Below are 109,472 nucleotides of genomic sequence, written 5' to 3'. Positions count from 1 at the left end.
AAAAATGTTACCAAATTAACAAGTTACTGCACTGGATAAATCTTTAAACTGTAGCTGTATCTGTAGAAACTAACCAGGAAAATGTTAACTGAGTGAATAAATCAGTTAGGAAGAAGGGCCTTTTTCCAATCAGGTTTAGAATCGGACTTCCTTTTGCAACTAACTAACTCCACAAGTTCCCAGTTTGGGATCAATAAAGTAATTCTATTCTATTCTATTCAACTAGCTCAATCTCCCTCTAGTGGCCATCAAGGAGAATGCAGTTTTAAGGCACTTCCACATTGGCCTCTCCCCTTCACCCATGCAGATATAGTGCGATATTATTTTTGACAGGTGTGCATCATGTCACACACCTGGGAAGTTGTCATTACACAGTTTGACCACTATGCGTAAATTGGGGCCTCACAAGGACAACACCTCCCCAGCTAAATGGAACGCAGGCATTGGTATGACCATGGTAATGTTCCTGTTTACTCTTGTGCTTTTCTTACTATGGCATCAAGATCAGCTGTGCGTCAGACTTTCAGTACGTTTTGGTGTTATTTGACCTTAATGATCAATACTCATCAACTGACTAACAGGTTGTTTACTTTGTGGGTGGCACTTTTCCCAAGTATTACGGGGGATATCAGTGAATTCCTAGAACAAAGGAGGAACAAAAAACATTCGGGACTTGAAGCACTGCTCCCAACTCATCTCCCTCTCTCTCCTCGTCACTCTTCGACACAAACACAAACACACACATTGAATCAAAGCCAGCGGAGGTGAACCAGGGTTCCTGTGTAATGGGTAAACACAAATCTGTGGTCTGACTAAGGTCGCTCACCCTGCCTGAGGTTGTGTCCTCTCATGATTCATCAAGGCAGGAGCTGTTGACAGACTGATGGAAATGTACATTTTTATCTATTCATTTAAAATTGGAATGACTCCTTTAACATCCATAACTGCTTCATGAGCCTTTTCATCTATATGTTGTTTCTTTTATTCTCGTTGTTTTCCTGCTGCTCTTGTCTCTGTATAGTCCCATCCACAGAGCCGTGAAGCACACCCTACGGTGGGGGGTCGATAACCTGCGCTGACTGTGCTGTATTTGAACCTCTGGACCCCAGGACAGTTCGGTAGCACACCAACGCTTTACAAAGTCTTGCTCGTCCTGACGCCCACACCTCAGGGTGGAGTCTGAGACCAGCCAAAGTGCTCGGGACAACTGCAGACGGGGAGGCCTGGGTGGCTGAATGCACTGAAGGATGGCCGTGCCTTGGAAAGTAATAGCAGGCGGACTGCTACTCGCTTTGCTGGGATGGGGAGCCGAGGGTCAGGGATACAGACCGGGTAAGGTATGTTCACCTGCAAAGCCTTAATAACAAAGCCTTGGGTGGGTAGTTCAGTCAGGAGCATTTGTATCCGTACACATAATAGAGAACATTTCAGAAGAGAGAAAACAATGTAAAGATCAGAAAATCTGAATGAACTTTATTGTCACGATACGAAGGGAAAGATGAGTATCTCACCTCTTCTAAAATGAAGGCATACCCATTATAATGTCTTGAGTTTCAGAAAAGTTGAAGGAACGACAGAGTTTTTCCTCAATGTTAAGTCAGGAACAGATCCCTAAACAGTTGGGAATCTGTCTTAGCCTCTTGAACAGTTTTTAAAGATTGCAGCAGGCATATATGTAATTTTTAAACAGCTCATGTTTTCTCGGCTCTAAATGATGGAATATAGACACAGCGTGGGTGTAATATCAAAACACACCTGAGTCAACTAGTGTGCAGTTCAGGTGCCAGATGAAGAGCGGTTACTCAGCATGCTCTTCTGAAAATTAGACTTAGAACTTTGTTCTGTTTGTGTGAGGACGAATAAGCTCAAAAACACCCCCAGATGTTTTTTGAGTTCTTACCCTTTTTTTTTGTGATTGTCTTTTCAATATACCCGTCGCTTGATGCCAACTGTCCCTTATGTCACCAACTCCACGTTGATTTTTCTCTTTATTATCATTTGAGAATTAGTTAAGTTGCATATACTTGTTTTTTAGATACATATATTGAATAAAGCTATGTCCGTTATAAATGATGTCTAACCACTAACCGATCCACATATCTGACAATAAATCACAAGAGCCTGTGTTTAATGAATATGATTTGTTGAGAGGAAAGAGATGTAATGAGTCATTGTTAAATGAGAACACTGTGTCTTCTAAAAAAAAGGTATCAGGCAGCGCAACCCTCTATCTGGGCCAGGAGAGAGACATCTGGAGGCCGCTGATCCACACAACAGTCAACCTCAGTGAGATCAGCAGGTACGTCAGCAGGAGGGAACCATTGCATCGTGTCGGCTGCATATCAGCTGCTCACTGAATTTCAAACAGAAAATCAGGCTTGAAAGGCTCTTGCATATTTGAGGATTGTTTATCCATGCCCTGTATTTCTAATCACATGTATCATATATAAGCACTTCATTATACTGGCTTTTTTTTTAACTGTTGTCCCCTCTGAAATTTACTGTTTTTACTCCTCTGTCATTAGTGGTGCTCAGCATTAAGATTTTCATGCAACCCAAGAAAAAGTAATGAGGAAAAACAGATAAATCATCTCTTTTTTTCCTCTATCAACCTCCGTCCCTTGAATCAAAAACTGTTTTTTTTTCTGTTTTTGTTCTAATATTACAGTATCAAATCATCCTTTCAATTAAGGACGTTTGATGCAGAAGGTGCAATTTTCTACGGAGACACAAAAAATGGGCAGGACTGGTTTATCTTAGCCCTAAAGGACGGGATACCTCTGATGCAAATCAGCAAAGAAGAGATGCTCGTCAGTGTGATGGGCGGACCCAAGCTTAATGATGGAAAATGGCACACAGTGAGTGTCGAGTGAAGTTTTGAAGTACATGTGAATGGAGTTACAAAAACTTGAAATATAACTGATTTCAGAATTAGTTTTTATTTTGCCCTAGAAACTCTTAAATGTGTTAAATGTAAGGCTAACCCATAGATTAATTGGCTTCTTAAAGTGTCATAATCGTAAGAATTATCATTAGTATTAGCATACTAGACATAATGTTTAGTATTCCAAATTGGTCACAACACAATGTGTTACAATGCAGCAACTTTTAATCTAATTTCTTCTTGTGCCCATGGTGCCACCTAGCTGGAGGTGAGCAACCAAGGGAAGTTTGTGGTTCTAGAGGTGGACGGCTCCAATGGGCTGGTGGTAGGCATGCAGCAAAAAAAGAATGAGGAGCTTCTTACAGGTGAACTCCGACTGGCCGTGGGCGGGCTCCTGATCGACAGGGGAGAGTTGTTTGTTCAGGTATAGTGTGTCACTTTATCTTTGAACACTGAAATGTGTCCAATTGATCTTGTTCAATGTTTTTTAAAGACATTTGATTGTGATTTTTTTGTCTTCTTTCCATCAACATACATCTACAGCATTTATTGTATTGCATCTTATGTGTGTGGTGTGTGGTATGGTATGATATGGTATAGTATGGTATAGTATAGTATGGTATAGTATGGTATGGTATAGTATGGTATAGTATAGTATGGTATAGTATGGTATGATATGGTATAGTATGGTATAGTATGGTATGGTATGGTATAGTATGGTATGGTATAGTATAGTATGGTATAGTATGGTATGATATGGTATAGTATGGTATAGTATGGTATAGTATGGTATGATATGGTATAGTATGGTATAGTATAGTATGATATGGTATAGTATGGTATAGTATGGTATAGTATAGTATAGTATGATATGGTATAGTATAGTATGATATGGTATAGTATGGTATAGTATGGTATAGTATAGTATAGTATGGTATAGTATGGTATAGTATGGTATAGTATAGTATGATATGGTATAGTATGGTATAGTATGGTATAGTATAGTATGATATGGTATAGTATGGTATAGTATGGTATAGTATGGTATAGTATAGTATGGTATAGTATGGTATAGTATGGTATAGTATAGTATGATATGGTATAGTATGGTATAGTATGGTATAGTATAGTATAGTATGGTATAGTATGGTATGATATGGTATAGTATGGTATAGTATAGTATGGTATAGTATGGTATGGTATAGTATGGTATAGTATGGTGTGGTATGGTATGGTATAGTATGGTATAGTATGGTATAGTATGGTATAGTATGGTATAGTATGGTATGGTATAGTATGGTATGTATAGTATGGTATGTATGGTATGTATAGTATGGTATGTATAGTATGGTACGTATGGTATGGTATGTATGGTATGTATAGTATGGTATGTATGGTATGTATGGTATGGTATGTATAGTATGGTATGTATGGTATGGTATGTATAGTATGGTATGTATGGTATGTATAGTATGGTATGTATAGTATGGTATGTATGGTATGTATAGTATGGTATGTATGGTATGGTATGTATGGTATGTATAGTGTGGTATGGTATGGTATGTATGGTATGTATAGTATGGTATGTATAGTGTGGTATGGTATGGTATGTATGGTATGGTATGGTATGGTATAGTGTGGTTTGGTATGGTGTGGTATTGTATGTTATAGTATGGTATGGTGTGGTATGGTATGTTGTGGTATGGTATGGTATGTATGGTATTGTATGTTATAGTATGGTATGGTGTGGTATGGTATGGTATAGTGTGGTTTGGTATGGTGTGGTATGGTATGTTGTGGTATGGTATGGTATAGTATGGTGTGGTTTGGTATGGTATGTTATAGTATGGTATGGTATAGTATGGTGTGGTTTGGTATGGTATGTTATAGTATGGTATGTTATAGTATGGTATGGTATAGTATGGTATGTTGTGGTATGGTATGTTATAGTATGGTATGGTATAGTATGGTATAGTGTGGTTTGGTATGGTGTGGTATGGTATGTTGTGGTATGGTATGTTATAGTATAGTATGGTATGGTATGGTATAGTGTGGTTTGGTATGGTGTGGTATGGTATGTTGTGGTATGGTATGGTATGGTATGTTATAGTATGGTATGGTAAGGTAGGTATGGTATGGGATCAAGACATATAGTATGGTGTCATATATGTGCCTTATAGTATTTTGTGTCATATTGAATCAAATCTATTGTATCGTATCATATTGTGCAATATCCTTACATAATTTCATGACATGATATCACAACGTTTAGATTAAAATCTTACCCCTCTTCTTGAAACAATAAAAAATAAAACTGACGATACATTGCAGATTCCCTTAGAGCTTTCAATGTTTATGTTTTAAGCGTCCTACTGTATAGAGGTGCTTTCTATGAACTCTTTGCATATCAATACAACTTAACTAACTCAATCCGCTGATCAAGACTGGTTAGTTTCAAAGCACTGATTTAGGACCTTAAATTGGGATTGTTTTGCGTTGCATTGCATTCTGGTTAATTGAGGCTTTAGTAAGCCTGCCTCTTCTGTGGTGGATGTCTACATGTACAAATGCTGAATGTCAATACAACATTATCTTGCATGACTTAATGTCAACATTTAGTCAGCTATTCTTAGTAAGAAAATAAATAGTGGGGTCAAGTGCAGGTAACAGTACAATACAACAGCCTTGTCATGACACAGGGTGTCAATGTCCACTAAAGATTACCATAAAAATCTTGAATATTTCTGTCCTAGTCTCATGCTCCTGCTGTTCCACACACTTTTTTACGTACAGTTCATTCCAATGAATACATTTTTTGCTACAGTTCGAGCCCCAGATGGATGGCTGTGTGCGGGAAGGCAGCTGGCTGAACCTCAGCGGTCCCTGGGAGGCAGAGGCAGGGGAGCTCTGGCCTTGTTACCAACATATCCAGCCTGGCAGCTACTTCCCTGGCACTGGATTTGCCATTTTTAAGACCTCAGGTGGAACATTGTGCTTGACAATTCAAGATTTCAGAGAATTTTTTTAAACAATTATGCATCATTTTTATTTATATTTTGTTGTTATGTGTACATGTTATTCTGTTTCCTCCACAGATTTCCCCATCATGGAAGGTGATGGGGTTAAACTTGAGATAAAGGGAGATTTCAGTAAGATGGATGGGACCATTTTTAGCATCAAGGCTCCTGGGCAACCACTCATGTTCGCTTTAGTTGCCAGTAATAACACAAAGGTATGCACAGAGACTAATCATTAGTCCAACTGAATCCCTTCCAGCATCTGTATAAAGTTTCTCATGGATAACTAAAGAAGATCAATATCATTATTTCCCATTGAGTTAAAGGAATTTCTGTCTTCTCTTTTTCTCTTAAATCTGCAGGAGGTTACATTCAATTTCGGCTCAGATAGCTTCAATATGAAAGACACCTTCAAGAATCTGGCGATAATCATTCAGATGGACTTAATTCAAGTGATTCAAGATGGGGATGAATTAAAGACAACCAGGTTCCCCATCAGTCCAACAGGCCAACAGGACTATCTGATCTCATGGAGGGAGGCTAATCTTGCCTTTGGTGGGCTCTTAGGTGAGATGAAACAGCCATTATGTGCAGTGTGTGTGTTCAAATCTACGGTCCTTAAAATGGTAATAACAACATTTAAACCATGGACAACGCATGAAAAAACTCCAGTTGCAATACATCCAAACAGAAAACCAATACTTGATGTCAAATATGGAGGCTGGTGGTTTCTCGTGTTTTTTTCTTACTCTTTTTTCCTTTTCTCAGGTGAGGGTGAGGGTAATGTTGGCTCCCAGTTTCTGACAGGCTGTCTGGAGAAGATCCAGGTTCAGGGGAGGGATTTGGACCTGGATTTAGCTGTCAAACACATGTCAATCTCCTCTCACAGCTGTCCAGCATAAACCACAAGAAGTATGCATCAGTAATACATGAACAATGTTTTTTTTATTGGATGCCTTTGGGTAATAAAGCCATTCAAATATAATGTGTACAAATGGCAAAACCGTCAAAATATCACTGTACAAAACAAAATTATACCCCAATAGCAATATATTTTCTTTTAAGATGATCGCCATTCTGTATTTAAAATTGGTGTTTGTACCAATTGACCCTAAAAATCTGATGAGTTCACTCTAAAATGTTCAAATGTTTTGCAGTAATTAAGCCCATTTCAACAGAATTCTAACACATTTCAGAGATATACGTGTTGTGACCGAGGTGCGTGTATGTTAATGAATTAAAAATATAATTCCTTTTAAAGTGGTATTCATTTTACTGCTTGATTGGTGCGGCCATGCTTGATGCAGGAGACAGAGAAGAAACGCATGGGCATTGCTCCCTCTAGTGGATTCAAACAGATAACATTGAAGAAATGACATCCACACATTCTAACAATTCAAAAACGTGTAAATTAACTTTTCATGTCGTCATAAAAGAAGAAAATACAATACTAAGAAGACCCTTCACAAGTGCACACTGCCAGCAAGTCTAAGGCTTTTTTTTTGTTACCTTCACTTAAAGTTTCTAACCTTGTTTTGTTTTGAATACACAATGTAGGCCTACAAATAATCAATAAGTAGAATGAAAAAGAACAAATATCACACAAATATGTTCTACTGTCTTTCACACTTTTTATTTTGAAAGACCAATGAGTGTTATGTATTTCAAATCAAGGTAGAGACAACCTCTTCGTTGTCAAAAAGTTTGGGGCCCCTGAAGTCCCAAAAAGTAAAAAATAAAATAAAATAAAATAAATTGTGTGAACAAGATATTAACGTGTGTTTCCAGTTATATTTACAGTTTATGGTATTTACAAGATAATAATCTTGTTCCCTCAAGTTATTATCTAACTTGTGCTCACAATATAATTCACTTGTGACTATAAGATAATTATTTGGAGAATTGTTTTTCTACTTTGTAGAACTTTAAGTTCTCCATAAGAAAAGTGATGTTTGAAAAAAGACAAATTCATGTTGAAAAACACAGGAGAGGATGACGTATTCACTTCCTTTTGATCTGTAAAATAAATGTACATTACAATAGAATGATTATAATTTTTATAAACATTCAGGGGGTGAAAATATTTACAGTCTATGAGTGAAACATTATTTAAACTAAAAACACACATCACAGAAGAAACGTAGGAAAAGTATGAAGGTTTCTGAGTACCTTGAATATAAAACGTGCATTTCAGTTTCAAACTACATTAAAAGCGATGTAATAATTCACGAAGAAGTGTAAGGTTTATAATTGAGTTATTCGTGTTTAACAGAAAAGGGTGCGGTGCAGTTTGCAGAAATCTGTCGTCTGCCATAACGTTACTGTCGTAAACACTGACTGTCGTGAACACTGGCCGCCCACTGAAGATGGCGGCGGAGCTGCATCCGCGGAGCGGAAAGCTGATCGGCCTGTCCAACTCGAACCGAACCGCCCGGCGCAACCAGCCAGTCCAGGAGTTCAACCACGGCCTGGTGCTCAGTAAAGAGCCGCTGAGGGACAGGGATGTCTTCACCGTTCGCATCGACAAGAAGGTAAACAACAACAGGCCCGCTGCTGCCTGTGAGCGGGGCTGAGAGCAGCGGGAGAGCGGGAGCAGCGCTGCTGACGGGCCGGGGGTCCATCTCTGTCCGCAGTGAGGGGATTCTCCTACCCACGGAGGTCCACACTGTCACAGCGACTGCTGCTGTTGCGGGGCTGCAAAGCTGATTTGCAAAGCCTGTCAGAGATTAAGGAGGAACAAATGGACTTAGTAAACACGTATATGTGGACATGTTTCACTAACCTCATGATAACCTGATGGTAGCTCTGCTAATCAGCCGCTAGCTGTAGCACCGGGTTGATCTGAGACTAGCTTCTCTGGAGGGTGCTAGAAAGACTCTGTGGTCTGTTGTTGTCTATTATACTACATGAGCCAAAGTACGCCGGTTAGCAGAAGCCTTGTAGTTTAGTGTTTGACAGTCGTTGTTTGGAGGCTGTCAAGCTCTCTGACATGTTCTGATGGTGAGCTAACAGTACTGCAGTGTTCTCACCAAGCTGGACCACTGACACAATGTGTGCAGATACATGGACACAGTACACACTTACAGTACACACTTACAGTACACATTTATAGTACACACTTACAGTACACACTTACAGTACACACTCACAGTACACACTTACAGTACACACTCACAGTACACATTTATAGTACACACTTACAGTACACACTTACAGTACACACTCACAGTACACACTTACAGTACACATTTACAGTACACACTCACAGTACACACTTACAGTACACACTCACAGTACACATTTATAGTACACACTTACAGTACACACTTACAGTACACACTCACAGTACACACTTACAGTACACATTTACAGTACACACTCACAGTACACACTTACAGTACACATTTATAGTACACACTTACAGTACACACTTACAGTACACACTTACAGTACACACTTACAGTACACACTCACAGTACACACTTACAGTACACACTCACAGTACACACTCACAGTACACACTCACAGTACACACTCACAGTACACATTTATAGTACACACTTACAGTACACACTTACAGTACACACTCACAGTACACACTCACAGTACACACTTACAGTACACACTCACAGTACACACTCACAGTACACACTCACAGTACACACTTACAGTACACACTCACAGTACACATTTACAGTACACACTCACAGTACACACTCAGTACACATTTACAGTACAAACTTACAGTACACATTTATAGTACAAACTTACAGTACACACTCACAGTACACACTTACAGTACACACTCACAGTACACATTTATAGTACACACTCACAGTACACACTTACAGTACACACTCACAGTACACATTTACAGTACACACTTACAGTACACACTTACAGTACACACTCACAGTACACACTTACAGTACACACTTACAGTACACATTTATAGTACACACTTACAGTACACACTTACAGTACACACTCACAGTACACACTTACAGTACACACTCACAGTACACATTTACAGTACACACTTACAGTACACACTTACAGTACACACTCACAGTACACACTTACAGTACACACTCACAGTACACATTTACAGTACACACTTACAGTACACACTTACAGTACACACTTACAGTACACACTCACAGTACACACTTACAGTACACACTTACAGTACACACTTACCTGCTGTCAGTGATCTGATACAGGTGAGCCTCTTTGCACAAAATGATACAAACACAACAAAGTGTGTTGTAACCTGAGGTTCACCAATATACTTAACAACTTCTACAAATCACTCGTATTTGTAAGAAGCTTTTCTTGAATATGTGCAAATTCTTGACATTTGTCATCTATTATTATCTAATGTACAAAAGAATGATGAATAATATAGGGAACATGTTCTGTTACTTGCTCTATGAACACATTCTTGAGTTTATCTCGACATGATAGTGACCTTGTTTTGTTCCACACATTCACTTTAAAAGGTCTGATAACTCACGTAAAGTTGCGTGACATTTTCCATTATCTATCCTTACTTTGTACACGAGTTATATTCTCCTCCCATATTTCATCTATTCTCTTGAATTTGTAGCTTTTTTTTCTGAAGGACTTTAACACAAGTGCTTATCTCTGCCTTGTCCTTTGTGACTCCGTTCTGTTCATAGCATATCAGCGCCTGTGCACGCTGTTTGAGTTTTTAATCAGCATCAGAAAGCTTGTCTGTATTGGCCTCTAAGTCTTCAGACTTACAGACAACACCGTGGCAGCTTCAGAGCTTGTGCTGCTGCTGCTGCTGCTGCTGCTGCTGCTAACTGGGCCGCGCAAACATTCCCCTGAACGTAGATGTTTACATACAAACTGAGAAAGAGGAAAGCTGCACGCGAGACGCTGAACATGAAGCTCCTAGTGGACGTGAATGATTATCCATTATCTGTGGCGCTCTCGGTCTGATAAGAGCTCTCATAAACAGCCTCGTACTCTGTTGTGACATGCATCGTCTGTCTGAAGATCAATACTTTCCCATCACAGATTGGCATGACTGCCCATCCTGTCTACTGACCTGCACTAAGCTACATTAGATGTTTCAAATTGAGTGCGAGAGAATGTGAAAATGAAGCACATATGGACAAACAGTTTACAGAGAGAAGATCCAACTTTTTAAGAAAGGAGAAAACAGTCCCTATTAGCTTGAAGTATAGAATGAGTGGACAACATCAGCAACCAGGGAAACCTGAAACTGTTATTTTTTATAAATCAGTGGTTCAACAAAAACTCATATCAACAGCCTTCCTTTTAAGCCATGTTGTGTACATGTCAAACATACTGTAGCGTGCTCTGCTGCTTGTTAGCTACACCATGTGCTATGCTGAACTGGCTCTATTATATAGTATTTACCTGCAACATTATTAGAAAAATACCATTTGAAATATGGTCGAAATGATCAAATATAACAAATCTAAGAAACTGCACACTGAGATGAGGTTTGAAGTCCTCGCCTTCGATTGTTTTCAAGGGATGAGAGAGTCGATGCTGAGAGTCCGGTGTCAAAACTCCAACGTGTTTGTTGCAACAATAAACCTGCAGGATAGTAAGCAGAACACGTTTTGGTAGAGTAGATGTTAGTTTATATGTGGGCCCCAACAACGTCCAGTCATCCATATATATATATATATATATCCATCTGCATTTAAAATTGGTCCTAAAAACCCAGCTGGTAAAAGTATTCTAAAGTTAAGCTGATTATAGAGTTCACCTCTCCCGTATTCAGAGTTCAGCTGTTACATTACTGTGAGATGAAAACCTCTTCCTCCGTTCAGACTTAGTGGATGCTTCCCCATGCCCTGCTTTTTGATGCAATTAATTTTTAATTATATCCAAAAGCTGTCCAATGGTCCTAGTTGGCGTGTCTGACTGTATCCTGCAGTTATCGCTCTTTTGAACACAGAGAGAGAGAGAGAGAGAGTGAGAGAGAGAGAGAGAGTGAGAGGCAGACACTCACTGGCTGCCATTGCATAAGTGAATGAGCGAGGGAAAGAGATGTCTGTCTCCTCCACACGGCGACCCGGTCAGGATGAGTTCCTTCTAAATCTGTTAACCCAGATACCCGGGCGTTCGTAGCACACTGACTTACATAGCACCTGTCAGAGAGCCGAGGAGGGACGCCGAGAGCAGCAGACAAAGAGAGGAGACAAACAGGGGGGGGGGGGGGGGCAGCGTTTCAGGAAGAAAAACAAGTAACAGCCTCTCCAAAAAAATATCTTTTAGTTTTTTTTTCTTCATAATGGAGGTGAGCTGCTGGAAAAACATCCCAGGAGCCGTCTGAGCTTCAATGTTATGCTCAAGGTCACTTCAGCTGGGTGGATTTCTGCCAACTTACACGAGCGCCCTGTGGAGTACCAGGAGGAAAAAACAGGGTGAAGAAAGAGGCGGCTAAGGATTGAGCTCCAAGTTTTTCCCCGAGTACTTCTGACTCATTTACCTTTCTTTAAGGAATCCACTGCATGGCTTTTTGTTGGATGTTGTTCTCTAGGGAAGGAGGAGGGGAGGGGAGGGGAGGCGGGGGGGGGGTAGCAGGTGGAGTGCAGCTCGCCCGGACATCACTTCTCAGTTGGTTGACGGGGGTTCGTGCCCTCGCGTCGGAAAAGCATCTGCTGGGTTGAAGTGTCTGTAAACTGTGACTCTGCTCTGTGCTCTGCAGCGGAGCCAAAAAAAAAAAATCCCCCCCCCCCCCCCCCCAACGTGAGATCAATAAAGTATCTCATCATTGTGAGCTTAGATTTGAGTTTCACGGAAGGAGAAATGGATATCTGGGGCTGCGCGTTATGGGAGACGAGTCTGGTGTTGAGCACAATCAGACGGATTCTGTCCGTAAAACATTTTTAATGTGTTTTCCAACACCGAAGGGGCAGATCATGAAGGTGACGCTCGCTCGCTGAAACGGCTTGTTTTGCTCTGCGTGCTCAAGTTTAACCGTCACAGCCGGACCACGCAGGGCATCCGTGTTTTAATGAGAGTGCATGACGGTGCACGTGATCGGTTGGTTCTTTTGAGGAGAGAAGTGTTAATGAGAAATAGATTTGTTTGACCCCGGGTTCATTACTTCACACTGTCCTGAGTCTCGCTTGTGCACCGTTAAGACACACAATCGTTCCACTACATTTGGCTACCACAGAGCTTGTGTTTCCTTTTCTTTTTTCTTTCTTTTTTTTTTTGTCTCTGTGTGTTCACACCGTCCTGCTTTCTTTTTCAAAGGAGCCCTCCCTGAGCTACGTTCTTTGCTGACAGATTGCCTAAAAATAACAAGACGGATCATACAACAAGGCTCACTTTGTTTTCCATAGATATCGTCCTGCAGTTTTTAGCACAGTGCATCACTCTTTGAACATCACAGCTCAGAGTAACAACTGCTGGCAAACACTACTTACTACTTCCTCACTTTTTTCTCTCTTTCTGAATCTAAAAAAACAATCATTACAGTTTTTGGAGATTTGAACATTTTCAAGATTTTGAACTTTTTTCTGACATATCACTTATTACAGGCAAACAGTTGCTAAAGTAGCATCATTTTTTAATGTAATCCATATGTTTCTTTCAGGTGAACTCGTGGAGCGGTTCCATAGAGATTGGCGTGACGGCATTGGACCCCGCGGCACTGGACTTCCCCAGCAGTGCCACGGGCCTCAAGGGCGGCTCCTGGATCGTGTCGGGCTGCTCGGTGCTACGGGACGGCCGCTCGGTCCTGGAGGAGTACGGCCGGGACCTCGACCAGCTAGCCGAGGGCGACCGGGTGGGCATCCAGCGCAGCTCCCGCGGCGAGCTCCACCTCTGGGTGAATGGACAGGACTGCGGCGCGGCGGCGAGCGGGTTGCCGCCGAAGCTGTGGGCGGTGGTGGACCTGTACGGCAAGTGCACCCAAGTGACAGTGGTGGGCTGTGAGCCGCCGCCGCCCTCTGCGGAGAAAGAGACAATAGAAAGGGACGAGGAGGTGGAGGATGAGGAGGAGGAGGAGGAGGAGGAAGAGGTGGTGGTGTGCGGCGTGCGGGAGGATACAGGGATCACGGCACTGATGAATGTGGCAGCAATGAATGGAATGATGAACGGCGATGAAGGTAGGAACCCTTTTTCTTCGATCAGTGTGGTACCAGCCTGTATTCTGGGATTTGTAGTTTCCAACTCTTTGCGCTCTTTCTTTCATCAGTGCCTGAGCTTAGCTGCAGTCACAGCAGACCAGACAAGTTCCCCAACAACCTGGAACCAGACACGGGTAAGAAAATCCTCTTCGGATCAGTTTAAGAACACTGAGCATCATCTCCTGTATTAACACACCTCCACTTCCCCTCTTTCTCTTCCTGTAGTTCTAACAGAGCACCAGCTCTTTGACGTGTTCAACAATGCAATAGTTTCTTTTTATCGCTCTGAAGATGAGGGTGGAGGGGAGGATGGAGGAGGAGGAGGAGGAGGCGGCGGCGGCAGCGGAGGAGGAAACGCGGGTACCGAGTCTTCTTCCAGGAATGACAGGGGGAGCAATAGCAGCGGAGGAGGCGCGGTCAACAGCGACAGCGGGACAGGGACAACGGGGGGAGGAGGAGGAGGAGGAGGAGGTAGTAGTGGCGGAGAAGGTGAAAATACAAACAGCAGTCCTGCTGGTAACGGCGGCGTCGGGCAGGGGGTTGTGACAGGCGGGATGACGACAAACGACGCGTTGCTCTTTCACGAGAAGTGTGGCACGCTAATCAAACTGAGCAACAACAACAAGACGGCCGAGCGGAGGAGACCGCTGGACGAGTTCAATAACGGCGTGGTGATGACCAACCGGCCACTGCGACACAACGAGATGTTCGAGGTGGTTACAATTTCGCAACTCAGTGCAGGGATGAATGTTTACATACGAATAAAGGCGAATGAAGGTACTGTTGGCTCATATATTTGTGATCTTTTCAGATTCGTATTGATAAGCTAGTGGACAAGTGGTCAGGATCCATAGAGATCGGAGTGACCACACACAATCCAAACAACCTGGACTATCCTGCAACTATGACCAATCTGCGCTCAGGTAACACAAATGACCCAACAACAGATAGAAACTCTAAATAGGAGATCTTAATAAACTCAACACATTGTTTTATCTTTCTGTTCATGTCAGGTACAATCATGATGAGTGGCTGTGGGATACTGACGAACGGGAAAGGAACCCGCAGAGAATACTGTGAATTCAGCCTCGATGAACTTCAGGTTTGTACGCGCCGCCTCACAAACGTCATTCTGTCATCATCATGAGGAATTGTCTGCTCATAGTCTCATTAATCCCCCTTTTCTTTGCTTTCAGGAGGGCGATCACATTGGGTTAATGCGCAAAGCCAGCGGGGCGCTCCATTTCTACATCAATGGAATCGACCAAGGTGAGACCGTTTATGAGGGGAAAAGAAACCCGCTGCTGGGGAAGCCTGGGCTCGAAGTGGGTAGACATGATGTCACAAATAAAGTCATATTATTATTATTATTATTATTATTAGGGGGGTAATGGTTTTAGATGAGTTGGTTGAGTGAAACATAAATATATGATCCAAAGCTTTACTGCAGACTTAATGCAAAAGAAGTGATAATAATTGGAAAAGAAGCTCGATGGTGAATGAGTTACCGATAGCTGTGGCTGTTAACACTCAAAGCAGCTGTCTGGACTCATAACCGCTCTCTGTATCCCAGGTGTTGCTGCAGCCCAGACCCCTGCCGTGGTGTACGGCGTGGTCGACCTCTACGGCATGGCCGTCAAAGTCACCATAGTCCACAACCACAACCACAGTGACCGCCTCAGACGCAACAACGCCATCATGAGGGCTCTATCCCCCGACGTAGGCCGACCCAGGCCGTCCCTCTCCCTCACACCAGACCCGGAGGGGCCCGACCGGCTACTCTTCCACCACAACTGTGGTCAGAAGGCCGCCATAATCAGTGATGGCAGGACGGCCCTGCGGCCACAGTGAGTCCACTTCCCGCAATGCTTCATTATGGGGGGTTCCCTTTCTTTACATGCTTGATTTTGTCTCGTTAACTTGACAGATTCTTTATTGTGAATCAACATGTTTTGACTGTTTATGTTTTTATTATGTAATCAAATGACTTTTAGCATGGGTTAGTACTATTGATGTTTCCTTAAAAACAGCAAATATTTACATTTTGAATATAATTAATTTACATCAGGAGTCTTTCAAAGCAGTTTATCATACTTTTCACAAAGGTGTAAGTACAGTATAGATGTATATATATGTATATCCACTTCACTGTTTTGATGTTTGTGAAATTCTTGTGGTTCTTTTGTGTGGATAAATTTGTCTGTTTGCTTAAAGGAACATCCTGTTCAGCTAAGGTTTAAGTTAACATCACTGTTTTTTCCCACAGCGCCACCGATGACTTCAACCATGGCGTCGTCCTGAGCAGCCGACCGCTGCGCTCCAACGAGGTGTTCCAGGTTCGCATTGACAAGATGGTGGACAAGTGGGCGGGTTCCATCGAAATCGGCGTCACAACGCACAACCCTGCATACCTGCAGCTGCCCTCCACCATGACCAACCTGCGCTCTGGTAAAATACTACAACAACAAACAAAAAAAAAAAACCTGCCTCATGATAGTGCGGACTTCTTTCTGAGATATCAGTTCAGAAGTTGATGATTGTCTGTCTTGCAGGGACTTGGATGATGACGGGGAATGGTGTCATGCACAATGGAACTACAATACTGGACGAGTACGGACACAACCTGGACCGGCTCAAAGTGAGGGATATTCCTTCTTTTTTTTCTATCTCTAAGCTGACAGACGCTCTCCACCATCCAAAATCCTCTGACCTCTTCTTCCTCCCGTAATGCTTCTCACCTTCTTCACACGCAGTTATTTCTGACACTTTTCCCCCGTCATGCAGGCGGGCGACACTGTAGGCGTAGTTCGGAAAGAAGATGGCAGCCTCCACTTCTTTGTGAACGGTGTGGCTCAGGGCCCCGCTGCCTGGAATGTTCCTCCCAGCGTGTACGCCGTGGTCGATCTTTATGGCCAGGCTGCTCAGGCCACCATCATGGATGACATGGGTAAGGGAGCGAAACACGGATCAGTTCATTAGGAACCAGAATAAGATGGACGCTTCTAAATATTCTTCTCTTCTCAGTCGACCTCCCTCCTCTCCCCGAGGACAGCTCAGACGGACCCACAGCCATGTCCCCCGGTAGTCCCTGCTCGGTGGGCGGGGCCAGCACAACCAACGACCTGCGTTTCCACCAGCTGCACGGCACCAACGCCGTCATTACCAACGGGGGGCGCACCGCCCTGCGTCAGAACTGCCGCAGCGAGTTCAACGACGCGATCGTCATTTCCAACAGGTGATCTTAAAAAGAACTTAAAAAGAAAAGTCAACTTGTTCTAGTGTTCAGTGAACGTCGACTTCTGGATCATTATAGGTCAATAACTAAGTCACTTCCCTGCAGGTTCCTTCGAGACGGAGAGCTGTTTGAAATCATCATCCAGAAGATGGTGGACCGCTGGTCGGGTTCAATAGAAGCAGGTGAGCTGTGTCTACATTTATCTTTACTGCTGCGTATGAAACATATTTCACCTGACATGACTATTGATTTTCACTTTGTCCAGGAGTGACAGCAATCAGGCCAGAGGAGCTCGAGTTTCCCAACACTATGACCGACATCGACTACGACACGTGGATGCTCAGGTAGAAGAAAAGACTTAAAGGCCGTTTGTTAGCCTGGTTTGCTGCTTAGTTCCCTCTTCTTTCTCTGTTCACTGTGCTCTGCAATACTCAGTGCAAGAGTCTCAATTCTTTTCACAATGAGTCTTTAGATGACGAATTCAAACACGTCTGTGGAACTTTGAAGTAGATTTTGTCTAGTGGTGGTCATGAGGTCGCTCTTTCTACATCTTGAATATGAAGGCCCTTCTAAGAGCTAAAAATAGATTCTTCTTTTTTGCCTTCTTCCTGTTCTTACAGTGGAACAGCCATCATGCAGGATGGCAACACAATGCGCAACAACTACGGTTGTGACCTGGACTCCTTAACCACCGCTTCACGGATCGGCATGATGCGCTCGGCCACTGGCGACCTCCACTATTACATCAATGGCATAGACCAAGGCGTTGCCTGCACCGGTCTGCCACCAGGTAACGAAGGAGTCAACCAAAAAGTCACAAATGTGAAGTCTGAAACTCTGCGCATGCTAAGAGAGAGATCATATTTCATTAATCTCTCTCTCTCTCTCTCCCTCTCTCTCTCTCTCTCTCTCTCAGAGGTGTTTGCTGTGATAGACTTGTACGGTCAGTGTGTTCAGGTGTCTATCACCAGCTCCTCAGGCCCGCTGGACAACAGTCTCTGTACCAGCAACGTCACTGAGAAGAGCTTCCCCATCCATTCTCCAGGTACACACCAGGGTCCCCGCTCAGGTCTGCAAACTCAAATCATACATGACATTGTTATACAGTAATAAGTGGATAGAATATTTGTTTAAAATGTGCTCTCATTGCTTTAATGAATTGTGAGACATTAGATTTTTACAATAAATGTCATATAAGTGTTTTTTTTTTTTTTTAAATGAATACACAAATGAAAGTGGATATGGAGCAAAAATTTAAAAATCACATGCCAATATTTCTTATGCTCGACTTCCTCTTTGTGTGTTTGTGTGTGTGTGTAGTAGCAGGTGTTGCCCATCGCCTCCACAGTAAACACGGTAAGAACGTGATCCTGCTCGGGGAGGGCTGCCAGGCGGTCAGAGTCGGAGGTTACGCTCACGGCATCGTGTTCAGCGCGAGGGAACTCAAAGCAGACGAACTATTCGAGGTAAAACATTGGCTTTTATCTATTAACCTAGCTTTTTTTTTTTTTTTTTTTTATAATTATGCAAATAAGTATTGCCTCCTCTACAGTGATATCTGGGTATCATTAAAACAACAGGGGGCTTGATTCACTGAGAATAGCAGCTCCAAAAATTGTGCATCATTTGCTCCCGTTGTTTGTACATTAGCGCTTATCTCTGTGAATTGGATGATATTTACAACGAGTCCTTTTTGCACAAGGAGGGGACGATTTCCCACAGTTTCTGAATATTCCCTAATTTACATAGATACAAATGGAACAAGCGCAATCAGGACCCTATGTGTTTGGAAGTGCAGTTTGTGTGTATTTCACCCTTTTGTGTGTGCTGTGTGAATTGCACGCTATCCCTTTCTCCCAATTTCACAGGTTTTGTGGCCACAAATGCAGCGCAGTCCTTTAGTGGATCAGGCCCATGGTGTATGTTTCTCCTCTGTAGCTTGTACTTTATTTTTTTGTATTTCTCTCCTCCCTAATCTCTCTCTCTCTCTCTCTTTCCTCTGCAGTTGAGGATCGATGAGGTGGATGAGCAGTGGTGTGGTTCGCTGCACATCGGTCTGACCACGCTGTCCCCCCCAGAGCTGCCGTCCTGCCCACTGTCGGGTCTCTCCCCCTCCCTCCCGCAGCTTCGCACCAAGGTCACCTGGCTGCTCTGCGGCTCAGAAGTCCGTCGCAACGGTGTGCTGCAGCGGCAGAACTACTGCTGCTCACTGGACCGGCTGACGGTGAGCTGCACCCTCCCTGCTGCGTTGTCACTTGACAGATACCCGTTAGATATAAAATGTCATATTCTATAGATGACTGGAGAAAGATTGCTCCTAAATAGTTCATTACTGATTCATCTTAAATGTGTGATTTTTAGGTTGGGAACCGTGTGGGGGTGAAGAGATGCAGTGACGACACGATGCACATCTTCATTGATGGAGAAGACATGGGCCCTGCAGCCACTGCAGTATCCAAGGTACACACACACACACACACACACACACACACACACACACACACACACACACACAGACAACTGCTACGTATGTCCACCAGTGCGTACACTAAGCACCTCCCTCTGCCTCCTTGCAGAACGTCTTTGCAGTTTTGGACCTATATGGGCGGATAACAGCAGTGTCCATAGTGAGCTCGTCTTTAATGGAGGACATGGACAGCGTCAAGGCCCCCTCGCTCTCCTCGGACAGCTGCAGCGAAGGAGAGGAGGACAGCACCCCCGTCAGAGAGGTAGGAACCCAAAACCAGGAGGGCGCCTCGACTTTAGAGAGTCCGGGTCTCAAACTCTTCGTGTCACCACCACTCCAGGTTGAGACTGAGCCGTGTGCGCTTGTACCGACTGTCATGGCGTTCCTGGAAAACCACGGCAAAAACATCCAACTGTCCAACCAGAACCTGACAGCAGCCAGAGTGTCAAGCTACAACCAGGGCCTGCTGGTCACCGCCCATCCCCTAGCTCGCCAGCAGCTTTTCCAGGTAACATTCATGGTGACTGGATGTGGAATTTGAGGCTGTGTGTGAAAGAAGGAATCAGTAATCTTCAGATAATGAGAAGAAGACATCCTTTTTTGATACCTCGAGGGGAGATATATGCTAAATGAAAACTCCTTAATCACACCTCAGAGTATTTCAGTTGTGACAGCTTGCAGTCTGTCAACAGCCTCCTTTTGGCATCAGTTTCAGATCGACCGTCTGAACTTGTCATGGACGTCGTCGCTGTCGTTAGGAGTGATAGGCCACTCACCCGACCGCCTCAACTTCCCCTCCACAGCGTGTTGTCTGAAACGCTCCGCCTGGCTGCTGCAGAGAGACTCGGTCTTCCACAACTCTCTAAAGGTACAAAAACAAACGCAGACACCGTCACGTTGGAGATGTCCACTGATATTTTTCAAACATGTGAAGATGTTATATTTGAAAGTTTGTGAGCGTGTTCTCAGTCGTCATTGACTCTTTTTGTTTGCTTGTTTGTTTAAAATAGGGACAGTGAACATTAATGAACATAAACATGTAAATATGCCAGATTATAGCAATTATCTGTAGTCCCCCGTATTGTATTGCACATCATTGGAACGTTCTGGTGTAATTGCACAAATGTCTCATATATACACATGGTTAGTATAAACAAAAGTGTATAGGATAAGGCACTGAAGTTGAAAACATAGAAGTATGCATTCACGCACTATGGCAGTTAGACATGGTCACAAACCGGGTTTGTTCTGAGCCACACCTTAAGACGACCCTTGAAAGCTGCAAAGCTGGAGCGTTCCCCAATGTGCTGCCTCTGAACAACAGAGGGTGGATCGTCTAAGGGGCACCTCACAGTCACCTCTAACGGTGGCTCTAGGGTTTCTCGGTGAAAAAGTCACCGATGGCCTTCTGTTTGGTGTACGCTAATCATTTTGTGGAGGTGATGCTAACCCATGAAGGACCTTTGTACATCATACAGGAAAAATTCACTTTCATTCCTCTATGCTAATCTCCCCCCCGTCTGTCTTCCTCACTCCTCTGCAGATATGTGAGAACTACGGTCCTAATCTGGACACTTGTCCTGAAGGGACGTTGTTGGGTCTGCTGGTGGATGCCAACAGCTGTCTTCACCTTTACGTCAATGGCATGGACCAGGGTGTGGCAGCGCAGGACATCCCTTCACCCTGCTACCCCTTCATAGATCTCTACGGCCAGTGTGAACAGGTCAGTACTACTGACACACACACACACAGTACACTGAGTTCTTAAGAACCGTATTACTTATTTGGATAGTCTTCTTATTGTGACATTTGTGAATTAGTTAATTATCAGTCTGATCCCAGAAGAAGACAAACAGGAGAGTAAGATTCTTTATAAACCTTATTGAAGGTATGTGTTAGATGGTTCAGTGTTTAAGATGTCAGAAAATACTAAAGTACAGTCCACTACAATTTAGTAGAATCCGAAGTGACATCTTTAAATTCTTCTTTAGTATCAATCATTATTCCACAAGTCAAAGATCTTCTTTCAGCATGTCATCACCTTCGATCAAATCTGTTGATGATATTCTGCTCATGGTTGGGTTTTTTTTGGCAGGTTACTATAGTTACGAACAATGTGCCAGCTGTGGGGGGAGAAATTGGTGAACCACGATGTCAGGGCGACATGGAGAAGGCGGACATGGTTGACGGTTAGTAGCAAATGTCTGCTTGTTGTAAACGTTTCATAAAGATTCTATTTAAGTCTTTAAGATTTTTTTTAAACAACTTTTTTTCTTAAGGAATCAAAGAGAGTGTGTGCTGGACGCCCCCTCCAGAGGTCAACCCCAACAAGACCTGTGAGTACCAGGCTCTGTGCTCGCGCTTCAAGGACCTGCTCACGCTACCAGGTGAGTCTTACCGAAGGCTTTTCTGCCACAATCTCTGCCTCCAATCCCCAAAGTCATGTCCCAGCAGTCTAACAGTGATCTTTGTTTTCCTCCCCCGCCGTCTATAAGATGGATATTTTGACGAAGATGCTAAGTACAACCTGTGCTACTGTGAGTCCTGCCACAAGCTCCGGGGTGACGAGGCTTATTATAAGAGAGGAGAGCCACCCCGGGACTACGCCTTGCCCTTTGGCTGGTGCCGCTTCGCCCTCAGGTGAGATGAATGATAGAGCTGTGAGGTATTGAACCATATCTGTCTTAATGTGTTCAGAGGTACCACAGCATTACTTTCACTCAGCTCTGTGGTGAATATGAAAAAAGGGTGAGTACCTCTTTTATTTCATCCCGTTGATCTCTCATCTCTTGTGCAGGATCAAGCCCCACTGTGAGGTTGCCAATGCACTGAAGAAATGGCATATAGCTTACCACGGCACCAGTGTAGGAGCCCTGCGACGCACGCTCGACCACAGCCAGCTGCTGGCCGGTATGAAAAACCTTTTTTTTTTTTTACCAAGACTCATACTCTCTGTACCACTGAGGTTCATCTCAGAAACATTAAAACCTAAGCTGTCTAGAAAACGTGTTTTCTTGGAGACATAATTCTCACTGCGGAGCTCATTCTACTTCTGTGAGAGAGTTTAACCACTGACTTTTGAATTACTTCTTAAAGTAGAAGCATCAGCAGAACATCTCTAAACTGTTAATGTGATTTTGCTGTTGCAGGAACGTCGTCCATCTTCTCAGTGTCCCCAGCCAAAGCGGAGGGACCCAATGGCTACAGTGAGCCTGAAGAGAACAGCGCCCCTGGCAGGGAGGTTCCTAGAGTGCGGCTCTCCCCCACCATGCGCTACTCCGGCATGGAGATCTTTGCCCCTAAAGTGCAGTAAGTTTGACTTTTTTTTTTTTTTGTAGCACTAGCAAATAACCTGAACTAAAGGTGGAACATACTTACTTACAGTTCTTTTTCCCCTGCTGCAGATTTCAGGACCCCCGTTCTCACCGCTGCCATCAGGCCCAGGTAGGATTCCAGGTGTGCGTGCGCCCCGGCTCCTACAAGGTGGGGCCCCAGACGCTTGGCAACAGCGAGCCTCTGGATCCTCGCTTCAGCAACTCAGAGATCGAGTGGATCACAAAGGAGGAGGGCGGCACGCTCCTCTACGGGCTGCTCATCCGGGTCGAGTGAACAGGGCGGTGAGGGAGAGGCATTCGGGTGGAAGTGAGGAGGAGCCGTGTAGGTACTCCTTGTACTTTTAATAAAACTGACAACCAAATCCAACCCCTGCCTTGAGCTAGAGACTCCTTTTGGAATACAGCTGTTCCTGCTGTGGATTGTTGACAATTCAGCATTATCGATTTGTTTTGTTTATTTTCGGTTGTTTGCTCTTGGACTATTTTAGAGGCCGGGGGATACGGCGGTTTCAAAGAAGAACAGACACTGCCTGCACTTTATGTTTTGGACATTCGTGGGCGATTTTTAAACTTACTTCACATCGACATGATGTGTGAGACATTCGCTACATTTCGTATTTTTTTTTTTTTTTTTTGACTTTCAATTTTTTTTTTTTTTTTTCCGTTGTTTTTGGTTCTCATTCTTCCCAAGGTTTTTTTTTTTTTTCTCACCCTCACAGGCTTTCTTATCTTGCCCCCTAATCTTGTGGCGCTTACTTCGACACTTCTCACCTTTTCTCTGGTCAGTGTTAAATTTTGGGAGGAGCTGTCCCCTGCCAACCTGCACGTCAAACATTCGTCACCCAAAAAAAAAAAAAGACTGAAACGTGGATCAAAAAAAAAGAAAGAGTGACAATGTTTTCAGAAATATTTAAATAGAAACAGAAAGACATTTGAATCTGAGAATGAACCCAAGAGTGTCTTTGTGATTGTGACTTCTTCAGGAGGGGAATATTTTAAAACTGGAGGAAGAAAAAAAATGTTTACACATATGTACCGCTGTATGTTGCTGTCCTCTATGTGTCTCCACGCTAGCAGTCTCGCTACTTTCCCAGTCCAGTTTGTGTTTCTGTTTTTTGGCCCAGCATCATTTTTGTCTCGTCCTGTCAAATGGAAATGATTCACAGACTTTACACTGTGGAGTAAAACTGGAAGAATTAACAGAAAGGTTGACTGCTGAAGACATCCTTTAAGCTAAAACTTTGTTGGGAGATAATGAATGACGTATTATGTACCAGCCGGTTTTGATACGAAAAGGGAAAAAGGAGAAGTGCTAAAATGTGTGATATGCTAATTAGCTTCCAGTCGAGGGCTAGCTAGACCAGAATATCGATGCCATTAATGTATAGTAAATATGACGCTACAGCTAGAAGCAGCATGCTAACTAAGCTTAGCACACAGACGGAGGGAAAAAAGGAGAAACAGGCAGCAGGACTCTATAATAGGTAACGAAGTCCTCCATCACAAACTCTGTAAACTCAGAGTAACACGCTGTATAAAAAAAAACGTCATTTTGCCGTTTAAAATGAGGTCATGATCGGTTACAGATGGATATATTATTGCAGTTGCCTGGTAACAAAGCAAGTCTCGTTAAAGGAAGTAATCTCCTGTTTTATAAAAGATATATTATTATTAATTATATTATATTGCCCTTTAGTGCGGAGACCCTGAAGTCCCAAAAAGTAAAAAAAAAAAAAAAAACTTGTACGCACAAGTTACGGTAACATCTTCGACTTCATGGGCTGCGTACTTTAGAGCTGGTGTTCGGCTGGGATTGTTAACCCCTTTGTAGCCTATGGTTACCCCTAAACTATCAGTCTCATTTGCTTGGTTGCTAAAAAGTTTTATTCTGGATAAGAATTAACTGGATTGGGAAATTCACTGTTTTGCTATCCAGTATACGTTTGTCCAAAGAAATACAGATTGGATAACAAGAAGCAGAATTTAAAATATTAACAAATCTGGACTTCCAGTGCTCTATACGGGACTAACTACTACATACTTTGTCAACCGGGATGCACAAATCCACAACACCTGAAAGATCTGCTTTAATTCAGTATTTTTATGCTTGATATTGAGAGGCATCTGGTGAGATATTTTAAGGGGACACACTCCCTGTTTCTCCTTTTTTTCCCACAACCCTGAAGTCATTGTAGAAATTCAAGAGCAAAATATATTTAAAAAAAGATGTGGGAAATATCAACATAATGGTAAAAATGTTGTTTTTACTTCCTAAAAATATCAGCTGATATATCAAAAGATGTGACATTTTGTCCCTGTAATCCAGTGTGAATCCAGACCTCTGCTTCGATCCAGATAATCCTGTTTGTTTTTAATCAAAACTACACAAACTTGAGGTTTCATAAGGATAGGAAACTAAGATCACCTGATCTCATTACATTTTGTTAACTTTTTTTTTCTCTGTTTTTCTATATTGAACAACCGGTTTTCAAGATCCAACCAGGTTATTTTTGAACAGGGCCCTGGCTATAGCATCATCTTATTTCTCGTCTAGTAAACTCTCGGCACAAAGATTTGTGAAGGTGGTAAAATGGACTGTAGCCAAATGTTTCAGGGGTTATCCGCATGACTCCTGCTGTCTTGCTGCCACAATATCGTTAACTGTTGAACCATTCACACCTCCAATCTGATCAATCCATCCTTCACGTCTGACTCTGTTGACCTTGTTGGACCTCCAGAGATCTGCAGTCCCATGCCCCATGTTGGTGTTTACATTTTTGAATGTTATTAATTAGGGCTCTGCAGTTCTTTTATTTCAACTAACATCATTGATTTACATTTGACAAATGTTTTTTTTTTTTTAACAAGGGTTTTATTTAATCCCAAACATCCACCTGATGTTGATTGTATATGAACAGCTTTCCAAAGTGTTTTTCTTTTACAGCGTTCTCAGTCCTGTTGCCAATCAGTTTATCCTGCTAAAGAACAAGAAAGCCCATGAGACATCCTAAAGGCACAGTTTTGACGAGTCAAACTCAAAAAATGAATATAAAAGAAGCTTAGTCACCTTCTACGAGCAGCTGTGATCTGACTGATCGAAGATCTTCGGGGTCTGGCAGAGGAAAAACTTCCAATCAAAAATGTGAAAAAATATTTTATGGGTTGTTTTACGACCCTTTGCTGCTTTGTACAATTTAATTTGTATCATTTTCTTTTTTTTTTGTTCTGTATGTTGCGTTGTACAGGCTGTTACATAACAAATCATATCTTCCTGATTTATAAAAAATGAAAATAAATTGACAGACAGTATGCACAGAAGGATGGATACATGGTGGGTTTTTATGGTGATATGGGCTGTAAAAAAGAAAAAGTGCCATGAAGAAGAAGACAAATTCTACTGTTGCTTTTGGTTCCTTTTCTTTTTTCCAATTTTATTTAGAGTAGGAAAAACGTCTGGTCACTGACATGTTATTGCAGTGTTGCAAACTCAGTCAATCACACCTTTTTTTTCAAAATGCTGTAGACTAATTACTCATTAAGGCCAATAGTGAGTCGTTTTCATAGCTTTTACAGAAATGGTGGCTGCTTCAAGGGCAGCTCTTTCCTGCCATGGAAATACAGACACACACTGAAACAGCACAAGACACACAACTAGCCAAAAGTTCAACAACTAAAAAAATTGACAACCTACTGGTTTGTCTTTCTCACAAACTCATAATGAGACTAATTCAAATACATAAGTGACAGATCTGCTGTTGGGTTGCATAGTTGGTTTGGTTTTCTAATCCGTCGCCATCTCTAAAGAGTAATTTCGCACCAGTTTGGATTTTTTAATTTGACCCTGAGTTTTATTTGAATCTCCCCTTTATTTAGAGCTGTCAATCTAGTCCCAAGCTCGTCCTTGAGTCCTTATTTTAACATTTTGAGAAACATTTCTTCTCTCAGAGATATTGTCTGAACAGAGCTCAGAGTCAGGAGGTGGTTAGCTTAAAACCAGAAAGAGCTATGTGGCTAAATAAAGTATAGAGTGCTAAAGTTATGTAAATGTGGCTAGTAAAACAGCTAGCTTAGCTTTGTTTGAATTTAGAAATACATCCAATGGCAACCCTAAAGCTCACACAAGAGCTTTTTGAGGAGCTTGTTTGTTTTATCTGTACATGAAAATCACAAGAAGATAATTTGTTGTCGATGGTTAGCTGTAGCCAAGCCTAGCTCTTCAACGCAGCATCCCATGTTGGTGGATCATTTTTACAAGGGTTAGCCATACAAGTCGATCTAATAGTTGCAGCATGTAGCTAAATCCTAGTAAATTATTAATATGAAAGTTGAATAGGTATCTATCTCAGAAATATTTGGCTATCGTCAAACCATAAAATAGCTTCTAGAAGCACTGGCTAACTTTTTGGGGCGTCTGGTGTAGCTAGCCAACGCTTAGCTTTTCTTTACAATTCAAAAAGCAGCTTGTTAAAAAATGACTATTTAAAGCTAAATCATAATATGACTGCAGATGGGTTCTGGTATGCTTTGAGGTGGATCATGTTTTCTACATACAGTTCAAACCGGCTGAAAAGCTACTCGTACTACAAGCAGGACATTTCTGATACCTAAATCCAGACTTGCACCTACAGATCCAGTCTTTCATTTTTATGGATAATCGTAAATAGAAATCAATACGTCAAGACAGGTTTCCAATCTTTAAGTTAAGATGAGCCAATTACCTCCTGACTCCAGCCCATTGCTAAAAAGTACAGACTAAAAAGTGATCAACATTTCTTCTACAAATAAAATAGTGCTTTTAATCCCCATGAAACCTTTTCTTTAAGAATCCAGGCACGAGGAAGCTTTAATTAAAATGACTGAAATCTAGATGTGCAGTTTATCAACCGGACTCGTGAGGCTTTTAGTCCCAGAACCGGGGCAGCGCTGGTTGGATTAGCGGTTAGGTCGTGCATCCAATCTACAGAGGTTGAAGTCCTCAAAGCAGTGCGGCATGTTTGATTCCTACCCTTGGTCCCTTTTCCACTTCATTCCTCACTCTCTCTCCCCCCAAGGTCAACCACTCTATCCACTCTCCTATCTACTTCAGAAAGGCATAAAAGCCCAAATAATACATCTAAAAAAAAGAAAAAGTCAGAACTGCGAAAATTAACAAATAGGCGTTTGCTACAACATATCACTAAATAACATGAACACATATACCAGAAAAAAAACTAAAGTGCATCACTTGATACCGAGTATGTTTTTTTTTGGGACGGGAGGTCAAACTTTAAGCAGCAGTGTGTGATTGTTGACAGAAAAATAATCGAATGTTACATCAGGCTGAGAGGAAAAAACCCTCTGAATGAGCTCTTGAGAGACAAATGGACAAAGGCGGTGTCAAAGTTTGGTTCAGCTTCATTCAAATATACAGCTTAACTTCTGCACGCACACACACACACACACACACACACAATCTTCCAAATATGCCTGAAACCAACAACAACAAAAAAAGAATCTGACACAGTTTTAAAAAAATAGCGAAAAGTTCTTTGTACACTTACACATAACAACTGTTGACATGTTCCCAAACCCCGACAAACAGCATTCACTCCCAAACTAAAGCATCAAGCTACAGTGGGTGCTTTTATAAAAATGCATGGTCACAGTAGTTCAAAGAAAATGGCTCCTTTTCAAAATAAATAGTTAAACAACCTTCTTTACAAACTAACTTCCACGTCTTTTGCTTCATTACAATAATAAAAAAAAAAGAAAACGTCCAGATAGTCGACTACAGCAGCTGTTTTTAGCTCCCAGCTCCAAACGAAATTTGAAGGGGGAAGAGGGGTTTACAGACAATTGTGGGTGAAAAACCTCTCCTGAACCCACAAATGCACTCTCTCTCTCTCTCTCTCACACACACACACACACACAGCTCATTGCCCCATCTGCTGCCCCACATTGTTGACCCGAAAGATGAGCCAATAAGAAACCTCCATGTAAAAACCACAGGGACAGAGCATTAAAAGATGAAATGTTTAAAAACTTTTCTTTCACATTAAAACTCCCTCATTTTCTGTTTTAAAAATCCACACTTCATCCATCGTAGCGTGTACACTCCCTCCTTTACGACTTGTATAACAATCTTACTTCTTATGTATTGCAGTGAGGTGGTAGTTTGATTGTTTTGTGGAGAGTTTAGCAGTCAATGGTGAAAAATGGGAGACAGATTTTTAAAAAATGTCATCGAGACCACCAGCAAGTGTCGGTGCAAAAAAGAGGCAGAGCGGGACAGCAGGACTATAAAGAGAGCATTCAAATGTTCATTTTTTTTCTCTCCAAAATTGAGGAGGAGGGACAAGGAGGTAAGACAGAAGAGACAAAAAAAAAAGGGATTCTTCTCCCAGAATTCATTGCGGCTGGTTTTGGGAGGACGGTACAAAGGGGTTTACAGGGAGAGGTGAGGGAAGGTCACTAACAAGAAGAGGAGGAGGGAGGAAGGCGAGCAGCAATTTGATTAAGAGATTTGTTTCATCTCTCATCATCTACTTTACAGAAGTTTTTTTTTTTTTTTTTTCCTTCAGAAGAGCAGCTTCAGAATTTTTTGGGACCCCAGGCGGACGCTTGCTTCGGCGCCACGCCTGTCCCGAAGGTTGGGAAGTCCTCAGCGCTGCTCATGTCAGGAGCCTAGGACATGAACAGATACAGATGTTGTCATATTCTCCCTGATGAATGTTAAAAGTTACTGTTTGACTAGCAAAGAAAAAGGGAAGAATCAGCACGTCAGACCTTGTTCCCTGACGCGTTCCAGGGTGCGTCTCGAACCACAAAGCCCTTAGCTGGACCCCCGCTGCTATCATCCAGTCCCCCAGCTCCGCCTCCTCCTCCATATCGAGACGGAGGCTTCATGTATGCCGCCAAGGTCTCCGTCTCCGTCACACTGAGCATCTGAGAGAGGTGGAGAAGAAACATAATCAACTTATTGTTCTCTCCTGATGTCACGCAGACATTTCTCTGTCTGTTACAATTTATTACAACAAGGAAACCTAAAGGGTGGTCTGGAAAAAGAGATGGTGCAGCGCAGACCTACTGCAGGGTAAGCGTGTATATTTACTGCCTGTACTTACAATGCAAGCTACCTGAGAATATCACATTCTTTGTAATGGTAAAGCTGCTAATTTAGCAAGCTACGGGTGGAAACCAACACAAGGTTCACCCTCATTTCGGAACGTGCTTTATCCCTGTGGTGTTTTTATTTTTTGCAGCTACGTCTGCTGCAGCCATATTTGCTGTTTTGAATTGTTTTCACTCCTAAACTCACTCTCATTGGTTAGAGGAAACAACACCTTCTCCCCCGCAGAAACATCCCGAGTCAACCAAAATGAAACGTCAAAATACACTCAGAGGACAGGCTCTCTGCAGACACAGTCAACACTACACATGTGTGGATGATTGAGCTGCATTACTTTTGTGTACGTTTATAATTATTCTTTTAGGAAACTATCTTTAATGTTGGATTTTTCCATTTTTCTCGTGAGTGGTCTTTCTTTGAATGTCTTCCTATCAAAGACTTTATGCACGATACAGACTTTCTTGTGAACTCACGTATTCCTCCTCCAGGTTGAGTAGGTGGTCAATCGCGTTGTCGACAGTCTCTGGAAGACCTGTAACCGTCACTTTGTCGGGCTCATCAGAGCCGGGCTGAGGGAACCGGATATCCACCTGAACAAATCAACAACGGGAGAAGTGGAATGAAAAACAACAGGTAGATAAAGACACCGAAGAAGTTAAAGTTAGCTCAAACATCTTACCTTGAACTCCTCCATCAGCTTGCGGATGGCTTTTCCTCGGGCTCCGATGATGCGGGCGTGCGTCCTCGGGTCCAGGTGAACGTCTTGGCTCACCATCTCCTGCAGCTCGGCCACCAGCTGTTGGATGGCCTGACGCGCCTCCTCCACGTTACGCTCATACCCCGAGATCACGATCAGATCCTGGGAGAGGGGACATTTATAGTTAACGAAGCTCAAAAAAGAAGAGCCAATTTTAAAAAGAAAAAAGGAAGAAGGAATGTTTATGAGCTTAAAATAAAGTCGGTTACATGTGAAATACAATGAAATCTTTACAGAAGTCTAATGGAGGCCAATAAGGCTCACCTGCTGCTCGTCTCCTTTGTCAGGGAACTGGATGCTGACGTCGTGGTCCTTCCTGATCTGAGAGATGACTGCTCCCTTGCGGCCGATGATCTTGGGATGAAACTTTGGATCTACAGACATTGTGACCTTGAAGCTTCTCAGAGCCTGAAACAGAGGCAACCAGCAGAGACCTCAAGCCCTCCACGATCTAAACAATGAGCCCGTATCCCATTCACCAAAAACCTATAATGTAACAACTGGTAGATGTTTGTTTGTAGAAGAATGAGCAGCTTGTGTGGTTCCCCTTCAACGGGAAAATTTAATTCAACTAAAAATAAGGAATCAAATGTCAAGCTGTGTACCCTGTCCTCCTGCTCAGCCTGAAGTTCCTTCACCCTCTCCAGCAGACCCTGCTTTGCTCGCTCCACATTAGCGACCAGGCCCGTCACCTTGATCACGTCCAGCTGCTTCTCTGGCTGTGGCACCCAGATGTTCACCTGCACATCCCACAAACAATGAATTACAGCTCCCCCTTTTATTATTACTAATTTCCCCTAATATTAGAAAATCCAAAAGCTTACACTCTCCTTTGCTTCTTTTACAGGTCCAATCAAATGCATCACAACAACAAGGCATGCTTAGTGCAGTATTTCTTATTATAAAAGAGGTCTCTTGGCCAGAAGATGACAGCAGAGAGCTAACCTCGTACTCCTCCATCATCTTCCTGATCCCGCTGCCCTTCTGTCCAATGATGTAGCGATGCAGCTCATAGGACACTTCCACATCCTCCGTTATCGGCACCAGTGCCTGAAGGAGGAACATATCATTAGATTAAAAAAAGAAGACCGTACCCTGTCTGTGAATGACGTGAAATGTTGCCTACCAGCAGGGCGGCTTTAGCCAGTTCACATTTCTCTGCACGCCCAGAGATGGTGATGATGTCACATTTGCGGGGGATGAACTCGGCCTCTGGACCGACCTCACCGTTTTCCTGTGACGGAGCCTCCTGACCTGTAATATGAGCACAGATGAATGGACTGAAAAGCAACTCCTCCGTCTGCAGGTTTGAGTTAAAACAAGGACAATATTCTTTTTTCCCCCATTAGGCACCATGTTGGACAGACAACTGATGTAATGTAAACTGTGTGGTTTTGTTTCTGACCTGCAGTGCTGTCCTCCCTCTCAGGGAACTTGATCTGGACCTCGTGCTCCCGGGTGATGTGCTGGATGCGAAAGCCTTTAGGCCCCATGATGGCACGGTGGAAGCGCTGAGGGATCGCCACCTCCATGCTCACCTGGGACTCCTGCGAGAGAGAGAGAGAGAGAGAGAGAGAGAGAGGGACAGCTGGGTAACAACAGCACAGATAGCAAACACACAACAAACCAGAAAGGATGACTTCATCACCCTATCACTGGATGTCAAGTCTTCTTTGTCTTTTGACTACAACTAATATGTAAAATGCAGAAACTGTTGGCAGCATTTGAGTGACATTTAAACTAATTAGATTGAACTCTTTACTTTGGCTTTGACACAAACAAACTTAATGTGGAAGAACAAAATTTACTGCAAAAATCACTCCTGACTTCTCCTCTGTAACGTGTCTTACCAGGTCCTCGATGATCTCCTGGATGCGTTTCTTGGCAGCGTCCACGCAGTCCTTCGCTCCCTTCAGAGTGACCCGCTGGCTGTTCGCCCCCGTGCGAGGGAAGCTCACAGCGACACCGCCGTACTCCTCGGCGAGCTCCCGCAGCACCTGACCTCTCCGACACACGAAGTGGCGGTGGTGGCGAACGTCCACGACCATGCTGTCCTCCACCACGTCGTCCTGGAGAGCGAGGGAATAAGGATGTCCAGAATGAGAATTTAGGAACATGAAACTGAGGGTTTCGAGAGGCTTTTAAACTTACAGTGTAGGTCAAGAAGGGGAACTTATATTTGTGTTAGATGAAGAAAGTTAGGAAAGATAAACCAACAGAAATAAGATTGAATTAAAAAAACATGGAGCAGCTAAACCATGATAGAGAAACTGTGCATGTTTACCAGGTTTTTAACAAGACTTTCCAGCTCCTTCTGCGCCTGACGGACAGCTTCCTCCTTCCCTACGATGGTGATCAGCTCCTGCTCGTTGTCATCCGGCGACGGGAAAATGATGCGAGCCCCCGTTTTGTCCCGAACGCGGCGAATATTTGCCCCGCCGCGGCCGATCAGGAACTTATGGTACTCCGGTTTGGCCTGGAGCTCAGCCGTGAAGTTGTTGACTTGCTGAAAAGGGGAAAGAAAATAAACTGATGTAAACATTTCCCTTAGTCCAGTTTTTAGAAATTGAGACTTTTCTCTCCCCACCTTCTCCTCGGCGAGCTGCAGCAGTTGTTTCTTGGCCTTCTCCACCTCTCCAGCAGGACCTCTGATGGTGACCTTGTCCGAGCCGGATCCCTCGGAGGGGAAATGGATGTGGACGCCGCCGCAGTCCTCCATGATGGAGCGCACGAGGCAGCCCTTGGAGCCGATCAGGGAGTTATGAAGCTTGGAGGAGATGGTGACCTCCGCCTCCTTAATGTTGGCCTGAAGGACAAACAGGGAGAAAGCCTGATACAGAACAACAGTTTGTCTTTGGCCTAACCCCTACTGGATATATGAATAAATACTAGCAACAATATCCCGACCTTAAACTTGAATACTTCTTAAATTAATGCTGCATATCAAATTTTATTAGTTCTTGTTTTCAGTTGTGCTGGAAACAGACTTCTTCTATGTTTTTTCACAGTTACTTCTGGACCCTGAAACCAGATATTTGACAGATCAATCTTAACTCGAGGTCCACTTGTGTACTAGCTTTTTACAGCTTCTGTTTACCATTTTAACTTTGGGGCTTTTCGTGCCATAATTAGATGTCAAGAGTGGAGATATGACGATGTATCAGAGGTTGCTTATCTAAGAGTCACGGGTGTTGTCACGGTTTGTTTGTCTGAGAGACGGATGTTTGTTAAAACTGATGAGGAAGAATGTGAGACACTGAAAGCTCAGGAGAGAAAAAAAAGAAAGTGGACCTTGAATTTCAGTTTTTCTGGTGAAACCAGGAGAGAGAGAGAGAGAGAGAGTGGGGAATGATATGCGGGAAAGGGGGCACAGGTCGGATTCAAACCCGAGCTGTACGCTCTGGAGGACTTAAGCCTCTGTACATGGGCGCATGCACACTAACCACTAGGCTGCTGGCGCCTCAAAACCGTTTCTGATCAGCTCATTTCAAGAAAATACATCTTTTCGGGGTAACTTGTTAAAGGATACAAAATAGAAAACGATGTAAGCTGCAATAAAAGAAAAACGGTTTCCTGTCTCTCACCAGTTCTCTCTGGATGGCGAGGATTCGGTCTTTAGCCGCCTCACAGTTGCTCTTCTTGCCTGTGATGACGATCATCTCAGAGTTACTGTTCTCTGTCGGCAGGTCGATCTTAGTGTTGGTCTCTTCACGGATCTGAAGGCATTGACAACATTTTTTTACTTTGTACCTTTTACCCGACGTGACGTGTAAAAAAAAGAAAAAAATGACCAATACATGGATGTACCGGTCTCACCTTTTTGATGTTGGTGCCGCCTTTTCCAATGATGTTTTTATGAAACTGCTTGAAGATCGGAACAGAGAGGGAGAAACTGTTCTCGATCTACAAGAGAAGGAAAGCTGCTGTTAAAGGGATACTTCTGGAAGAACAAACATATCAAGCACTAGAATCAAGGCAGGTCACTTTTTCTTAAAATGAGTTAAATGATGTGGTCCAAATGGCCTGAGCGTCCGTGCCAGTACTCTGCGCCGAGCTGACTCACATCCCCAGTGGCTCAAACACTTACTATTGACAGGCTCCTCATACAACCCCACTTATAAAAAAAAAGACTATCCCTTTAAGAGATGGGCTCGTACCAGGTCAGCGATGATCTTCTGGAGGAACTTTGCACATTTCTCCACCTCGTTCTTCGGTCCTCTCAGCTGCACGATGTCACTCTTCTGTGCCGGGTCGGGGAAATTGATAATAACCTAAAAGGAAATGAGATGACACTTGTTGATTTGCACTAGGACAGATTCAAAGCTTGTTGTTTTAAAATAATGAAAAGCTGAGATAAGTGCAGCAAGGGTAGAGGAAGGACTTTTACCTCTGGGAACTTGTCCCGGACTTCTTTGATCTTTTCTCCTTTTTGTCCGATGATTGTCCGATGAAACTTGTGCTCCACGATCAGGTCTTTGGTGCGCTCGTTTTCCTGGGAATGGGAATAAAAGTGACCAACTTTAAGAGTCTGTGAACACTCTGACTTTATTTATTTTTCAGGCATGAGCCGACCAATTCCTCACCATTCTCTGGACCATCTCAATGAGCTCTCTGCGTGCCAGCTGGACTCCTTTAGGGTCTCCCTCGATCCGGACCAGACCGCTGCGCTCAGAGTCCTGTGGGATTCGTACTGAAACTTTGTACTGCTCCTTGATCCGATTAACTGGAAAGCAAAAAAGAGGGCAGATGAAGCGACAGAACTACACACATTTTTACATTTGTCACAGCTCTAGAGGCAGAACGCTGTGGATCAAAAACACACAAACCGCTCTGTAAGCTTGAACTTTAACAGGTTTCTAACTTCAGCCTTCATAAATAAATACACTTGTATTTACATTTTAGTGAATCCCTGATCACATTTCAAGGCTCACATAAAGCAGCCGGCTGAAGTGTAAGACTTCGACGAGGCTTTCTCTAAGACCAAGCAAAGTGTGACTAAATCCAGCAGGGTCCTAACAGGATCATCACAGACACACAACATAAATACATCTCAATATATTTTCTTTTTATCTACTCAGGAAGTGACCTGGCACCTCTCCATCAACCAGACCAACGTCCATATTTTTGTCCGCACCGGGACTTGAGCCGGTGACCCTCCAGTTCCAAACTGAAGTCCCTACAGACTGAGCTGCCGGCGCCCCCAAATAGTGGCTATAATACCAGAGTTAGTGTTTTGGTTTTTTTTTCCCCTGCTGAGCTCAGCAGATCGGAGTGACTCACTGTTGGCTCCGTTCTTTCCGATGAGGTGTCTGTGGAAACGCTGGTCGATGATGACTTCAGTGTAGTCCATCCTCACCAGCTGCACACGGACAAGCAGAGAGAGATCTTTAACATATGTCACTGAATGTTCCTCACCTCTGCATTATGACACAATGACCTTCATCAGGTGATAGAACATTATTAAGAGACCGCTGGTTTAGTTATGATTATTCTACTTTTGTGGCTTTGATTAAGTGTGCAGGCTTTTCTTCTTTTCTTACCTTACAAAATATTCTAAAGGTCTCAGTAAAAAATAAACTGAAGGATTTAAAGGCTGCAAGTCAAAAATCCATAACAAAATGCAGGCTTGTGTGTGTGTGTTTGTGTTTGTCTGTGTGTGTGTGTGTTTGTGTTTGTCTGTGTGTGTGTGTGTGTGTGTGTTTGTCTGTGTGTGTGTGTGTTTGTGTTTGTGTTTGTGTTTGTCTGTGTGTGTGTGTGTGTGTGTGTGTGTGTGTGTGTGTTTGTGTACACACCAGGTCCTTGATGATCTCTTGTATCTGCGCCTGAGCCTGCTCCACTTCCTCTGTCGGCCCCTCCAGACTGATGCGCTCCTCACCGTCCGTGAACTCGATGTGAACCTAGACGCACACCCACACACACAGACACATGAAACAATCGAGTTATGGCCTCTCTTGCTCGGCTAGTTTCAAAATAAATCACATCTCAGCGCAAGTCACGAGTAAACTCTGGAATCTTGCAGTCACTTTTCCTACTTTGACAGTATTAAAGGAGTATAAAATCAAACACTCTGCGGTTTTCCTGTTAGCTCAAATAAAATGGATCAAAAATGGAAATCAAAGAAATTTATCTCTGGTTGTATTCATTATCCTCTTCTCTCTCTCTCTTTCTCTCCTCTCACCCGGGGAAGCTGCTGTGTGATCCGTCCGATGTTCTGCCCTTTCTTCCCGATGATGAAGCGATGCAGCCAGGCCGGAGCGGTCACCTCCACCACCATCACACTCTTAGCCTGCACGGAGAAAAAAAGGTTTTATGAAAAGACAGACTAAAGATTAAAAACGCAGGGGAATGTAGAGGAGCACTTGGCAACAAAAGGATATATCCCTCGACCAACGCAGCACTTTCTTACAATAATTGTTTTCATTTATGAGCTTGAAACACGATAAAGAATGCTGCGGTCGCTGTGTCTGCTTGATTTATTAACAGGCAACTTTTAGGCCAAACTTACATTACATTTAATCCACATATGTCAGTGTCAGGTTTTCAGCTTGGTCTCTTGTCCCAAGGGGCCAAAAGAAATTAAAATTTTAAGTATTAACCCTTTTAACTCTGCAAGCCAAATTAGTCCTCGTGTATATATTATTTTTGCCTGTTGTGATGTCATCATTCTTATTCTCATAATTGCTTCACATCCTGGGATTTTTCAAAGCCTAATATTTGTGTGCTCCTGTATTTTCTGTGGTTCCTGTCTGAAAGAAGGCATCCACTGAATTACATTTTTTGTACGTCTGAAGTCCTTCTCTGAGAGCACCGAGTGGCTGAAGTGCATGAGTTTCCTTCTACTTTGTGGATTTCTTTATTTCACAATTAAACCAAACTTCATCGAAGTGATCGAAGGTTCAGACTGTAAGAATGTTTTGAGTTTGTCAAAAACAAAGAAATGAATGTAGCAAAAAGAGGTGATGTTTCTGTCGTGACTCTCACACTCCTCAGAGCTTGTGTCCACCTTGCATTTTTTTTTTCCGGGCAGAAAAGCAGTCTGTGTGCTCGGGAGCACTTGGATGTAGCACCTGCTGCTCATGCATCTTGTTTCTATGACAACAGTCTCTTGACAACAGCTGCTGTCTGACCGGCGCTGCTCCATTGCTTTTTTACTGTTTAAGTTTTATATTTGAGATTTCATTTTCCGACACTGTGAGCATCAAACGGAGGAATGCTTGCGACGGACCGGATATCACAGCTCCGATCAGGCACGGAGGATAGGAGTCAAAAATATGCAGATTCCTGACTAATCGGCTATGATTGGCTGGTTGAAATGAGCGCTGGTGACGTCAACAGCACCCTTCTGATAAGTTGAAAGACTTTCAACGAGAAGTGCTCGGAGCAGCCGCACAAAGAAAAGCAGAGCACTCAGAAAAAGGGACGCTCTGCCTTTTGCCACTACTGCGTCTGCAAACGCTCTCTTCTCATTATGAACGACTAAAAAAAAAAAGCTGGTGACAAAAACACAAGGTGGACGCAGGCCCTTACTCATCATGCACTTCCAGTTTCCACTTTCCTCCTCACCTTTGCGTAAACCTGTGTGAGCGCCGGCCCCAGCTTGTCAGGCTCCCCCCTGAGGATGATGGTCTCTGAGCTGGAGTCCAGAGGAGGCATCTCCACAGACACCCCCGTGGTCTCCAGGATCTCCTGCAGGGTGTTTCCCTTGGGACCGATGATGTACTTATGCTGAGACTTCTTCACCTCCACGGAGATGGTGGTGGTCTTCCTCTTCTGCGGGGGATTTGAAAAGACGAGTGAGTGGAGGTGACAGAGGGAGGAATAGAAGACAGGAGTGGATCAAAGCTGGCACGATTTAGAGGAAAAGAAGAAGTGAGCGGCAGCAGGGGATGAGGAAATAAGAACGCTGAAAGTGACAGAGTGACGGAAAGCACAAAAGCAACAGAGAAAATGTGTTTCAGCCTCTCGTAGATTTACTCAAGACATTAGCATTCTCATCCTGTTGTTCTCTGGGGAAATCCAATTTTCTCTCGTTATCTCCGGCTCGCCTATCACCTGCTTCATCTGGTAAACAAACACACCCCGCCTCAGGGGTTCAAACTTAAAGCCCTCAGGCCGCCACTGAGTTTAATCTGGAACGTGAGAAGTTTTGGGGAGAAGGGGGAACTTTTTGAAAAATATTTATTTAAAAATGTTATAAATCAAAACATATTGAAGACATATTTCAAGCCAATTGTTTTAAATTGTCTGTCATTAGGAAAGTAAGAGGTCAATATGATGACACAATAATTTAATTTAAGTGGAACTATCTTCTCCGCAGGGAGTGACATCATAAAAAAAGAAGAGCTGCAGTGCACACTGTGCTGCTGCAATACCAGAGCTCAACAACCATGCTGTCCAAAAAGAGAGATGAGAGAGGTTGACTTATGAGAATTATGGGTATTTCAAAAGAGGTGGAAGTGCGGTATTTATTTTTCTTATTTGCTCACAAATTTCCAAGATTTCATCAGAGCAGTAGGACTTAACCACCAGCAGTCAAATGCACTGCGTGCCCTCTTCTTTATGGAGTTCAATTCTGTCCACACAAAACTATCTGTAATGAAGGGCTGCTGTTGTCTTTGGTTTTTTTTGGTCAGGGGAAACGAATAAACTGCAAAAATCAGCTTATTATGTAAGAGCTTGATGCTCACTGCAAACATTTCAGTGAACGCACCTTGTCATCGTAGATGGCTCGTATGCGGCTGAGCGCCATCGCCACGGCCTCCTTCTCCCCCGTGATGACGATCTCGTCCTTTGGAAGGCTCGGCGGCGGGATGCTGATGCGGGCGCCCGTCTCTTGGCTCAGCTCCTGCACCAGCCGGTTATGGGCGCCGGCGATGAAGGGGTGGAAGGCCTTCTCCAGGGACAGACGCTCCACGGCACGCTTGTCCTGGAGAGGAGGAGGAGGAAGAGGAAGAGGAGGAGGCGATTTAAGTGATTATATAGATATAGATATTAAAGATGGCTGCTACATTTAGAGAGGAAAGTGCAGAATTACATCTTCAGAGTTACTTAGCATCTAGAAACAGTATTTTGGTTATTAATTAAAATGTTGTGACTTAATCACATTTTCATTACAGATCCATCAGTCAGAAGTTCATTCAACTCCGGTCACAAACTTCCTACCTGTTCCGCAGAGATCAGAAGGATCTCATGGCGAGCCTTCTCGATGCCCTCCTTGGTGCCGGTGATGCGGATGTTGGCGCTCGGGTCGTCGGGTCGTGGAATAGCGATCTTGGTGGCGGTCTTCAGCTCCAGCTCCTGCAGCTTCTCTCCGTTCTTACCGATGACAAAACGATGGTGCTCCTTGGGGATGGCGACGGTAGCTGAGGCCTGAAGCAAAACCACGAGGAGACGAACAAATGGCAGCAATCGTTTGGATCAGGCCGAGTTTTCTTACTTACATTTTGTTTGCATCATAAGTCTAAAAAATAGTTCATGTTTGGTCGACTGCTGATGGAACAGATTGAGTGTCCACGTATGGAAACTACACGTACTGGGATCATTTTCCCAGATAACTGATATTAATTTTTTCAGCTGGTAAACAACAACAAAAGCTTTTGTCCTTGCAGAGAGAGCACGGAGGGTTCTTCTGTATTCTTGTATCAATAACTGCAGCTCAGCTGAACAGGTGGACCTCGGTGCACCAACTGAAGTGGACATCAGCACGTTTGCTGCTGAACGCTCGCCCTCGGGGAGCTGACGGTCGTTTTTTTTGTTTTTTTTCAGCTCAACTTTTTGTCCTATGACAGCGTGGCGCATGGAGAGGATTTTTCAAGCTGCAGCCACATTACAAACTATCCAAGTTGTTTCTTTGAGTTGTCGGCTAAAACAAAACACTGTGAAAGAATTTTGTGAGGAGCACAATGTGAGCAGCCAGGTCAGGAGAATATCTGGAGCAGTGGTTCTGAAATGATTCCAGATATTTTCACGTCTGAAGTTATATTTGTAACAAAGACACTGACTATTTCATTGGTTCTTTTTTTTACCCGTTCTTTCTTTAAAAGACAGTTGAGAACATTGTACAGAGAAATGGCTGTGCAGTTACAGAGAGCATGAAAGGTCTGCAGTGAGTCATGTTTAATTACAACAGCTTTTTTTGAAACCTTTCCCTCCTCTATAACCCTGTTTTTACCTTTTTACTGCATCTTTATAATTGCTCAGTAACTATTCACATTCTTTGTAGATGTCATCCATGTTTTTCTCGCCCTTTTCTTTAGTTTCTGGTTATTGTATCCCTGCTTCTGACCTTTCAGCCTCATGATTTATCACTGGAGGATGTTACTCACCATACTTGAAAAGAAGAACCTTGTTCCTTCATATTTTTTTTTTCCGGGAGTGTAAAGTTTATATTGCAAAAAAATCCTTCTTGATATTATGATGATGAATACAGCAGTTTGTCTCTTTCTGCTCAACCTCTATTTAGCCCGAAAAAAAAGGAGTGTATCCCACACAGATCAGCTCAAATGACGGTGTTTCATTTACCTGAGTCTGCAGCCGAGCGACGATCTCCTTGCGAGCCTTCATCACAGAGTCCAGTTTGCCGGTGACCATGATGGACAGGCCTTGGTCTTTGGCAAGGGACAGCTCGATGTGGGCCCCCGTCCTCTGCATGATGTCCAGACACACTTTGGCCTCCTCGCCCTCGCCGAACTGGCTGTTGTCCTTGTAGCGACGCTCCTCCAGGGGCACGTGGAACACCTAAACACACAGGCACACAGCAGGTTAGAGGAGGAGGCTCGGATATCAGACAGTGTATCTCATTTGCCTATTTGAAGACATCAGCTGTTAAACACTCATTTTTCTTTACTTTAATGCAATTTGTAAAAGCATTGTTTTTTGTTTTTCTTTGCATGTGTAGTTTGAGTTTTCTGACCTGGGTGATGACGGAGGCTTTGATGGGCCTGATCTTGCTCCCCCACGCTGAAGTCGGCTCCCCCGCCTTGTCCCCCGGTGCCCCCTTCTCCGGCAGCGGGGGGAAGGCCTCCAGGTAGGTGGGGATGTAGGCCTCATCCTCCGGGACGCAGCCTGGAGCAGAGAGAGGGAGATAAATGAAGCAAGGGTGGAGGCAGAAATCAGTGTGCATGCATGGGTGGATGGACAGAAGAGGCATATTAAAATGAATCAGAGGTCAAATTGGGTGTTTTATAATAATTACAGGCTTAATGATCTCTCCAGAAAAACATGGAGGGGACCGACTGTAAAACACGGAATATCAGGAAAAGTGCAAAAATGAATGAATCAATCGGAAGCCTAATATTACAAACATTGTCCACAGCACCTTAGCTGATTTAACAGTTAAAAAAAACGTTATAGGCATGATCAAATAATGGATCAGAGTGGATTTATAACAAGAAACTTCATAGACATGTTTTTGGGGAGCTCTGAGACTTATTCATACTTGTTGAAAAGGAGGACAATATGTGACCTTTAAGGCATGTTTCAACAGCCAATCAGCTTGACGCACTTTCATCTAGGCAAGCCAGGAAAAGATGTCAGCTTCTAAAAATCAGCCCAAATCAAAAGAGGAATTTAACAATAATAGCTGCACTTCGGGCAGGGGAATTCATGACAGAAAGAAAATAATAACCGAAACTTCAAAATTCAAAAAAAAAAAAAAAAGATTCCCTAGGTCCCTAAGTTTATTTGACGGAGAAACGCTCTACATTTAAACTCACACCATCCTGAAAATAAAATACATAAAGCATCATGAGACCATGCAGGACTGCAACAACAAAGAGGAACACTATCCAGGTTCTGCTGACCTTCTGGCCTGTCCGTGACTAACTTAGCTTGGGCTGCTGAGGTGAACGCCTTCTAATGAAAGTGAAGTCAGGTAAGTGGATGACGGCCAGATGTTACCTGTAATCTCCTGGTCCTTCAGGCCACTGCGATGCTCTGCAAAGCTCTCCGGTGTCAACACTGCCACTGAGCTCATGGTTCAAGACTTATTCCACTTTTCCACTGCGACAGGGACAAGGAGGAGGAGGAGGAGGGGGAGGAGAATAAATGAAAACGTATGATGACAGATGAGGAATTATTGGCTTTATCTGCTAAAAGTATCATTGTTTTCAAGATGAACACCACGGGAACTAAAGAGTCCAGTTTGAAGCTGTGTCTCTACCAATGCTTCTCTCCCTCGATGCACTGCTGTTTATTTTTACTCTCCACAAGCCCCTGAAGATTGATGCTGCCTCTGTGGTATTACTACAGCGCGCCCATGCTTCAGGTTACACCTAAGATACTCCAATTAACACTTGAGCAGCCTCAGACAAACACAGGGTGCCACACAGCCTCAGGGACAGAGGTTGAAACAAGTCTCACACACACACACACACACACACACACACACACACACACACACACACACACACACACACACACACACACACACACACACACACACACACACACACACACACACACACACACACACACACACACACACAGTGAGGCTGTGCAGGACTAAAAACAACTGCTGCCGACATTGCTTGTAATACAGAATCACAGGATCTTCCCTGAGCACGTTTTAAAATCTTTGAACGGCTCTCCTGACTGTGCAGGTTTAGTGAACACGCAGACGATCTTGTGATTAAGGGAGGAAATTGGATTTTTGATGGTGACTAACTGCTGCGGCAGCAATAAAATCAAATCATTAGGATGCTAAAAAAAAAAAAAGGCACATTTTACGAGAACAACATAAAAATGTTTCTGTAATTAACAGTCCATGGTGGAAACCAAGTTTTTTTTTTTCCAAGTTTCATCTCAACCAGCACAACAATATCTTTGTTGTATTATCTAAGATCTGTGAAATGTAATTATCTGCTCCTGGTGTGCGTATTAAGATCAAAGACGCCATGTGAAATCTGCTTCTGTGGGTAAACACATCGGCCAACCCCGTCTGATGAAAACCAAGAAAAGTGTTACGACAAAAAATGAGTCTGAAGCAAGTCTTTTAGGGAAGTAATGCGGGATAAAGAAAGTTAAAGCTTTAACAAAAACCGCTCACGTGAACTGTTATTGTGGAAAGTGAGTCGAGGCTTACCTGCAAAAGGTCGATTGCCAGAGAGTCCGTCCAGTTAGCGGCTACCGTAGGCGCTTCAGTGTGAGTGTGTGTTTCAGCTCCTGCGTGGACAGGAAGGGGAAGAACAAAAAAAAAAACTATAAGAGGCTGAAAGTAAACACTGTAAATCAAAAAGCTCTACAGCACGGAGGCTGGGCTAATACTGTAAACACCCACACTGCACTGCACCTTCTACTGTCTGGATGTGATTCACTCTCCTCCTTTTCCTAGTCCCCCTCCCCTCTCTCAGCATCTCTCTGCCCGTCGACCCTCCTTTTACACTTTTACACATTCAACCACCCGGGATACTCTGCACACTGAGAGTATTTATGCACAAAGCTTTTAGTTCAGCCCGTTGTTTCTTAAACTCGGTGAACATCTACATACAGCTGCTACTATCTGACACAACATCTGCCCAAAAGTGTCCAACTTTCATCCTCAGGTTTGAAAAGATTGCCAAATATGATCAGCTAAGTTTAGAAAAACAAACATGAAGTGATGATTAAACTTGGTGGACTGGTGCTGCGACCCCATAATATCACAATAACAACATCACCCAGCTTCAGTGATAGGTGGAACAAGCAGACAGGGGATATGTGTGATACTGCCAAAACCATGTGGAAGATAAATTCAACAACCTTAAAGCTGCGGAAGAGGAAACAATGGAGATCTTTTTTTTTTTTTTTTTTTTCCATGATAGAATCATCTTATTACATTTATCTTCATACAGATAAGATAAGACACTTTATTGTCATTGTATGCGATACAACGAAATTTGTTTGGTGACAAACAGCCCAGCAGCAATCTGAGATAAAAATAAGATAAAAAATAAGATTAAAAAATGTATTAAAACAGCAGGTTAGGCACATAATATAAGTAGAGGAATAAGTTATTGCACAGAGTAACCATATTGCAGCATGTTTAAAGTGCAGTAGTGCTACATTTAAGTATATACAGTATGTAAGATAATAATCATGACATGGATTTTGCATCATAACATTTCAGAGGCGTTTGTGTTTGACAGCCCTCCAGAATAAAATGATAAAATATGAATCACTACAGATTAAACTACAGCTAATAACTACTACAAGGCTACATCCACGCACTCATTAATACACTTGTTACATAGAGTCACTAAATGGTATACACAAACATAATGCGGACGTTCACATTTACATATTCAAAAAACCATGTTTTGCATTTTACTGCTGAGGTACTTTCACCTAACATTTTGAATACAGGTCTTTCATTTAGCTATGGAAGATGCAATAAGCCTGCTATTGTGGATCATGATAATGTCCTAACAATTCAAAACAAGGAAGAAGGGACAGAAACAAAGAGCACTCACCCGCTGCAACACAGACAAACTGAGACTATCAATAACACTGTGTGGGAAAAAAGCTTTAAATATATAAAAGAAATATGCTCGGTGAAATTAATCCATCCCTGCTAGCTTACCATACCGCTAATAGCATCCCTCTGTGTGTGTGTGTGTGTGTGTGTGTGTGTGTGTGTCTCTCTCTCTCTCTCTCTCTCTAGCTTCAGGATGCTGTGTGTGTGTGTGTGTGTGTGTGTGTGTGTGTGTGTGTGTGTGTGTGTGTGTGTGTGTGTGTGTGTGTGTGTGTGTGTGTGTGTGTGTGTGTGTGTGTGTGTGTGTGTGTGTGTGTGTGTGTGTGTGTGTGTGTGTGTGTGTGTGTGTGTGTGTGTGTGTGTGTGTGTGTGTGTGTGTGTGTGTGTGTACGGCTGCTCTTTATCTTAACCTCTGCTAACGTAGGCGAACAAAATGCTGAGGCTTTTTAAACAGCCAGTTTCGCTAAGCTAACACACATCGCTGTGCTCCGACCTCAGCCTGCGGGATGATTAGGCGCAAGGACTTTCTGATAATCGGCTAAAAAAAAAACTAGCCAGGCGGGCAGATAACCAGCTCCAGCTCGCAGGCTCCAGGGGCGCTAACCCTGCTAACCCTGGCTGATTCTCGGTGCTGTCGAACCGGCTTTTTTTTGTTTTTTTTGTTGCTGCCGTACCAATAAGCTGACTTCATCCACTTTGCTCACAATTAGATTATAAACGGAGATAAAATGATAATAGAAACCATACCTTTCAGAGAGAAAATGTAGCAGAGGGTGTATGTTTGACAGGTGATGGTGTAAACACAGATGTGATTGGTCAAGGAGCATTTCCTCTGCTGGCGGAGGGATACAAGCATGCACTGCGACTCAACGAGTATAAAGCAAATGCCGCAGTATCTGTGCGCAACAGGAGCATCCACGTTAAATAGATCCGTGTAAAGTCAAAGCCCGTAGACAAAAAAATGCTGTAATGTTGCGTCCTAGATGTTAAACGATAAGTAAAAGGATTTTATTAAGTTATCAGGCCTGGGAACATCTCACATCCATCAAACTGACCGGGTCTACTTCTCACTCATAACGGCACCTGTCTGCAGGAGTCAGCTCATCAGTTTCTTATTAAAATAAAAAGAGATAGGTGAAACTAATTATGAATTATGAAACAGTAGAATTGGGTTTTTAATTTAATTGTAGGTTAGATAATAATAGGATATAAAGTTATACTTGAGGCCCCTGCCCTGAGTAATATGAAGTAATTCAAAATTCACTGTAAGATACTAAGTCAAGTCAAAACTTGAGCTTTTATTTAAAATAAGAGTCAGTGGAAATAACAGGAGGAGCAACCTTTAAAGTAAAAAAAAATAATCTGTGAGATAGTAATTCAACATGTTTGATTCTCTAAGTAACATTTTGTAAGTCAAATCATAAGCTTGCGTCAAAAACGTTTGAATTCAATGTCAGAATTTAAAAATAATTATTCAAAACAATGAAATGGTGTATCAAAAACGATGAGATAGTTAGTGAAAATATAAGGCTATAAAATTATAAATTAAAAGTCAGATTAATGATAGTAAGTCAAAATATTGAGAGGCACATTTTTAGAATACAATTCAAGATTATGTAAATCAATTAATTAAAAAGAACTTTGAAATATAATTTTTGATGTTTATCCATAACTTTTTCAACTTTTTGTGCCACTGAATAAATAAAACAACCAAAAAAGAGAGCTTCAGTTTAACCACTTTCAGTGACACTTGTTGTATTTCCTCATTGAGACGCTAGGTGGAAGTCAGACACAGGGGTAAAAACAGAGTGCTGTGCTGTTTGTTTTCTATTGTATCATAGGATATCTTGTCTACAGGCAATTTTCACAATGACATTATATTATGTCATAATTCTTCTTCTAGTAAGTAGGATCATTTGAACCATTATTGAACGAGTGGCAGCGCTTAGTCTCACTTTCATCAGGAAACTTAATCAAACAGAAACAAACTAAAACTTCTCTTTGAGTAATACAAAAAAACATGAAACGTATATGACTTCCACCTCACCATCATTTTTTTCAGGTTTATAATAGTTTCTAGACTGTGATTAGACAGGAAAGCTGACAAGGAATGTACTGAACATGACGGAAACGTACCCTTCTGACCTTCAAAATAAAACTGCTAAAACGGAGAATCATTTTAAAAATAGAAGTTAAAATAGATTTGGACGACAAAATCATGAAACAAAAAAATTACATTAAGACTAAAATTTTATAGTAAAGTTTATTTTATAATATTTTTTACAAACCAATTCAGCTCTATGAATTCAGTCCTAGTGTAGAGACAACATTCACAAATCTATTATAACGTTTGAACTTGTTTTTTTTAAAGTTATTTTTTTAATGCAACAAATATTTTTACATAATGTAAATATATATATTTTTTATATATATGAAGTGCCTGTGTTTGAAATGCCTGTATTCAACTTTCCAGTGTGAGACAACAGACGCTGGACTGAGCTGAAAATTAAGAACATAAAGAAGTCAAAAACAGGTCTTTTTATATCATGAGATTACACTTAATTGATCGATCGATTGATTGATTGATTGATTGATTGATTGATTGATTGATTGATTGATTGATTGATTGATATCATAAGAATATGTTATATCATATTCATTTCATTTAACTGCAACCTCATTGTCCTAAATGGGGAATTGGCTTCTAGACAGGAAAATATAATACATAAATCCAAAATTCTGAACAGAAAGCATGAATAAAAAGTAATTGAAATACAATTTGTGAAACAACATCCAGTCATTAATGATTAGAATACAACTCCATGTCTATTATCATTCTTTTTTTTAATCAAAGCATTTATAATTACCCTACTGACCATGAGTATTTAATGGTTTTATGGTATGATATGAATGAAAAATGTTTTTTTGTTTGTTTTATATGGATTTTATTTTGAAATGCATCACCGGATCCTCTAAATGTCCCTTAAAATGACTTGACAGTGTTTCGTCCTCAGGGGGGTTGTGGTGGATCTCCTACCTCCCGTCCGCTCCTCTCACACGCTGCTGGTAACAAAGGAGACAACAACAGGGAGATGATGGGTCCTCAGACAACAAGCCTGTCAGACAAACAATAAGAAACACAACTGGTTTGTGGAGGTTTATTCCTCACTGTTTATTCTCCTGTTAGTTAAGTTCACAGGACAGTAACGGAGCTGCGCCCCCGGAGCGGGTTTAACACCAAAGCCTGTTTTCTCTCTCCGAAGCTAACCATGTTGGACTGCCGACAGTAAAGCCGAATGACAGAAGAGAAAGAGCAGGACATGTCTGAGTGAAATGGTGAGTTTTCATGTTGTTTCAAGTGAAGCAGGTTAATTATGTGTCATTAAGCAGGTGTGGTTTGGTTCTGACGGTTTAGCCGGTTAGGCACCTGTTCTCTTAACCTCTGTAATAGCCTGCTAGAAAATAGGCCTTATTAGATATTAGTCATACTTAATAATAGAAAATTAATGTAGCTTTAGATATGTTAACGTACAATATCTTCCAGCTGTGTATCTTTACATATTTTTCAAATTTGTATTGCAGGTATGTAACAGTATGTAGTATTGAGGGATACAAACAAAGTCCTTTAAAGGGAAACTTAGCTTTGAACATTTTATGAATAGTGTACAATAGGTTAAAGTGAATTAGTTTTTATGTTGGGAAATGTATTTAATATTAATTACCTATTACGTTTGCTGGGCTAGATTGTGATAGGTTACTCCTTTAAGTATCAGTTTAGTAAGAGATAAAAAAAAAAAGGAAAAAAAAGCATATTCAGGCTACATTTGCAATTTCATGTATTCATCATGTCACCAGACAAAATACACGCTTGTTCCCCTTTCCTGTATTCCAACCCCTGGTGTGTGTGTGTGTGTGTGTGTGTGTGTGTGTGTGTGTGTGTGTGTGTGTGTGTGTGTATGTGTGTGTATGTGTGTGTGTGTGTGTGTGTGTGTGTGTGTTTGTGGTCCCCTTTCCGACACACCTTTTCCGCCCCCTCTTCCTGTCCAACGTGGAGCTTCCATACACATCACACATCATGTATTGTAATGGTTACTCTCTTAAAGCCCCCCTACCCATTTGATTCACACACTCACACACACACACACACACACACACACACACACACACACACTGACCCATTAGTCTCTGAAGCAGATGGCACATTGTACACTCACACACACACAACATTGTGTTAATGGACGGACTCCCCCTTTAAGCACTTAAGGATTGTTCTCAAGCCGGTCTGATTTGAGGGATCACACCATATCTGGTCCATATTGGATTTAACAGGACAAATACACTTACTGGAAGGAATGAGTGGCCCACTGACCCAGCCGAAGTGTGTGTATGTGTCCACTGGACTTTGGGATGCAGCTATTGAATGAACCAGGTCACAGAGCAAAATGAGACAAAACACAAGTGAAGTCAATGGTGAGGGCTGATTGAGGGAAAGTCAGGGGGGAATTTTGACCTCAAGTCTAGTCAGTCTATTAGAGCCTTTACACACAATAACAATGTGTTATGTCCACTGCCAGTGCTTTGTGAACAAACCCTCCCGTTGAGGTTTTCATGTCACTCTGCGGACAATGAAAACAGCCAGAGGGCCAAAACTGAAACCTGGAAAGACCGATGATACCCCCTCAAACATGTACCACTGCGATGACATCATGTCTACTGTTATGTTTTAAACAAGAGCAGATTTTATTCTGAAAATGCCCTTCTCAATGTTTTCATGCCATGAATTCCTCCATGGCTCATTGAATACATGAATCGTCGTCACACTGAAATGTGAAACTGTGTCTGTCTCTTTATTCTAAGTTCCCTGACTGCAGCGTACACATCGCCTCCAAACAGGTCTGACTAGCTGGTGCTCTTTCAAACAGCAGTCGGTTCAGTGTTGTTGACTTTTTTAAAGCTGTATGGAAAAGACTGCTCAAGAGCCTAAAATAGTGCATTGTTGTCTGTGATGCTTTTGTTTACCTGCTGCTGTCACTACCGTTGATTCATTTCTTTAAAATGTTGTCTGGTCAGCGCTCGGCTTCATGGGGAATTACTTTCACTTTATTTGATAGGAAAGGCCTCTGAATAGCAGCTGATCACTTTAAAGTTTGGAGACTTTTCTGAGAAATTTGGAAAAAGAAAAAAATAAGGGTCAACGTAGCTGCTGCAAAGATATCCTGTTATTAAAAGTCTCATCACAACATGATTTTATGTTGATGCTTCTGACAACAATGTCATATTTGCTGATATAACAAAGCCTGCCTATATATGATTTCAATTAAAGTCAATAGAGAGGCCTCACTGGCCTGTAATCAAGATGAGAAGGAGCTCTCTGCTTGTTTTGATTTAGGAGACCCCTGTGGACAAAGTGGTGCATGTTTTCTATTTGCTGTCTCGTACATATGAAAGTCGTGTTTAACAAACTTTCTTTAACCCGTAAAGTTCTCATCTCATCAAGAATCTTTGCGTGGACAGTGTAAACCAAAGGCCGTTTATGCAGCGCACCACTCTGTCTGACACCTACCCTGCGGCGGGGTTTTCAGACACTTAATAGAAATAGTCAATCTTTATGATGATGATGGTCCTGTTGACTTTGAAGCTCATAAAGAGGCATCAGTATTCATTTCAGTCTGTTTCAAAACTCCTCACTGGAGCTTTAAAGTTATCAACATGGATCATTTTATTTACTTAATATCAATATGACTTTGTTCATTATTAAATCAATATATTGAATCTTTTTAAAGTCTTATTACACACCCTTTACTCTAACACCAATTCCTACATTACCCATAATGCAACCTAATAGTTTCTTACCTTCTTAAACTTATTTGATGTTTTGCAAACCACAGAAAATATCAAACGACCCTCTGTAGTGCTTCTTGTGATAAGTTTAATGACGGCTGACAAATTGGTGGAGTCCCCTTTAAGAATCCAGTGAAGCACAGTTTGCAGATTCATAGTTTTTATGTTTCATTTCTATAGGCCCCGACTGATATGGCATTTTTTTTGGGCCGATTTCAATATTAGGGAGGGGGAAAATTCAATGCCGATATCTAAGATCTATCTTAATCTGTGGAGATAGATATAGATCTACACATGAATTCTGTTGATCTCTCAAATGCAGTTATCAAACAATCAGGACAAGCTGGTCACTCAACTGGAAAGTAAATGTGCATGTATGCGTCACCGCTTGACACAATGGATAGTGGGCGGCTGTGGCTCAGTTGGTAGAGTCGGTCGTCTCTCAACTGGAAGGTTGGGGGTTCGATCCCCAGCTCCTGCACCAACATGTCCGATGTGTCTTTGCGCAAGATGCTCACGCTGCTTCGTTGGCGGCATTTGAATTTGTATGAACGGGATTAGTTACTTCTGATGGTCGCCACATAGCAACCTTTGTCATCAGTGTGTGAATAGGTAGAAGGCTAGAAAGGTGTAAACAAGGATATCTGCGATAAAATGATCTGATACCGATAGTCACTGGATACGCTCTTATTGACCGATATTATCGGCTGGCCCAGTAATCAGTCTGACTCTATTCATTTCATATAGTTCAATAATTATATTTCTTATCTGTTGGTCCAAAATGCTCATCATGTTTTCCAAGAGCCAAACATTATGTGTTCAAATGTTTTTTGTACCCTAAACTGTAAACAAAAATAACAGCAATGACATTTATACATGCCAAGAACAACTTGATGGACTGATTGTTTCAGCAGTAGTTTGGATATTTTTCTTTGTTTGAATATAAATTCACTAAATGACTCTAAACTCTTCAGTGAGCAGTGACATGTTCTCCTGCATGACTAACCCCAGGCCGGTTTGGTGTGGTGTTGTGTCAGCTGTTACACACACACACATTGAAAAAAAAAAAAAAAAACATGGCGTGGAGAATCTGCAGCACGAACATTTGGTCAACCAGAATGGAAATTGAATTTCACATTCTGGTCATCATGTTTCTTTTTATAGAAACTTCGGGGCTGACAGAAGCGGCTGCCACGTTTCACTGCTTCATTTGAGTGAGCGGAGAGCTTTGAACACGGACTTCTCTCCTTGATTTAAACGACTGAATTATAAAGGAGGGCAGCCTCAGGATGTGTAGGCTTCTTCTTGAAAAACAAACCTTTCTAGATTGAATGTTTGGCCGTTGTATCCTAACTTAGATGTGTTTGTATAAAAGGAGTAACAGCACAAACTGAGGGCCGTTCTTTGAAAGGCGGAGGTCTGTTATGACGGCTGGGAACTTCTTGTAGCTGAAGAAATCATCATCGATGAAAGAGTGTTTGCAGAACAGCTGAAAGGTAAAACATTACAAGGAGCTTGAGGCTAAACCAGTTATGACTCCAGCGCTCAGGGAGGAGAGATGATATTTTATTCAAACAACGGTTAATTATTAATTGAATAAAATGAGTGTGCTATGAATCATAAGATTAATATGTACACATACACAAGTATTACACATTCCTTAACAGCAATAGGCATTGCCAGGGTCCGAAATTAACCCTCACCGGCCAAGGTGGCAGGTAGATGAAAGAATTCACCGGCCAAACATATTTTCAGGGGGTCTGGCACTGTGGAGCACCTCCTCTAGGATCATCTTTACAATGGGGCCTCCTTCACCGACTGTTCTTAAGAACACATTTCTTCTTTAAATCCTTCTTTAAGTAGACTGTGCTCCGCCTGTGTCGTCATCAGGGCTCCGTTAGGGCAACTCGCCACAACCTTATATTTCTTTCTACCAGCATGTGCGTCCATGTGTCTGCAGGGCCCTGCAGTCATGCCCTTTTATGGGCATTGGTGGGAGGTCACCTATGCTAATTAGGAACAACGTGGACACGCTTACAACTTACTAACACAAGAAGATAAGAACACAGCTGCGGACAGTTCAGTCTTTTAAAAACATGTTGGTGAATCTGACGGAGAGTCTTCTTAAGAACAACTTCAGAAAAATCTTTTTGAAGGATGATGCTCAATGCATCTAAAAAGATTGAAATAGAATAAAACTCTTCGGGCTTCTCGTTTCTGAACTAGAAACATTTCAAAGTGTCTTCAGATTTCTAAGAGCCTCCCAGTTCTAGACACATGCCAGCCATTTAGCGTTTTAAATTATTAACCCAAATCCTGCTCTTCAGCGGCAAGGCGTCTATAAATAACTGTTAAAGAAGTCGGGTTGAGATTTACACTACAAAGCTCACAGATCTGAAGCTGTTTCTGTATTTACCTTCAGTACGTCTCCTTGTAAACACACTTAGGAATGTGTTCTCACCAGTTATGATTCGGCTCCTACAGTACAAAGTTCATTCCCATGATTCTTACAGCTGCAGTCAGTGAGGAATATGTAGCACAAAACTCAAAGTCTGATTCAAGGATTGTACTGTACTGGAAAATCTGCCCAGTGTAAATGTTTATGTCACACACAGACAATCACTGTTATTATCCCCGGTGTTGCACTTATTCCAAAGGGGTCACAGTGAACGACTAAGCGGGCTAAGTAGAAGTTACCAGATGAGGTCCAACAAGAAACATTTACTGCATTTCCCTCTGAGTTTGACATTTTTTTTACAACCGACATGAAATCCCCAGAAAGGAGATGAAATAAAAAACGTTCATCTTGTGACTCCATAAAAGTCCTCATTAGATCTGTATTTATGGAGCCTGAGGACGTGACAGTATTTAAAAAAAAAAGGGGAAAACTGTCGAGGATTCTTTTTCTTACCTCGTTAATTTTCTTTTAATCCTTCAGAATTAGGACCCAATCAGGGGTCCAGACCTACCAGTTTGGGGACCACTCCGCCTTGCCCTTACATGAGAGCATCAAGAGCTTTAAAGAGTAATTACGCAGATTTAAAAAAAATCAAACGTCTGTGAATATTTCTTGGAGTTCTGTGCTTCTTCTTATTTGAAAATAAAAAACGGTATAAAGTCTGTGATAGAGAGGCGCAAAATGCCTCAAGTGATGTCATGTAAGTCGATGTTTGTTAGAGCTGAAAACTACAGGTACACATTTTTTAATAACTTGACGCAAAGGAGACAAATAGAAGTCAACTTAATCAGCCCTCTATGGCCTGCTCCTTATGTTTGTGTTAGCTTAATGCCTTGAGGCTCTGTCTGGTACAGTTGCACCGATTTGAGAGTTTTTAAAGCTCTTCATCATGTGTTTGAAAATGTTGTAGGAATACTGGTTGAATTTGATATAACATCCAACTGGGTTTAAACTTCTCTCTCCTTCTCTTTACTCATCAGGTGATGATGACATGCTCAAATTAACCTTTGCCCTGAAAGCCTGACCTCTGATTGGTCAGGGCTGGGAGTGAACGCACCAAAAGGAAAGACTCCAGCCACCATGTCTGTCCAGGAAGCATCCCAGCGGCCCACGTCCCCTTCAGCCCTCAAACCTGGGGCCAAACCCAGACCGGAGATCCCCCCGAAGCCTTCGACACAGCCCGGATCCCCTCCTCTGGGAGACAGAGGCAGCAGTACCAGCCTCTCGGGAGGGAAGGTCAAGAGTATCGTGGAAAAGTTTACCAGAGAGGAGTCGAAAGAGACATCAAATGAGCGGGTGGAGCGTCCCACCAATGGTACGGCTAAAGTTAAACTAAGCAAGCGGTTCAAACGACCGCCCACAGTAAAGCCCAAACCGGGCCGGGCCAGTCTGCAGCTTCCGCTTGGAGGAGAGCAGGCGCCTCCACTGCCTCTGAAGAGGAGCCGAATACCGCATAAGCAGAAGGAGAGCGTTGGAGGAGAGGAGGTGGACAGCATCAGCGTGGAAGGAGGGAGATCAGGTACACTGGACAGTCACTTAATCTTTGATCTTAAGATGTGGTGTTTTTTTTTTAATTGAACTTTTTTCTTAAATTCAATTTTGAATTTTAAAACTTTATCTTTTTATTTCTGAATAAATGTCCCTTTCTAATTTTTAGTTTTGACAATAAATATTTTGCCCCTCTGTACACTCCTGTGCCGTGTGTGCTTAAAGCCATGCTGTCCATCAGGGTTGCGCAAACAACTGCAATGTTATCGTTTTCATGAAAGAGCAAGAAACACATCGCAAAAATGTATCGGAATAAACAATTATTTCATCGCAACAACATGTCTATATTTAACCCTAATGGGAGGCGTGTGTATAATGGCCATGCAGTCATGATGCACTCAAATAAAGCTGAAGCTCATCAGCAGATATACATAAAACTGAGATCTTACAATCTGCAGCATCACTTATGTTAAGAGGACTATCACACACTCTGGAGTAGACCCAGGTTTAGACGAACGGTCACTTTGTTCAAACCGAAAGGAGAAGTGTGTGTGCGCCCGTGTGTGTGTGTGCGCTTTTATTAGTATGAAGGTAATAATCTAGAGCGCAGTAGAATGATTAAAACACACAGGTGAGGCGCCTTCAGCTAAAGTACACAACAGACAAAAAAAAAAACAGGTTCAGTCAGTCAGCTGTTCGCGTGACTGTGTGTGCGTGTGTGTGTTTGCGTGCGTGTGTGTGTTAGCGTGTTGTGTCTGCACATAGTTCTGAGTTATATGGAAGCGGGAAGTGGTGCACACTTACAGTGATAAAAGACACTTTTGACAGCATTGAGATCCATTGTTTCTTATCTGTGTCTTGTAGATATTGCTTTGTGATAATTCAGTCGTAAAGTGGAGCACGTTAAATCTCATGGACTGGTGTTTCCACCTGCTGTCTCGTGGTGTGCAGACTTTTCTTGACTCAACAACCGAGGGACCTGAACAAGTGACACTGTATTGATTGAACAGAGATGTGTGTGTGTGTCCTAAACATTTACACACCCAGTTCTTTCACTTCCTAGTTTTGGTTCCCTGTCAGTAAGAGAGGATCCCTTTAATGATCATATAGTAGTCTGGGACAATGCATCAGCATTTGTAGCATCCATAGTGATCTGCTTGAAAAGCTAATGTCTGACACCATTTCCATCACTGGGTTCGGTGACTTATGATTCGATACGATACAATGTCGTGCCATGCCATACGGTGTGATACGATGTGCGATACATGACCTGTGTTAAAGACAATATCACAAAATTGATATGTAGCAAGCATCTAAATAATTCTGTGTCACAATGTCTGATGAACGTAGAATATAAGACGCTCCTAAAACGCTGAAGTGCAGAATTAATGTATTTTTTCACTTCAATTTGTCGTCACTGTTACCTCTTATCGTGCGTCATCCTTTGACTTCTTTTATCCACAGCCCAACATTATCTCACTGTCAGAGTAGAACGAAACTCTTGCACTTCAGCCACTCCACAAATGGAGGACTTAAGACATACGAAAAAAAAACAATAATTCAGTGGATACCTTCTCCAAGACATGAACTAAAGAAAATCCTGGATCACGTCACGCATCACTTGATTCGTGTGCTCCAGTGTTTTCTTTGGTTCCTGTCATGAGGAAGGTATCCACTGAATTTCGATTGTCCCACTGTCGTCATCTCTTTTTATCCCGCTTGTCTTTGAAGTGGTGACACAGTGGGTTAAATCTGTTTAGGTTGCCGTAGTGATTCAGGACGACGATGACTTTCTGTATCAATATTCTGACCAAGTTAAGACAATTAGCAGAAAATAGGGAAGAGGTTCTATCATGTTCTTTCACAGCTCAATTAACTTATCCCCATCATCCAATTTAAAAAAAAAAATAAAAAAAATAAAAAAATTTGTCTGGGGCGCTGGTGGCTCAGTGGTTAGTGCGCGCGCCCCATGTATGGAGGCTATAGTCCTCCAAGCGGGCAGCCCAGGATCAAATCCCACCTGTGGCTCCTTTCCCGCATGTCATTCCCCTCTCTCTTTCTATCTCTCCCTGATTTCCAACTCTATCCACTGTCCTGTCTCTACATTAAAGGCACAAAAAGCCCCAAAAATAAAATCTTAAGAAAAAAAAAAAGGGTATGTATTGACTTTCCTCTGTACTCTCTGACCCTCCTCACTCTTTGCGCCACCTCTTCCATTTCCTTCTGTCAATATTGGATTTTAATTTCCACCGTACAACTCCCCAAAGTCTCCATGAATATTTGAATACATGCAAAGTGAAGGACTGACTCGACAGTCCATCCTTCAGCCTTCTGAGTGGAGAATAGAAAGGCTCAGACCTCACAGGAGACGCTCAGACCCTGTCTGATGATACGCCTGTGAGGGGCTAATTCATAACCATTAGTTTAGGGTTTTAACCTCGACGTAACACCAAAAGTATTTAGCTTTCAAAGTAGAAACTTGGATGTTGATTTAGTGTCCTCCATTTTCATTAATATTTAAAGTCATTGTCCGCTCTTTTTTATGCAGCTCCTGATGGAAAAGAGGTGGAGGTTCAGCCAATAGGAGGAGATGAAGCGGAGGTGGAGCGCAGTCCGGACACGCCTCTCAGTCTCTCCTGCGACCCGAGCTGTACCTGCGTATGTCACGTCCAGTGGCCTGGCATGAAACTAATGTGGGTGCCTGTGGACGCTGCGGAGGACGGAGGGGGTGGAGAGGAGGAAGAGATTTATGAGGAGGAACTAAGGGAGGAGGACTGGGTGGAGGAGGAGTGGGAGGAGGGGGTGGAGGAGGAGTGGGAGGAGGAGAGGGGAGGGGAAGGGGACAGCGGGGCGGGGGATGAGGTGGACAGGACTTCTGTGGTTGATGAGAGTGAAATGTTAAAAAAAGACAAAGCAAAGTTTCATCATTCTTTGGGTGTTTTGTTGGCGGATGGTCACAGGAGACGCTCAGACCCGGGCCCTCACTCTGTCCTCACCTCCCTCGCTGTCACCCGCTCTCAGTCTCCACCTGTCCCCCCAAAACAGACGCAATCCACCCACTTTAAACCCACACATGAGGAGGAGGAGGAGAGTATTTACGAGGCCACACTTCCTGTGATTGACTCTGCTCCTAAAAAGACTCCACCTGTGTGTAAGGAGCTGGATATCCCTCTTATTAAAGTACGCAAACCAGCCCGTTCCAAACTTTCCTACAGCACCTCAGACCCCACCTCAGAGTTTCAGAACAACATAGAACCCGTGTCGATCCCGCAGGACGTGCCGCCCGCCATCCCTCCGAGGATGCCTCTGACTCAGGATAGCCGCAGCCTCACGCCGGTTCATCGCGCTGGCATTCCACTCCCCCAGCCCACGCTGGAGGAGTGGCGCAACCTGCGGCCGTCGTCCCCCAGCGGCTCGACCGGCAGTAGTCTGAGCCCCCATAGAGCCTTAACTCCACCCCCACCCAGCCCTCACAGACCCCCACCTCCGCCGCCAAAGACGGACCCCAAGAGGCTGAGCAGTGCCTCGCTGCAGTCGCTCACACAGAGAAAAGGTTTGTACTGGACAAACACTTTTCTCTTTGTGTTAGAAGAGATGTGAAGCGTTACATTTTCTGTGGCTTTAAAAGAAGTGACACAATGTTCTCGTCTTTTCAGAGGGAGGGGAGAATGAATGGAATGCAGGAGAGAAAGAAGACACAGCGGAAGAAACGTGAGTGATCACTCATTTTGATCTAATTTACATTTTTAAAAGGATAAGGTAGAATTTTAAAAAAATTCTTCTATGTCAAGGAATCCAATGAAAAGTCTAAAATCAATGAACTGATCCCGGTAAAAAGCTTCATCTGTGTAGCCAAAGTTTTATTTTGAAATGAATCACTATTGCTGTTTTTTAAGCTTTTTCTATAATTTGGAGACCAGGAGGTAAAAACGTATCCTTATCCTTTAAGTCAGCGTTAAGGTGTGTAAGGAGGTGTCATCATTCCTGTCATCCACTCCATTGGGGAAAACTTCAGTTTCATATCAGTTGATCCCTTCCATTTTTTTTTCTAAACTTCCCGTTTTCAGTCGCCCAGAGAGGTCAGGCTCCCTCAGGAGGCAGACGTCGTTCAGCTGGGAGTCTCGTCTGCAGGATGGTAAGGATGGTTTGTCTGTAATTCAAGATGTCTCTGAAAATATACAGCAGCTATTTTAAGCCTCTTAGTCATTTAATAACGACTCTTTACTTGTAGTAGCTGCTGCTGGATCTTAATGTCGTCAGGCTTTCTTATTATATATAGAATGATACCATACACTACCAAACATGTTATTCTCCCCTCAGGAAAATTTGTCTTGGAGTCAGTGCTGCACACTTTTAGCTGCCTCCATAGTAGCATCAACGACAGCGCTACGATAGAAACGTTTCTCATTATAATACAGATAAATAACATACTTTGACATAAACAATGCTATTTGTGCCAGTCTCCTTTTAAGTAGCTACAGATGTAGAGTCTCCATTTTTAATGTACATCAGCACATCCAAGGCCAAGCTTTCTGATGCAAACACACTCTACTTTTCAAACCAGTATTGAATTCATAATAAGTCGCCTTGACAGTCTACAGATGGAGGGTTAATCATGTTACTAATTGGTGATGAGTTGTCATACTTGTATGTTTGGAATCCTTTTGTGGCTTCTGGGCTTTTCGAAGACTTTTTGACTTGTCTCCCCTCAGAGCCTCTCTACCAGACGTACCGCGCCACCGTCATCACCAAGGAGATCCGACGCCAGACCGTGTGCCGCAACATCAGCAAAACCAGCGCCGACTACGCCACCGACTGGACGGCCCGTCGCTCCGGGACTGGAACCGGCGCCGGCACTGGGACTGGAACTGGTAACGGAGGACTCATGAGCAGCCCCGTGCCCACGCCGGGCCAGAGCACCTTGTGGCAGGACCTCCAGGACGTTAGAGACAGCGGAGTCCTGGAGCAGCTCACCCCTGAGCAGTGCAAGTACCAGGAGGTGAGGGGGCTGATGGGAAAAGATGCGGGGAGAGGCTAATGCACCGAGGAGAGATTACATGGAGAAAATCAATGATGAGAGGAGAAGAGAAAGGGGAGATGCTGTATCAAGTTTTAAATCCCATCTCAAAGTACTAACGTGATGGTTTAATATAAATTAAGATCCACTCTGCCTCCCTGTATCACACACTGATGTTATATGATATGGATTGTTTTCTTCTCTGTTCATCAAAGTGTTTACAGTCGCTGCTCAAAGTTTCCAACATCAATCAGGACTTTTCAAGAAAAAAATCACATCATGTATAGGAAGGGATGCATGTTTGCTTTTTTTGAAGCAAGGTCGCCGCTTCTTTGATAAAACAGGTTGATGTGTGGCTGAGGCTGAGGTTAATATTTGTATTTTTTTTTTCCCCCTGGCAGAGTATGTTTGAGGTTTTGACATCGGAGGCCTCCTACCTCAGATCCCTGCGAGTTCTGACCGAGCACTTCCTCGACAGCCGGGAGCTGGAGGACACGATGATCATCAGAGACAGGAAAACTCTCTTCTCCAACATCCTGCGGGTCAGGGAGGTCAGCGAGAGGTGAGAAATGGCTAAAGAGGGGATGGAGGGAAACAGGTGTGGGGGGGGGGGGGGGGGGGGGGGGTAGAATGGTGGTTTATGAGTTGAAATACAGGGAGGTCACTTGGGGAGAGATACAGAGTGATAGGAAGGAAAAGAAAAAAAGTTTTGAGTCATTTCCTGAGCTGAGGCCAGAACGTCATCACTACTTAAAAGCTTGTATGTTTTTTTTAAATGATCATCTGTCCTGTCTGACTCTTTAGATTCCTGAAGGACCTCGAGGACCGTATTTTCAAAGACTTCATCTTCCCTGACATCTGCGATATTATCCACTATCACGCCCAGCACAACTTCCCTGCTTACATCGACTATGTCCGCAACCAGATCTACCAGGAAAAGACCTACACCTCGCTCATGTAAGGAGCAGAAGTCCTGGCTTCTCCATCTGAATCAGTGTCTGCTTTTTCCACAGTTTAATTAAAGGTTAAATGACTCGATTGTCGTCCACAGGAAAAACAACGTGCAGTTCGCTACGGTCATCGCACGTCTGCAGGAGTCGCCTCAATGCCAGCGGCTGCCCTTCATGTCCTTCTTACTGCTGCCGTTCCAGCGAATAACACGCATTAAGATGCTCATTGAAGTAAGACACATCTATAAACTCATTATTAAATCTTTTTTGTTGTAGAGTAGCTGCTTATCTTCAAAGCAGCAAGTGTGACATTTGTGATATGAGACTTAAAACAAATTCTAACCACGAGGAAACCGATTATTTTGGGCTGTCAGCGGCTTTTATATGAAATGAACATCGTACGATTTGAATACTCCAGGGGATCTCAAATAAAAAAAAAAAACTTTCATATTGATCAAACAAACACAGTTGTCTTCAAGTGTCAACAACCACTGCTAAGCTTATATTGCATACATTATCCATCATACATCAAGTGCAGACAGTAAACAAAGAATTCAGTAGTTCAATGAATATAGCACAAAGGTGTTTATGACTGGAAGCAAGGGGGAATTGTTAACCTGGCTCTGGGTGACTTCAGTTTTCTTAAATAGTTACAAATTAGTTTACATGTAAAATAACAAAATAATTAGTGCGTTTTAGAGGCATTGTTTGGATTTCTTTCTATTTGGTTCAAAACATATGCATGACAGGACTGACAGTAAGAAGCCATTCTAATATAACCTCACAACATCAACAAAATAACAAGTCTCAGTAATTAAATGTACAAAGAGAAGATTGAAGACTTTTGATTGAGTCTGCAGGCCTCACTTTTATTTTGAAAAATTCCTCTGTTCTCATTCCTTGTGAGGAAAAAGCTCAGTACGTCAGTGTCATAGCTCACTAGTCACTGGTGCATGACTCCAATGTTAATAACCTTTTTTTAGATCACCAAGTGTCTTTAAAAAATGCCGCAGTACATATGCAGTTACTGACCCATGCTACATGTCATTGAAAGATTGAAAGTGATCCCTTTGAGTTCATCGCGGCTCTGAGGAACGTCCTCATTCCAGCGTAATCTCTTCTCTTCCCCGCCTCCTGACCTCTCAACAAACACACCTCAAACTCGCGACCCTGGCCGCTTTAAGATGGAAAAAAATGTATGCTGTTGTGATGTTGTTTGTCCACTGCAGATGTAGAAAGTTGTTGTTGGTGCGTTTCAGAACATCCTGAAGAGAACAAAGGAGAGGACGAACGAGGAGCAGACAGCCTCAAAGGCTTTGGCTTCAGTGTCAAAGGTAAATGCAGCTCACTCCTCATCCTCCCTGCCGCCTACAAATCCGGATAGTTTGACTCTCGAGTGCCTCCCGTGCCTCAGGAAATTAGACGTCAGCCATTGTGTTAGTGAAGGATTTTCTATTGATTGAGCTCTGCAGTGACAGTGAGTCATTCATATCTCTGAGGACAAAGGCAGAGTGAGGCTCATACAGGGAGATATTTGAGGGTTTTTGTTAAAGGAGTGAACCCAATGCTCTCAATGAGACAGTTTTATAACCCCTGCTGGAGGGAACACAAGGAGGTTTTATATTAATCTTTCTTTTTTCTCTGTCTTCTGATCCCTCACAGATCATTAATGAGTGTAACACGCAGGTTGGAAAGATGAGACAGATGGAGGAGCTGATCCACGTCTCTCAAACACTGGAGTTTGACAAGCTCAAGGTAAATAAAGAATAATCAATATTCAATAATCAATCGGTCTTTTATTTGACAAGGAAAGAAATGTTCATTCACCTCTGTGTTTGTTTCCTCCAGGCCGTCCCGATCATCTCCCAGACTCGTTATTTGGAGAAAAAGGGAGAGCTGCAGGAAATGTCCAAAGGAGGAACTCTTTTCAACATGAGGGCAAAGTTCACGCCCATCTACCTCTACCTCTTCAACGATCTACTCATCATCACAGCCAAGAAAGGGTGAGATGAAAGGATTGATTTTCATCGCCTTCACCGGAAAAAAAACCCTCATATTTGACATCCTGTCATCTTGGATCAAACAAAAACCCTGATTTGCTTTTGAGACTAATACACATTTTTGATCTAACATGACGGGGCTGTGGCGCTGTTGTCAAACGGAAGGTTGAGGGTTCAATCCCCGGCTCCTGCAGCAACATGTCCGATGTGTCCTTGGGCAAGACACTTAACCCAGAATTGCTCCCGCTGCTTTGTCTGTTGTGTATTAATGGGATTAGTTACTTCTGATGGTCTCACTACATAGAAACCTCTGCCATCAGTGTGTGAATGTGTAGGTGTTTTACCTGCAGTGTAAAAGTGCTTTGAGTAGTCAGAAGACTAGACAAGCGCTTTACAAGCTCAAGTCCGTTTACCATGCACCATGACATAATTATTTCATTTCCTCAATTTCCCTTGATGCTTTAGGGATAGAAGTGTTGGTCTACCACTGACTTGGTTTACCACAGGAAGATTGACATGAAAGATTTGTAGACAATTGTCGCTCGCTTGGTTGCAGCTTTCACTTCACTGAGCAGGAGTTGGTTGGGCTTGACATGTGGAGACAGCTTGTACACGACCCAAAACCTGTCTGGCCTCATGTGGTATGTGACCATTCCATTAGCTGGAAGGTTTAGGTGAGAGGACGAACAAAAGAACTCCAAAACACACCAGAAGCCAGAAACGATGGACAGTTGGGCTTGGTGCTCGCAAACTTGTGAGAAGAACCTATATGCTACAGAAACGTTGACAACAGAAAGACAGACTCCAATCCTTGCAGAGGAGGGTTCCTCACCTAGCAGAAATCTTCACATCACCATGAGGTTTAACGCAATCTTTATGCTAAGCTAGGCTGATTTCCTGCTGTAGTTTTTGTTTACTGCTTATTAGCGATTTTAGCGTGCTAACATAAACTTAGCTAAACTAAGACGCACATAGTTTAAATCTTAGATGTATGTTCAGATATCTGTGTCCATGGTTTAAACAATTAACCCTCTAAAACATCAGCACTCTTTCAATGTAAACATGCTAATTTAAGCTAGGCTAAACTACAACAGATATAGTTTCAACCTTAAATATATGTGTTTTTATTTATTTCTATGGCTCAAACTGTTTACCTACTTTACATTATCAATGTTTAAATGTAAAAATAATCTCGGCTAAAAGAAGAAAAACTAAGTTTCAACTTCAGATGTATCGATACTACCTCTCTCTGTGGTATCCTGCTGCTGACGTTTGCAGGTAGCTGTAAGAATAACCTCACAGTGTAACTAGCATGACTGTAAACGTCTAATAACTTAGAGGTTTAAATGTTTACGAATGATCTCTTGAACTCGGCCACTTCCGTCACAATACCCAACACATACAAACCCACTGTACTGTGTGAGTTACTCTTTAAACTGAGGTTATGTATTTCCTTCAGGTTATATCTTTTCAGAGGTACGTGCTGCACTTCTCTTTCAAGCTCATCGGTCAGGTGGCAAATGAGTTTCCCCGCCGGGGGGGTTATTATAATTCTCTCTAACCTAATCTATGATCAGAAAAATATGGTTTGACTTTAACCCTGTCAACAACAATGGTATTCACACAGGACATGATGACCCGGGGATTCATTCAGCAGGATGCTTTACATTTAGGCTGTCAAAGTGAGATCGCAGTCAGCGTTATTTCAGGTTCTGTATTTTTGATAAACTGTCAGAATATATTTTTAGCAATGAATAGGAGACACAACAACAATAATGATACTTCCACTATGTCACCATTTGGGAAATAACTCCACTCTCTTCCTCAAATGTTACAGAAAGTAGCTTAAAAACTAAAATTAAAAAAATGAGTATGTTTCGTTATTGCCACATGGACAATAAAAAAAAACGTAACATTCACATTAAATACAGTATTTAGTTCTGATATATAAATAACAAGTTAATCAAGAAGCTACTAAAGATAATTAGATCATCATTTTGGATATATGCATTAAAAAAAAATGATTTTTGTTGTTGAACAGAGCAGAGCGGTTTGTTGTGCTCGACCACGCCCACCGCTCTCTGGTGCAGGTGCAGCCAGTAGATGAAGGTGGGAGTGGCGGCAGCCCTCTTGAGCACTGCTTCAACCTGACGCTGCTGGAAAACCACCAGGGGCGCATAATGGAGAGGCTGATCAAAGCTCCATCTCAGTGAGTTTCCTTCAGGATTTGTCTCTCTTTTTTTTTTTTTATATAATCCAAATGTCAGCTGCTCAAAAACAATTCAAAAAATGCCCCGTCCTAACAACAAGAATTTTAACGAGCTGTTTGTGTGAACAGGTCAGACATGCACAGGTGGATGGCTGCGTTTCCAAACCCCACCAACCCCGACGGAGACGACGATGAAGTGATTTACGAGGACTGGGGTTAGAACAACACACACACACACACACACACACACACACACAAAGTGACACTACTGCATGTGGTTGTGTGTGTGTGTTTCATAACTGAGAAGTTTCTCACCTGTGTGTGTGTGTGTGTGTGTGTGTGTGTGTGTGTGTGTGTGTGTGTGTGTGTGTGTGTGTGTGTGTGTGTGTGTGTGTGTGTGTGTGTGTGTGTGTGTGTGTGTGTGTGTGTGTGTGTGTGTGTGTGTGTGTGTGTGTGTGTGTGTGTGTGTGTGTGTGTGTGTCAGATTGTCCGCAGGTGCAGTGTGTGGAGCCGTACATCGCCCAGCAGGCAGACGAGCTCACCCTGGAGCCCACTGAGATCATCAACATCATCCGTAAAACGAACGAGGGTAAGGAAGGGGAGGGAACCAAAGTATTACATTACATATTAATATTATTATTATAAAGACTCAAACTGGAGTTAGAATGTAAATTATGCCACGAAAAGATGATCCTTTACAAGACAAACACTTTTTACCTGAACCTGCTAAGTCATGATATAAAGTTGTGTAAAATTTGATTTTCTACCGACTAAAACAGATTTCCTTTAATAAAAAACAAAAAAGTCTAATATCCTGACATGACTGTGTGTAATTAACACGCCCCCCTTCTTTGACCCTGCCTGTTTATAAACCCTGATCCTCATGACTGCCTCGTCCTCCACCCTCCACTTTAGCAGTTTATTAATTTCTTATGACTCGTCTTGCATGATCGAAACAGAAAAAAAAAAAAAAAAAACTCCAATATTCCCCTGTTTGTTCTCCTCCCGCGCCCCTTCCCCTCCTCCTATTTCCTCTTCTTTCTCTCAGGCTGTTACGAAGGCATCCGCCTGTCGGACGGTCAGAAGGGCTGGTTCCCCTCAGGAAACGTCATAGAGATCACCAACGAGCACGTGAGGCGGAGAAACCTGCGAGAGCGCTACAGGGTCATGCAGGCGGCAAGCATGGTCACCATCAGCAAGGCCAACACCAGCAGTTAGGGTTTAGATTTGTCAAAGAAGTGAGCTGTGTACGTAGAGTATTCAGGGAATTTTAAAGGTATTGTTCTTACAAGCAGGAAGTGAAAGAAGACTGACTCTCATGAGACAGCATAACAGATCTACAATCATCCCCCTATCTATTGTATACTAAAGGAGCACTTACCGCAAGCTGCTGGGCGTGTGTGGTAGATCATTTACTGACACTTTATGTGCATGTGTGCATTCAAAAACAAAGATCAGCGTCCTGCAGCACTACAGCTGCAGAGTCGAGCTCTTCTTTAGAGCATGCAGTCGTGCATTAACGTCAATCACTTTTTGAAATGCTGATCATTTTATCTGCTGCTCGGCAAAGATTGTAGACATTTCAGATCTACAGCCAAGAAAAAGATCTTGATGTTCCCGCGCTGTACCTCCTCTTATATCATAGTGGTCACGTGTGCACACACACACACACACCCGTTAAAATCTTCTCGTCCCTGCCATGAACAGGCTGTCGTGTGTCGTCAAGGAGACGAGAGCACAGGATGCAACACGTTTGACGCTACAGTTGTAAAAACAAAACACACCCTGACTGAAATAGAAGTGTTGAATTGAACTCACAGCGAGACTAATCTAATCAGGAAGTGCCTTTGAATCGACTCAAAACGCAGAACAAATATTTAAGACTTCCGGTACGATCACATAGAGCAGAGAGGATTTTAAAATGCATGTCAATGTGAGCTAGACTGTACTGCCATTACAGTTTTGTGCTGTCCACTAGCTCGTTAGCTTGTGCCATTGTAGTTTAATACTGTAGCGCCCCCTGCTGCTTGTTGTCATGAAAGCTGGGTAATCTTATGTGGAAATGCTGTAACTGTATAAAGTGTTGTAAATAATGAGTAGGGGATTCTCTCCTTCAAAACAGTTGTGGTGCTTTTAATAAAAAAATGTCACTTTTTAGCTCAGTTTTGTATTCTTTTTATTGAACAACGACACAAAAATGTGCAATAAAGGGGGTTCTTTTCATGAGGGATCTACAAACCTTGAAAAATAAAAAGTTCTTGGGGGTATATTTTGGTTCAACTTTCAAAGCAACCAGTGCAAATGACCCTTAACTTGTTTCCATTATTAGAAATAGGTAGTTAAGACCCTTAAGAACAAACTCGGGGACAAGAAAACCCACAGGTAAAAGACTATCATTGCATCAAAACTGCCATGTCTGCAAGGCTCAAGAGAACGTGCACAGCATCTCCCTCAGACTCTGAGAGCTTCCGCTTCTTCACCTCTGAGAAATCTCCAGAGATGCTCGACTTGCTCTCTGACAAATAATCCCCATAGCTTGGTTCTCCATCTCCCCCGTCACAAAAACGAACGTTATGTGAGGTAGAATAAGGAGTTATTAATGCATGCAAGGTCCCTGATCCTTGAAGGAGGTCTGGTACAGGATCTGGACTGGTCCGGTTCCACATTTTGTCCATCAGGCTAAAGCCACTCAAGAGGGTGTTGGCCGCCTCGATCTCAGTGTCTGACCAACGTCTCCCCTCATGTCCCAACAAACTGGCCTTACTCGGATGCAAGCGCTGCGAGGCCTCCTCAGCTGAAGTGGACTCCAAAGGTCCTGCACGGAACAGGGTTGTCTCCTCACTGTGTGCAGGCTCTTCTTGGTGGTGCAGTTTCAGGAGGTTGGTGACAGCCTGGTCCTCCTCCTGGGTCAGCTGGAGGACGAGCCGGTTCGGCTGCACTGCAGGGCGAAGGACGTTTATTTTCAAGGTGAGGCTGCCGAGCTCCATGGTGGGGTGAGGTCTAGCTCTAAAAGGGTCCGGGCAGGCTGGTGGGGTCGGGCAGGCGGACATGACTGGTGGTGGAGTGTTGAGCTGGAAGCAGTCAAAGACCTGTGGAGAAAATGAGTCTTCATTTTCTATACAGCTCTGGGTCACTGTTTATGTTTTGTTTTCCATTAACTGTTCTTAATCTTATGTGCTTTTAAAAATACAATCATCACATGTTTTTCGTTTTCATTCAATGAAAAAGCCACATAACTGATCTTACAGAAGGTCTTCATAGTCAAAACAAACTGTCTCCTCCTCTCCTCCTTGGGTCTTAATTTCCTCTCAGCCCCCTGGTGGGTGTCTTAGCTTGGGAGTCGATCTTATTAAAATGTTCTCGTCTGACTGTGACCCTAAATGAGCTCTTAACCCACCTCCACTAAAAGAGAACAGAGGACCCCTAGCCTTACCTCAACCAGAGCCCAATGCATTATCACGACCTGGAGTACTTTAACAAGCGTTTCATTTGAGAATTCAAAGTCTAATAATTAAAATGAATGTATCAGTTGATGTTTTTCTGCACTGACAACACCGCATTACATTTTTTTAAATCCCATTTTTATTAATGTGTGGTCCCCACTTGGTGTATTGAAGCCCTACTAACCTGTCTAATCATGATTTTTAAAAAAAAAGCTTAAATTCTGTTTCTATTTACTATTCCCCATTTTTTCAATAATTAAACCATATTGAATATTTGCATTGGTGACATAACAATGTCTGACAAAAACTCATAACACAATCCTTTCAAGAAAGCATCTAAAATGAAATCTCAATGATCAGTGTTAAAATATGATGAATGGTTTGGATCAACAAGATACAGCTGTGCGTCAATACAGAATATGATGGGGGGGGGGAACAATGTTAGTCTGTACAGTAAACTGACATCTAACTGGACTGGACATGAGATTCTTAGATGGACTGAGGTGAATAAACAAAACTGTATTACATTTTGTAAAGGCAAAAAAGGATCCAAGGTCATCTGAAAACCTAACAAATGTTTATTGTGTCTAAAAAGTTATTTGCAGCTGCTAATGGAGGCACTGATTTGGAATTCATGATCCAAAAAAATATATATAAAAATAATTCTAAAATGATACAGAAAAGAAAATAGCTTGAAGTCTGTGAAAGTGGGGTGTTTTGTATTGTTTGGCCAGATTTCAATGTTTTGGGGTAATGAATAGGTTAATTGTGAAACACATTTTAGATGTGGTTTTTTTTTTAAGTCCACTTACCCTCAACTCACTCACTGAGTTGGGGATCCTCCTCCCACAGGTCATGGTGGGGTCAGTGTAGAAGAAGTCTGCAGGGATGATGATGGGATGAGCTGGAGAGAAGAAGTTATCAGTGAGGCTTCACAGATGGATAAAGCTCTGAAACAGATGTGGGCATCTAAACCTGTTTGGTTGCAGCAGTCCTCGTGATTTAGTGAAAAGCCTGACACCATGTAGAGAGACTGGAAGGAGGGGTGGTGCAGGGTCCTGCTGGAGAGAGGAGGCAGGGTTGGCTGCCTGGACCTCTGCTTGAGCACAAACATCAAGATATGGAAGTGTACAGAACCACATGATCTGCTTTGTTTTCAACTTTTGCCTTTAAGTAAGCCAACGACGGTGGATAGAAAACAAATTATGATTTAAACTCACGTTACAGCGTCCTTTAGTGTGACTCATGTTAACTTTCCAGCTCCGTTTCGTAGCTTGTGGCTTTTTAATTGATTTTCTGGAACGAGTAAAAAACGAAACCAAACATTCTTGTTTATTTCTCTGCGAGCTGTGAATTAGCGCCTCCTGCTGGATGAATGAAGAAACCCCGTATATTCGCCTTTTATGACTTTAAGCCAATTAGAATGTGGTTTTGTTGTAATATCAGCCATGATTTAAAACAATTACTATTAACGCCAATCTTCATGACCTGCTAAGAGTTTAGAATGTGACCTGCTACTAGAGGGATATTTTATGTACTTGCAATTTAAGAATTTAGCACTTCAGATTTATCTTTCCCCTCGTGTTTAATGTAATTATATACTCCACCTTCACCTGATGAAACATATGTAAAGGAAGCAATAGTTTACTTTTTTCTGCCAAATGTTCTAAACTGTAATGTTTCTTTTATACGAGTTTAACATGTAATATTATATTCCAATTGTATCGTGTCATTTTCTCAGTAAAACCTCTTCATTCTAACTGCACAACTGAAGAGATAATATTAAGGACACAAATGCATTACGACAAACAAAAAAAAAAACACTGTTATGTTTATGCATTCATGTAAATGAAGGTTTTTTTAGAGTAGCAACACATTATTAAGATTTTCCCCACCCCTCTCATTTTACAATGGATGGGGGGGGGACCTATATTATAGACAGAATAGACGAGTGCAAACATTTTAAGAAATCACTTTATTCAATTTCAGATTTTTTTAAAAATTTTACTCCTTTCAAATCTGAGCAGCATCAAGATTGTCCTACTGCATCTGTGAAGACAAAACATGTTTGTGACTCTGAGCTCTTATCTCAAATGAAGAGTTTGAAGTTCACGTTTCTCACCTTTTCTGAGGATGTTCTCAAGATTGTGAAACATAGAACCCATAACGTATCGAGAACGAGGGCGGACAGCAGTAACGCGTGAGCGAGGAGGTACGGTGACAAGTGCTGTCGTTGGCTGTTTAGTGGGACTCAGAAGAACTACAGTGGTGGGGGGGAAAGGGGATCAGAAATGTTCAAAATCATAGTGAGTATGATTGACAAATTAGCCTGTACTGTACCTGAGGCAACCTGCAGGGTTTGGTTCATGCCCCCAACACCTGCTGCAACCTGTGTGGTGTGAATGATGCTGCCGACACCCTCACTGTCAGACTCAAATCTCTGGACTGCGAAGAGGCGATGCAGACCAGCCAGAGGATATGTGCACTGGATCACCACCCTGCAAGACGAGAGGACAGCATGAAAAATACCAAGTAGAAGAAAAGAAGCTGATTTGGCAAATTAGTCAATACAGACCTCTCTGTGACTTTAGCAGAAGCTGCATTGTTCATGTTCAGATTCTTCGGTGAGTAGACAATCTCATTCTGATAGGTCACGTTATCCCTGCCAAGCTAAAGGGGAAAAACAAAAAACAATGAGAACCAAATACAGATAAGTTTAAAGTCTCATGTGGAAGGCTGTTTCAGGATGAGAAAGCAGCAGTACCTTGACTCTGGTTCCACAGCCACTAAGCGGGATAGAGAAAAGAGCCCTGGTGTCGTCAGTCTCTTTGGGTCCACAGTGTTTGTCGATGGCGCTCGTTCTTGCAGTAACTCCTCCACTCGGGATGGCCAGAGACAAGTCGGCCACCACAGTCATCCTCCCATCAGTTGAACACACTGCAGAAAGATGTTTTAGCACTTGGGTCACTTTATTCAAAACCAAGCAGGCGCTTAAAGTGAAATATAAGATGTTCTTACAAATAAATTCAGTGGTAGTGAAGAGACAAGTCTTGGCAGTGGAGCTCTGGACTTCAGAAGTTTCAGGATCCCTCACAAGGATCTCAAAAGTGCCAAAGAAGCCAATCAGAGTAAGATCCTGTAAAACAAACACAGATTAGCAACTGATCTACAAGTCAACGAGAGTAGTTTCAAATGAGTCATACGCTTCAGCTTACCTTGTATTCATAGCCATGAGCATAGAGCGGCACCTCGAGCAGCACACTCTGGCTGTTATTGCGCATGATGTAGCCGTGCTGGGTCGCCAGCTCTGATGTCAGCGGGTCCAAGCCGATGGTGATCTCCCACAGGTAGTCGTAAGGCCGGTTGTCCAGTCTGAAGCTGATCCCAGACTCCGAACAGACGGCGTCAAAGACTGGAGGAGCTGTGACGTGAAAGTCAATACATTTGTTTAGCGCCAAAACAAAGAAGTCTATATTTTCTAAGTAAGTTTTCCAAATTTAAGAACTTACAGACATCAGTGAAAGTTGCCTCAACAGATGCAAAACGGTAGAAAGTGTCATTTTCAGGCAGCACAGACAGCATGTAGTTGATGTTCAGTCTGTACTGAAGAACTGCATCTTCTCTAGAGAGCTACGAGGTAAAACATGACTGAGGTCAGACAGCAAGGTCACGGTGCAAAAGTTTCTAAGTACAGTCATTCTTTAAAAAAGACCTTTTACCTGCCGTGTGACAACAGGGTCATCAAAAGGCACCTTCAGAGTGTAGCCATGAGCGTTGTTAGGCTGAAAAACGTTTGTAATCGTGCGGCCGCTTCGATTGGAAAATGGTACGGTAAATTCTTCCCCGTTCAAGCGAACCGCCACCAACGCAACGTCTTCAGGGAGTCCTCCGAGGTAGACCGTGAAGGTGAGCTCCTCGAGAAGAGTTTGGTTTTCAGTGACAACGGGGCGTGGCAGTAGGGTAGTGGACAGTGTCCTGAAGAACCTGAGCCTGGTCTCCACAAGATCCTCATCCACCAGGATTTGCTCCAAGTACAGATGCAAGATGTAGAACTCATAAAGCGCTTCAGAAACAAAGCTCTGTAAAAGACAAATGCAGATTATGCGCGCTGGTTAATGTTAATCTGCAGCTATCTTACAAGGAAGCAGTGCACCACATTAAACAATTCTCAGTGTATCAGAAGAATCTTTCAACCAACATCCAGGGTCCGCTGTTCAAGTTCAAACCCATTCAAGAATATCTTTTGAGTCGTTTAATGAAACCTAGTTCCCCATTTAGAGAAATCTTCTAGTTTTTTTGCATCTCCTGACCTTTCTGTGTACTCCTTCAGCATCGTGGGGGATTCTGATCTGCAGTGTGTTGTTGTGCGTCTCCACAACATAGCCTCTCTCCTCTGAAACCGAACTCTCCACAAGATCACCATTTAGTCCAATATTGAGCTGTGTGCTCTCAGTACTTGGGTACAGCACCTCTGAGGACTTCCATATTATGTAGCCACTGTCAGCATATGAGCCATCGTCTGTTGGGAGAGACAATGTTTCAGCTTGACACTGAAAATTTAAGTGAATTGCAACAGAACGGATCGATATACTAACTCATGGAGCACGCTGCCACCAGGTCAACCATGAGGACGACCCAGCTTTGTCTGGAGAATATAGTTGCATGGACGACCTCTACTGGAACACCATTCACCTGGAGAGAGACAGAATAAAACCCCTCTTTATAGAATCTTTTAAATACCAAAGAAAAAAAGTGCATCAGGGGATTACCTCCGTGCTGAATGCGTCAGGTTGTCCATATGGCGTACGAAATACAAGCCTTCCACTTGTCATGTCAAACACGTAGCCATGCGTACGAGCGTCAGAGAGGTTCATGGGAGGGCTTTGCTCATTCTCCCGGTGAAACGTCACCTGCCAGTCTGAGGTGGTGGAGCCGTGAGCCTGCAAATATAAATAGGGACTTTGAAATGTGGTGCTTGATAGTGCAGCATGTATAGATTTATCAAAACATACGTGTTTGAGAGCATCCCAGTTATCCTTTATCGTCCCGGATGGGCAGCTGACTTCACTCCTCACAGAAACCTGCAGAGCAATCATAAATATTGTATCACTCTACAGTTAATTTGAGTAGTACTCTTAAGGTGTAAGAAGGCTCACCTCCATGTAGTTGAGCTCACACGTAACCTCTCTGGGAGACCAGGGGAGGGAGGGAGAACAGGTCTTGGTCAAGGCGTAGGTGACCGCCTGTCCCTCTTGGGTTGTAATCAGGTTTAAATTGAATGTGAACACCTCGTCGTCCTGAAAAGCAAAGTGAAGCTGTGATGGGGAGCCACACCTACTCACTATGGGGAGGTTAGGGTTTGTGTAGTTTTAATAATTGTTTAGTTTTCCCCCATTTACTGTGTTGTCAGTGTGACAGCTGAAGTACGAGGCTCGGAGCTCCACACGGTCTCCGACAGAGAGGACAGTGTAGCCACACTCTGCCGAGTATGTCTCGTTGAGCGAGTACACACCTGATTCATCTGGAAGGGATAATACAGCAGAAATGCATTTTAAGCCCTCTACATGTCAGTTCTGAGACCACAGGTGATAAAGTAGATTAAATGCTTCATTGAAGGGTACATAAATTACATATTGAAAGAAAAACATGCTTAGAAAGCTTCGTTCCCAAGAAAACAAGCTAACCAGGCTGTGTTTTAAGATACTTTCCAACCAAAACCATCAACTTGACAAGATTAATCTGAAGCACTAACCAACAGCCTCAAAGTGAGGCTCCTCCCCAGTGAAGGAGAGATCAACAGCTATCATGAAGTAACGATCATGACACTCCATATGAAGAACTCCTGCATGAAAACAAGTTTATTTTTAAGTTACTGTAAATAATAAATTGATATCTCGTACAGATCAATGGGCCAATATTTCAATTACCATTGGGAATGCCTTCACATTGTGCAGATGACCACACAGAAAGGAAAAAGGCCAGTCTGTAAGACAAAAAGGAAATCGCTTCCATTAAAATGTCAAGAAGTAAAACTAAACAGCCTGTATATAACCACTAAAACCTATTACCTGAGACAAAACCCAAAACCCATAGCCACTGATGTGTAGGCACTGTCTAAAGCTAGCTTAAATTGCTAACAAACTACACCTGCAAACAAAAAACCAAGCCGAAGTGAACCCCTTGCTTGGTGAATCCTGGCAAAACTGGAACCACGAGGTGTTGTGTTCTACGTGCATCAGCTTTTATGGTCTTTTTTTTTTTTCCATTCTTCAAGCGTGAACTCCAGCAGCTGCAACTGATTCCAATCTAACTTGATAGCTAATGAGCTACACCTGTGGCTGGGACACCTGAAGGTGTCTGCTTGGTTACTGAGTAGTATGCTGCCATATAAAAACTGTTGTAGCAAACTCTGCCAAAAATTGCCACATTTGCCTGGATATACCAAACTACTGGTTCACTGTAGCTTGTGTTGATTAGCAGGTGTAGTTTGCTAGCTTTAGACACTGCCAGCACATCTGTAGCTATGGATTTGAAGTTATACCTGAGGTAAGCAGCTTTTGGGGGTAATTTCTTGGTTGACATTGTTACTACTTTTTGTGCTTTTTGTGACTTATTTGCTTTTTTTTCTCACAGTGTGACCTTCCTCCTGTCTGTCTGGGCAACTGCAAAATGTGATCAAATCCCTGATGGTAAGATTAAATGTTATTTTGAAATGTTCTAAAATACGTTCTCTCTTTTATTTGGCTGACACTTCGTTTGTTAATGCAGAAGTGCTTCATATGGAGTGTCGTGATCGTTACTTCATGATAGCTGTTGATCTCTCCTTCACTGGAAATGAACCTCATTTTGAGGCTGTTGGTAAGGGCTGCATGGCTTGTATTTTTTTTTTTCTACAAAAAAAAAGGAAAAGATCATTAAATAAATTAGTTTTGTTGGGTGTGACGGATGACCATTAGTTGTGTTTTTACCCTCTAGATGAGACTGGTGTGTATCCCATCACTACTCAGTATGCTGCAGAGTGTGGATACTCTGTCAGCGGTGTTCCTTCACCTGACCGTGTGGAGCTCCGAGCCTCTTACTTCGGCTGTCACACTGTCAACAAAGTATGAAAACTCTTTTATTTATTTTTTTCAAATCTCTCGTCCATTTGAGCTGTAATTTGACATTATGGTTTTATTTCAGGATGACGGAGCGTTCACATTCAATTTCAATCTGGTAGCTATGCATCAAGGACTGGAGGTCACCTACGCCTTGAACAAGACCTGTTCTCCATCCCTCCCCTGGTCTCCCAGAGAGGTTACCTGTGAGCCCAACTACATGGAGGTAACCTAAACTCCACTACAAAATTTTAATGACTTTTTATAGACTCTTATTAACCTGTTCTTCTCTGTAGGTGTCTGTGAGGAGTGATGTGACCTGTCCAACTGGAACAAAAAGAGACTACTGGGATGCTACTGTCCAAACTGTGTGTTTGAAACAACCACCTGTGAAAACTTGACTGATTTACATGTAGCTAAAATATCTTAACATTGCATCATTGAGTACAATAACTGTCATAAAATTGCTGTGCTTTCAATTTTACTTCCAGGCATATACTTCAGCCATATCTGAATGGCAGGTGATGTTTCAGGGGGATGAGCCCTTAACCATAAACCTTACAGAGGCTCAGAACCGGGGATATGCATTTGCTTTGACGTATGGAAGGCTTGTATTTCGTACACCGTATGGACAGCCTGACTCATTCAGCACTGAGGTAAACTACTGACTTTTCTCAATGGTATTAAAATTCCCTACACCTTTTTTGTAGACACCAAAAGTCTAAAGTAAGTTTCTGATTCTCGGTCTCTCCAGGTGAACGGTGTTCCAGTAGAGGTCATCCATGCAACTTTATTCTCCAGACAAAGCTGGGTCATCCTCATGGTTGACCTGATGGCTGCTTGTCCCATGAGTCAGTACAGCAATCCCTCATTCACTAGAGTTTCTATTTTCAAGGCAATTAACAAGTAAGCTGTAAATTGTCAACAGGTGCGGGCTCGTATGACAACAATGGCTACATGATGTGGGAGATTCCTGAGGTCCTGTACCCACTGGTATCTGGTCTACATGAGATGCAAATAAATCTTGGCGCCAATGGTGAACTTGTCGAGCAGCCGCTTGCAGAGGAGAGGGGCTACGTTGTGGAGAAGCACGACAACATGGTGCAGATCAGCATCCCCTACAATGCTGAAGGAGGAACCAGGAAGGTCTGGAATCAATTAATGTAGTTGATGCAACCAAACACAGGATCAGAGTCTTTGGAAAGTGATTGTATACCTTCACATCTGTTGCAGAGTTATGTGTCTGATGGCCTCTTTGAATACTACATGTTTGATCTGTACTTGGAGAAGCTCTCTGTGGATGAGGATCACTTGGAAACCAGACTTCGCTGTCACAGGACACTGGCCACTCCCCTGCTGCCACGCCACCTTTTCACAGAAGACCGTAGGTCAAATAACCCAACATTCATCTCGTGACTGTAACCATAATCTGACTGGATTTAAATTCCAGGAACAGTTCTCGAGCAGCACACCTTCACAGTCTACCTCGGAGATGTCCCTGAAGATGTTGAGTTGATGGCGGTTCATTTGAATGGGCAAGAATTCCCAGTTCTCTTTACAAATGATAGAAGCCTCACAATTGCAGAAGTTTTTCATGCTAACAACACTCATGGCTACACTTTGAAGGTGCCTTTTGATGATCCTCTTGTCACACGGCAGGTAAAAAGGACTATATATATATTTGTTCATTGATGTCTTCATACATCTTCCTGGTTGGTGTCTGAGTTCATATTTTCTGCATTCCAGTTCTCCAAAGAAGATGCAATGATGCAGCACAAGGTGGACATCAACTACACTCTGACTGTGCTGCCTGAAAATGAGCCTTTTTACCACCTTGAAACAGTCATGGTGTTGGTGGATGTCTGTAAGTCTCTAAAGTCATTTTAAGAATGAATCAGTTCATTATGTATATAAAGTAAAGATACCCATTGACTTGTATTTCACAGCTCCTCCAGGTTTTGATGCCGTCTGTTCTGAGTCTGGGATCAGCTTCAGACTGGACTACCGGCCTTATGACTACCTGTGGGAGATCACTATCGGTTCAGACCCTCTGACCCCAGAGCTGGTGGCCCAGCACGGCTACATCGTGAGCAATAACAGCCAGAGTCTGCTGCTCGAGGTGCCGCTCTTCACTCACGGCTATGAGTACGAGGTGAGATGAGGTATATCACTCATTGGAAACATCAACTCTTACGGTACAGAGTTGTCTTGATCAGTTACTAAGCTGCATTTGTTTTACAGAATATTACTCTGAAGGGCTTCTTCGGTACTTTTGAGATCCTCGTAAGGGATCATGAAACGTCTACGGTCCAGAGCGCCACTCTCAAGACTTGTCCTTTCACTACCAACGAATTCATCAGTAAGAATATCTTGTACTTTACTGTGTCATGGCTGGGATCTTGCATTCAGGCTCGATGACTCGCACACATCTTTCTGCAGTGTGTTCAACTGATGGGCGGATGACTGTGGTGGCCGACTTGTCTCTGGCCATCCCGAGTGGAGGAGTTCTTGCGCGAACAAATCTCACTGACAAAAACTGTGGACCAAAAGAGACTGATGACACCAGGGCTCTTTTCTCTTTCCCACTAAACAGCTGTGGATCCACAGTCCAGGTACTGCTGCGTTCTTATTAGCCCTGTTGCAATATTTTAATGTATCTAAATATCTGTTTATATTGTTTCTCAAGCTCGGCGAGGAATACGTGACCTATGAAAACAAGCTCTTCAGCAAGAAGTTGGGTGCACTGAGAAATCCAACAGACTCGGGCAATGAAATTGACAGGTGTGTTTTTGAACCCCAACAACTTTGACTCTTTCAAATCTAAACCACTCATTAATACAAACTCTTTTTGCTTTTGTCTTGCAGGGTGACTATGCAGTGCACATATCCTCTGGCTGGACTACTTCGCCTCTTCTCTGGGCACAAGTTTGAGTCTGACACAGCAGGTGTTGGGCGTATCGTGCATTCCACACACACCACTGGAGGTAGGTGGTTTGCAAACACGGTGCTACACCGGGGTGATTTGATTTGAAATAGAACTTAAAAAGTGACTGAATTCACCAAAATCGACTATCGTCCCTGGTGGTTCGTCAGTTAAACTAAATAACCCACAACTTCAGCTTATCAAATACTGACAGTTTATTTGGTTTTATGCTAGAGCTAATGGATTCTACCAAGGAGCCCATAACTGTGATTCAAACACCAGTGTTGACTACCAAACGCTTCAGAAAACCTGTCTCCAGACGACCAGCTTACCGTCCTGCAGCTAAGGACAAAGTGTCCAGCTTTCTGAACTATGTTTCTAAAAAGAGGTATGTATTGTAAGATTGAAGATCTTGCAAGTTAAGATATCCTAGCTAATTCTGATTTCTCTAACAGGACTTCTCTAACTAGAGGATCTGCATAAGTCAAAGTGACTGCTGTACTTTGACAGCATTAATGTATTTTAAATGCAAAAAATAATAAATTGTTAAGTATAAAGTTATGCCTGTAGATTTAAATTCCTTTGTGGTTACAACCTACCCTGTTACTGACCTACAGTTAATTTCATTGGCATAGTTAGCAACACTTCAGATATGTTGAAACTAGTAAAGTTATTTTAAAAAAAAAACTTCACAACAGTTCAAAGTCTCCATCTGTTAACAGAAATTTTACACTGTTTAGCCACAAATATCTGGTATGGCTTTACTGGGACTATAAATGTCCTTCAACAGTTCAATTCTGACCTTTGCAACAGAAAAACAATACTGGGACCTTGCATAAGTCCCTGTAGTCTGGAAGAGATACAAAGGAAGCAGACTTAAATTGGATTTGTAAATGAAACCAGAGTTAAGTCAACATATGGACAAAGGCCAGGCCACATGCGCATACAGCAAACTGATGAACATCAAAGCTCCATGATACAGTGTCCAGAGCATTTGAGACGAGGTGTACATGTGTAAGACATCACCAGTCAAACAGACAAAGGTGACAGCAGCAGCTAGTCTTTACTCAGAATTATAAACTTAACTTCAATTAAAACCTTTTTACGAACTGCTGGATGTAAGGAGGAAAAGGATTCATTGACAAATACCAAGATGTCTATACAGTCCAGTAATTGTGTACAGTAGTTGGACTCAATGATGTGAATAATGAAGGCAGATTCAGTGGCTTATTGCATTTGAAAACAGAATTACTTCATTAAATCAAGCTGTAACTGGGAGAGATTCTGGTCTTGAGTGGGTGTCGAGCCGTACCATAAGTGTTAACATTTTATTGGGCATTCAAAAACGCTGTGGTCAAAATAACTGTAATGAATGAGACACATCTTTGATTACTTTTAGAGATCTAGAAGTGTAACCCTCTGTCCACACACATTTGATTCTGTCTGAATTAGTCACTCCAGCTGACTGCTTGTTTGGACAGTCCTGTATCAAATGCCTCGGTCATTAAAAAGAGCTGGACCCTGCTGTTGGTTATCGATCAAGGCAATGAGGAAGTGTTAAATCCTGCAGTTTCAGTGTCTGCTTAAGGCTGGTCACATAAATACCATTCCAAAAAGCCAGTTTTTACAGCAGACAGTCATGTTAACAGTCTGGTTCAAGAAAAAAAAAATCCAGTGAATTTTTGATAACCCATCCATGATGGTAAACAAGCATTATTCACAATGAGGCTAGTAGTTGACCTGATTGACAGGTTGGTGGGTTCAATGCAATAGTACCCTGCAGTGTTTGTATGCAAAGTCAGACTTGCGTTCAGCTCGGCTGCAGGATTTATTCTCCAATTCCTTTACATATTAAACATACTTCTAACTAATTGTACATTGCATTGGGCCTACACATTAAACAATGTTAACCTGAGTAGCTCCGGATTTTCCTCATTCATATTAGCCTACTCGTCTCAAATATCTCATTCACACAACTCTTTAAGTCAACAAGAAACATACACACATAAGAACATGAACTATTTAATTTAGCTCTCTATGATTTCTGAATCATTAGCAAAATAAAACCAACCCCTTTAATGTGTCTCAGCTTTTCCACATGCTAGTGTACGTCTTAACTTTTCACACAACTTTAAAAATAGCAGATTTCAAACATTATACTTTAATGGAAAAAAAAATCACAACACTCTTAACCATCATACTGGTTTCCATGCATGTGGTTTTGAGGACAATAAACCCACCTGTATGTAAATGCAGAGAGGCAACGAAGTCAGACTTGCATTCAGCTTGGCTGCAGCACTTGCCTCTTTGGGGTATTATGCACTGTCTAGCGACCTGACAACAGTATCACAATAACAGAAGTTCAGTGCACTGAACTGTGGCTTTAAATAGCTGTTAGACACAAATATTGGGGTCTCTTGAACTTTTCCACTGTCCCAATGACTTAACATATTTGTGCAATTCTTCAAATCTTGCAATCCATTTTTAACTTTAATAGAATAGAATTACTTTATTGATCCCAAACTGGGAAATTGTGGCGTTACAGCAGCAAGTTGTCAAAACACACAATATAATATTAATTACAAAGTAAATAAGCACTAAAAATATCAAAAGAATGTGAATATATACGACCAGGATTTAACTTACCATTACTAGTATTAAAGACAACATACTTTGCTGGAGATAAATGTAACTGTGCAAAAACAGAGTTGTAAATGAACAGTATTGACATAGGGAGCAGTCCAGAGCTGTGCAATCAGTGATACATAAGTTAAAGTGCAAGGGTGTTGACATGTTATCAGCAGAAACTATTCAATATTATGGCGAGTAGACAGACAAATGAAGTGAACTTGAGTGCAGGGATAATTTGTAAATTTAACATGCAGAACAGATTACAGTATGGAGAGACAGATATTATCATGATGACAGTTCTCTGCTTGCAAGAGTGAGCTGTTGTACAGAGTTATGGCCTTCGGTAAGAATGATTTCCTGTATCTGTCCTTGTGACAGCAGAGTTGGATCAGTCTGTTGGAGAAGTAAGGTGTGCAGAGGGTGATCAGGATTATCCATAATGGATAACAGTTTAAGAGTCCAGCTTGTAGCCTGTCACAGAACAGGCCTTCTTAATTAGTTTGTCCAGTCTCTTGGTGTCACCAGCTCCAATGCTGCTCCCCCAGCAGACCACAGCAGAGAACAGTGCACTGGCCACAACAGACTGATAGAAGATCTCCAACATCTTGCTGCACACGTTGAAGGATCTCAACTTCCTCATAAAGTAGAGTCGGCTCACCCCCTTCTTGTACACAGCCTGAGTGTTGGCCTTCCAGTTCAGTTTGTTGTCTATGTTGATACCCAGGTACTTGTACTCCTCCACCACAGACACGTCCTCTCCCAGGATGCACAGCGGTGGTGGCTCTGTCCTCTTCCTTCTGAAGACGATCACCATCTCCCTGGTCTTATCCATGTTCAGAATCAGGTGATTTCTTCCTGTCCACTCCACAAAGTTATCCACCAGCTCTCTGTACTCCCCCTCTTGCCCATCATTTATACACCCAACCACCGCAGAGTCATCACCTGGAGTTGTACTGAAAGTCAGAGGTGTACAAGGTGAAAATAAAAGGAGACAGCACAGTCCCCTGTGGAGCTCCTGTACTACTCTCCACCGTTCCAGACTGAACCCTGCGGAGTCAAGTCGAACAAACTGGTCTGTCTGTCAGGTAGTCAGTAATCCAGGAGATGGACAAGTCCACACCCATCAACTGCAGCTTCTCTTCAAGCAGTCGTGGCTGGATGGTGTTGAATGCACTGGAGAGATCAAAAAAGGTGATTCTCACAGTGCAGCCGTTTCCCTCCAGTGGTAAGTGAGAACACTGCAGTAGGTAGATGATGGCATCGTCCACTCCCAGGTGTGGCTGGTAGGCAAATTGTAGAGGGTCAAGGGATGGTTTCACCTGCGCCGGGTCAAGACGAGACTCTCAAACACTCAAACATAGTCCTTGAGATCAGATGGTGTCGTCTTCTTTAGGACCGGGACCAAGCAGGATGTTTTCCACAGCACCAGTATCCTCTCCTGGCTCAGATTCAGGTGGAAGAGGTGTAGCAGAATCTCAGACAGCTGGCTGGCGCAGGTCTTCAGAACCCTTGGGCTGATGCCATCCGGGCCTGGAGCCTTGCTAAGGTGTAGTTTCTCCAGCTGTCTCATAACCTGGCCAGTTATTAGAGTCGGGGGGGGGAAATGGCGCAATTCACCTCAGAGGGGGAAGTGCACGCCTGTGGTGCAGGGCCAGAGTCCAAAGCGTTGACCATGGGGTAAAATACAAAGGGAGGCTGGGATGTGTGAAGGACAGGGGTGTTGTTTGAGGTGTGAGAGGCAGCTGAAGGCTGTGAACTAAACCGGTTGAAGAACAGGTTTAGCTCATTTGCCCTCTCCAGGCTGCCTTTCTCTCTCCTTGAAACCAGTGATTTCCCTCATTCCCATCCACACATCCCTCACGTTGTTCTGATGGAGTTTGGCCTCCAGCTTTCTCCTGTATGAGTCCTTGCACTCCCTCAGATCATGCTGTATCCTCCTCAGTTCGTCCCTGTTTCCCGACCTGAAGGCTTGTTTCTTTTTGTTGAGAAGGGCTTTCAGGTCACTGGTGATCCAGGGTTTGTTTTTAGGAAAACAGCGCACAATCCGGGCCGGTAAAGCAGTGTTTTCACAGAATTTAATGTATTCTGTGATGCAGTCAGTCATGCTGTTAATGTCCTCTCCATGTGGCTCGCAGAGTACATCCCAGTCTGTGGACTCAAAGCAGTCCTGCAGTGCCTCATTGCTCTCCTGTGTCCACCTCCTAACAGTCCTTGTGGTCACAGACTGCCTTTGGACCAGGGGGATATATATACTCTGGTGTCAGTGTATGCTTCCTTAACGTTAGCATACAGAAGGTCCAGTGTTTTATTTTCTCTAGTTGGACAGTTAACATATTGATGAAAAGTGGGTAGTGTTTTGTCCATTTTTACATGATTGAAGTCCCCGGTAATGGCCACAAAAGCATTTGGATGCTTAGTTTGAAGCTGTGAGACTGTTGAGTGAATGGCATCACTCGCAGACTCTGCATCAGCTGACGGTGGGATGTAAACAGCTATAACAATGGTGTACGTAATTCCCTGGGCAAGTAATAGGGGCGCATTCCAACAGCTAACAGGTGTATGTCCGGGCTGCAGAGACGTTCCTTCACCTCTCTTAATAACGTCCCTGTCAGCCCGACAAGTCCTTAAGCCGGGTACCGCCACGCTGTGATCTGGGATGTCCAAGGGCAGCCATGTCTCCGTGAAGCACATAATACTGCACTTGCGGTATTCCCACTGTGCCGGACAAGCATGTCGCGTTCGTCCGTCTTATTGCCCAAAGACCTCACGTTCCCCATAATCATCGATTGGATCAAATGAAACACAGAGCTTTAGGTAATATGAGCTACTCCACTGAGTCACTGCCCATGTAGTGTTCAAGTCTAAATGACAAGTCAAAAGTATTCAAGACACAAGTTTATTAAACTCTTAACACATGCATCAACAATCAGAAATGTGGCACCACTTTAGCTTCTGAGGATCCTCCAGAACCTTTACGAGTTGTCAAAAAGATTAAAGACCAAACAGAAAAGTAATTGTTCAAATTTAAAAACCACAACAAACCTGTCTTTGACGTGTTATTGAGACTGGTCTTGTGGTGACGCAGTAGTTGGCGGAATGGTGGGACTCTGTAGGCCTGAAGAAAATTAAAAATTAAGCTTTGGGATGTTGTGATTGACTTAGGTTTAGCAAGTTCAAAATTATCACCTACCTCCAGGGGTGTGTGTGGAATGCACGATACGCCCAAAACCCTCAGTGTCAGACTCAAACCTGTGGTCAGAGAAGAGGCAATGCAGTCCAGCCAGAGGATATGTGCACTGCATCGTCACCCTGCAAGACAAGAGGAATGAGTTTAGCGCTTTCACCTAATCTACTCAATGCAACATTGAGGGTTTAAAATACACACCTTTCAATTGAGTCTGCTGGATTTTTCAGCGCACCCAACTTCGTGCTGAAGAAGATCTCGTTTTCATAGGTCACGTATTCCTCGCAGAGCTTGAGAAACGAGAGCACGCAAACAAATATTTAGATACATTAAAATATTGCAACAGGGCTAATAAGAACGCAGCAGTACCTGGACTGTGGATCCACAGCTGTTTAGTGGGAAAGAGAAAAGAGCCCTGGTGTCATCAGTCTCTTTGGGTCCACAGTATTTGTCAGTGAGGTTTGTTCTCCTCCACTCGGGATGGCCAGAGACAAGTCGGCCACCACAGTCATCCGCCCATCAGTTGAACACACTGCAGAAAGATGTTAGTACGAATCAAGCACGTATGACAGATTGCGGCCATGACAGTGAAATAAAAGATGTTCTTACTGACGAATTCGTTGGTAGTGAAAGGACAAGTCATAACAGTGGAGCTCTGGACCGTAGACGTTTCATGATCCCTTACGAGGATCTGAAAAGTACCGAAGAAGCCCTTCAGAGTAATATCCTGTAAAACAAATGCAGCTTAGTAACTGATCAAGACAACTTTATACCTTAAGAGTACAAGAGTTGATGTTTCCAATGAGTGATATACCTCATCTCACCTCGTACTCATAGCCGTGAGTGAAGAGCGGCACCTCGAGCAGCAGACTCTGGCTGTTATTGCTCACGATGTAGCCGTGCTGGGCCACCAGCTCTGGGGTCAGAGGGTCTGAACCGATAGTGGTCTCCCACAGGTAGTCATAAGGCCGGTTGTCCAGTCTGAAGCTGATCCCAGACTCAGAACAGACGGCATCAAAACCTGGAGGAGCTGTGAAATACAAGTCAATGGGTATCTTTACTTTATATACATAATGAACTGATTCATTCTCAAAATTAGTTTAGAGACTTACAGACATCCACCAACACCATGACTGTTTCAAGGTGGTAAAAAGGCTCATTTTCAGGCAGCACAGTCAGAGTGTAGTTGATGTCCACCTTGTGCTGCATCATTGCATCTTCTTTGGAGAACTGGAATGCAGAAAATATGAACTCAGACACCAACCAGGAAGATGTATGAAGACATCAATGAACAAATATATATATATAGTCCTTTTTACCTGCCGTGTGACAAGAGGATCATCAAAAGGCACCTTCAGAGTGTAGCCATGAGTGTTGTTAGGATGAAAAACTTCTGCAATTGTGAGGCTTCTATCATTTGTAAAGAGAACTGGGAATTCTTGCCCATTCAAATGAACCGCCATCAACTCAACATCTTCAGGGACATCTCCGAGGTAGACTGTGAAGGTGTGCTGCTCGAGAACTGTTCCTGGAATTTAAAGCCAGTCAGATTATGGTTACAGTCACGAGATGAATGTTGGGTTATTTGACCTACGGTCTTCTGTGAAAAGAGGGCGTGACAGCGAAGTCTGGTTTCCAAGTGATCCTCATCCACAGAGAGCTTCTCCAAGTACAGATCAAACATGTAGTATTCAAAGAGGCCATCAGACACAGAACTCTGCAACAGATGTGAAGGTATACAATCACTTTCCAAAGACTCTGATCCTGTGTTTGGTTGCATCAACTACATTAATTGATTCCAGACCTTCCTGGTTCCTCCTTCAGCATTGTAGGGAATGCTGATCTGCACCATTTTTGTCGTGCTTCTCCACAACGTAGCCCCTCTCCTCTGCAAGCGGCTGCTCGACAGGTTCACCATTGGCGCCAAGATTTATTTGCATCTCATGTAGACCAGATACCAGTGGGTACAGGACCTCAGGAATCTCCCACATCATGTAGCCATTGTTGTCATATGAGCCCGCACCTGTTGACTTACAGCTTACTTGTTAATAGTCATGATATGGAAATTCTAGCAGATTGCTGTACTTACTCATGGGACAAGCAGCCACCAGGTCAACCATGAGGATGACCCAGCGTTGTCTGGAGAATAAAGTTGCATGGATGACCTCTACTGGAACACCGTTCACCTGGAGAGAGACAGAATCAAAAATCCTACTTCAGACTAGGCTTCTACTCAAGACCTTTTTTAGTGTCTGGGCAAGACAATAGGTTTAGAAACTTTACATACCATAGAGAAAATGCAATTAAGTCAGTAGTTTACCTCAGTGCTGAATGAGTCAGGTTGTCCATACGAAGTACGAAATACAAGTCGTCCTTCCGTCAAGTCAAACACGTAGCCCTGCATACGAGCTTGAGAGAGGCTCATGGCCATTAACTGCTCCCCATTCCCATGAATCATCACCTGCCAGTCAGATGTGGCTGAGGAATAGGACTAGAGGGAAGAGGTTACTAAAGATATAGAAATAAGGTGACAACTTCACACATACTGCTCAGCACTCAAGTGTTAACCTACAGGTTTCAGCGCAGCATTGACTTCACTCCTCACAGACACCTACAGAGAAACAAGGATTTATAAACCATTTAATAAGCCTCATATGTAATTTATAACCCACCTATACTTACCTCCATGTAGTTGAGCTCACAGGTAACCTCTCTGGGAGACCAGGGGAGGGATGGAGAACAGGTCTTAGGTGTAGGCGTAGGTGACCTCCTGTCCTTCATGAGTCGCAACCAGGTTGAAATTGAATGTGAAAACTACATCATCCTGAAAAAACACCACATTCTTAGGTTTACAGCTCATATGGACCTCAGAGATTCAAATTGTATATTCAATTTGTGCATACTTTGTTGTCAGTGTGACAGCCAAAGTAAGAGGCTCTGAGCTCCACACTCTGCAGCATATTGAGTAGTGATGGGATACACACCAGTCTCATCTATCAATCAATCAACTTTTATTTGTATAGCGTCAACTCAAGTGTTATCTCGAGACACTTTACAAGAAGCAGGTAAAATACCTTACTCATTGTCTGTTAACATTACAAAAGAGCAGGAAAAAAGACCTTACTCATTGTTATGTTACAAAAAGCAGGTAAAAGACCTTACTTATTGCTATGTTACAAAGATCCGGCCTATCCATCATGAGCACTTTAGCAAAGCAGCAAAAGTTACAGTGGTAAGAAAAAACTGAAAATCTAGAAGGAAATCACCAGTTTTGTTTAAACTGAGAATTTTTTTTTTAAAGGCACCTTCCTTTAAAAAAAAAGAAAAAAAAAAAAAAGAAGTGCAGCCCTTACCAACAACCTCAAAATGAGGTTCATTTCCAGTGAAGGAGAGATCAACAGCTATCATGAAGTAACAATCACGACACTCCATATGAAGCACTTCTGCATTAACAAACAAAGTGTCAGCCAAATAAAAGAGAGAACATATTTTAGAACATTTCAAAATAACATTTAATCTTACCATCAGGGATTTGATCACATTTTGCAGTTGCCCAGACAGACAGGAGGAAGGTCACACTGTGAGAAAAAAAAGCAAAGAAGTCACAAAAAGCACTAAAAGTAGTAACAATGTCAACCAAGAAATTACCCCCAAAAGCTGCTTACCTCAGGTATAACTTCAAATCCATAGCTACAGATGTGCTGGCAGTGTCTAAAGCTAGCAAACTACACCTGCTAATCAACACAAGCTACAGTGAACCAGTAGTTTGGTATATCCAGGCAAATGTGGCAATGTTTGGCAGCCTGCTACAACAGCTTTTATAAGGCATTTTACTCAGTAACCAAGCAGAGGCCTGCAAGTTTTATGCGCACAGGTGTAGTTCATTTGTAATCAAGGTAGCTTAAATCAATGGACCATTTACGTTGCATACATTAGGTAGCTGTGACTAATGACATTTAGGATATGGGTTCTTAAATGCCTTATTGTATAAGCTAGGTTTGTTAAACCTCAAGCTTTATTATGATTCTTAAACATAGAGACACAAAAATGGCACCCATGATTTATTACCTTTAATGAAAGCAAAAACAAAAAAAAACATTGATGGGACAACTCAAAGTTTACAGAACATAGAACAATTATAGGAAATTTTAGTCAGAGACATGGCAATGATGCACCTTTACTAACAGGTTTTATATTTACATCATTTTTGGATTTGTCTTTGTATGGTTTTTTTTTTAGCTTCTTTCATGATTGAGATTTCCAGCTTTGTGAACCTTTACCAGAGGTGAGCAAGGCCACTCTGGGTTTCACACCACCTCTTTAGAGGGGGCTCATTGTTTTTTATGGATTTTTCGTTGGATTCAGTTTGGTGTTGGTTGAATGGTTCACAGGCTGCTTCCAAAAGAGCCATCACACCGCAACAAATCCACACACTCCAGCTAGCAGGGATTGTTGTAGTTTTATCAATTGAACCTGTGCATCCGCTTTATCAAAAATACTGTGCCATAAAAAGGTTTGTTACAGCTCTCGTGGTTTCTCTCTGGTTCACCGGCTGTGGCTCAGTTGATAGAGTTGTCGCCTCTCAACCGGAAGGTCAAGGGTTCGATCCCCAGCTGAGCAACATGTCCGATGTGTCCTTGGGCAAGACACTTAACCCTGAATTGCCCCCACTGCTTCAGTGGTGGTGTATGAATGGGATTAGTTACTTCTGATGATACTACATAGCGATCATTACCATCAGTGTGTGAAAGGGTGTGATAGGTGGAATAAAAGCGCTTTGAGTAGTCGGAAGACTAGAAAAGCGCTATATAAGCTCAAGTCCATTTACCATTACCATTTACCTTCACTCACACATCGTCGCTGTTCTTATTTAAGCCAGAAATGTAAAAAGTACAATCATAAAAGTAGACTAAAAAGAAAATGCATGTTTTCATTTAATTTCTGATTTATCAGGATGCTAAAAAAACAGTAAATAATTCAAGGCAAACACATACTAAAAATGTGAAATATAAAGTGCTCATTTATTTGATTTACAGAAAAGGCAGGCAGACACTCCAAGAGTAGAAAAGAGAAGAAAAACCATGGAGATTAGCATCCATGTGGTCCAAACTTACACTACAAAAAAAGAGGAAACAAAGAGGTTAAACATATAGTTACTTACAACAATTTGAAATACATATATTATATTCAACATCTCTGTGATAAGATGTAAGACACACACCTGTGGTTGCTGCCTGCCTGCGTATGCGTTTGACTGGAGTGGGTAAAAGATGGAGAGAGGAGGTCAAAGGGTGATGAAAAGCGACAGTGCGGCTCTCGTTTAGCGGGTAGCGGCACTGAATTGTCAGTCTGAAACACAAGATATCAACACGATTATCTTATTTAAATGACATACTGAGTAAAGTTTAAGAGTTCCTCACCTGTAGGGAGAATCTCTGTGAATAAGAGGATCCTTGGAAGGAAGAAAATCTTGACTGTAACTGATCTGGTTTTCATATAGGAGGAAGTTTCCTTCAGTCTGGGGAAAAACAAGATCAAGATGAAGAGGTGTTATTTGCTGTGTGAATTTGGAAAAATAAAAGGGTCTCTTACATTCACAGTTGTCCCACAGGAGTCCAGGCTGAAGCTGAACAGGGCTCTAGCACTGTCCGTCTCCATGGGAACACAGCCCGGGTCCAGTAGGGTGGTTCGGTTAGGTTGAGCGGGCGGGATTGTGTGGGTGGTGTCAACTACTGCCACTATCCTCCCGTCTGACAAACATACTGTAAGAGAAACACTGTGAGTGTCAGGCTTATGTTAACTCACACTTAGAAAAAACATTTAAACTTGTTCATGCTTCAGTTGTAGCTTGCAGTGCATACACAGGAACTCTCTCACAGGGAAGGTGCATTCATGGACGAGACGGTCCTCTGGTTTCAAGGACTCCGCATCCACAACAGACACCTCGACTCCAGCGACAAAACCCTTCAATGTAACCTCCTACATGGGACAAGAAATCTTCAAAATCACAGTAAGAATAATCACACAAATACACCATGGGTGTATTATCCATATCTCATTAGAATCCTCTCTGTACATTAAGACGGTTTAAAGAGGACAAGCTCCAGGCTGGTTTCTGATCCTTGATGGTTCATTTACCGATCCCCTTATCAGATTCAGTGAGACAAAAGATGAAATGTTCTCTCATATCATATAAGGTTAAAAAAAATAAGCTATGATTGGTCACCCCGTAGTTCATCACGGGGCTGAAAAGGGGGATCTCCACAGTCAAGTAGTCCTCATCCGCCTCCAGCACAAGCCCACCCATCTTAACCAGGTCCCAGTCCACCTTACGCACTCCCAGGTAGAGCTCCCACTGCAGCTCAGACTGGGCCCCGTGGTGCAGCAGCACCAGCAGGCTGCTCTCTGTGCACTTCCCTTCAAGCTTGGGAGAAGATGATGCTGCGGATGCATTGAAAGGGGAATCAAAATATCAAGAATTTCTTACTTTCTGTCACTTTATAGCGCTCACATTGACATCTATTTACCACACGGCACCATTTTATCATTCTCCTTCTTAAAATGCCATTGTTAGCATTAATTCTTACATGTCTGGTTTTTCATCCCAGCCCGTTCAACACCAATATGGAAGACTTCTCAAAACACTTTAACAACTTTAAAGATCAGCTTCAGTATCTCACCTTACTCATACTCACCTTTATGTTCAACACTTGGCTCTATAGAGGCATGATGGTATAAAACGTCTCCACTGGGTGAGATGGTAAGACTGAAGGTGAAAAAGATGCTGTACGTCTTAAAGCCACCACCTATATGCTGAGATCAGACAGCAGATTGTTTCTCACACGTTTTTCCACTTCTACACATAAAAAAAAAAACTGCCTGTTAAATCTCACCTCTGGGATTACTTTTGGGTGTGACACCGGGACAAGGACTCGGTAGGAGTGACTCCCGTTGGGATGGGAGAGTTTGGACACGCTGAGGTCTTTGTCGCTCAATGTTTGGTTGCTGTAGGTCCAAATTAGGAGGTCACCGCTACCGTCCACCGTCACCTTCTGGAGAGAGACGTCGGCTGCAAACACGCCCAAAGTGACAGAAAAGAATCCCTCTGACGGGACTGTGTCTGAGCAGAGAGATAGAAAAGTGATGAAAGTATAAATGAGCTGAAGAGTTAAATTGTGCACTAAACATCGATTTTTCTGTGAACTCCGATGGCTCAGACAAAAGGATAATCTTCTGTTCTTTTTTTATTACACAACATGCACGGAGAAATACGCCTATAAAAGCCTTACTGTCGGTGAAAATGGGGATTTGTGGGATGAGAGGAGTCTTAAGGAGCCTGAAGGAGCGATACTGTGTGAGAGGCCAGCGCTCATCCTCCCACTGACTCATGAAAAACAGATCCACCGACATAGCCTGACTGTACTGTCCCATCAAAACACCACTCTGAAAGAAACACAGAAGGTAGACTGAAATGTGAAACCTTTATCGGGCACTTCTATGAATACTGTGTTATCTGTAAAACCCTTTATGTTGTAATCTTGATCATAGTGTTGGCTTGTGCCTCATTACCCCTTCAAAAAGTGAGCCGACTTTTTGATTTAAACATGGCCCTATATTTAGGGGTCTTCATGACTGATACATACAACAACTGCTCTGGTTGCTGTAAAACGGGTCATAAAGGCATAATGGAAACGCTGCGGGCACGTGTGCTTTATCAATATACCTCTCGAAAAAATTGCTTACTTTTGCAACTGATAAACTCATATTGTCAATCTAAAAGTCTGACTACATAATGGACAGGATCCTTTTAAGGCATCGGCACACAAAGTAAAATGACTTGTCCAGGACTCTAGTTTCTTTGGATTAAGTGATGTTACAGATATTTCTGGTTTGATAAAAGCGTCTTAACTTAAGTCTCACGCACTGTCGTGATATGTTCTGTAATGTTGTCAGACGCTTGAAATTACAAACTCAGCCTGTCGTTGGCTACAGTACTTTAATCTGTGTGATCAATTACAAATTATTTACCTCTTACAATAGTTAGATGTGTAAAATTAGGTACCATAATTACAAATATTTCAAGGCTGTAATTTGAAGAGAGTTAAGTGCAGTTCAGGCCAACAGAGACTTTTCCTGGTTTCCTATTTTTCAACCTACTCTAAAGTTAAAAGTATCCTTTAATTCTGAAAACACGGCTAGTTATGGCTCAGATGTAACCCTAACCCTCCATGTTGATGAAGCTTTAAGATGAAATGTGTCTGTTTTTGATCTGTACCCTGATGCTTTACCCAAATGATACCTGACTTTTCTATTTTCATGTCGTCTTGAAGTTTTATTTCCGTTTGAGTGGGCTCTTTTTTTCTGCTGTTATGATTCAGATGTACCCAGGTGGTGTAGTCCTACAGCTTGCGTCGTTTGTATACCCTGATGTGTCCGCCACTGGCTCCTAAAGGAATCCTGACCTCCACTGTCCCCTCCTGCAGGCCCATCTTAAATCCTCTCTCTTTAAACTCTGACTCAGTCAGACTCCGGCCGTTCACCCCGATCCTCACGCCTTTGTCCTTAAACTGACCGTGGACTAATGGAGACAGAATTAAAGGAACCGTCCACAGCAGGTCAGGCCCGTCTGCTGCAGCCTCATCTGTGAGAGAAAAAGGAGACGTTTCACTTTTAAGTCTGACAGTCATCAAGTGATGTAATGATAAATGATACTCACTCAGAGGACAGGCAACAGTGACGTCAACAGACAGTAAGTTGCTCTGAAGTCTGAACATGAGTGTTGCTCTGACGATCTCTAAATCCGCTCCCGTGTCCTGGGAAAACAGAAACACCCAAATGCAACATCCACTCAATAATGGTATGATACTCCTGAGTAAACAATATCATATCCGACTACCTTGATAAAGTATGAGCGGGGGGAAGAGTAGGGACAGCGGAGGATGAGGTGCGAGCTGCGTAGGGAGATGTGGTAACCCAGAGCAGCAGCTTTAGTTGGGGACAAGACCCTCGCTTCACGTGGAGGGTGGTCCGCTGTGTGGAACATCACAGCCAGGTCTGCCCCATCAGATCCCTGATGAGACACAAGCTGTTTTCACACATGCTGGAACACTTTGTAGAACATTTTAGGACAGGGAAGGAGGTATCGGGATGCAGGACATGACGCAAAAAGGACGCCGTTGGTTGTCATGTTTACAAAACGTCAAAAAGATGAAGAGAGAAGAACATTTGGACAATAACAGTTTTTGCCTTCTTATCATTGCTACGTGTCCTTTAATGTAAGGACAATATCAACTTGTTGGCTGGCAGGAATCGTTAGGAAAATTCAGGCTGAAAGATGTGGCCGCCTGTGTTCACAAATGCAACTCACCCCGAAATGTCTAAATCTGTGCATGAACAGAGATGTGTAGTGAAGTAATATGACATCACTGATAAAAAACGTGATAAGCCACAACCTCTGCAGAAAGGCATGGAAAAGACATCATTTGGGGCATTTATTTACCTTCTTCTGATTTTTGGATGTTACAGGCAGGAGAGGTCGCTGGACAGACACCTGCAGAGAAAAAGAGGAGGCTTCATTTTCCTCATTCAAACTGTTTAAATCCTCTACAACCCCTGAACATGTCGGAACATTTAACCTTCAAGTTCTGATGAAAAAGTTGATTGAAGGATACAAATTGCCAGAAAAAAAATAATAATTATGAATAGTGTTGTTTAACTTATATTGAACAGTTATTCTTTTCAAACCTGTGATGGTTAGAAACGTTGAATCTTCCATTACTTGGGATTTTTCTCTTCTATTTGTGTTAGTTTCCTTCTTTTGGTCTTGTGAATAGAATGCATTCTCTTATTCTTTGGGGTTAAATCCAAACTTATTATAACCTAGCACGTCCACCTTTGAATCTATTTCCTCTTCAGTTCTAGAGCAGATACAATCCAGCAGCATCCATGTTCTTTCTTCCCCCCTTTGGACTTTTATTTTGAAGGAAACTAGTTCTTATCTTTAACCTCTCTCTTTAATCTCTCTGTTATTAATTAGAGAGGAGATAATTAAAGGTGTGAGTAAGACTCTATATCTGTCTACACAGGTTACTGACTCACCTCCATGTAGTTTTCCTCACAGACGATCTCTCTGGGGCTCCACTGACCCTGAAGTAAACAGTGAAGCTGGAAGGGATACACCTCCACCTCCCCATCAGCCTGTACGTTCACAAACCACAGACGCAGGTGATAGTCTGTGTCTGTCTGCAGAGGAAAGACAATGAAGTGTTGCATTGTTATGAAGTCAAAAAGCATCAAAATTAGGAGAAGTATCTACCTTGCTTTGGACGTGGCAGGCGAGGAAGGAAGCTCTAAACACCAGGTCTCCTACATCACTGATGATGACGCTGTAACCGCAGAGTGTGGCCTCCTGACCAGTCAAGAAGTGGAGTCCATACTGGTCTGATGAATTACAGGAAAAGGTCTTCAACATCAACTTCAACTACTAATATCTTTACTGGAGCCCAGTGTCTCATGAAGTATTAAGAAATGTACCTTCAAAGTCAAAACGTGTCTTTAGACCGAGGAAACTGGACTTGACCGATAGCAAAAAGTGACGCTCAAGACATCTGGTCTGAAATGTTCCTGAAAACATAAAGAATCAATTCACGAGTAAATCCATTAAATAATGTAGAGGGTGTCATGTTAGCTAAGCTGTAAGGACATTAAGAGTAGATTCTTATAAAAAAAAAAAAAAAAAAAAACATCAACAAAATTATTTCTATTTTGAATATTTTGTTTTTTAGTATAGGCAGTGTGACACATCTTATGGATTTTAATTTAAATTAGATTAATTTCTGTGTAATTTTTGCTATTTTTTTTGCATAGCGTGCAGCCATTTTTCACATCCAATTATCTTAAAAGGAATATTCATATTTTAAAAAAAGGGGGCGGGGGGAAGGAAGTTGTGCTTTTTGATTCAACAGTTTAATTAACAGGTGCACTACAATAACACTAACTGCATATCCACCTTGTATTCTAGGCCTCTGTATCCTGTATTATCAATTCAAACAGCAGCCTTGACTTGTGTTATTTCCCCTGGGGTGAGGGATATTTTTATAATGCTGTAGGCTATGTAAACCTCTGCAGTTTCTATATTAACACATTTATTAGCATGGCCGTGGATACACAGTTTACCTGGAGCTTTCACAGTTCACTGCTTCTCCGCCAGGCCTCGCCAACATTGTGACGCAGATAAATTCATCAGAGGTGTTTCTGTCCTGGTCTTACCTGTCGGCACTGAGCTCGTCACACAAACAGGTAAGGAGAGCAGCAACGCCACACTGTAAACAAACACACAGACCGTCGCAAGTGTTGCAAGTTTACCACACTTATACTTTCAAACTAGAAACTCACCCGCACAGAAGAAGCCAACATATGTTCATTTTCCGAGAATAAGTGTACATTAGGTTGAGTCGACTTGAAAGCTGTCGAAAACGTCGCCATCTTTATTCAACTCACCTGTTGATTTAGAAGCCAATTAGGAGCTACATTTTCTTTGCCTTGCTTCAACTTGATGGAAACAGCGAAACAGCTACACACACACTCTCATTTAGGTTTATTTAAAAACCCAAACTTCAAGGATAATTCTTGAGTCATACATAAAAGAAGGCTGTGTGGTTTGAGGCTCAGATTAAATGTGATGTTACAGTGACACCTAGTGGACAAATGTATGCCGTTGTTTACTGTATTGAACTGGGATTAAACAGTGGAAACGACCATTACTTTTCTGTAATAAACCTATCAGCATACAAAGTCTCAGCCTTTATTATTATATAATTAACTCAGTCTTAAACTACCTCTCTACACAGAAACATTAATGTAGCAGTACTGCTCATTTCAAAGCCTAGAGCTACTTATACTTTAACTTTACAGGGTTTTTTTTAAATGAAGGATTTTTACTTTTAGTGGAGTTTTATTTTTCACATCAGTTTTTGTATCAGTATATTTTTACAACACTGGGAAGATAACATCACATTAGTGATTGTTACTTAGTGACGCGTCACCACATGATCTCTCCGTATAAAGTGACTGCACAACATTTATCAAGCAGCATTTTTCACATGCAAATGAATGCTAAGTTGTTCTGTTACCTGAAGCTCAAAAAAAATCAAATAAAGCCCATTTATTGCTGTTTTCGGAGTCAGTGATAGTCATAGTAACATGGTTTAACATAGCACAAACGTGAACTCATTTGATCTAACCGACATCGTTTTTTACTTTTTATTTGTCTGTAAAAAAGACATAAAAGTGTATCTTCCCTAAATGTAGGGTATTCATTACCCAGATTAAATGTTTGAACAGTCTTCCATCCATATATGAGTAGTAGGCTATTTAATTTGCTGTGCAAGGTAAAATAAAATATCAACTGAGCTTTAATGAAGTGAGACCTTCTTAATATAATTTATTACATGAGCTAGTCTGGTAACCGGTCCAGGTCCTGGTGTGGAGCCCCTTCAATCTGTCATCCATAGGATCCTGTTTGTGCCTGTGTGTGTATTTCAGCCTATGTGTGTGTAGCATGTTCAACAACTGAGTGTAAAACTCAGTAGTGCGGAGTATGTCATCTTCTATCATTTAAATATTTTCTTAACAGCGGAATATCTTACTTCCTGTTATAATCAAAGATAATGTGTGAAATATATACTGATATTAACCACAGCATGTAGCATCCTGTAGCGTTGTGTGCATGCCGGCAGGAGGAGTAACTATAGGTGAAGATTTATAATGAACTCTGACACACTGCTGATGTAATGACACTTTTCTATACCATGTACCAGCAGGTGAGGAGGACGCGGACATGTATTCATGTGATCAACATCACTGTTCAAACCGCCCCTCGCCACAGCTGGACGCCATTCACCACATCGTCTCTGCTTACTTCAAGTGAAGTCGTGTCGTGATGAAAGACCTCAGACTGAGTAGTCACGCTTCTGACTGAGAGTCCTGTGGTGGGAATTAAAGGTCAGTGAGGATGCATGACTCTGTTGGAGCGCAGTTCAGGCTTAATGAATGTGATTAACGAGGGGATGATAAATAAGCACGAGCGGTGTCACACTCACAGTGGCGTGATTGATTTAGACAGAAAGATTTACGATACTCTCTGAAGAGGGAGAAAATGTTGATTAAAGGAAAAATATTCTGAAGCCTTGACGATCTTCAGATCTCAGTCTGTTTAGTCGCAGAGACGTGTGGAAGCATAAGCAAAATCTTTTTTTTAAGATGTATTTTTGGGCTTTTTGTGCCTTTTAATGGAGAGATAGGACAGTGGATAGAGTCAGAAATCAGGAAGAGAGAGAGAGAGGGGAATGACATGCGGGAAAGGAGCCACAGGCTGGATTTGAACCTGGGCCACCCGCTTTGAGGACTATAGCCTCCATACATGGGGCACGTGCAGTAACCACTGTGCCACTAGCGCCCCAACAAATTTAAACTTGGATTTATAACCAAGTGGGGAAAAAAAAACAAGGTCCTTGTGGCTCAGTTGGAAGAGTTGATCGTCTTTCAACTGGATGGTTGGGGGTTCGATTCCCAGCTCCTGCAGCCACGTGTCCAATGTGTCCTTGGGCGAGACACTTAACCCCAAGTTGCTCCCGCTGCTTCATCAGCGATGTATAGATCTTTTTTTTTTTTTTTTTAAAGATTTATTTTTGTGCCTTTATTGTAGAGATAGGACAGACAGGATAGAGCTGGAAATCAGAGAGAGAGAGAGGGTAGGTAATGACATGCGGGAAAGGAGCCAAAGGCTGGATTCGAACCTGGGCCGCCCGCCTCGAGGACCATAGCCTCCATACATGGGGCGCACGCACCAACCACTGCGCCACCAGCGCCCCCTGAAGTTACTTTTTAACTGCATGGAGTCCGCTCATATTGATCTTATGTCCACATATTTGGTCCTACACTGCGGGTTGACAACCACTAAACTAAGTCAGAGAGGTTTCTCAGCGGGGCCGGTTGTGTTCCTTCTCGTCGTGTGTTACATAAAAAAAGATTCAATTAGATCAAACTTCATGGAAAGTCAAACTACTGTAGTAGTTTCTGCCTCAAACAATTCCTTTTCTTCAGACAGCAAACAAAAAAAAAACACTTACTCGAGTGTTTTGTTTTGCAGCTTGACATTTAGCTGTTCTCTGTGTTTATTTTCTTCTGACTCAAGTGACAGTATTACGGCTGGTGCAGAAGCAGCCTCATTAACATTTGAGTCACATTGTGTCATTAACAGCTCCGCGCAGCATGACGGCCTCGCGTTCTGTGCAGGACACCTACAAAGCTGCTGCAGCTCATCACGAATACGATCATTCAATTATTCAATAACCATTCATTCTAATGGTTCTGTTTTTCTTCTGATATTTGACTTTCAAACTTACTGCAGTAGAATCTTTCATCAACCTGAGATGTGATCGTTGGAGGTTCTGCACGATGTGTCACAGCTGATGGTGATCTTAACCTGCCCGAGTGACACTTCTCTTTATAACCTCCACCTCCACATTCCCTCGCTTCCACACTTCTCCACCAATCACATTCTTTTGTCGGCTTGAGGATGAGGAAGATTTGAAGATGAAGAGCTGTATTTATCAGCGCGACACATCCTACTCAAGCAGTTGTAACGCTCAGCTCCTCTGCCACCAAACTTTTCTTATTGTTTCACTTGTATTGTTTGGGGGGGGGAAGCTTTTCTACATCGTCAGCTTGGAAGAAAGGATCAGGGGATTTAGAAGAAGAAGAAAAAAAGGGTTGGATTCTGTTTGAGTTGGAGATGCGTCACTTTCAGGTTCAGGTGTTTTTTGTGGTTTTGTTTTCCTCGGTGCTGCTGCTGGAGGTCAGCGCTGCTCCACACTCAGACATGCTGACTGAAACACTGAGAGAAGACCTCGTAAACGACAAGGTGAGTGGCTAATAGATGAAAAAAAAAAAAAAAGAGGAATATTTAAAATGCTGAAATGAAGGAGGTGATTCTCATGTGGAAATGGACAACTTTAAATTAGCTTATCAAGTGTCCTTTCCTCCATGTTCTCCTTCAGGATCTCGCTCCTTTGCTCTTGCTGAAGCTCATGTCTGAACTGATGGCGGCCAGAGGGGACAAGATGCTCCCCGAGCCCGAGGAGATGCTGGGAGTCAGAGAGGAGGTGATGAGGCGTCATCTTCCCCTCTCCCACAGGGAGCGCAAGGCGGGCTGCCGTAACTTCTTCTGGAAGACTTTCACCTCGTGTTAACACAAGAGGAGGAGTTCTTATTAAAGCCTGTGTTTGTTTTTTTACTGATGAGTTCATCCTTGTCGGCTCACTTTGTTGTAACCACCGTACGCTGCAGTGATAAGACTGTATGTTTGAAGATCGGCAGGGATGTACACAGCTTGTCAAATAAATGTTTCTGATTTTAAAGAATACGTTTGTTAAAGTTTTTTCCTCTAATTTGCATATTAAAGGTGACGGTACCACAGTTAAATTTTGCATTTCCATAACATTTGGAGACTTGAAGTAAGTCTGAGATATAGAGAATTTCTGTCTCCAGTAGCACTGAATCCTTCATTTCCCATGATGCAAAGCAAGTCCACATTTCCTATGTGGTCTATTCAAGCTAAGATGTACACGCAGCCTAAGGGCTTTGGTGCTTGTCAATCAAAAAAACAGATTCATTTTGAAGACATGGTCATGTAGCGGGGGTTCATGGTTGTTGTCATCGCTCTTATACAACAACCGTTACTGATGAGAAGCTTTCTCAACTGAGTCCATCCTGTTAGTCATTCAGCCAATGCATCCACTCGACTAAAACAGCTTTATACACAAGGTCCACGTACGCATGATTCTCACTCGATTTCTGCCTTTAAGGAAGATCCTTCAGACGTTCAGGCTTTAGTATTTTCTGATGAAGTGCCCCTTTAAGTTTTGTACATGACCTTTTATTCAAAAAAAAAAAAAAGTGACAGACACAGTTCGACTTGTTGACTTTTTAATAATCAATTCTGTTACATTAGGAGAAAATCCCTCCGTGTTTAGTTGCTCTCTCTTTATTTAAAGTAACTACCTTCCTTTACTTCTTCTTCATTCATCAGCACAAACACACGTCTGCTGCAGTACCACAGTTGCTGATCTACAAGCTCCAATTCACAGCATTTCAAACTGAACACGCAGTAAGGATCGATTATTAATGAAGGACGAATCATGACGGGGAAAGAAGAAGGACATGATTCAAGGAGTATGACACAAGAGTTGGCATGAGTGAGGATTTTTTAAGAATGACACATTAATCATGAATGAAATGATAACTGACGGGAGAAAAAAAAAGCAGATTAATGTAAATAGTGAATATATACAATATGAGATAAATTAACAGATGAAGGCAGTTTTTAGCACGATCAAATCTGTCACACACAAAAGATTATTATTATGAAACTCAACGACATCCTTGAGGTAAGGCTTTTACGTTTCTAGCCCTTTCAGGTACATCAATACAACAAAAAAACGGACGGAGAAACAGGCGGTTAAACACAATCATAACAAATACTGTCGCTCCAAAGTTGACCACTTGGCCCACGTTTGTGCAAGAAAGAGCAAAAATCTAATCCATAAGCGAAGAGTTGGAGTTCATAGTCACAAATTAAATTCCACTTTTAAGTCAGAATAAACAGTTTGTAAAAAGTGTAAAGCTCATAAATGAAGCCAATATCTGCTTGAATTGAGTAGAACTTCACTTTCCCCAAATGGCACATTTATAAACTCTTCACGGGACTCAAGCTTCATATTATAGGATGTTTTTTTTTTAAGAAGCCACATCAGTGACCTACACCCTGATTTCCTTTAAACAGAATAAAAATGTTTGACTTCATTGCACCATCAACTTCAATGTAACAGTCAAGTATCAACCAAACGTGACGTAGACATTCATGAATGCTATTAAGATAAAAAAAAAAGAAAAAGGTTTGTTTATATTTATGTCAAAATGAGTTTTTTTTCTCCTAACAAATATTGTACTAGTGTGTAGTTAAAGCTAAAGAAAAAAAAGTAACAGAGTTCCAGGTAACTACACATTCCTTTTCGTCTACATTCCTCGTGCTATGAGGCTACTTCCCTGCGCTAGCCGCTACATGCTTTCCAGTTGGGAACCCGCCTGTTATGTACAGTCACAGTTGTTCCATTTCGTGCTTTTTCAATGCTCCTTTTGAGGCAGTTCTGTACAAATCCACATTTTTTTTCTACAAGCCATCATCCCAGCTATCATCTGTGCCTCTTATCTGCAAAAACAAAAATCCCTCATTTTCAGGTCTAAACCTATGAAACCCTTTTGATTCTTTCATTGTCTTTAATAGTGATAAGAATGTGCAAGCTAATCGTTGAGCAGTACCGGTGTGGAGAAATGGGGATTGGAGCCCAAGCTGCCTGCAGGTCAGGCCACTGTCGTATTAACACTGAACTAAACATGAAAGATGGAGCTGCTGTGTACAGAAAAAAAAAAGGAAGAAAGAATTGTAGAAGGACTTCTGAATTGAAGAAAAAAAGTCTAGTGGCTGCTTCTTCAGAGCTCAATTGCTCTTTTAAATCTGTAACGCATTGCTTCTCTGCAAATTCAATTGCAGATTGACCCCAACAGAGGGCGCTGTAGTGAAGTTTATGTCGCTCATTATCAAAGCAACCAAGAAGAGGGAAAAAGTAGAGCACAGCAGGGTTTCTATTTCTGTAGATAACTGTCCACTGTTTGTGGATATGAAAAGGGTGGGAGGGCTGAGAAGGGGCGGAGCCGATGTGAAGGGGTTTGTTAGCAGTCGGTGGAGATTTTGGCCGAGAGGTCCTGGATGCGGCGAGCGCTGCAGCTCTTGCACAAGATGTGGCCGTCAAGCGGGTAACAGCCTCGACCTTCTCCTTCAGAGGACAGCAGGAGACCACATTCCTGAGGATTGAAGAAACTTCAATTGGACACTCTCACTTTGACAAATCCTGCACATTTGGGGCACTTAGGGTCTTGAAATAGAAACAATATGATAATGTAATCTTACATTTGGCATGAGTTTTTTGTAATTCCATGAATAGCCTGACAGGACTTATGAGTCTAACACAGTCGTGGAAACATCCCAGCTTCAAAGATTTACAGCAAAAACATAAAGACTGACTCATATAATGGGACTTTTTTTCCTCATTTAACTGAAGTAAACCACTTGCATCTCTCATGGACTCACCTCACAGATGTAACAGTTAACATGGAAGCTGCGATCAAGAGCTACAATCCTCACGGTCTCCTCCTGACCCTGTTCAGGCATGATGGGCTCCCCACACACTGAACAACGAGGTGCGTACTTTCTGTCAGGTGCAACAAGCAGCAGTATTTACAGTTAGCAGACATGGCGATCACTTCTCCACACAGCTTTATTTAAATAGAAACAAAAATGTTTAAAAAAAAAAGAAAAAAAAAAAGGTCTTTTTGTGACCGCCTTTGTACCTGTGGAAGTCGTCTATGCAGTGTATCTGAGACGTTGCGTCCACAGTGAAGGGTACTCCATCCAGGCAGCAGTTACAGACTACACATGTGAAACAGCGAGGGTGGTACGCCTTCCCCATGGCCCGCAGGATCCGGTCCAGGATGGGCTTAGAGCACTTTGAACAGCGCTCTAATGTACTCTGACAAGAAAAGTACAAACTGTTAAGTTTCATATTTTGATTAGGGACGCTTTTAGTGGTTGAGAAGGTTGAAGTGTCCCTCCGGGCCACCGCACAAATAAATAAAAACACGGTCATTTTGATATAATTAAAGTCTCTGTTGACTTACAATGTAACAGCTCTCACAGTAACTCTTCTTGTCGAGGGCGTAGAACGGTTGCCCTCTGAGACGGGCGTGGCATGTGATGCAGGTAAAACACTCCACGTGGAACACCTGCTCCATGGCGATACAGCCACTGCCGTCACCGACCACGTTGTCACCACAGCGGGCACAGCGACCTGAAATCAGACCATTGACGCCGGAGTCTAAATCTGATATCTGTTTTTTTATTTTTTATTTAAAGCCAGGCTTTGTAATGTCACAAGTCATTCATGTCATGTGTTAAGATCGTACCAAAGAAGTCCTCTACAGGGGGGTGGTTCATGTCATATACCAGCTTCTTGGTGAGCCGGTCCAACTCTTCCTCAGGTCTGGCTGTTGCCAACCCCTGCTGGAAGAAAATGAAACAAATCGCACATGAAGCTAGGAGACCAAAAGCCCAAAATCCATGCCTTATGTAACCAGTTAATATGAAATGCATAATACTTAAGGCTAGGTATCAAACATTAGCTGTCTTAGTTGAAATGATAAGTACCAAAGGAGACCCTCTCATGAGCATCCTGACATGTAAGTGTGAGATAAATCTTTTTTTTCAAACATGCTGGACATGTAAATGTGTGTCCCTACCTTATTGGACTGATAAGCCGGACTCTGAGCTGGCCCCGACCCTGTATGATTACTTTCCATCCCTCGCTTGGTCATTGGAACCTGGTTCACTCTTCCTCCCTTGTACCCCCCCTCAGAGTGCATCTCCTGAGCCTGCGATCCGGCATGAGAAGGGTACCAGCCCTGCTGACTTGTCTGAGTCTGAGGCGGGGGTCGCGACACGTGCTGGCGAGGAGGCGGAGGCGTGTACGCCTGCTCTGCCTGTCTACCAGACTGGGAGTAGGTGACGGGCTGAGCGGTCTTGACCTGCACGCTGAACCTGGGCCCGGTGGGGGTGGAGGCGGTGGTGTAGGAGGCCGGGACAGGCTGAGGGTAGGGCTTAGGGGTCGAGGAGGGGGAGTAGTAGTCCTGCTGGTGGGAGGAGGCGGAGTACTGAGTGGACTGATGCTCGTTGGGATAGGCGGGTGATGAGTGGTATTGGCCGTGGGGGTGAGGTGGGTAGCCCATAGAGGGCCGTGCCTGAGGAGGGGCTGCGCTCTGGTGTGCAGGCTGGTAGTGATCCCCTGAGAGGTATTTGTTGTAAGGCACATTGTCGTACAGCTGAGGGGAGTCAGAAGAGTTAGAACATTCAGTACTGGTGGCAGAGTGAGCACAGGGACGACGAAAACAAAAGGAAAACGTTTAGTTTATCACCATACTTGTGTGCTGGAGTCCTGCGGGTGGCTGTCTAGATCAGCCAGCATGCTGGTGAGGGAGTCGATATCCGCATCGATTTTGGAGTGATAGTTCGCTGGTTTGTCAGGACCACGATGCTAACAGCACATAGAGATGATTTAATGCGACAGCACAGGAAGTGGATTCAAAATAACACAAAAGCAAAACCGTTCAATGTCTCTACTTGAAAGATGAGCGCTCAGAGATTGTTTAGCACGGAGATCAAAACGCAGAAGTGTAAAAAAAAAACAAAAAAAACCAAAAAAAAAACTTAGGTGTTTGGAATTGTCAACTTGCTGAAAGAAAATGCACCCACCATGAGTTCGTAGCTGTCCATGTGTGGGCTCCAGTTGCGATCTTCTTTGGAACCGTGGGGAGGGGTGTAGTAGTGATCGTTAGACGAGTGATGAATTGGCCCACCTTAATGTGAGAATACAAAACATCGCAAAAATGTTTTCCACAACAACCTTGCATTAGATATTTCCCAGATTTGCTCCAGACATATTGAGGTCCTGGAAATAAAGAGGGAAACTCTGAAGGCACAACATATTTAAATGTAGGTCAAAGTCTCCTAGAAGCACTTTTTTGAATTAGAGATGTGTGCAGGAGTTGTCTTTTTTGTGCTTTTGCTTAAATAACAAATAAATATTTTTCTATGCTATGGATTTCAATGAGTGTTATTGATTTTATGTATATTTCTTTACATACTTAGCCACAATATTTAATGAATAAATTCCGTAATGCTATCAATAAACTAGTTTTTATAGGCTGCAAAGGTGCACTTTTGGTATGGCTGCCATCCCTGACTCATGTAAGTGACTAGTGGTCCTCTTACCTGTGGGACCAGTAGCCATGTATCTGTTGGCCATCCCTCCTCCTCCTCCTCCTCCTCCTCCTCCTCCTCCTCCTCCTCCTCCTCCGTTCTGGTCATAGGGTCCATACTTTGGCCGGAAGTCAGACATCCCCTTCTTGATGGGGGCTCTATAGATCGCTGACCCTGCAGAGTGGGACATCTGGGGGACGGCTCGCTCCGGGCTATCCAGAGTCCTTGGTGGAAGCCAGGTGGGACCAGACATAGCAGGCTTCAGAGAAAAGAGAGAGAAAATAAAGTTTATACATATTATGACTGCAGTGTGGTATAGTTTTCATTTTGTTGCTCTGGCTATGTTTGCAGCTTTTCCTCTTCATTTACATGAGCACAGCTTTGGCTGCTGTGTGTATTCACATCAGAAACCAATGGAAACAAGGGGATGCTTCATATTTTGTTTCCTATGGCAACAGGGACACACAGATTGAACAATAGGCTTGTAGTGGAGGAACAGGAAGACAGAAGCCCTTCTGAAAGATCGGGGATTTCCAGCTGGCCCTGAAACATGTGCATGTATGGAGGTGTTTTTTTTCTTCTTTCAGATAAACACCTCCTCAGCACACTCGCACACTAACTCGTACACAGATACACAAACAGGTGGTTACCCCCTTGCCTGTTGTCCCCCACAATGGTTATTGTCTTCAGATGTTTACACTCTGGTATGATTGATTTCCAAATGAAGAACAGACAAAAACAGGCCAGGATACAGTGTGTAAAGTGTGTCTGTACACACACGGACACCTGGCTCATAACAATATGTTATGTATTCTCTCTGTGGGGTAAATAACAACACACAGCTGAGCCGACAAAGTGCTGACTCGCACCATCGGGCCTTTATGAAAATGTAGATCTCCACGCCACAAATTAGGAAAACGAAGATGCTCAAAGAAGGATCTGATGATTGGGCATGGATTAATTCTTTTGACAGTTTTATTGGGGAATATGCCAAACAAGCATGGGAATGATGCAAGTACCTACAACTGTGACCTCTAGAAAAAACCATTGTGTGACTGACTGGATTGAAAGCACATAAACATTGTCAGAGAGGAGAAATTAACAGGCCTAACCCACTCAGATTGATTGTATGTGGGGTCGTCATAAATCCTTGTTTGTAAGAGGATTAAAATGATGAGCGAGAGGATGCCGGAGACAAAACAAGCACAAATACAGCGCTTAAAAACGCCTTTAAAGTCTCTTGTATTTGCTTTTATATATTTCACCAGATCATCACTTTGATTCATGTTGTTGTGGTCAACAGACAGTGAATGCATGGGCTTCAGTGACAGGGAACACGTGGAGGGAAGAGTGACCACATCGCCTCCTCTAACGATCTGAATTAAGCCCCTGTCTGAATCCGGATGAGCATGACACTCAAATCCGCGGATTGCTGGGCCAGGGAATTAATTGGATTGAATTTATCACACTGAAAAGCCAATTGTTTTTTTTTTTGTTTGTTTATTATTCATAGAACTTGTATAGATGTTTACATTTATTTACTCGCCAGGGACTCCTGCCAGGCGTAAGAAATGCGCAGCAACCAAATGTCAAAGTTGATGACAGTAACGAGAGTGAAGCGCGACAAATAACAAGGTCGACATCCGTTTGATTGAAATTCAAAATAAAACATCTTCACCTTGAAGCCTTTTTACTATCACAAAGTTCATGTATTTAGATAACTAATATATATAATACATCTCAAATACGTGGGAGAAATTACACGATTACCCAAAATGCGCCTACCCTCAGCAGCGCACGTTTTTCTAGGGTGTTTCCATGCTTTTATTTTGAAGGCAAAATGCTATAGTTAGCTCAATGTTTGACACAGTGTAGCGATATATATGCTACTTAAATTGAACAAATAAAAAATAAGCCAGCATGAAGTTTGACAAATTGGGTAAGTCGTTTTTATATACATCGCAAACATTTTCTCCAAGACATGTTTGAAAGCATTTCCTACCTTTTACAGTACCTTTACAGTGACTCTCCTCTTCCATTCAGTCTCATCTACAAATGAAGAACAAGCATTGAGACTGTAAATATTAAGAGAACATATCACACAAGACATAAAAAGCCCATAACGAAGGATATTTAGCAACAATTAACTTTAATAACAGGCTTGTTTACTTGTTTGCTCGCCTGTTTTGAACTCGAGCAGAGCTTGTGCCTTGCCTCCAGGCTAACTTAAAACACAACCGAGGAGGAAACAATGGAAACACCTACCGCCAGAAACGAGCCACACAAACACTATGTCTACGTGCACACGTTCAAAGGCCAGAGAAAGTTCTCCCCAAATAACTTTCTCGTTGCTTTAGCGTCGTTAACCTACTTTGTGACGGATCCTCAGGCCTTTAGCAGCAGCCGCAGATCCTCACTGCATTCCCAATGTGTGACGTAGCTGCTAATGCTCTGTGTGTGTGTGTGTGTGTGTGTGTGTGTGTGTGTGTGTGTGTGTGTGTGTGTGTGTGTGTGTGTGTGTTGGGAGAGGGGTGGGGGGGGGGGGTCTGTCACATGCATTTCTGAAAATAAACAGAAAACTGATCTAAAGTGAATAGAGACAATCCCAGAACCATATTTAAATGTAATAATGATTTCTATGAAAACAAACCCAGATTGTCAAAGCTTTATAGGCAGATATGTATAGTTTAGATGTTATATAAACATTAACTACAAAATGTTTTCAATACCAGGGAATAAAAACCCAGATAAAAGACCGTTTTGCCTGTCTGCCTGACATATTTTAAGATGAAAACAGTATAAATACAAGTGCACTTTTGTTTTCATAGTGTGACTGTGTTACTTCAAATTTCAATACTGTTGAACTTTTATCTTCTTAAAAATAAATATAGTATTTTCCCTAAAGTTTGTGAAGACTACTAATCATCGCAAATGATGTTCAACACGCCAAAAAAACACGAATGCCTACTTCATTGGTTATATACGTTACAGTAGCCGTATGCACGTTAACATAAAGTTAAACTAATGTCATGGCTTCATTTATGTGCATGTTAAATGAAACACTTTTGTTTGGATTTTTGAGTGTACAGTTTTTGTCATAATGTATTTTTAATCTATGTATCTACTTGTTTACTACCCTGAACATGGAGGTCAAATGCTTTCTCTATATTTTGTGGTTCATGAGATTTGGGTCAACTCTCTCTCTCCCTGTTACCCCCCCCCCCCCCCCCCCCCTCATCCACCCTCTTTCTTCTTCCTCCTCCTGCTTCACCCATCGCCACTTTGGAGGCCTTCTGCTTTCCCTGAGGCACTTTTTCAGAGGAAAGGTTTCATAACTGTATTATTTTTTTATTTTTTTATCTTACTGTGCGTCTCTGCCAATAGGAGGAAAAACAACTGAGGCTGCTCCCTGGGATATCCCCGCTTCCTCCTCCTCCTCCGCCTCCGCCAAGCCCAGAAGCTGGGTCCTGTTTGCCCTTATATGTCCAGAGGCTCTGCAATCAAAGGAAGAGGCCGTTTAAGCTGATCTGTTATTGTTGCCGGAGACATCAACACTTTGGCACCAACTTGGGAGGTTTGAAGCCAAAGCATCGCACAATGTCACATAAACAATGTGGTTCTGTCCAGGCAACCAGGAAACCGCAAAACCAGGGGAATCCCCGCTTTTGTGCATTTAGGAGTGACAATTAAATAGATGTTGAAATTTAAATAAGCTGCTGAAAAAACAGATTAAGAGATATTTTAGAAATGCATTACTAGTTAAATGCAAGTTAATCAGAGTCTTAAATTTGATGCTCAGAAGTAGCAGCTCTGCACTTCGTCATGATGAGCGCTGTCACATGGGCTAAGATGCAGGAAGTCGCTATGAGCTCTGCCATATCTTGCCAACGGGATGGACTCAAT

General features: G+C 42.6%; 9 protein-coding genes, 1 long non-coding RNA gene and 1 pseudogene across 19 annotated transcripts; 5 read left to right on the top strand and 6 right to left on the bottom strand.

The window, feature by feature from the left end:
- Window positions 1-482: 482 nt before the first annotated feature.
- On the top strand, window positions 483-7,161 carry shbg (sex hormone-binding globulin). The gene is made up of 8 exons (XM_061031633.1): window positions 483-1,337; window positions 2,208-2,299; window positions 2,669-2,858; window positions 3,147-3,308; window positions 5,709-5,865; window positions 5,980-6,116; window positions 6,264-6,468; window positions 6,670-7,161. The coding sequence occupies exons 1-8, from the start codon at window positions 1,248-1,250 to the stop codon at window positions 6,801-6,803; spliced, it is 1,167 nt and encodes a 388-aa protein (XP_060887616.1). The 5' UTR covers window positions 483-1,247; the 3' UTR covers window positions 6,804-7,161.
- A 987-nt stretch (window positions 7,162-8,148) lies between these two features.
- Window positions 8,149-25,041, top strand: neurl4 (neuralized E3 ubiquitin protein ligase 4). Of its 5 annotated transcripts, none has more exons than XM_061031859.1 (29): window positions 8,149-8,432; window positions 13,514-14,027; window positions 14,117-14,182; window positions 14,274-14,761; window positions 14,860-14,971; window positions 15,062-15,150; window positions 15,245-15,317; window positions 15,622-15,895; window positions 16,315-16,496; window positions 16,601-16,686; window positions 16,833-16,995; window positions 17,073-17,283; window positions 17,389-17,465; window positions 17,549-17,627; window positions 17,904-18,073; window positions 18,200-18,328; window positions 18,604-18,749; window positions 19,289-19,507; window positions 19,645-19,743; window positions 19,860-20,012; window positions 20,091-20,258; window positions 20,460-20,618; window positions 21,294-21,473; window positions 21,846-21,939; window positions 22,030-22,137; window positions 22,246-22,390; window positions 22,548-22,660; window positions 22,900-23,059; window positions 23,155-25,041. In XM_061031859.1, exons 1-29 carry the CDS (start codon window positions 8,268-8,270, stop codon window positions 23,357-23,359), a joined length of 4,827 nt encoding a protein of 1,608 aa, XP_060887842.1. In that variant the 5' UTR covers window positions 8,149-8,267; the 3' UTR covers window positions 23,360-25,041. The 5 variants fall into 5 exon arrangements, with proteins under 5 accessions (XP_060887842.1, XP_060887841.1, XP_060887840.1 ...); XM_061031858.1 differs by having other exon boundaries at window positions 18,200-18,352; XM_061031857.1 differs by having other exon boundaries at window positions 19,860-20,258.
- An 893-nt stretch (window positions 25,042-25,934) lies between these two features.
- On the bottom strand, window positions 25,935-46,253 carry hdlbpb (high density lipoprotein binding protein b). The gene is made up of 28 exons (XM_061031860.1): window positions 46,147-46,253; window positions 44,032-44,111; window positions 42,849-42,950; window positions 41,863-42,014; window positions 41,472-41,687; window positions 40,113-40,319; window positions 39,661-39,876; window positions 38,514-38,720; window positions 37,129-37,236; window positions 36,743-36,847; window positions 36,231-36,309; window positions 35,534-35,673; window positions 35,338-35,442; window positions 35,108-35,221; window positions 34,767-34,853; window positions 34,535-34,666; window positions 33,538-33,756; window positions 33,235-33,456; window positions 32,801-33,019; window positions 32,356-32,497; window positions 32,077-32,204; window positions 31,896-32,000; window positions 31,556-31,690; window positions 31,215-31,358; window positions 30,873-31,052; window positions 30,667-30,783; window positions 29,851-30,009; window positions 25,935-29,748 (listed from the first exon to the last, which is right to left on the bottom strand). Exons 3-28 carry the CDS (start codon window positions 42,922-42,924, stop codon window positions 29,656-29,658), a joined length of 3,807 nt encoding a protein of 1,268 aa, XP_060887843.1. The 5' UTR covers window positions 42,925-42,950; window positions 44,032-44,111; window positions 46,147-46,253; the 3' UTR covers window positions 25,935-29,655.
- A 2,156-nt stretch (window positions 46,254-48,409) lies between these two features.
- arhgef15b (Rho guanine nucleotide exchange factor 15b) lies at window positions 48,410-67,518 on the top strand. Its single transcript, XM_061030834.1, has 16 exons — window positions 48,410-48,735; window positions 54,679-55,217; window positions 57,735-58,739; window positions 58,843-58,897; window positions 59,254-59,321; window positions 59,899-60,185; window positions 60,605-60,765; window positions 61,008-61,160; window positions 61,255-61,384; window positions 62,413-62,487; window positions 62,816-62,908; window positions 63,002-63,156; window positions 65,195-65,362; window positions 65,492-65,577; window positions 65,847-65,951; window positions 66,411-67,518. Exons 2-16 carry the CDS (start codon window positions 54,779-54,781, stop codon window positions 66,578-66,580), a joined length of 3,150 nt encoding a protein of 1,049 aa, XP_060886817.1. The 5' UTR covers window positions 48,410-48,735; window positions 54,679-54,778; the 3' UTR covers window positions 66,581-67,518.
- A 237-nt stretch (window positions 67,519-67,755) lies between these two features.
- LOC132958917 (uncharacterized) lies at window positions 67,756-75,046 on the bottom strand. Its single transcript, XM_061031997.1, has 19 exons — window positions 74,874-75,046; window positions 74,733-74,788; window positions 74,558-74,647; window positions 74,205-74,326; window positions 73,962-74,102; window positions 73,818-73,886; window positions 73,575-73,745; window positions 73,401-73,497; window positions 73,116-73,324; window positions 72,525-72,884; window positions 72,315-72,435; window positions 72,021-72,226; window positions 71,824-71,941; window positions 71,570-71,742; window positions 71,381-71,475; window positions 71,185-71,303; window positions 70,928-71,065; window positions 69,618-69,709; window positions 67,756-68,451 (listed from the first exon to the last, which is right to left on the bottom strand). Exons 1-19 carry the CDS (start codon window positions 74,894-74,896, stop codon window positions 67,756-67,758), a joined length of 3,096 nt encoding a protein of 1,031 aa, XP_060887980.1. The 5' UTR covers window positions 74,897-75,046.
- A 937-nt stretch (window positions 75,047-75,983) lies between these two features.
- LOC132958044 (uncharacterized) lies at window positions 75,984-105,363 on the top strand. Of its 3 annotated transcripts, XM_061030639.1 has the most exons (16): window positions 75,984-76,128; window positions 76,199-76,270; window positions 76,394-76,558; window positions 76,657-76,753; window positions 76,831-77,048; window positions 77,136-77,286; window positions 77,353-77,561; window positions 77,649-77,766; window positions 77,849-78,054; window positions 78,144-78,261; window positions 78,342-78,514; window positions 78,589-78,683; window positions 78,768-78,886; window positions 79,060-79,222; window positions 79,298-79,369; window positions 105,354-105,363. In XM_061030639.1, exons 1-15 carry the CDS (start codon window positions 76,027-76,029, stop codon window positions 79,362-79,364), a joined length of 2,073 nt encoding a protein of 690 aa, XP_060886622.1. In that variant the 5' UTR covers window positions 75,984-76,026; the 3' UTR covers window positions 79,365-79,369; window positions 105,354-105,363. The 3 variants fall into 3 exon arrangements, with proteins under 3 accessions (XP_060886622.1, XP_060886624.1, XP_060886621.1); XM_061030641.1 differs by lacking the exon at window positions 105,354-105,363 and having other exon boundaries at window positions 79,060-79,214; window positions 79,290-79,382; XM_061030638.1 differs by lacking the exon at window positions 105,354-105,363 and having other exon boundaries at window positions 79,298-79,382.
- LOC132958915 (uncharacterized) lies at window positions 84,337-88,451 on the bottom strand (annotated as a pseudogene).
- Window positions 87,229-87,593, bottom strand: LOC132958051 (uncharacterized). Its single transcript, XR_009666705.1, has 3 exons — window positions 87,544-87,593; window positions 87,323-87,464; window positions 87,229-87,251 (listed from the first exon to the last, which is right to left on the bottom strand). It is a non-coding gene; the product is annotated as an uncharacterized LOC132958051 (long non-coding RNA).
- On the bottom strand, window positions 89,630-96,130 carry LOC132958654 (uncharacterized). 3 transcript variants are annotated; one of them, XM_061031621.1, is made up of 18 exons: window positions 96,035-96,130; window positions 95,909-95,961; window positions 95,174-95,263; window positions 94,956-95,080; window positions 94,739-94,882; window positions 94,140-94,190; window positions 93,537-93,710; window positions 93,357-93,453; window positions 93,064-93,281; window positions 91,930-92,083; window positions 91,534-91,760; window positions 91,336-91,453; window positions 90,867-91,081; window positions 90,502-90,619; window positions 90,233-90,402; window positions 90,061-90,158; window positions 89,862-89,989; window positions 89,630-89,755 (listed from the first exon to the last, which is right to left on the bottom strand). In XM_061031621.1, the coding sequence occupies exons 1-18, from the start codon at window positions 96,082-96,084 to the stop codon at window positions 89,751-89,753; spliced, it is 2,235 nt and encodes a 744-aa protein (XP_060887604.1). In that variant the 5' UTR covers window positions 96,085-96,130; the 3' UTR covers window positions 89,630-89,750. The 3 variants fall into 3 exon arrangements, with proteins under 3 accessions (XP_060887604.1, XP_060887605.1, XP_060887607.1); XM_061031622.1 differs by having other exon boundaries at window positions 94,739-94,837; XM_061031624.1 differs by lacking the exons at window positions 89,630-89,755; window positions 89,862-89,989; window positions 90,061-90,158 and having other exon boundaries at window positions 90,255-90,402; window positions 90,518-90,619.
- On the top strand, window positions 98,938-100,056 carry sst5 (somatostatin 5). The gene is made up of 2 exons (XM_061031625.1): window positions 98,938-99,563; window positions 99,700-100,056. Exons 1-2 carry the CDS (start codon window positions 99,435-99,437, stop codon window positions 99,889-99,891), a joined length of 321 nt encoding a protein of 106 aa, XP_060887608.1. The 5' UTR covers window positions 98,938-99,434; the 3' UTR covers window positions 99,892-100,056.
- trip6 (thyroid hormone receptor interactor 6) lies at window positions 100,615-108,048 on the bottom strand. Of its 2 annotated transcripts, XM_061030645.1 has the most exons (11): window positions 107,941-108,048; window positions 107,572-107,618; window positions 105,582-105,828; window positions 105,063-105,166; window positions 104,731-104,844; window positions 104,054-104,632; window positions 103,721-103,817; window positions 103,436-103,605; window positions 103,109-103,287; window positions 102,849-102,969; window positions 100,615-102,562 (listed from the first exon to the last, which is right to left on the bottom strand). In XM_061030645.1, exons 3-11 carry the CDS (start codon window positions 105,820-105,822, stop codon window positions 102,431-102,433), a joined length of 1,737 nt encoding a protein of 578 aa, XP_060886628.1. In that variant the 5' UTR covers window positions 105,823-105,828; window positions 107,572-107,618; window positions 107,941-108,048; the 3' UTR covers window positions 100,615-102,430. The 2 variants fall into 2 exon arrangements, with proteins under 2 accessions (XP_060886628.1, XP_060886627.1); XM_061030644.1 differs by lacking the exons at window positions 105,582-105,828; window positions 107,572-107,618; window positions 107,941-108,048 and having other exon boundaries at window positions 103,721-103,814; window positions 105,063-105,211.
- Between the last annotated feature and the right edge of the window lie 1,424 nt (window positions 108,049-109,472).

This window comes from Labrus mixtus, chromosome 23, assembly GCF_963584025.1.
Source record: "Labrus mixtus chromosome 23, fLabMix1.1, whole genome shotgun sequence".
Classification (NCBI taxonomy): Eukaryota; Metazoa; Chordata; class Actinopteri; order Labriformes; family Labridae; genus Labrus; species Labrus mixtus.
This window is presented reverse-complemented; position numbering and strand designations above follow the sequence as displayed.

Bases quoted from the DNA above. Each gene is read 5' to 3' on its own strand.
- shbg (XM_061031633.1), top strand. From the start codon at position 1,248: ATGGCCGTGCCTTGGAAAGTAATAGCAGGCGGACTGCTACTCGCTTTG. The intron at 2,859-3,146 runs GTGAGTGTCGAG...GGTGCCACCTAG, and splicing joins ATGATGGAAAATGGCACACA to CTGGAGGTGAGCAACCAAGG. The intron at 5,866-5,979 runs GTGGAACATTGT...TTTCCTCCACAG, and splicing joins TGCCATTTTTAAGACCTCAG to ATTTCCCCATCATGGAAGGT.
- neurl4 (XM_061031855.1), top strand. From the start codon at position 8,268: ATGGCGGCGGAGCTGCATCCGCGGAGCGGAAAGCTGATCGGCCTGTCC. The intron at 16,687-16,832 runs GTGAGGGATATT...CCCGTCATGCAG, and splicing joins ACAACCTGGACCGGCTCAAA to GCGGGCGACACTGTAGGCGT. The intron at 18,750-19,288 runs GTAAAACATTGG...TTTCCTCTGCAG, and splicing joins AAGCAGACGAACTATTCGAG to TTGAGGATCGATGAGGTGGA.
- hdlbpb (XM_061031860.1), bottom strand. From the start codon at position 42,924: ATGAGCTCAGTGGCAGTGTTGACACCGGAGAGCTTTGCAGAGCATCGC. The intron at 36,848-37,128 runs GTGAGAGGAGAG...GTGTGCGTCTAG, and splicing joins TCACACAGCAGCTTCCCCGG to GTTCACATCGAGTTCACGGA. The intron at 35,674-36,230 runs GTGAGTCACTCC...TTTGCTTTCCAG, and splicing joins CGGAAAGAACGGAGCCAACA to TTAATCGGATCAAGGAGCAG.
- arhgef15b (XM_061030834.1), top strand. From the start codon at position 54,779: ATGTCTGTCCAGGAAGCATCCCAGCGGCCCACGTCCCCTTCAGCCCTC. The intron at 60,186-60,604 runs GTGAGGGGGCTG...TCCCCCTGGCAG, and splicing joins AGCAGTGCAAGTACCAGGAG to AGTATGTTTGAGGTTTTGAC. The intron at 65,363-65,491 runs GTGAGTTTCCTT...TTGTGTGAACAG, and splicing joins CTGATCAAAGCTCCATCTCA to GTCAGACATGCACAGGTGGA.
- LOC132958917 (XM_061031997.1), bottom strand. From the start codon at position 74,896: ATGGGTTTTGGGTTTTGTCTCAG. The intron at 71,476-71,569 runs GTACTGCTGCTT...TTTCCCCTTTAG, and splicing joins GCTGTGGAACCAGAGTCAAG to CTTGGCAGGGATAACGTGAC. The intron at 69,710-70,927 runs GTGAGAAACGTG...TCTTCTCTCCAG, and splicing joins TGAGAACATCCTCAGAAAAG to CTCATCCCATCATCATCCCT.
- LOC132958044 (XM_061030639.1), top strand. From the start codon at position 76,027: ATGCATCAAGGACTGGAGGTCACCTACGCCTTGAACAAGACCTGTTCT. The intron at 76,559-76,656 runs GTAAACTACTGA...CGGTCTCTCCAG, and splicing joins CTGACTCATTCAGCACTGAG to GTGAACGGTGTTCCAGTAGA. The intron at 77,049-77,135 runs GTCTGGAATCAA...CATCTGTTGCAG, and splicing joins CTGAAGGAGGAACCAGGAAG to AGTTATGTGTCTGATGGCCT.
- LOC132958654 (XM_061031621.1), bottom strand. From the start codon at position 96,084: ATGTACACTTATTCTCGGAAAATGAACATATGTTGGCTTCTTCTGTGC. The intron at 93,282-93,356 runs GTGAGTATCATT...TTTCTCTCACAG, and splicing joins CACTGTTGCCTGTCCTCTGA to ATGAGGCTGCAGCAGACGGG. The intron at 91,082-91,335 runs GTGAGTATGAGT...ATGCATCCGCAG, and splicing joins GCCAAGTGTTGAACATAAAG to CATCATCTTCTCCCAAGCTT.
- sst5 (XM_061031625.1), top strand. From the start codon at position 99,435: ATGCGTCACTTTCAGGTTCAGGTGTTTTTTGTGGTTTTGTTTTCCTCG. The intron at 99,564-99,699 runs GTGAGTGGCTAA...GTTCTCCTTCAG, and splicing joins AAGACCTCGTAAACGACAAG to GATCTCGCTCCTTTGCTCTT.
- trip6 (XM_061030645.1), bottom strand. From the start codon at position 105,822: ATGTCTGGTCCCACCTGGCTTCCACCAAGGACTCTGGATAGCCCGGAG. The intron at 104,845-105,062 runs GTGGGTGCATTT...ATGTGCTGTTAG, and splicing joins TGGACAGCTACGAACTCATG to CATCGTGGTCCTGACAAACC. The intron at 103,288-103,435 runs GTAAGTCAACAG...TTTTCTTGTCAG, and splicing joins ACTGTGAGAGCTGTTACATT to AGTACATTAGAGCGCTGTTC.